Source organism: Trichosurus vulpecula, chromosome 1 (genome assembly GCF_011100635.1).
Source record: "Trichosurus vulpecula isolate mTriVul1 chromosome 1, mTriVul1.pri, whole genome shotgun sequence".
Lineage (NCBI taxonomy): Eukaryota > Metazoa > Chordata > Mammalia > Diprotodontia > Phalangeridae > Trichosurus > Trichosurus vulpecula.
In genome coordinates this window covers 309,012,407-309,156,585 of record NC_050573.1, presented here as the reverse complement: position 1 = coordinate 309,156,585, position 144,179 = coordinate 309,012,407, and the positions used below count along the sequence as shown (strand labels likewise).

The following is a 144,179-nucleotide window of genomic DNA, read 5'->3' as shown; positions in this document are numbered from 1 at the left end:
AACCATAGGAAGCTTGACAACTTCCTAAGAGAAATATTGCCTGGAAAACACAAAACCAAAAATTTTTTAGGAGTTTTAAGTCTTAAAGACATGAACTTTACAACAAAATAATTCAGAAGGTGCTCAATAAAATAACCACCAACATTGCAATGAGAAAATGCTCAAAGTTGCTAAGAAATCAGTGTAGTAACCAGTTGCATGACTCAAGTTACCAATATGAAGCATTTTCAGTTCCTTACTTACTGACAATAATCTAAGACCACATACCATCTCTGTTATGACTTTTCCCCATGTTGGAATTAGCCAATGGCAAGAATCTTCCTTATTCTTGAACTCTAAACGAGATTTTCTAAGTGGACCAGGGAACGTTTGGATCTGACAGAATCTAGAAACAAGCTATGGCCTGAGATAAATCCAGTTCAGGCCTGTAGGACCTAGAAGTCACTACTATATCTTAACCTGCTGTATACTGGAAACCAAAATCAGTGCCCTTCATTGTCAAAGAAGAACAACCTGGTTATTATGAGTTGCACAGTGGAAATAGTCAGTTCTATCTTTGTTCTGCTTCAGACTTTCATACATTTAGTCTTTGGATTAATGGCTGGCATTGTACTCAATGTCATCCTTATAAAAGGGCATCTGATCTTTGCCTCTCCCATTTTTTCTGTGCTATGTCACATTTGCTGGGAGTAAAGAGAGTGAACAAGGGCTGGCTCAGGCCTTCCTGGGGTGTCAGTATGCTTTTTTTCCCCTTCACATATTTTAGTAAACGATCTGATTTTTCTCACATGGAAGGAAAGAAACAATGTGCTGACGCCCCACTGAGTCATCACCATGCAGTGTTACAACCACTCCAGTGTCCCTACTCCCTAAACTAACAGAAAGTGTGACAGAAAAAGACTGGCTCAAAAATAAGAGGAATTGGAGAGCTCAGGGAAGGTTTGCTACATATTTGTCTGATCTCCGGCTTCTCTGTTGCAAAGCATTTTCTTTCAGCCTCCCATACTACATACAGTTCCATTCCTTTCCTGGTTCTCTCCCAACTCCAATAATTCCAACCCCACACAGTAATCTTGAGTCTGCTTCTCAGATCACCCATCTATATTACTTTTGGTGTTTTTTTTTTGACCTAACAAGGAAATACACAGAGAATTAATCATGGGACAGAACTAAATCAAGTTCTTTTAGCCTGTCATTTGAGTTCCTATAGGTATCAAAATTCGTATAAGGACCAAGGTTTAGTCTTCTATTGAATTAGCATCCTTATTAGATTGTAAACTCCTTGGGGGAAGGGATTGGTTCATTTTTTGCAGTGATAGCATAGTGACTTGAACGTGGCACATGTATAATAAATATTTGTTGAACTAAATTGAATTCTAACTGTCATACCCCATATTCATCTGTGTCAAGATTTGCAGAGTACCCAATCTGCTCTGGTTTTACAGAGGTCAAGGAAACAGAAAAATGCTCAAAACGAGTTATCTGAAGCCAATTTTTCTTATTCTTCTCATTAATCTTTTATAGGATTTTCTTACTGAAATATATTGCTTTCCTCAAAGTCATCATCATCACCATCAGTTCTTGTTGTTAAATTATAACATTGATCATTTTCCTGGAAGTACAGAAAAAGAGAATGGCCTAAAATTAACAGAGCTCTAAGTGGCTTTGAGTGGAAAAAAGAATTGAGAAAGTAAGATATTCACGACAGATCAGTTGAACTCTGACAAATGGCCCCTCCCAATTCCAGAGAATTGTTCTGATACTTCTAAGTATCCCAGCATGCACTGGATCAGCATGGGCCAAAATCTGTGGGTTACATCAACCTCCTAATGGCAGAGTGGGAGGACCAACAGGTGCCAAGGGGTAGGGACATCTCACACCCCTGTTCCAAAGCACTTCAGGCCACTTTTAGGGTAAACAAAGGAATTAGAGATTACTCAATGGACTTCCTGTAGTTCAGGGTCATTTTACATAGTTGATTCCAGGCTCTTACCATATGAAGAAGACTCTCAGACTAACCTTAATGACCTAGTAATTGGGATTCATGCCAAGGCATATGCCAGCCTAAATGATTGAATATATTTTCCTGTGGCTTGAATCATGTAGCAAAATGGCAGGCCGTTAATGTCTATAAAGTGCCAAACTATCAGCTTACCATCTATGTCAATATTTCAGTAGATCCGTGATCTTATTGACATGGGTGCTCTATCTATTCAGACAAATCACACTTTTCTCATCCTGTGCAAGGTCGACCCATTCTTGTTGTTGATCTTACTGTGGTTTATCTTTTGTTTTTGAAGGGGACCAATGACATCATGAGGTGATGTCTTGACTTGCACATGAATTGGATTTAAGTGAAGCCAAGTTGCACAAAGTCCTCAGCCTTAATCACCCTTCCAGAGTCATCGAAGTCCAGTGGCAAGACAAAAGTCAGAACGTCTGGAGATGGCCTGAGATGCAGTGGATGACACTGGGGTTTTGGATGTCTCACTCCACAGTGCCTGCTTCAACCTCCTTCATGCTTGTTGGAACAAATTGTTCTCATCAGCCCATTCCACCAGAGGAAGTCTTTACATGCTTGAGGTAGACACCCCCTTAACTCACTGATGGCTTTGAGGCCTGTCAGTTATTCTCAACTTGGTTTAGTCCATCTGCCAAGATGGTTTTACCAGCTGCTCTATGTGCTACAGTCATCATTGCCTACATACTCCATAGAAGATCCATATCCACTGTGAAGAATGCTTTCCTCCAGGTCAGGCCTGCACAACCTGCAGCCCACCAAAAAACTTCAGGCAGCCAGTGAAAAACATAGAAGAAAACATCCTCTACGTTTTTCATGGGCTGCCCGAAATCCTTTGGTGCGCCCGTGGGCTGCTCACAGCCCATGGGCCACAGGTTGTGCAGGCTTGCTCTAGATCTTTTGAAATCCTGTGGTGCTAGTGCAACCCTGGAACCATCCATCTATATCCCTAGCTATGAATACATGACTGGACCATCTCCTTTTCTGATCATTTATTTCTAGGATATTATCTTTTTTTGCAGGAGGAAAGGCAGGGCAATTGGAGTTAAGTGACTTGCCCAAGGTCACACAGCTAGTAAATGTGTCAAGTATCTGAGGTCAGACTTGAACTCAGGTCCTCCTGACTCCAGGGCTGGTGCTCTACTCACTGCACCACCTAGCTGCCCATTATCTTTTAATATATACTACTTCTTATAGACAAATCATCATTGGTAATATGCTACAGCTTATTTATGCTACCATAATTCTCTCCACTGCCCTCAATGGTTGCAATTTTGATTTTCCAGAATCCACAAACTTCCATGATTTGTAGCCACATAGCAGCACTGAGAAGATATTGGCATTAAAAAAGATCAAGTTTGTGTCAGGAAACAGTTTTTACTTCAAGACTCAGCATGTGATAATTGAAAGCACTATACCATGTCCCAGATGCCCACTCTTCTTCCTTTTCAAATCCGAGGCCCAGTTCATTGGCCATCTGACAAGCCTGCCCAAGATATATGTACTGGTAGACTAATTCAATGGAACTCATATAACTGCCTGTCAAATCTGGGCAATATGCATTCTTCATCCATGTGACTTTTTCTAAATAAATCTAGGTTCAAATGCCAGATTCAATCTTGTAGGTTTATCAATAATTAATACTATCTCTAGCTCATTTACCCCTACTACCTTCCCCCGAAGCAATTTCCCCTGGGAATATTGGAATTTGGCTCAATTCTAGCCCTTACCCAGAGCCAAGGACCTAATTCAAGCCAAGAGCTACAGAAACTAGAACTAAGAACTAATGAGATACAGAGCCAGGATGAGGCAGAGAAAACCCAAACAGAAGCCCAGATCCTCCTTGTCTCTGTAACTGTGATTCATGCAGACTGTCTGAGTTTGGGAGGATGGGCAAAGTTGACTTTAACAATCTGTAGCTCTTTTCTTGATTGAGGAAACTTAAATCCCAAGATGGTCCTATAAGTCTGTTGTGATTGTATCGGCCATGTGAGCTCACGCATTGTAAATGTCAATCTAAAATGACATAGAGTCAAGTCAGCAAGCATTTATTAAGTGTTTCCTATATGCCACACACTGTGCAAAGTTCTAGGGATACAAATACAAACAAAAGAAAGACAGTCCCTGACTTCAAAGAGCTTACATTCTTTTTTAAAAAATTTTTATTTATTTTATTCTGAAGTTAAGAAATAAAACAAGCATTTCCATAGCATAATAGAATAGAAAAAAACTGTTTGTACATGAAGTTGCAACTCTATTATGTACAACTTTCTATTGCTTTTAAATATATAACAAAATCATTGTGTAACTTTCTTTTTTTCCCTCTTTTTCTTCCCTTCTCCCTCCCCCAAGATGGCTACCATTAGACACAAACATATGTGTGTGTGTGTGTGTGTGTGTGTGTATATATATGTATATATATATGTAAACTCATTTTATACATACTTCTATTTATCAGTTCTTTTCTGGATGCAAATAACATCTTCCTTCATATGTCCTTTGTACTTATTTTGGGTATTTATAATGCCAGAATGACTTAGTCACTCAAAGTTGTTCTAAAAACAATATAGTTGTTATTGTAAACAACGTTCTCTTGGTTCTGCTCACTTTGCTCTCCATTATTTTGTTCAAGTCTATTCTTGTTTTTCTAAGATCATCAAGCTCATTTCTTATAGCACAGTAGTATTCCATCATGATCATACACCACAACTTGTTCAGCCATTCCTCAATTGATGGGCATCCCCTCCATTTCCAGTTCTTTGCCACCACAAAGAGATCTGCTACAAGTATTTTAGAACATATCAGTTCTTTTCCTTTTTCCCTAATCATCTTGGAAAACAGACTTAGTAGTAGTAGTCCTTCTGAGTCAAAGAGTTTGCATTCTAATGGAGGAAGACAACACATACAAGTGGGGGTTAAGGGAAGGTACCCTGACAGGATGATGATGGTAAAATCCAGAGGGTCAGAATGTAATGGTAATTAAGGTGGGAGTTTGTTTTTTTTAACTGTTTTCTCTTTTAGAATGCTGAAGTAATCAAGTGCCTCTGATTAAGTCTTGCTAGGTGTGAAGCCCCAGACCCATACCCTTTTGCTGATTAGGTGTGAAGCCTTCCGTCCCTAAGAAGGGTATATAAACTTAGAGGTTAGTATTTTGTTTGGGGCTCTCACTCACTGGAAAAGTGTTGTGTGATTTGACCAGACAAGACTCTGGGTAGCCGTTGTTAAGGAGATTCCCCAGCTTGAAAACCTAGATGTTGGTGCTTCCCTGATAACTATGTGCTGAGATGTTGGACAGAAATCTAGAAGCCTGTCTACTGGTTTGTGTTATTTGATCTGTTGATATTTTCTGTTTGTAATTTGTTTGTATTTGCTCTGAAGTTCAGGGTGCTGGCTTTTCCCCCTGAACTAAGTGAATGATATATGTATGTTTGATTAAAGTAAGATTGTTAATCTCTTAAAGTTTCTTTCCTTGGAAAAGCATATCAAAGAACCTGTGCTAGCAGCCTTCTGTGTGCTCTTGTTGCTGGTTTTGTTGGGCCTATTACCCCCACAGCAGCTGCTAGCAACATTGTTGTTACACAGAAGCAAAGCCAGGAGAGGAATGAAGGATGCTGGGTCTGTGCCCTTGCTCAAAATGGAAATTCCATGAGGAACTCACCAATGGGAGAAAGATGCTGTGGGGGAGGTGGAATGTTCTAGGGTGAGAAGGCTGGAAGACCTGAGGAAACTTTCAGAGTAGGAAGGCATCTGAGTCATGGTCGGTGAAATCTGAAGAGTCAGAAACAGAGAGGGGAGCGGAAACATAGAACAAATTTATTACACATAAAAATAAATACGAAAAGGACTTGTATCCCAGCCCAGAGAAAGTCAATAAAATTTTCCCCTTTGGTTGGCCCACCTTTCCCAAAGTGTCATTGCAGACCTATAACACCATCCTGGCATTGACCATCCACCTCAGCCCTGCAAGTGGAGAAAGCCTTGGAGTTTCTATGAAATCAAGCAGTCCATCCCTATGGTGAACTCCTTGGCCTACACCAGACATATAGTATCGCCTTTGGATTGATCAATTGGATCAATCCTTGTTTCTCCAAACAGGAAAGAATCTGGAATTGCTAGAGAGTCAGTTCACCCTATCCCCCAATTCTACAGTCAGCATGAGTCACAATAACAGAGAAGAGCAAGGAGGACTAGCTTTGCTCTGCCTCATCCTGGCTCTGTGCCACACTGGTTCTCAGTTATAGCTTCTGTGGACTGGCTTGAATCACACCTTGGCTTAGTCTGGAACTTATCTGCCATAGGAAACTGGGTGCTGTGTTGTATGAAGTACTGAGCCTGGAGTCAGGAAGGCCTGAGTTCAAATCCAAACTCAGACACTTACTCGCTGTGTGACCCTGGGCAAGTCATTTTATCTCTGCCTAACTCAGTTTTCTCAACTACCAAATGAACATAATAATAGCATCTACCTCCCAGGATTGTTGTGATAATCAAATGAGATAGTATTTGTGAAGAACTTAACAGAGTGTCTGGCATATAGTAGGCACTATATAAATTTGAGCTCTAGCTATTTTATTTTGCTTAGTCTAGGAATTCTTCTGTCACTTCCACTCAGTCCAGCATCCATGGCCTCCATCTGCTCCCCACATTGCTACAGCCATCTGCTTCCCATTGCTGCTGGTTCAGCTTCCTCTCTCAATAACACAATTCTTTTGGCAAAAGCCGACCCCTCTAAGTGAAAGACGAGAAAATGCAGCTCCCTCCTTTCTTTCCAAAGGTAGGGAACTGTGGGTATGGAACATTTTGTAAACTATTAGATTCAGTTGACGTATTAGTTTTACAGGCTGATTATTTTCTCTTTTTATTTATTATTAGGATATATTAATGGATAGGGAATGTGGGAGGGATGTATTTTGAAAGAGAAATGTAACAATATAAACAAAAAATATCAGTTTTTAAATGAACCAATGAAGGACCATATATGCCTTGAGGCTTGTCAACAGATTTCTAGTTCTTTGATGAGTCAATTCTTCATCCTTACCGTAGCACAAAAGGACCTTATTAGGTGCTATGAAGACTTCCTGAAGGCCTCCTGATACACTACCCAACTAATGTCTCCAGCCCTCACTCTTAGACAAGTTAGAAGAACTGGGTTCTGTTTAATCTTCCCTACATCACTCAGGGTGCCAAATGCATAGCCTCTACATGCTCATTATTTCCCATTCAGTCTTTGTGAGGTTGGAGCCTGTGTAAACACCTGAATGCTTCTCCATTCACTATATCACTAGCACCAGATTAAGAAGCCTCCAGAAGGCATGTGGAAAGCAGTAGATAAGTGGGAGAGCACAGGTAGCCAGTCAGGAGTCCTGAAACCACACTGAATTCACATATTGCCTTCACATTGTTATGCATAAATATTAACATTGTGGGTCCTGTCCAATAATTCAATGTCGAGTTGAAATTTAATTGGTTAGATATCGAGAAGAGACAAAAGGCAAAAAAAAAAGTCTTCATGAGTTAGAGGGCAGCACACAGCATCTTTTCTATCCTTTAGCTTTCTGGTGCTTTGAGAACAAAGGAGTGACAACAAACAACAACAATATATGCTCATTATGACTCATTTTCCTCTTCCACTGATTCAGTTCAATTCAGTTAATTTAATTCAAGGCCATAACTTTAAAAAATGTATAGAATTTGGCTTATAAAAGGAGGGGAGGACCCCTGGTGAAAGTGAAGTTGTCTTCAAATTTCTCAGTTGTTTGTCTGCACCTCTCCTTAGCACTGGCTTATTCTCACCTGTAGCATACTTACATGTGTACTTCTTCTTCCTCATATTTGATTGTATGCTCTTTTAGAGAAGAGCTATCTCAAGTGCTTAGCACAAAGTAAGAGCTTTAAAAATAAGGACTGAATTTGAAAAAAATGTAGTGCACATTTTTTTTCAAATATCCAGGCTGGGAATGTCATTGAATTACAGAGATGAAAAAAGCAAGAACCGTGTTGATTTATGTTACTAGGTCTTCAAATGAAAATTCTCATGAACTTTCTAAATTTTAAATTAAATTTTCATTAATTTTTCTATATTAAGCCAAAACTTTTGGCAAAAGTATTATATCACCTATAATTACCACATAAAGAAGAAGTCTAATGAGGAAATTTGTTTTGCATGACTTCATATTTGTAATGTTTTTTTTTATTTCTTCCCTTCTCAATGGGTGGCAGAGGGAGGTGTTGGAAAGAGTGAGAATCTGGAACTGAAAATAAAATAGAATTAAAAAATAAAAACCAAGAAGATTCATTTTCCTGAATTAGTTTTTAGAAAAAATTATTAAAATAGTGTCTAAAATTCTCAAATAAATATGGTCAGTCACACACCTCAAAATTCTAATAGAAATATTCAGCATACAATTTTCACTTATGGTCAGCCAATAAGCTCAGAATAAGCATCTTTGCTTCTTCCATTTTAGCTTCAATTCCTTTTTGGAAGGAAGAAAAATTTTTTAAAAAGCAGGAAGCCAGATCTTTGACACTTTGTGATTTTTGCTACCAGTGTGCCTGGCTATGATGCTATCTTGCTTCTTGAAGGCAGGGAACTAGACTAGGTAGCATCTTCAGCTTCATTTCTTGTTATCTGTTACAGCTATGCTTCATTCTCTTTTATTACCTATATCTGGTATCATGCTTAACACATTGTCTTTTTTTCTTTCCTTTTCTTTCCTATACTTCTCTATAAATTTCACCCTATTTTTCAGCCATCATTCTCCGATTTAAGTAAATATTTTTCCTATTATTCACCTTCCTAATTATGAACATCACAACTTATGTGCAGATTGTACACTGGACTAGGTGTTATATAGATAGACCAATCTAAATTAAATAATGATACTTGCTGCCCTGGAGTTTACAATATTAATATTAAATTATATTGCCTTGAGTTCAGAACTTCCTTTATGCAAAACCACATTCCTGCCCATCTTTTCAGATATACTCTTGTAGAGTAAATAGTTGATTTTGACAGTTACCAGTACGAGAAAGAAGATAGTTCTGTGAAATGCTTCTTTGCTGAAGGCCAGAAAATGAGAGGGAATATCTCCTATGCAAACCAACCAGGCAATGGAAAAAGCAAGGGAAAGGAAACTGTTATTGTCCTGGACAGTGTTTCCTTTTTTTTCAGATTTTGGAATATGATGTGTTCTCCTCAGTTGATTGATGTAATTGGAAGTATGTTCCGTGAGTGCAACTGTCTAAAGTACATGGCTCCCATAGATCATATATGCCAAGAGGAAAAGAGATGAGTGTTTGTCACCCCAACTTCCTGTTTAAAAGAGTTTCTATTCTAATCATGATCAAGTCACTGTTTTCATAAGGTCATGGTCATGGCCGAAATTTTGAGGCAGTGTTCATCCTTGCAATATTGATCCAATGGTAGCTTAGTCATCTTTTGTTTACAAATCTCAAAGTCTACAACTATTTTTGAGCAAACAGGACCACACTTTCCACTGTTACTTTACTTTGCCACACTTCTGAGATATAATTTTCAGTATGGTTTACCTGTAATAAATCTTGAATGGGCTTTTTAAATTAAAAAATTGCAAATCTCTATCTTTTCTTAAGAACATTATTTTTTGAATATTTATCTGCTTCATCTGGTGTCTCCTACATGACAAGATGATATGTATTCAAGGTAGACAAATATAATGTATATGCCCTGATTGTCACATTGCATTTGCAAGAAGATAATTCTTAGGTGTCATAAGGAAACAACTTGAACTTGCTTAAATACTGATGTTTAACTTCTAAGCCAGATTTAACATAAACAAGAAATTATCTTTTTAACTTTTCAGCACCAAGATGGTATCTACTTAAAATCAGTGTTGGTTAAGGTAATCACTGTTAATGCTTATAGAGGAGCCAGAATCAAGGCAGCACAGAAACTGAATTCATAAAAAGCTGGAATCTAAAGAGGGAAGTAGAAGAAATGAAGGAAGCAAAGTTATCAAGTTTGTTCTTTGAGAATTAACTATCACCAGTAAACTGATAGTTTGGCTAGTCTGTGTGAAGGCAAATTAGTAGGGAGCCAAAGGTTGGGAGAGATAGCTAGCAAAAGGGATAACAGAATTCACAAAAGTGTCTATAGGCTAAGAATGCTGGCTGAATCTAGGAAGATACTAGTTAGCAGGATTCACTATAAAGTCCTTAAACTTGGGCTAAAAAAATAGTATCACAAAGATAAGGTGGAAGAGACATGACTAGGCAGTTGTTCATTTGAAAAAGATCTGGGTGTTAAAAAAAAGCTCATGAAATCTTTGGCCAAATTAAGAGAATCCTAGGGTGCAGGACTACAGAGGTGGTAACTCTGCTGCCTTCTGCCCTAGTCAGATTATATCTAGAATGTGTATGTGTTAGAAAGGACACTTGGTAAGCTGGAATGAGTCCATAATGGAGCAAGCAGAATGATTGATGAAGGGTCTCAAAGCCATATGAAGACCGGCTAAAGGAACTAGTTATGTTTAGCCTGGCTAAAACAAGATTAAGAGTAGACGTAATAGCTGTTCTCACATATTTGAAGGACTTAAAAGAGGGAATGGATTTATTCCACTAGACCCTAGAAGACAGAAGCAGGAGTAACAAAGGGAAGATGCAAAGAGGCAAACAGACTTGAGACAAAGAAAAACCTCCTAACAATTAGAGTTATAAAAAACAGGAGGGGATGCTGTAGGTCAGAGTTTCCCAAACTTATTTGGCCTACTGCCCCATTTAAAAAAAATACTCAAAAGAATATAAAATATTTACTCAAAGAAATATAAGATTTTTTAAAATGATGCATCTTAAATTTAATATTTTATTGTAATTTTGTGGGTCTTTTCCTGCATTGAAATTTTGATGATGCTATATTGCATTATCTAACCATATAGTATCATATTGTAAACAAGTCATTACAAGCATATACTCCTGTATATGCATGCTGGACTTCCCAACAATATGCAACATGTTCACCTGCCAGCACTTGATTGTTAAGACCTGTTGGCAGACTTGACCACTGATGCGTTATAACTTGTACTTTGTGTGTTTATTTGGAAAATAATGTAATCACTACGACTTTAACTCTGTTACACAACAGATCAAACATGTTTTTCAAAATTTTCTTCTCTTCTTTCCTTATTTTTATTCAACACCTTCCAATTGTACCCATGGCTATTACAGCACCCCCCCCATCATTCCAGCGCCCCCCAGGGGGTAGTATTGCCCACTTTGGGAACCTGTAGGTGATAGGAGATTATGCCTCACTATAGGTAACTGAGCAAGAATTGTACGACCACTTGTTGCGTGTGTTTCAGAGTTTCCTTGTTCAACTACAGGTTGGACTAAATGGTTTCTGAATAATGAGATTCTGTGATTCTGAAAAATGAAAGAAGGCAAATTGTTTTGGGCCAAAGTTGAGTTGGTGAAAAGGGATAATGGGAAAACTGACTCTGTCCCCTGTCTCATGGACATGACCTTCTTTGCTGAACTTCTTTCTGATAGAAATTCCTAGCTTAGTCAAGTTTCAATTGATGATTCAGTTTGAGGCTTAGCTTTGCTCCTCCTCCACCCTTTTGCTGACTATCTTTTAGGTGTTTCACTGTACCATATAAGTACAAACTGAACAGAGAAAAAGGAGGAAGAGACAAAACTCAAATTAGGCAATTTTGTCACCAGCTTATTAGTAAGTCCAATTTAAAAAATGAAAAGCTGAAACTCTTTTAAGTACAATTTTTGAACTTTGGATAAATTTTATTTATTCCCTCAATCACAAGGATTGTCTGTTGGCTTCAGCTCCAGCATGACCGAGCCCTTTTTCTGACAAACACTGCAAATTTCTTCAAAAATATCCTTTTTTGCCATTTAAATCTCAGACTTCCAAACATTTTATAGTATTTATCTGTAATCTATAATATATTAGGTTAAGAGTAAATTCTTGGCATTTTAGAAAAGTATTGATATGAGACAACTACAATGAGATAGCCACAGTTAATTCCAATTACCATTTATATATTTCTACTTGGTCCGACCTCATAAGAAAAAATTATTTTCAGTGAATACAAGGTTATTGGTATAGCTATTCTAACAATATGACTGAAGAATACTTAACCTTAGGGGCAGCTAGGTATCATGGTGAATAGTGCACTGGCCTTGGAGTCAAGAGGACTTGAGTTTAAAAAATCAACAAAAGTTCAAACTTGACACCTTCTAGTTGTGTGACCCTAGGCAAGTCATTTATCCCTGGTTGCCACCCCCACCCCCTACCAAATGTTTAACTTTGAGTTCAATTTCTTTGGAACAGAAGTTCTTAGCCTAGGGCTTATGAACTTATTTTAAATATTTTGATTTAATTGTATTTAAACATAATTTATTTCCTTTTGTAATCTTGTTTTTTTATTTTATGCATTTCAAAAACATTATTCTGGGAAGGGGTCCCCAGGCTTCACCAGATTGCCAAAGGGGTCTGTGACACAAAAAGAGGTTGAGAATCTTCTTTGGAGGAAAGAAACCAAATCAATGAAAAGCATTAGCATTTAAAAATTTTATATTTCTAAGATTGCCTTATCTTGACACATTCCAATAATAAATATGTGCATTTCATTTATTTTCTTTCATTGCATATCACATGAAGTTGTTGTGAAAAAAAATGCTTTGTAAACCCTTGAGGGCTATGTAAATAGGAGCTATTCTTGTTATTATTGTTAATCTTTATTGGTTTCTGCAACAGGTATTCTGAGGTACCATCTTTCAAAGTGCTGCCAGTATGTGATGAATCTACAGATCTTTAAAGTGTTTGACCACAGCCAGGGGGAGAAAATAATGCTCTCTGTATTGTTGTGTATCCATTGGAACCTTCAAATTTTCATTATAACACAAGAGATCTGATTTATTACAGAATCGATATCTATATGTTATCGAGAGCAGGATTTTCTGGTATTAAGAATGTATGCATTTACAAAAAGTAATTTCCTAAGATGTTTTTCATTGCTCTTCCCTATATGTCACTTCTACCCCAAGTACTCCCTAGTCCCAGGCCTAAGTGTATTTTATGCATGTGGAATCAACTCATTTGCTCAGATAAGAACTGATTTTAGTTGGTTATATGTCTATACATACATGTATGTGTAATATCTACATATATGTTTAAGATCCTTTATCCAATATTCTGTTTAGTAGAGGAAGTTCTGTCTATATGAGCTTTTTTCCATGCAGAAATATTTGTATATTAACAAATTATCTGTGACAGATTTTAGCTTTTAAAAAAAAATCCTCTTTTCAACCTACCAACTTCTTGTACTATCCATACTTATTATCAACAAACTCTACAATTCTATTAAACTTAGCTAACAGCAGACTATATGATATGTTGACCAGGATTTTTAGAGCTGCTATCATGACTTTCTCCCATATATCATGTAGTCATAGCATTTTTTCCTAAAAAATTATTTACCGTCATAATGTGGTATGATCCTTTGAAATTGGGTAATAGTATTATTATTAATAATAATGATGATGATGGCCAGCATTTATAGAGTGTTTTAAAGTTTATAAAGTAATATATGTGTGTGTGTGTATTTGATCTTTACAGCAACTCTGAAATAGGTGCTATTATTATCCTCCTTATACAAATGAAGAAACTGAGGCTAAGATAGTTTAAGTGACTTGGCCAGTAAAGGACACACAGCTAGTAAGGGTCTGAGGTAGGATTTAAACTCAGATCTTCCTGAGTCCAAGTCCAGCCCTCTATCTATCACACCAAGCTGCTGCTATATAGTAGAAGCTGAGTAGAGTGTAGGGGGAAATGACCAACCTCATACCTTTTTCCTATTGTCCACTGCTGTGGCTGTGGTTTTAAGTCAAAAAGCATTTATGAAGTGCTTACTATATGCCAACCACAGTGCTGGGCATACAGATGCAAAAGTGGGACAATCCCTGACCTCAAGAAGCTTAAAATTTAAAGATGTACATGGTTAATTCCACACACATGAGCAAAAAGCTTTTGGGCATTTTTCATCTACTGAACCTGACAAACAGACAACTTTTTGTTCAAGCTCATGTTTTTCCTTCAACCAGCCCTTTCTCCAGTATTGCAGATCCAACCACTGATCCTGCTGCCTTCTCCCTTGGGTATTGCAGACTCATTGTCAATGTTATCACGAAGTACAGATATGCCCTCTGCCTTTGGTCCTTTCCGGATTCTGTTTGACAGGACTTTGATCACATCTGTTAAGTGTTTGTACAACTTACCTTTCTGCCTCTTCTTGCTCAGGAAGTTAGACTATTTCACTTCTGACCTACTTTCCCTGCCAGTCTCAGACTGGTATCCCATAGCACCTCACCTCAAAAGATGTTTTCCAGCTTCATAGGTTACCTAGCTGCCCCATGCCTCAGGTCCATCCCCTAATCTACCTAGACTAACAGGGAGTGGAGGATACTGGGGCAGGATCCACTGCTCTATTTTCCAGCTTGACCTAGGATTCTAACACTTCAATGATGTAGGTCACAGGGTAAACTTCATTGCTCTTCAAGTAAAAGCTACTTCAAGTCAGTAATCAACTTTTAGATAAGGTATATTCCCCGAAGTTTGCAAGTCAGTTGTTTGGAATGCAGAACACATTTTCCCAGAAGAACAATGTTATAAATGGTGGTTAGATTCCCAGGACAGCCCACAGAATTCTGCTTAAATATAATGTAGCTAAAGTGTGGACACTTTTATAGAACCTAACTTGCATTGCAAGTCGCAATTTGGAACGCCAGTAATACACCTTCCTCTATCCTCCCAGAAGGGTGGGAGACTTTTTTCATTCCTGCCCCACCACTGGCAACAAAAATAGAACCACTCTCATTCTTCCAGTCCTTGATCCAGTTGGTGGCAGAGTGACACTGGAGGGGGCAGGGTTGTGAGGATAGGAGAATTCCTAAGAGCTCTGGTGGGGAGAGGGGATGTTTGTGCACCAGTTAAAGGAATTATACAGTAGTGACAGGAAGAATACAGCTACCACTGGGCTAAAGGGAAGGTCTGAGAATGCAGCTCCCAGTGGGAGACAAGTTTTAGAAGCCGACATGAGAGCTGGGTTTCTGTCAACAAGAGGGTGGGAGATCCAAGGGAAGGCAGCAAGGTTATATACTTGTGAGTCAGTTGTATATAAAAATATTCTCAAAAGGGGGGGTTATCTCTTTGGGTCTGATAGTATAATCCACAGAAGCAATGTTGGATATCCTATTAACAATGCTTTTTTTGTCCTCTGTTTATTGAATAGGAAAGAGCCAAAGTAATAACTTTCACCTTAAAGTTTGTCGTTTTACATTAAGGACAAACGAAAAGGAGGAAACTTTGCATGAGGCCATCAGTATATTTTCCATAGCACTCAATAGGTACTGAGCTGCTTATGCTCCTCTACCAGTAAGAATATATTGTGATAGCTGTTAGCTCTCAGTTTTACTTTCATTTCGCATTCTGCCACTTAGGTTTCAGTTCTGTTTCCTCAGGCAGTCCCATTCAGTTTCTAGTGCTCGAGCCTGTTTCTGTTTCTTTTCATTGTCCTTTGTGCTTTTCTCTGTTCCTCTGTCTTCCCTTTAACTGGGTTTTTCCCGCCACCATTACCCTCCCCCTCCCACCTCTTGTCTTTAACTTGTCTTTTTATTTATTTTATTTTTTTATTTTATGGACTATTGTGACACATAAACAAAAACTATCAATGAGAGGAATAGATATTTGTAAGATAGGATAGTTAATTCTTAAGTGGACTTCTAACTAAACAACTGTAAGGCTTGGTGTAATTAGATTTAGCTGTTCATTCTGAAATAAAATAAAATTCTCCTAGATAGTATGATAAATGTCACTAGCAGTTGCAGCAATACAGCTGAATACTACTTGTCCTTACTTTGTTTGCACTTGTGAAGCAACGACCTGGGTACCAAAAATCATTGACAACGTCCAAAGCTGAATCTGGGCTTCCTAAATCCTCTATTTCACACGTTGCATGGGAAGAAGGACTTAATATCTAGCATTTCCTCTACTAATTGGTGCTCTGGCTCTACTGAGAGAAACTGGGTTATGTGCTTCCTTTTTTTCTCTTCCATCTTATTCCTGTTCTTGTTCCTGACAAAGAGGTCACAGGTTGTCAGGAGTTCCCACATTTATGTAACAAAATGCTTGAGATAAAGTCACCCATGATTAAAGTAAGTGACCAGTCAATTAGATCACTGTGTGGGTTAAACAACAGCAATTAGCAGGGACATTTGGCCACTTAAAGTAGTCACACAGATTGTGGAGCACAGTTTAAGAAACAGCAATTTAAACTTTAAAGAACTTAAGCTTGAAGGTAAAGAATGTAAATGTCTCCACCCTTGAGTTAATAAGCATCTTGAAATGGTAGGGGAGATTGTAGTCAGCCATGTAGGATTGTATTGAGTAAACTATTGGGAGTGAGGAGGGAGGGAAATAGGAGAAAAAAACTAGAATTGGAATCAGAAGATCTCGGTTCAAATTCTCACCCCATAACTTACTTACTGTCTGACCTTAGAGAAGCCCCTTAACCCCTAGGACTTCAGTTTTTTCCTGTGTAAAATTGAACAGGTTAGATGAGATACTTTATAATGTGTCAGTGTTAAAATCCTATCACCATAGAAGGAAACTGATAGGTTTCTCATACATGTTCTATCATTCTATATTTGAGCCCTATACTTAAGAGGACTTTTTGGACACCCAAGATCCCAGGTTTGAACGCAAAATCAGGTACCAGTTAATAAGTAACTTTTTATTGTGTCCATAATTTGAGTTTGGAAATATTTATCCTATCTGAGTATGAACTTTAGCTGCAAATCCCTCCCACTGCCTGGGTTACACAAATTTTTATGTGTCCCATAACTATTTCTGAGGTCCCATTTGTCCATTATGTGTCCAGCCTTGAACACAGAGGTTCCTGAAGTGGGAAATACTGCCCCTGGGGGCATTTGATGTTGGGGGAAGCAGTAGTAGTTTCAGTGGCAATTGGGGGATGTTGAAAAAATAAGGAGGCAGTGGAAGCATATGGAAAGAAGAGAAAACAATTTTGAAAAACTGTTTGTACATGTTTCACCTATTGTGTAACAGAGTTAAAGTCGTAGTGATTACATTATTTTCCAAATAAACACACAAAATGCAAGTTATATGTAAGATCAATGGTCAAGCTTGCCAACAGGTCTTAACAAGTAAGTGTTGGTAGGCAAGTGTATTGCACATTGTCAGGAAGTCCCACATGCATCAGCAGGAATATGTGCCTGTAATGACTTGTTTATAACAAGATACTATATGGTTACATGACACAATATTGCATTGTCAAAATTTCAATGCAGGAAATAAACCACAAATTTATATTAAATTATTAAACTTAAGATGTCATTTTAAAAAACGCAATATTTTGATTTTTTTTAAATGATGCAAATTGAAAAAAAAAAGCTAAAGGGTTAAAGGAAGTAGATTTCCAGGCAGGCATGAGTAATTTTTATTTTAAAGGAGGTGGTAGGCCAAATAAGTTTGGGAACTCTGCTCAAACATATTCCATGCCTGTGGAGTATTTAAGAAAAGCAGATAAAACTTGAGCCATGTCCTCCAGGAAAATCAGTGGAAGAAGACAAGGATTATACACGAAGACTTAGAGTGAAACAAGACAGTTCATAACCAAGTGCCAGGTGGGTGTTCTACACCACCACTGTAATAATGTCATTACAGAAGGTCTATTCACAACTACTGAATCAAATAAAAGTGTAAACTAGGTGTAAAAAAAAAAAGTCTTTAATCAATTTGAGATAAGTGAAGTATTTTGACCACTGGTAAACATGAGAAACAGTAGGAAAAACCTTAGCCCCTCAGGATTATTTCTAGAATCCTGAAGGGAGAAGAAGGCAACCACTCTCTGCAGCTGCAGCCTGCCAATATGAATGCAGTTTGGGGAATTAGCCCCAGAGGAGGTGTTATACAAGTACTAACTTATGTGGTATGAGTAATGAGTATTAAAAGAATTCTGAGGAAGGAGAGATGATTGCTAATTTATGGAGAAGCAAGAGAAAACACTTATTCGTTTTGGAAAGAGATAGAACTTTGACCTTGAAGAAAAAGCAAGATAAGTACTAACTTATGTGGTATGAGTAATGAGTATTAAAAGAATTCTGAGGAAGGAGAGATGATTGCTAATTTATGGAGAAGCAAGAGAAAACACTTATTCCTTTTGGAACGAGATAGAACTTTGACCTTGAAGAAAAAGCAAGATAAGTACTAACTTATGTGGTATGAGTAATGAGTATTAAAAGAATTCTGAGGAAGGGGAGATGATTGCTAATTTATGGAGAAGCAAGAGAAAACACTTATTTCTTTTGGAACGAGATAGAACTTTGACCTTGAAGAAAAAGCAAGATAGGTTAAAAAGAGCTGGCCGGTCAGGCAAAGGGCATAGCACAGGGAAAGACATGGAAGCAATAAAGATCATGCCAGGGGAGGATCATGTGCACATGTAAAGTATGTGAAGTATATCCCTTCCACATGTCTATCTCACACAGTTACTGTGAACAGAGTTACTACTGCTACTCCCACCATCACCATCACCACCACTACTGTCATTTCTGTTGTTGTTGTTGTTTTACTATTACAACCAAAATTCCATTTCTCAGTCCAAGTAATACCACATTCAAGTTAGCAACAGATAAATTAACCCCTACTGTTTCAGCAACATAACATTTCTACCATCATGTCTACCTTGCTCCCATCTTAATTCCTCCAAAGACTCTGCTATATGAGAAATTGACAACCCTTGCAAAGATTTGAATGATCAGAGGACAATCGGCAGCAGGTAGTAACTTATGACTAATATAAAAATACTATCTGTACCTAATGATTAAATGGAATTTGCTGCTTTTGACAATGTTTTCCTTATATACCTGAATAAGTTTCACTTGAGATCCTTTATATGTACTTTACAAACATAATTATTGGATCAATTTATAAATATTTGTTGGGCTCACTGGATGTTGGATGAGTACTATGGGGAATATAGAGAAATATAAGAGGCACTCTCTGTTCTCAACAACCTTACAAACTAATTGAGGATAACATATTTGCCTACAAACACTCCCATGAAACATCTAGTGGCACAGTGGATAAAGCACTGAGCCTGGAGTCAGTATAGATTTGAATTCAAATCCAGCCTCAGACACTTGCTAGCTGTGTGACCCTTGACCTCTGTCTCCCTCAGTTTCTTTAACTGTAATATGGGGATAATAACAACACTTACCTCACAGGGTTGTTTTGAGGATCAAATGAAATATTTGTGAAGTGCTTAACAAAGCACACAGTACATAGTACATATTCAATGCTTGTTCCTTTCCTTTGTTCCCCTTCCAAATGTCTCCCCCATCTTCGAAAAAAACCTCATTTGATCCATCTGTCCCTGTTAGTTTTATTCTATATCTCTTCTCCCTTTTGTAGCTCCCTTTTGTGGAGTTTTCCTTGAGAAAGTCTGTCTACAATTGATGCCTTTATTTCCTTTCATTTCACTCTCTTCTTAATTCTCTGCAGTCTGACTTCCAATCTTGTCATTGAAATTAAAATTCTCTCCAAAGATACCAGCGATCTCTTCACCACCAATGGCCTTTTCTTAATCCTCATCCTTCTTGATCTTTCTGATGGTTTTGAAAGGGCTGATGACTTTCTTCTTCATACTCGCTTCTCGATAGGCTTTCATGACACCTCTCTCAGTTTTCCTCCTACCTGTCTCACCAGTCCTTTTCAGTGCTACCATCTTCCCAGTCCCCTAAAGTCCCACCTTAATTAACAATACACCACCTAGGCTCACAACCTAAGTATCATCCTTAACTTCATACTCTCCCTGTTGTTGTTGTTTAGTCGTTTCAGTCAAGTCCAATCCTTCCTGACCCCTTTTGGGGTTTTTTTTTGGCAAAGACACTGGTTTGCCATTTCCTTCTCCAGCACATTTTAAGGTAAGGAACTGAGGTAAACAGGGTTAAGTGACTTACCCAGGGTCACACAGCTAGTAAGTGTCTGAGGCCAGATTTGAACTTAGGAAGATGAGTCTTCCTGACTCCAGGCCTGGCACTCTATCCATTATGCTACCTAGCTGACCATTTTACTCTCCATAAGCCCCACATATTCCATTAGTTGCCATTTAGTTGATTCTATCTTCCCAATATCTCTTGTTTATACTCCCTTCTCTCCTGTGACACTGTCACCATCCTGGTGAAGGCCCTTATCACCTGAATCCTTGACTATTGCAATACTTTGCTGATGGGTCTGATTGCTTCAAGTTTCTCCCCACTCCAGTCCATCTGCCACTCAACTGTTAAAATGATCCTTCTAAAGTGTAATGTCACCACCATTCCCCTCATTCAATAATCTCCATTGGTTCCCTATTGCTTCCAGGATCAAATATAAAATCCTCTCTTTGTCTTATAAAGCCCTCTGTAACTTGAGGTGGTATAGAATAGAGCACAGGGCCTGGAGTCATGAAGACTTGAGTTCAGATCTGGCCTCAGACACATAACTAGCTGTGTGACCCTGGGCAGATCACTTAACTTCCATCTGCCTCAGTTTTATCAAATGGAAAATGGGAATTGCAATAAGATAATATTTGTAAAGGGCTTAGCACAGTTGTTGTTTTTTGTTCTTTGTTCTTAAAAAGGATCATGACATCAGGAAGACGATGCCATGACTTTCAAGTGAATTGGATTTAAGTGAGGGAGGGCTGTGCAAGGTCTCCAGTCTCACTTTCTCCTCTAGAGTCACCAGGGTCCAGTGGCAAGATATAGATCAGGACAACTAGAGATGACCTCAGCTTAGCACAGTGCCTGGCACATAGAAGGCACTTATTTCCTTCTTATTCCTTCTCTTCCTAATACAAGATACTACATCTCCCTATTTTGAGTGTTGTCCCTGACTACCACTCGTACTTGGAACTCTCTCCCTCTTCATTTCTACTTCCTAGCATCCCTGGCTTCCTTCAAATTTCAGCTAAGGTCTCACCTTCTGCAGAAAGCTTTTCCTTATCCCCCTCTATGTTGGTGCCTTCCTCTGTTGATTATCCTGTATACAACTTGTTTGTACATAGTTATTTGAATGTTGTCTCCCTTATTAGACTGTGAGTTCCATGAGAACAGGGACTGCCTTTTGCCTTTATTTGTATCCCCAGCACTTAGCACAGTGCCTAACACATAGTAGGCCCTTGATAAATGCTAGCTGATTGACTGAATGATTGGTATTAAAGATTGAATCACAATGAGTTTCTAAAACACAGGTCTGCCCATGGCATTTCCTCTGCTGGAAAAATTTTAGTGGCTCCCTGTTATCTCTAGGATAAAAAAATAAACTCTTCTGTTTGGTACTTATAAAATCTTTCAGAATCTAAATTCAATCTACCTTTCTATATTGACTTAATGTGCTTCCTATTATATATTCTACATTCCTGTAAAATTTCCCTACTTGTTGTTTTTTATACATTACAATCAATCTTCCACTTGAGTGCTGTTGCAAAGATTGTCCGTGATGTCTGGAACATGTACTCCCCTAACTTCTGTCTCATAATCCATGGATTCCTTCAAGGTTTAAATCAAGGACCACCTCGTACTCTATCCCTTTTTCTAATCCACATATTTATTAGCATTCTGCCACTCCCTTCAGAAATCACTTTATTTTACTGAATTATCTGCGTACATATTCCTCCCTCCCCAAGTTCAAGCATAGTGCCTGATAAATAATAGGTGTTTATTAAAAGTTTGTTGAATGCATGAATAAATTAAAGAAGGTGGGATGTGATTTTATGATTATTTTCATTGAATTTTACTGGTAACTTTTGTTCTTAAATCACCTTTTTCTAATATATCATGCCTCTTCCCCTCCCCATTAAGTCATCACTTGTAACAAATATTTTAAAAGAAAGCAGAAAAAAAATATTCAGCAAAACCATGCAACACATTGTTTGAATCTGACATCATATGCAATACTCCATAATACATAATTCTCCACTATGCAAAGAAAAGGAAGAGATGTTTTTTCTCAGCTTTTCTCTGACCCAAGCTTGGTCATTATAAAAAAAAACAAACACCATGTTTAGTTTTGTTTTGTTCTTTCTATTTATCTTGTAGTCATTTATATATTGTTTTCCTGATTCTGCTTAATTCAGTTCTCATCAGTTCATATAAATCTTGCAATGCTTCTCTGAATTTTTCAAATTTGTTGCTTCTTACTGTATAGTAAGATTCCATTACATTCATAATTTATTTAGCCATTCCCTAATATGTGGACACTTATTTTGTTTCTAGTTCTTTGCTACCACAAGAGGGGTCCTTTAAATATTTTATTGTATATGGCATCTTTCTTTCTGTCTTTGACCTCCTTGGACAAGTTCCTGTATAAGTTCTTAATTATTGGTACAAACAATAAAATTGTTTTAGGAGTTCATAGGAAAGATAAATCATTCCCACTTGTTGTGATTAGGGAATATTTTGTGAATAAAGTGGTATTTGACCTCCACCTAGAAAATAGATAAGATTTGGATAGGTGAAAGAGGTGATAAAGTATTCCAAAGAGGACAATCATATGAATATGTTTTGCCCACGTGCTCAGGGTGCTGTTTTGATCATCATATTTAGAAAAGATTTGTCATTATTACCCTCTCATAGATGGAAGAGATCACAATCTTTGTGGAGAAATCAAGGTCCAGGAGGAATGTTGGAGATAGTTGTGTTACAATACCATCATCATCTTGGGACCCAAATGGCCATGCTATATCATCTAATAAATTCTACTTGGCTATATTGGTTATGGATTAGTTCTACTTTCACTTTTTAGTGGAGCAGTGGTGACACCGCATAATCATCTACTTGGAAAGCATTTGCTGATAAATTTGGGAGAATGGGCAGGAGAGATGGATCACCTCTCCAGATTTTGTAATTAGCCCTTTGAACCCTGGATAATAATTATCAGTAGAGGAAAACAGTAATTCAGAGGAGAAAATATCCAAGAAGAGAAGATGTCAATAAAATCTATGGCCTCAGATGTCTGTATATAAAACAAGAAATCTCAATTCAAGAAAGTAAATGTGACCTCATTGCCACTGAGACTTAGTGGGAATGCCATTCATAACTAGTATTGTTATAGAACAGCATAACATATCAATAGTATAGATAAAAGGAGCATTGGAGTATCAGTATGTATGAATGATGCATTCATTCAATGAAATTTGTTAGCAGAAAAAGAGAAGCATAGTGGTGGAAAAAGAACAGATAGATGAGGATCAAAGAAGGAAGAAACAGAAGGGATATTATGGTGAGAGTACACTCAACCAGAAGAAATGGATAATGAGTTCAGGGCATAAATAAAAAAGACAGGACTGAGATATGACATACTAGTGGTGGGAGACTTCAACTGTCTAAATATCTGCTGAATCTCTCTCTCTCTCTCTCTCTCTCTCTCTCTCTCTCTCTCTCTCTCTCTCTCTCTCTCTCTCTCTCTCTCTCTGTCTCTCTCTCTCTCCCTCGCTCCCTCCCTCCCTCGCTCCCTCCCTCCCTCCATTTCCTCCTCTGCTCCTTCACCTTTAATTGCAGATCAGATGAGTGATGAATTAATAACTTCATCACTTAAAAGGCAAAGAGCAAATGACAAAGAGACTTATTTTGGAACTGATTTTGTTCAACAAGGAAGGTGTGCTTGCTGAAATATAAATGATGGGAGCCTTGAGGAAAAGTGACCATTCCACTTTGAAATTTATGATATGTAAGGAGGGGAAAGTTGGGCATAGTTCATATTAAATCAAGATTTTGGAGAACCAAATTTTGAAGAATTTAGGGAAATTATGATAGGACCCTATGACCTAAAGATCTATAAGGGAAATCAGCCTAAGAGGTACAGGAAGCTTTTAATTATAAAATTCTAATGCCAAATCACAAATGATTCCAATGAGAGAAGGATACTTCTAAGAAACTAAAGTTAATGTACAGGGAACTTAACAACCAACTTGGAACAACCAACAAATAGAAGACTGAATCAAGGACAAGTGACTAAGGATGACTATGAAAGATTGGCATAGAACTGCAAGGAGAATGTCAAGATGTGAAAACTCAGAATGAATTAAGTTTACTGGATATTAAGGAAAATCAAAAAGATATTTTGTAATTCTAGTATGATGGGAAGTGAAGGCAAAATCAAAGAACAATTAGGTCTGTTGCTTTAAATGGATGGATTATTGACAATGGATGACAGAATACATAAGTAATCCTAGCTACTATAGTTCCTGACATGTCATACAGAGCTCTCATTTTATCTAAGAAGGAGAATGACCTTCAGACTATATTGGCAACCAAAAATGGGCTCCTTAGCACTTAGTCAACAAGTGCCCTTGACTGGTTTGGCTTTTTCCCCTGAACTGAGTGCTGTTTGTGTCTTGGACTGGAGTGGGCTTGTCGGCCCCTTCACCTTGCTTCCCTTGCTTGGGCTGATGGAAGGAGCCTGTGCTTTTCTGGTCAGCCCCTTCGCCTTGCTTGGGCAGATTGGGGGAGCCTGTGCTTTCCCCGGCGTGCCTTACACCCCCGCAGAAGCTGGATGGTTAAAAGCAGCTCCCGTTGGAGCCAGAGGCAGTTACAGCTACAGTTACAGCTACAGTTACAGCTACAGTTACAGTTACAGTTACAGTTACAGTTACAGCCACAGCCACAGCTGAAGCAGGAGCTGCCAGTAGCAGAGCTGACCTACGGGAGGAAGCTGAACACAGACTTCAGGCCAGTGGGTAATCTTATTACCATAGAGGGGGAAGCATGATTTTGCTTTACGCAATCATGCTTCTCTGTAGCCTCCTGGTTACTCTTTTAAGGCGTACTTATTGGGCCTGGAAGCCTTTGATCAATATATCAAAATGGGGTTGCTGGTTCATGGGTTGGTTACTGTGGAGCCTAAATATATGTTTTGATTCTTTTGCCTTCTACTTTGAGAGTTTCTTATATCCGGCGGTTCCGAACGTTTCAGACATGTTTATGATCCTCTTTGAGATTATAAACTCTGCCCTCCTAATACATTTGGCGACGAGGATGGGATCACTAGGTATAAGATCTCTATTTAGAAGCAGAACAATTCCAGAGGAAGAGATGAATATCCCAGGATGGGAGGATCCATTTTATTCCTCCCTAGCAAAAGAATTGGCTAAAAAAGCTGGACCCTGTGAAAACTGGGAACCAAGGCTACGGAGAGGAGATCCTAGGGATTTGGAAAAGTGTTTACGAGAAGTTGGGATTCAGTCAGGGGCATCACTATCTAGGCAAAGCTGGATAGTGTTATCAGCCTACCGGCTAGTATACGAAAGATTGAGATTAAGTGAAAGACATGGGGGCACTCCTACCCCACAGGAAGAAGGGGAATCTCAGATAGCAGGAGACCAAACTGACTCAAATGAGAACTTTTCTATTAATGTGGCTAAGAGCAACAGGAGACCAAAAAAGCCCAGAGTGCATTTCAACCCAGCCCAGAAAGAGCCTGACTGCCTGCTTCGTCCTAGCCATGGTGGCAGAGGAAGTGAGTGGGGGGAGAATGAGACAATGTTAGGGGCTGAGGCACAAAACACTACTGGGGTTCAGGATGTGCCTCACACAGAGAATAGGAGATGGTTAAATGATCAGACAAGGGCTCGACCCATACAAAGGAGGAAGACAGAAACCCGAGGTGAAGATTCAGTTACAAGGGAAATTCAGGAAGATTTCTCACCGCAAGAGGTCACAGATATTTTGAGTAGATTCAGCCAAAGAATAGGAGAACCATTGATATCTTGGATGGTAAGACTCAGTGATCAAGGGGCCAGTGGAATATCAGTAGATGGGACAGACTGCATGAGATTCATAGGTATCAGCCATGATCCTCTAGTTCAACAAGCTTTTAGGGAACATCATCAGCAAGGAGATGGTGATAGCAGGACTACTCTGTTGGCATTAGCCGCTGTGGGATGCAATAAGAGATATGCTACTGATTCTATGTGGCCCACTGAGCACAGACCCTGGTATTCACTTAGAGATTGTATCATGAGACTAAAGGAGGAGGTAATGAAGACTGCCATTATGATAGGAACTGCAGACAAATATTACAATGATCCAATGGGACTGCCTCATAGGAATTTAATAATTAGGACAGCTCCCCCTGCTTATAAACAACTAATTTTGAATTTATTACTTGGAGAAGTAGGGAGCCGTCTTACAACAGTGATAAATAAGATTTTACAGTTACATGACTTAGGTGACTGGGGAGGGGATAGATCTCCTCGAGAGAGAAGGGTGAATAACCAGCAAACTTGGCGTCAAAGGAGAGTAACAAGGAAAGAAATGTTTACTGCTTTATTGAGAGCAGGGGTAGGTTTTGAAATGATAGATGGAATTCCAACCAATGAATTATATAGAATGTACAGAGATAAAGGCCTTGATAACAGAAGAGATAGGGAAATAAGAACTGCTCCTGCAAATACTACAGATGTTGAACCTTCAAACCCAAGTGAATCACATGAAAGGGAATACTAGGGAACAGGCCGAGCCCCAGTCCAAATTAAGGAAATACACAGGCTGGATTGCAGACCTCACATTAACTTGACCATATATTGGAAAAATGGGTCAAGTACGGTAACTGAGGCATTAATAGATACTGGGGCCGAGGCCACCCTTATTTATGGAAATCCAGACAAGTTCAGCCATGGAACTCCTATTACCATTACAGGACTAGGAGGGACTGAAATATCAGCCAGGCAAGTTAAATTAATGATGAAAATTGGACAGTTGCCCAAGAAAGAATATAGTGTGGTTATTGTGCCTATTCCCGAATACATCATTGGAATAGACATATTGAAGGGTATGACCTTAAATTTACCCGAAGGGAAATACCAATTTGCTGTGAGGAAAATGGGCATTAATGCAGTCTTAGTGGGGAAAATCAAGATGGATCCAATCACTTTGCCCGAACCTTCTAAAATAATTACTTTGAGGCAATATCGTGTGCCAGGTGGGCAAGATGAAATTGCCAACACTATAAGAGAATGTGTTGAGGCAGGAGTGTTAGTCCCTACAACTACTCAATGGAACAACCCTGTCTGGCCAGTCCGAAAGTCAGATGGAACATGGAGGATGACAGTAGATTATAGACAGCTGAACAAAGTGACTCCTCCCTTGTATGCTGCTGTCCCAGACACGGTTACTTTAATAGAGAGGATACAAAAACGTGAAGGGACTTGGTATGCAGTTATTGATTTGGCCAATGCCTTCTTTACAATCCCAATAGACCCCAAGCAATGGAATCAGTTTGCTTTTACTTGGCAAGGCCGACAGTATACATTTACACGCCTGCCGCAAGGATATATTCATAGCCCAACTATTTGCCACAGGATTGTAGCTGAACATTTGGATGAATTAAAGTTACCTGGTGTACAGCTTACACATTACATAGATGACATCATGATACAGGGAAAGAATATAAAGGAGGTGGAGGAGAGTTTAGCATTATTAATTGACCATATGAAAAGCAAAGGATGGGAAATCAACCCCGCAAAGGTTCAAGGGCCAGCTCAAACTGTAAAATTCTTGGGGATACAGTGGAATAGAGGACTGCGAGAAATTCTCCCACAAGCTCGACAAAAAATCCAGGATTTTCCCACCCCTACCAATAAGAAAGAGGCCCAAAAGTTCATAGGGCTGTTTGGTTATTGGAGACACCACATCCCACATTTGGGACAGATTTTAAAACCCTTGTATAAAGTCACCAGAAAGAAATATGAATTTGACTGGGGACTTGAACAAAGTAGAGCTTTTGAGGAAGCAAAGGCTGCTATTCAATTAGCTCTAGACTTATGGCCTATGCAAAATGGGCCAGTGGAGTTACAAGTGACTGTACAAGATGACTATGCAAATTGGAGTCTGTGGCAAAAACAACAAAGCCGAAGTGTACCTTTAGGCTTTTGGTCAAGGAAACTGCCCTCATCTGGAGTGCAATATACACCTTTTGAGAAGCAGCTGTTAGCTGCATATTGGGCTTTAGTAGAAACTGAGCAACTAACTCTGGGTCATGAAGTGGTATTAAGGCCTGGAATTCCAATTATGACTTGGGTAATGAGTACCCCAGCTTCTCACAGAATTGGACATGCACAAGAGGCAAGCATAATCAAATGGAAGTGGTATATTCAGAATAGGTCCAGAGCAGGCAAAAATGGAGTTTCTGCTCTACATGAATCTGTGGCGAACATTGATACTGAGAGCAATGAAAAGCCCCTTGAATCTAAGCAACAGATGGTACCATCCTTAGTGAAATGGAATAATGGATATGACGGACTAAATGAAGAACAGAAGAAACATGCTTGGTTTACTGATGGGACAGCAAAATATTTAGGACAGAAGAGACATTGGAAAGCAGTAGCCTATAACCCCTGTACAAGGAGAACTCTGGAAAGTTCTGGGATAGGTGGAAGTAGCCAATATGCTGAACTGATGGCAGTGCATCAGGCCATCAGAGCAGAGAAAGGAGGACAGTGTCATATATTTACTGACTTGTGGGCGGTAGCTAATGGATTAGCTACGTGGATGCCTATATGGAGGAATCAGAATTGGGAGATTCATGGCAAACAAGTTTGGGGTAAAGAGTTATGGGAAAATATATGGGACATGTCTTTGGTTACAGATCTGTCAGTTTTTCATGTTGATGCTCATGCAACCCTGACCACACCAGAACGTGAGTACAATGCACATGCGGATCGACTAGCAAAGATTGCTACTGAATGTATTGTCCCTACTCCGACTCCAACTGATGACCCAGCCTTAGCAAGATGGGTCCACCAGACTGCTGGCCATTTAGGGGTCCAGGCCACCCATCGATGGGCACAGGATCGAGGTATCAGTATTTCTCATGCGTTGTTAAAACAAATAACAGAGGAGTGTTGTATATGCCAATTAGAAAAAGAACGAACTCTTCCTAGGATAGTTACTGGAGAAATAGCAAGGGGAAAAGTTCCAGCCCAAATTTGGCAGATAGATTATATTGGCCCACTACCCCAGGATAAAGGATGTAAATATGTATGTACGTATGTTGACACCTATTCAGGTGTACTAGTGGCTTGTCCTTATAAAGACGCAACTCAGAAAAACACCTGTAAAACTCTAGATATTGTAAGTTTATATTATGGAACCCCAATGCAGATTCAAAGTGACAATGGGTCACATTTCAAGGGCAAAGAAGTGAAAAGATATTGTGTGTTGAATAATATAGAATGGATATATCATATTCCATATTACCCACAAGCATCTGGGCTAATTGAAAGAATGAATGGATTGTTGAAAGAACAGCTGAGAAAATTAAGCTCAAATAATTCATATCGACATTGGAAGGATAATTTGTCTATTGCCTTACGTAATTTGAATAATAGGCCCTTAGGGGGGAGTACACCTCTAGCCAGAATGATGACCCCAAATCTGCAGATCAGAGAACAGCAAACATGTGAGATCCAAAACATTGAATTTTGGACTGTGAGGGAAGATGTCCCACTACCAAGTCCAGGAACACCTGGTTCAGCAGGATATGATTTACATTGTATAGAGAATTTTAGGTTAAATAGGAAAGAGATAAGAAAAACCCCTACTGGAGTATGTATGAGAATCCCCAAGAATCATCTTGGACGGATATTACCTAAACCAGGATTAGCGGCTCAAGGAATACATGTATTGGCTGGAGTGATAGATTCTAATTATCAAAAAGAAATTGTTGTGACACTCCAGAATATGGGTAAAAAACCTGTACAATTTTGTAGAAATGATAGGATGGTTCAAGTCATTATTATCCCCTGTGAAAAAATACCCTTTGTGAAAACTGACCCTCCTCCCAAAATAACTACTAGAGGGGCAAAAGGGTCTTGCTCCATTGATAGAATAAAGTCAGGAGCTAAGGTATGGGTAAAACGGAAGCCAGATGATATTCCAAAGGCTGCAGAAGTTATAGCCCATGGGAAGGACAACACTGTAACAGTTGTCTATTCAGGGGAAAATAATTACCAAATCGTACCCCTGAACCATATATTTTACCGTGAATAGGTTATAATAATAGATTCACCGATTCCACAGGTATGGCTGATGCTGGTAAATGCCATAAGCCACTCAGAGGAAAGGTAACTTTGTGTGATTAACGGATGAAAACTTGTACATTTGGGGAAAGGCTGGGAGGACAATCTTAGTCTCTATCTAGGGTGGGATCCTCTTGGCTTCCTCATTATGTTCCTTTTGAAAAGAAACATTTCCCACCTGAGTTTGGCTCTGATGTTGGATCTTTGCATAACTGAAATCTCAACCAAACTTGAGATGATTTTATTTGAAGAATTATAGTCCATACTTGTCTATTCTTTTTGTCCTTTGTTTTGGCTAACCTTGTTGCTAGTTTTGTTTCCTTCAGGCTTAAGCACCCTGCACTTTCCGGTGACTGCCTAAGCATGTAGTATTCTTGGAATTCCTGCCAGCTCGTTAAAGAAATGACCTCTGGAATGGGACTTTTTGGGGGCAGGGCCATCTCTACATCCAATTTCAGCATGAAGAAGCTATGGAAAATGAGACCTTCACCCCTCACCCCAAGATTTTGAGCCCCAATCGTTCAAGGGGGGTGGAAATGATGATAGTGTTCTGTTTACTTATTTTGTGTTATCCTTGCTGTGTTGTTTTATTGTTATGATATTATTGATCCTATGTAATGGATACAAGGATTTAGGGGTGGACATTTGAATTATTAATAATTATTTTGGGGATGATTGATTGAAAAGATTATCTTGCTGGGACCTAGGGGTGGATCACATTTGAATCGTAAACCAATATTTAGGAATGTCACCAAATGATATGTTTTGCTTTATAATGAATGATATGTTTTAGTTTCCTTTGTAATTGGATCACAATGTATGTTCTAGGATACATGGCTGATTAGATTATGTATCCTATAACAAGGGGTGGAGTATATTGGCAACCAAAAATGGGCTCCTTAGCACTTAGTCAACAAGTGCCCTTGACTGGTTTGGCTTTTTCCCCTGAACTGAGTGCTGTTTGTGTCTTGGACTGGAGTGGGCTTGTCGGCCCCTTCACCTTGCTTCCCTTGCTTGGGCTGATGGAAGGAGCCTGTGCTTTTCTGGTCAGCCCCTTCGCCTTGCTTGGGCAGATTGGGGGAGCCTGTGTTTTCCCCGGCGTGCCTTACACCCCCGCAGAAGCTGGATGGTTAAAAGCAGCTCCCGTTGGAGCCAGAGGCAGTTACAGCTACAGTTACAGCTACAGTTACAGTTACAGCCACAGCCACAGCTGAAGCAGGAGCTGCCAGTAGCAGAGCTGACCTACGGGAGGAAGCTGAACACAGACTTCAGGCCAGTGGGTAATCTTATTACCATAGAGGGGGAAGCATGATTTTGCTTTACGCAATCATGCTTCTCTGTAGCCTCCTGGTTACTCTTTTAAGGCGTACTTATTGGGCCTGGAAGCCTTTGATCAATATATCAAAATGGGGTTGCTGGTTCATGGGTTGGTTACTGTGGAGCCTAAATATATGTTTTGATTCTTTTGCCTTCTACTTTGAGAGTTTCTTATATCCGGCGGTTCCGAACGTTTCAGACATGTTTATGATCCTCTTTGAGATTATAAACTCTGCCCTCCTAATACACAGACTAGGAACAAATATAGTTTAATTGAATTTGAGAAGCATTAAATAAAAATGATCAATAACCTTAACAGAGTTGCAATGAAAAATAAGTGAAGAGATAAGGCAGTGTATTAGCAAGCACCCTAGCACACCCAGGATGGCCTGCTAGAACAGGTTCTTTAATATGCTTCTCTAAAGGAAAGATAGCTTCAAAGAGGTCAACAATCTTATTTTAATTAAAGATATGTAAGTAAAGAAAGTAAAGGTAATTCACTAGTTCATGGGAGAAAATAGAAGCAGAGAGAAATGAGCACAGAGATCTGATAGACAGGGCTCCAAATGTCTAAACAAAGCAATAGATACGTAATCATCAGACAGGGAGCACCAACATCTGTGTTCACAAAACTGGAGAGCTCCTTAACAACAGCTACCCAGAGTCTTGCCTGGCCAAATCATAAAGACCTCAGGCAAACATTCCTCCCATGAGTGAGCCCCCAAAGTAAAATCTCACCTCAGAATATATATACACTTTCAGCTAATAGACTCAGAGCCAGAAGGCATCACAACCTTCATGACTCTGTGCCTAATTAGCTTAGTATAAAAAGGTATGAAAGCCTTCCTGCAAGTAAGCCTCATAAGCAAGCTTTCCCTTAGCAAGCTTCCTCTTAGGCAAGTTCCTCCCCCAACAGAAACTATGTGTCTCAGGATGTATCACATCTGTGAACTGTCAGAGCTCAAAGCAGCAAGACATCCGTGGTTAAAATCCCTGTGTACCTTTAGACCTAGGAACATAGCCCCTGTTCCAAGAAAAAAGGGAACACATGTGGTCACATAGGCCTATGAATGGACAGGGAAGATCTTATATTCCATTAACCTTACAGGTAGTAAGAGAGGACCAAGTTGCTCTCAATGAGTCCAGGTCACATAGACAAGATGCACTACATCCCAGGGTGCTGAAAGAACTAGAAGACGTGACTACTTAGATGTTGTCACTGGTCTTTTATTTCTAAAAAAAAGTCATGGGGAATGGAGATTTTTTATACCTTGAAAGGATTTCAGCAATCACTAAATTCAATCCATACCAAAAATTAATCCTCACTATACCAAACCCAACAAATGGTCATTCAGCCTCTGCTCAGAGACTTCCAAAGATGAGGAACCCACCACTTCCAAAAGCAACTCATTCCACTTTGGGACAACTCTAATTGTTAGGAAGTACTTCCTGATATCAAGCTTAAATTTGGCCTCTGAAACCTTCACCCAGTATTCCTGATTCTGCCTTCTGAAGCCCAATAGAACAAACCCAATGCCTCTTTAACATGACATCTTCCAATACTTGAAGACATCTATCATGTCATCCCTTCCCTTCCCTTCACCCCTAAATCTTCTCCTGGCTAAATATCCCTAATTCTTTCAGTGGAATCTAATAAAACATAGACATGAAATCTTTCATTATACTGGTTACCCTTCCCTGGACAATCTAAAGCTTATCAACATCTTTAATCTATGGGGTACTCCAAGATGTGGTCAGACCAGGTCAAGTGCAGAGGGAATATTACCTCCTTATTCCTGGAAACTATGACTCTTTTAAGGCAACCCAAGATTGCATTAGCTTTTTTGGTCACATCATGACACTAATTCATTTGGCTTGTAGTCCACTAAAATTACCAGACCTCTTTCAGACAAACTGCTGCCTACTCATGACTTGATTTTTTTTTTAAACTCAAGTATAAGACTTTACACATACCCCTTCCAATAAACATTTCACCAACTTTGAAAAAAATTGAAGAGGAGCCAATGTGGTACCAGTGCAGAGTTCTGCTTATGGGTTGACTTTGGGCAAGTCACTTAACCACTCTATGTTTCAGTTTCATCATCTGTATAATGTGAAGACTGGACTAGATGAAATGTAAATTTCTTTCTAGTTCTAAATTTATGATTATCTTGCAATATCCAATCCATAGGATCCCTTATGGGAAGACATGGACAAGAGTCTCATAGTATAGCCAGGACTAGATGGTTTGCAACCTGCATCATTGTAAAGAACCGTATTGACTAAATCACAGATCCACTTGAGTATTAAACCAGGGGGAATACCACAGATTGTTTTTTTTATGTCATGAACCCTTTGCCCAGGGACCCTTTTTCAGAATAATATTTTAATTAGATTTTTTATTTTTAGTTTACAACACTTAGTTTTATATATTCTTGAGTTTCAAATTTTCTTCCCTTCCCTCCCCTTACCCCTCCCCTGCAAGGCAGCATGTAGTCCAATATAGATTCTACATAAACCTTCACATTAAACTTATTTACACAATAGTCAAGTTGCAAAGAAGAATTATGACCAATGGAATGAATCATGAGAGAGAAGAAACAAAACCAAAAAATAAAAGAGGAAAAAAAGAGAGAGCAAATAGTTTGCCTCAATCTGCATTCAGACTCCGCAGTTCTTTCTCTGGATGTAGCTAGCTTTTTCCATCATGAGTCCTTTGGAGCTCTCTTCGAACCTTGCATTGCTGAGGAGAGCCAAGTCTATCAAAGTTAGTCATCACAAAATCAATATGTCTGTGGCTGTGTACAATGTTCTCCTGGTTCTGCTCCGCTCACTCAGCATCAGATTGTGTAGGTCTTTCCAGGTTTTATTATGAAGTCCATATCTTCTCCATTCCTTATAGCACAATAGTATTCCATTACATTCATATACCACAACTTGTTCAGCCATTCCCCAATTGATGGGCATCCCCTTGATTTCCAATTCATTGTCACCACATAAAGAGCAGCTATAAATATTTTTGTACATACGGGTCCCTTTCCCACTTGTGTTATCTCTTTGGGATATAGCTCTAGGAGTGATATTGCTGGGTCAAAGGGTATGCACAGAATAATATTTTAAATGCACAAATTAACAAAATACATAAGATTACAAAGTAAATAAATTATATTGAAATAGTGATCAAAGTTTTTTTTAAAGCCAAGCTCACAGATTCCATAAGAACTCCTGCCACAGATACATTATGCCAGATTTAAGCGAAGTGTAGAATTTCTCATGATATCTTTGTGAACCAACTATATGGATAACCGTAGGCTAGCTAATCACAGTTAGGAGAATTTAGAACTATTCAATAACTGGACCCCAAGAGCTATGATTCATGTGAGCAGGGGAGGGGGAAGGGTCTCTAATAGACTGTTCCAGAGTTCTGTCCTTGGCCCTAAGATGTACAACGTTTTTGTCAGTGACTTGAATAAAGACTTATATGGTATTCCCATCAAATTTGTTCAAGGGCAGATTGGACTAGATTATCTCTGAAAGTCCTTCTAAATGTAAAATTCTCAAAGTTTTTGGGGTACCAAGAAAATAACTGTCCTGACAAAATAATCCTCCCACCTGTTTTCTTTTGCTTGAAATTCCACTCAGTAATATACTCCTTTGATTTAAGGCTTTTGTCACCTATTAAAATGTTACCTAAGAAATAAATATTAAACCTTTTCAGTCATTAATACATAGTCAACAAAATTGATTCAATAAAGTGTATTGCATGCCTACTTATCATATGCAAAAATTCTTTTCTGAGGATAGGTCTTGATGGAGTTGGCATTTAGGGTAGGACAAAGAAGGTAAAACTGCCAAAAGGTGAGATGAAGAAATAGGAGGCTGTAGTACTTCCAGATTTTGCTTAGTGCTTGTCTTAGGTTCACAGAGCATGGTCAGCTACTTTTTAAATTACTCTATGTTCTCTCTCTCTTCAGCAAATAAGGCCCTCTTTCCTATCCATGCTGCAAGTTCAAGAATCCTTTGTTTCACAAATATAAAGTGGTAAAACTCACGTGAAAGATAGATTAGACTTGTTCTGTTTGGCCCTTAGAGGTGAATTTCAGCTGAAAAAAAAAAAGGAAAAGTTTGCCAACAATTAGGGCTATTGAAAAATAGTATTGACTGCCTCAGAGAGTAAGGCATTCCCCATTTCTGGAGTTCTAAAGCAGAGGGGTAGCTGACTCTACCAGTTGGAATTCCTGTTGGAATGCAGGAATTCATGATTTGTGTAGGAGTTGAGCTGGAGTAGGTGACCTGAGATCTCTTCAATTCAAATTCTAACACTTGGGTTCCAAATATCAAATTCTAGGCATATTAGGGGAAATTTCCTGGCATGACCAATATTTGCAGAGTAAAAACCAAAAGTTGAAATATAAATAACCACATTTTAGCCCAACTTTTGTAGCACAGGTGAAAACTTCTTGATACTTCACTTGAGTGTCTAAACATTATATTTTAGGAGAAGAACCTTCTTAATATATTTTACACAGAAACTTAACTTACTTTACTTTGTGAATAATAAACTTTTTTAAAAACATCTATTTGGAAAAAATAGACTTATAGAATAACAACTCCAAACATCTGAGTAAAGTATCCATTTGGAATAGTCAACTGTATCTTCTGGTTCCCAAAACTGTCTCTGGAAGTCTCCACTTGTTACCATCATTACTTCTTGTTTAGTGGTTTAAGATGTGTCTATGCGACATATAACCCACAAGTTGACTTAGGTTTGGGTTTTTTTTTTAATCAGTCAAATGTTAGGGAGTATAAAGACAAAGTAGCTGATGAATAAGCTGATTTCTTCCCTTTTCAACCAGTTTTTGTGTTTAAATTCAAAAATATCTACGGTACTGAAAATTGAGTACTAGCAAAGCAAACAGCCATTTTTGGCTTCAGAGGAAAACACCACTTGGGCCATTAAAATAACTTAAGCAATCCAGCAGTGATGATAGATCTCCACACATTCCAATGATGTCTTCACTTAAGATAAAACTTGAGGTTTTCCTTATGCACTAAAAGTCATTTTATCTTTCATTGAAATAATAACAGCAGCAAAATAACAGAGCATAATGAACTTTCTGGAATTGAATATCAGTGTAGGAAATGCATTATTCCAACTTTTATCATTTTGCCAATTTAGCACTATTGGGGGAAATGTAGATTTGGTCCAAAACCATTTACTACTCACCATTCTATACAATGTCCTGTATAGACTAAATTGTTTAAATTAAATTTTATCTTTAAATGAACAAAAATCTATTTTTCTCCCTCCTAAGGCCCTCTCCCTATCATAGAAAGAAAAAAGAAAACAAAAACCTTTGTAACAAATATAAAGTCAAGCAAATCCCCACACCTTGGCCATGTCCAAAAATATGTTTCAACCTGATTCTATCACTTCTCTATCAGAAAGTTAGTAACATGTTTTATCATCATCCTATGGATTAGATTTACCTAACTCCATGCTGACAAAGATTTATTAGTTTGTAATTCTGTATCCAGAGTCGGGATTAATAACCCAAAGATGGCATGTAGGTCAATCTTCTGTTGCATGTGGCAGGTTATTGCTACCATGTTCCATTTCCCATCACTTGTTAGCAATAATAACTTCCAGTGTTACGGTGCTTTAAAATTTACAAAGCATCTTCCTTATAACAGTCTAATCATATAGGTAGTGCATACATTATATTCTCTGATAATTTACAGATTTATAGAGCAGAAAACACACCTGCTAAGTGGTATAGTAAGGACCTAAACACAGGTCTCCTAACTCCAGCTCTAGTACTCCTCCCATTCCAACTGCAATCTGCTACTATCCCCATTATGGTTTGGTGTCAATTCAAAGTCATTACCATAGAGAATGATATCATATAATCACTAAATTACCAATAAGATTCTTGAGTGTTTCTCTTTTCTTAAAACTAGTGTCCCTCTATCTCTACCACACTTAGTAGAGCTATGAACTAATCTAATTATTTTGGAAAACAATTTGGAATTATGCTAAAACGCAAAGTGACTAAAATGTCCATGTCCTTTGATCTCAAGGAAATTGAAGATAGGAAGGTATCACATACACCAAAACATTCATAGCAGCACTCTTAATAGCATCAAATTAAAAACAAAATAGACGTCCTTCAATTGGGGTATGGCCAAACAAATTATGGTGCATATATGTAATGAAATATTATTACACTGTAAAAAAAACCAAAAGATAAAACTGATAACTATAAAGAGTACAGAAAACATAGGAAGACTTATAGGAACCCACACAAAATGAGGTAAGGAGAACCAGGCAGCCAATATACACTATAACCAAAATGATGTAATTAGAAAGGAAAAAAATGAAAATGAATGCTGCTGGGCCTAGAAAAAATGAGAAAATATATCTTTCCTCCATTCTTTGCAGAAGTGGGGGACTCTAGATGTGGAACACTGCACATGCTGTCAGTCTTGTTGATGTGTTGATTAATTTTAGTCAGTCAGATTGATGTGTTGGTTAGTTTTGTTGAACTGATCCCCCACCTCTTATTCTTTGCTACAAAGAAAGGAAGAGGAAGAATATATTTGGAAATAAAGGTGGTATATAAAAAAGCATGAATAAAAAGTAAAAGAAAATAAAACTTATGCCCTCCAATTTAAAGTTAAACCTAAAATCTTTCTGTCATTCATCCAAATGTTTTATAATTAAGAATGGCATGTTCAAGACAAATAGGATTAGCAGGGGCTTAAATAGTTATAGAATTGAACATAGTAACTGCTACACTCTCAGATACAGTAAATACAGGTTTGGAGGCTCTGAATTCCCTAATCAGCAATGCTATGGCCTGGCCAATTTTAAATGTTAGGTCATTGGGTTAATTATAGAGGCCAGTACATACCTAAAAAGAGAAAACAGATCTGAGACACTCAGTCCAAACTAGAAGCTTAATTTCTTTTTTGTCCAATCAAATCTTTCCTGTCAAAATCTTGATTTTGATTCAAATAATTAAGAGGTCTAAAGGGAAAGAAATATTTTTGCACTAATATTGATCTCTCCAACAAGATTTAGACTCTGAGTCACAGATATTGACTCAGTAGGGTGTAGGGTGTGTTCAGGGAAGACTAGTACATCTGGTGTGAGGGCTGCCAAGCCCTTTTTAGGGCTGCTTTCCATCTTTGGTGTCCACCTGCTTCACCCAACTCTCACCTGTGGCTCCAAGAAGCTGTAGCATGTGCAGTGGCCACATCCTGGTAAACTGTTTCAGCAGACAGGCTAAACCAGGTTGAGGGTAACAGAGGTGTCTGAAACCCATTGGTGAGCTGGGGAGAGGTGTTTACCCCAAGCATATGAAGACTTCTCCTGATGGAATGGGTGGATGAGAACAATTTGTTCCAAAAGCCATGAAGGCAGCTGAAGCAGGTGCTTTGGAGTGCTTAGAGCTTGGTTAGACATCAAAGATGCCAAGGTCATCCACTGCATCTTGAGCCATCACCAGTCATCTTGACTGACCAGTCACCAGATTGTGATGACTCTAGAGGAGAGAGTGAGGCTGACAACTTTAAGTAACTCTGCCTTACTTATATCCAATTCACACACAAATCAAAAGACATCAATACCATTTTACCTAACTCAAAGTCCTGAGGTGACAGGCAAGTGCCGAAGCAGCAAGTGAGGATACACTGGGAGCTGTAGTTACAACCCTGTGCATAGGTGGCCCAGGTCACAGAGTCGTCTTCTCACTGGAAGTAGTAGTGGGATCTGACAGCCCCCTGGGTGTCTGTACAGCCTTTTCAGGATTGAATTGCTCACCTCCTGGTGTGAGGAAGGGGCTAGAAAAGGTGCCCTAAAAATTGTCTACTTACCCAACTCTGATATGATTACCTTGGCAGGCAGACATGCTACCTTGTGGTCAAAACACACAAAAAATATGTAGAAAAACGTTTGCAAAGATGATTCTGCTCATCATCGGTATGTGGAATGTGCGCACACTTATAGAAAACACAAAATCCAGTAGACCTGAAAGAGGAACAGCTCTTGTTGCAAAAGAACTCAGCAGGTATCACATCCAAATAGTAGCCCTGAGTGAAACAAGGCTGGCAATTGAAGGCCAGCTTACTGACATTGGAGTTGGATACACATTTTTCTGGAGTGGCCACAGTGAAAGGGAATGCTATGAAGCTGCTGCAGGTTTTGCAATCAAAACTAATCTAGTCAACAAGCTTGTATGCTCACCAAAAGGAGAGAATGACAGGCTCATGACAATGTGATTACCACTTGCAGGAAAATGTCACAGTACCACCATCATTAGTGCTTATGCTCCCACCATGACGAACCCTGATGAGGTCAAAGAAAAATGTTGTGAAGACCGGGAGACCCTTATCATCAATGTGTCAAAAGAAGACAAACTTATAATTCCGGGTCACTTTAAAGCTAGAGTAGGCTCAGACTAAAGATTTGGTAGGGAGTCCTAGAGAGAAATGGAGTTGGAAACAGCAATAGCTACTGGAGACTTGTATATCTTACGACCTTCTCATAACCAACAATGTCTTCCATTTATCTAAACTCAATAAAACTTCATGGATGCACCCTAGCAGCAAATATTGGCATTTAATAGACTAAGGGATTTTAAGGAGAAGAGAAAGACAGGATGTGAGAGTGACAAATGTGTGTGCAGAGTGCTGGACTGATCATAGACTTACCCTTTCCAAGCTAAACATTCACATTCAACAAAAGCAGTGGCCCCAAGGCAAAATGACTACCAGAAGAATTAATGTCAACAGATTAGAGTTCTCTGAGAGGGGAACAGTTTGCTGCTAACTTGGTGGGAAAGTTGAGCCAACACACAGTTGGCAACAGAAGAGAAGAAAAGGAGTGGGCAACTTTCAGAGATTTGGTATATCTGGGTCAGAATACTTGCAAACATCAAGACTGGTTTGATGAAAATGATGGGGAAATTCAGAAGCTGCTAAATGAAAAATGAGAACTCCACAGGGTTTACCAGCAGGATAGTTCATCCATCTCTAAGAAGGCAGCATTACTTCCATCAAAAGTAATGTACAAGGGAAACTTAGAGAAATGCAGGATTCATGGCTCAGTAAGAAGGCAGATGAAATTCAGTTTCATGCTAATAGTAACAATCCAAAGCAATTTTATGATGCTCTGAAGGCTATTTATGGGCCAAAGACAGGGTGCATCTCAATTTCTCAATGCTGATTGAGTCACATTGATTAGTGATAACTTCAAGATCCTAGAGAGATGGGCTGAACACTTTCATAGTGTTCTCAACAGACCATCACCAATCAATGCTGAAACCATAGACTGTTTACCTCAGGTTGAAGTCAATCCCTCCCTAGGTGAAATTCCAAATGAAGAAGAGATTTTGAATGTCATTGGGCTGCTTTCATGTGGCAAAGAACCTAGTGCTGATTCTATTCCAGCTGAGACTTCCAAGGTAGGGGATCCATGCAGAGAAAAGTTGACTGAAATTTTCTGAGTTATGTGGCAAGAGAAGGTTATCTGCCAGGGGTTCAAGCATGCCTCCATTGTCCATCTCTATAAAAGTAAAGGAAATAGATTGTCCTGTGACAATCACAAGGGGGTCTCTCTCTTAGTCATTATTGGCAAGATTCTTGCCAGAGCCTTCCTTAATAGACTGATCCTTCATCTGGAAGACGGCCATTTACCTGAGAGCCAGTGTGGCTTCAGAAAAAGCCCAGGAATGGTCCATATGGTGTTTGCTGCCTGACAACTCCAAAAGAAATGCCAGGAGCAAAACAGAGGTCTGTACACAACATTTGTAGATCTGACCAAGGCTTTTGATACTGTCAGTCATGAGGGCTTATGGAAGATTATGTCAAAATTTAATTGCCTGGAGAAGTTCATCAGCATAATATATCAATTTCACAATGGCATGCTTGCCCAGATTTTGGATAATGGACAATGCTCTCATGCTTTCCCAGTCATCAATGGAGTGAAACAAGGCTGTGTACTTGCTCCCATGCTTCTTAGCATGATGTTTTCCATTTCGTCAAATGCCTTCAATGAGGATGAACACAGTATCAAGCTACCACACTGATGGTAAACTCCTCAACTTGAAAAGGCTACAAGCCATGACTAAGGTGAAGGGAGTGTTAATGCATGATTTTCTGTTTGCAGATGATTGTGTACTCATTGTAGCCTCTGAAGCTGAGATGCAAAAAAGTATGGATTGACTCTCTGCTGCTTATGCTAATTTTGGCCTAACAATTAACACCAAGAAAAAACAGGTGCTCCATCAGCCAGCACCACACTATCCAAACTTGGAACCATCAATTACAGCAAATGGAGAAGTTTTGAATGCTGTAGATAAGTTCACTTACTTTGGTAGTGTACTTTCAAAGGAAGTGCACATTGATAAAGAGGTTTACACACTCATTGCCAGAGGGCTGACCTCATTGTTGTTCGCCTGTGAAACCTGGACTATATACCAGTGTCATGCCAGGAAACTGAATCGCTTCTATTTGAATTGTCTTAGGAAGATTTTGAAGATCACCTGGCAGGGTAAGATACCAGACATTGGAGTCCTTTCTCGAGCTAAACTGCCTAGCATTCAAACTCTACTGCAGAGAGCACAACTCCAATGGGCTGGCCACGTTGTTCAAATGCAAAACCTATGCTTGCCAAAAACACTATTTTGTGGAGAACTCACACAGGGCAAGCACTCACATGGTGGTGAGAAAAAATGATACAAGGACACTCTCAAGGTCTCTCTTAAGAACTTTGGAAATGATTGTATGGGAGACACTGGCACAGGACCACCCGGCATGGCACACCCTCATCAGAGAAGGTGTTGTGTTCTATGAGCAAAGAAGAATTGAAGTAGCTCAAAAGAAAAGCGAGATGTGTAGATTTAGAGAATCTACCCCAAATATTCACATGGACTATTTGTGCCCAACCTGTAGTAGAACATTCTGAGCTCATATTGGTCTGATCAGCACAGTTGGACACACTATAACTCGACTAGCCATCGTGATGTCATTTTGGTCTTCTTTGAGAATGAAGGACAACTATTGGCTCAGCAATAAGCTGATATCATGTGTTTGACAAAGCAAAGCAATTGCCCAGTGAACACATGGATTCAAGCACTTAGAATTAGAAGGGACTTGGGATCATATCATCCAGTCCACTCATCTGAGAGAAAACAAAGGACCAATGGTGTTGTTACATGGCCAGGGTCACACGGTAAGTAATAAAGCTGGGATATCAGTCCAGATCTTTTGACTCCAGAATCCAGGGGTCTTTCCATTACCCTTATAGCAATACTAGGAAATGCTAGGTGGAAATTGCTGGCCTAAGTTTCTTGTTTCTATCTCTTCTGGATCATATCAAATCTTCAGAAGTCCTAACCACAAGCATACATATCTACCATAGAGTTAGAAGGGACCTCAGAGACCTTTAGTTCAATACATTTCTTATCCAGAATCCCTTCTGCAACATAACAGACATGTGACTATCCAGCCTTTGATTAGAATCCTACATTGAAGGAGTAACCTATTACTTCTAGAACTAGCCCACCCCACTTTGAGATAGCTTTGTTAGGAAGTTTTTGTTTTTTCTACACTTACCCTAAATCTACTTCTCTGCAATTTTACCTGTTACTTGTAGTGTAACCCTTTGGGTTAAAGAAAACATATTTAATTACCCTTCCGTATATTAGCTCTCAAAGGCTATAATGTGATCCCCATAAGTATTCTCTTCTCCAATCTAAACATCTCCAGATTCTTCAATCAGTTCTCATATGACATGATCTCAAGGCTTTATCATCCAAACCTCCTTCGGACACCCTCTAGTTTATCAGTCTCCTTCCTAAAATCTTGAACTCAGAACTGAACACAATTCTAAAATGTGGATAGAATCTTCTGTTGCTTTTGAGTGAATTATAGGCATGTCTTGGAGATATTGTGGGTTTGGTTCCAGACTACCTCAATAAAGTGAATGTTGCAATAAAGCAAGTCACACCAATTTTCTTGGCTTCCCAGTACATGTAAAAGTTATGTTTACACTATATTGTGGTCTATTAAGTGTACCATAGTATTATGTATAAAAAAGTGGATATACCATAATTAAAAATACTTTATTGCTAAAAAAAATGCTAACCATCATCTAAACCTCCAGTGGGTCATAATCTTTTTTGCTGATGGAGGGTCTTGCCATGATGTTGATGGCTGCTGACTGATCACGGTGTTGGTTGCTGAAGGTTGGGGTAGCTGTGACAATTTCTTAAAATAAGACAACAGTGAAATATGCACCATCAATTGACTCTTTCTTTTACTTGAACACTTAGAGGCCATTGCAGGGTTATTAATTGGCCTAACTTCAATATCGTTGTGTCTCAGGGAATAGGGAGGCCTGAGGAGAAGGAGAGAGATGGGGAATGGCAGCTCCATGGAGCAATTGGAACACACATACTTATTAAGTTCCTCATTTTATATGGGCACCATTTGTGGGTCCCAAAACAACATCAAAGATCACAGATCACAGATCACCATAACAGATAAAATAATGATGAAAAAGTTTGAAGTACTGCGAAAACTACCACAGAGACATGAGGTGAGCACATGCTGTTGGAAAAAATGGTGCCTATTGACACAAAGTTGCCACAAACTTTCAATTTGTAAAACAACCAAAGAAAAAAATGAAGAAAAAAACCAAACAAACAAAGATGTGATATCTGTGAAGTACAATAAAGCAAAGCACAATAAAACAAGGCAAACCTGTATTCAATTCCAGAATGATATTTTAGAAATGAGTCCCATTCTATCAAATTTCGGTGATAGTCAAATTTGCCTTGTTACATTGGGATCTTTCTTTTGCCTTGCTTGTTACTTTGTGCATTTGTGTATAAACTTCTAAAGATGTGAGTTTCATTCTTGACTCCTTTCTTGGGTTCTGTCATTCATGAATTTCAGGACATCTCTATTACTGTTCTTCCTATACTGTAGTCACTCTTTATGGTATGTAATTTGGTGGATAGACCCTCTCCTTTTCCTTGTTGGTTTAAAGCCCTTCTGGTTATATTTGTAGGAATACAGGAAAACATTTTATCAGCCCTTGTTAGGTGTAGTCCACACTCTATTATAACTATAGTTTTAGGCTAGGCACAGAAATCCAAATCCCACTATATGACACTGTCTTCTAAACCAGCTGTTCATTTTGTCTTTGATTGGTAGCAATGATGAAAGTAAACACCTGCTCTATTAACATCTTCAATTTCATGCCCAAGACTTTGTAATCTTTAGCAATGCTTTCTAGATTCTTTTCTGGCAGAATTATTTGTGTTTATGTATGTTACCAGAAATGAGCAGCAGTTATTAGGTTTGATAAGTCTTGGGAGACTCTCTATCACATCCTGGGTACTTATTTGCCCCTGGAGGACAACATGTCTTTTATTAATATCAGGTCAATGAATAGCTGACTTAGTTCCCCTCCAATGCACAGTCATTGATTGGCACTTTTACTCTCTTCTGCCTCTAGCTCTGATGCCTGATGTCTTACCTGATGACATCTGTAGCTCCCCATTATCATTCCATTGATGAAAGGTGTACTCAGAAAATCCAGTTCCCCCCTCTTCAGGAAGTGCTGTATGTTTATTACTTAGTTCCCACTATTTGATGGTCCTTTTTCCTTTTCTGCAACATTCTTCTACCTTTCAACCCTCTGGTGTAATTGGGTTTCTTTTCTGCCTCTTCACACCTTTTTTCTTCTTTCATTTTACATTGAAACCCTTTCTTCCTTGTTTAAATAGAATAATTTATGTTCATTGAAAACCTGCAGAGTAGAAAGTTGTTCCCTAAACCTAAACCCTTTTATCATCTCTTCTAGTTGGTAGAACAGCATGAGCTTTGAATGTAGACAGCAATTATGTGGTTACCGCAGGAAAAAACAAATATGCATATGCTGCATTCCTCTTTGCATATTCATCCTACTCTCCTTACCTAGTGGATGTGAGCTCTTCAGCCCGTGTCATATTTGCAATTTTTTTTTCCAGTTAGCAACTGTTGCTTCTGGGGATAGGTTTAAGTCAGGCACTAACTCTTAATAACTGAGCAGAAGCTGTACCTGTCCAGGGCCTACTAGGGACCACTCTGCAGTCTCCATTACGGCAAGCAGGAAGGGCTACTGGTTTGTACTTTGCAAAGGGCTTTCCAGTTCCTTAATGTGGCCCTGAAACCAAAGTAAATGGGAGGAGAGTATTCTACAGATATCTTGAGATTCAGTTTGATTCTGAAAATCAGTACAGAGACACTGGAAATTGGTGTGGTTTCAGGATTTCTTGGGAAGTATAGATCTACTCATGAAAGACACTTTTCACATGTGAAGATTAAGTTGATTTGACTCAGTCTAGTCCTCCTGACAAATGGGACTAAATTCCATGAAACTAACTCAACTTTCTGGAACCTTCCAAAATAACTATTATATAACTAGACCAGACTTCTTAGGCAAATTCCTTTGCCTTCCTGCTCAACCACATATCCCAATATCCCTGGAATTTCTGGTGTCATAGAATCAGCTCATGAAGTGAGACTATGTTAATACTAATGACTCTAACTTCTTTCTTATTTCAGGTCTGTCTTATAATAAAAGGTATTTTTCAAAACTTTTTTTTTCTAATTTTGTCCTTTTCTTCCATGAAAAGTTCTTGCACTTATTTGATTAAACCATTTTTACTGCAACTGAACATTCAATAAAACAATATTTTTGTTCAAAGTAGAAGTATATTTTGTTTAAAGTCAGGATAGCATTATGCTCTATTTCAAATTTCAACAGAATTCCTAGATTTGTTTTGAAAATTTAATTTTTAAAGTCAAAATTATATTACATGTATGTATTAAAATAAATTAATTATGGGAGAATATATGATATAACATTGGACTGGTAAACAAGAGACCTGACTAGTTGCCGCTGTATGCCTTGGAGCAAATTACAGCTTCTACAAGCCTCAGTTCCTCATTTGTAGAAGAACAGGAATAGATGATTTCTAAGGTTCTTTCCAGCTCCAAAACCTATGAAATTATTTATTATTACTCTTACACACATACAAGCACAATCTGGTATACAGAAATCAAGTGAAATTAGGAATATAAAAATAATCTAGCAATATTTCTCAAGTACCTTTTCACTGCAGGGAGAGGATATTAAGATATCACATCAAAGAAGTATAGCTAGAATAGCAAAATGGCCCAGATGAACCAGGATAGATACTTCAAATAAGCAATGAGATAGGTGGGCCCAGGACTGAAGAGGAGATTGGGTGAATCCTATTTGATAGATTGTGAAGCAGTTTCACTTATACCAAGATGTTTTCCATCCCCAAAACTAAAAAAGAATATATTTCTAATTAGCATTGTAAATCACCTGGGGAAAAAGTTTGTCATCATATATTCACTTTTTTTAACAACAAAATTCTCTTCATGATGTGAATCATAGGACAGTAAGATGTCAGAAAAAAAATTGCTGGTGATCCAAAGGGCAATGGAAAGCCCTTTTCTGTATGATGGTCATAAGTGGGACATATCATATCACCATTAATGATCATTAATGATATTAATGAAGCACCATAGAAGATACCATTTAGGACATGCAGAAAGGAAAAAGGAGATCGGCCATTTGTATCTGAAGATTAACTGAAGGGCAGCCTGCACTTTTACCCACAAAATATCAAAAGAACAGAAGGAATACCTCCAGAATGTTGGGCAGATCCTCTGGAAATGATTCATGGAAAGACAGATAAGAATCCCATGAGACCATAGAAAGCATGGATGAGTTAAGGGACTATCTATATTGAGATCATGACTCCACGAAGAACTCAATTTAAATGAGGTTTTCTTAATAATCTTTAAAAAGAAATTAGGTGAACAAGAATCATCATCTGATGACTAAGATGCTATTATAGATCATGTCATGATTATAGATGAAAAGTTGAGGAAAGTCCATTATCAAATGCTTTGTGGTTTACACAATACAGACTGTAGATGTCCCTTTCCCTCAGACGTATGAAAGTCTCCAGAGCAGCTAGGTGGCACAGTGGATAGAGTGGATAAGAGCCTGGAGTCAGGAGCACCTGAGTTACAATTCTGCTTCAGATACTTACTAGCTTATGACCCTGGGTATGTCACTAAACCCTCCTTGCCTCAGTTCCTCACCTGTAAAATGACCTGGAGAAGGAAATGGCAAACCACACCCAAATGAGGCCATGAAAAGTTGGGCATGACTACCCCACAGAACAACAGCAATATGAAAGTTCTGAAAGAGTTTCACATTTAAGCAGGCTGTGTCAATGACAGAAATATGACCCAGTGGTTATTTACATGACTTGCAAAATCTCTAGTCATCTTATTCTCGCTAAATCAAAGTGCTCATAGAGAGTGATGGAGGTTTCACATAAGAGGCTAAACACTTCTTTTTTTAAAAAACACAGGAGAAGGAGATGGAATTCTAAAGGCAAAAGGTTCCATAGCTGTTGAGGTTGTCAGTTAGCTGAAGAGGCAATGGGAACCTAGTAAACCCTTAGTAAGAAACAAACAATAAACAATGTTTTAATAAAAAGTTATCTTCTTTCTTGATCTCTAAAGTTTCTCACCTAGTTTGCTCACAAAGAATAGGGGAAAAGCCATCATTTTCTGGACATCTCTAATGTATTATACAGGGTTTCTTGAGTGCTAAGTCCTTAGGAATTCCTTTGCCTTTAGTTAAATTGGTTTCTTAGGGTTTGAGGTTAGTGAGATAAATAAGCTGGAGGCTTCACACTACCATAAAGAATCATATTTCACAGAATGGTTACAATGTGATTTTTATTTTTCCTATATACAATACTCCTAAAACCTCTGCAGTGTTTGCTTACACCGACAAAGTTGATACCTTCTCCTCTTCTGCAAAGTAGTGAGCAGTATCCTATTGACTAAAATTTCCAAAGTAGATAAAATCATCTATTACAAGGAAAGAACCTAAAAAACATTTTAACCTTCAACCAGCCCTACCTGATATAGAATGCTAACCATCCATATAACATTTTAAAAAGATCATCATAATAATAAAGTTTTGGTTGTCTTTTTCAAACTCAAAAATATTAAAGCTGTTAAAAATATTACAATTTTTAAAAATACCTAGATCTGAGTGATGTATGGTAACCTGTAAAATTCTTAGAGGCATAGTACCTATTTAGAAGTAAGAATGCTGCAATGTTGTAAATAACACAGAAATATATTCAACAGATGAGAGGACTGACAAAAAATAGGAGCCCTGAGGCTCTGTTCCTAACTGGAGTTGAATATATTTCCCATTTATGTTACAGACCAAAGGAAACTATTAGTTTGACAATCTCCGTACCAACTACATTGTCTCGTAGTTCAGGAACAGATAGAAATATTTGGTAGACTACAAGCATTATTAGACCATTTCGACACTCCTGCATAATAGTCCCTTTTATCAAGGATTTAAAAAGAAGTCTGCCCCGGCAAATGAGTCATTAAGGCAACCAGAAAGAAAAGGAATTGGGTATTCGAATCTTCCTCTCAGCATAAACTACTCAAGCCCTTTGAAACTTTTGTTACAAGTATGTGGATATTCCGAGTTTAGGAAGCCAAGAGCCAGGGGAGATGTGGGAGCACGCCCTGAGCTTGCATTCCTGCAGAAAAGAGGAAACCCTTTCTCCTGCCAGACGTGGGGAGTGGGGGGATGCGCTCCAAATGCATCCAGAGTCGCGCCGGTCCCAGAGGTGGGGGGTGGCTGGGGAAGCCTGCCAGGAGGTGGAAGGTGCAGAAGCAGCAAGGAATTCAGGGGAACAAGTAGAATTTCCCGGCTTTTCTGAGACCAACCACAGCTTGGAGAAATGCGACGCAACTGCGTGGAAAGCACTAGACAACAGGCCAGACGGCCGGAGAAGGGAAACTCTCTACTTCTTACATAAGGTGTCACACAGTCACACACACACACTCTCGCACACGCACGCGCGCGCGCGCGCACACACACACACACACACACTCCGTCACACAAACACGTACACACCTTTCTCCTACTCCCTACCCCCCACACTTCCGTCTCCCCTCCCTAGCTCGCCTTCCTTAGCCGTGGAACTCATTTAGGACCGCGCGGAAGCCGCGAGGTGGGGGTCGAGGGAGACGACAGAGGAGTAAGGAGGGGGCGGGGCCTTCGGAAGCGGGAGGCTCCAGAGGCCGATGGGTGTGACGCACAGCGGCCTCGTCCTCCAGCCCCGGCCGCTGATTGGTCAGAGAGCCAGTGCGTGGATGCCGGCGGCGTCCATCGCTCCCTCCCGCCCCCCTACCCCGCCCCGCCCCTCCCTTCCCCTCCTTTCCCTCCAGCCCAGTTCTCGCTCGCCTGTGGGGGAAGCCGCTTTTCGGCCGCCGCCGCCGCCACCGCCACCGCCACCGACTGGGCTCCGTGTGTGTGCGGGAGGGAGCGCGCGAGACACAGACACACACACATACACACACACACACACACACACACACACGTACGGACACACGGAGCCCGAGAGCGGAGGGCGCCGCCGCAGCCGGGAACACCCCGCCCTCTCGTCCCGGGGGGAGACGACGACGACACCGCCACCCGGGACCGCCACCCCTCCCGGGTGCCGGAGTCGCCTCCTCCGAGCCGCGCGGAGACCCGCCCCCGGCCGCCCCCCGACCCCTCCCCCACCCCAGACCCAGTGGCGGCGGCATGGAGGGGCTCGGCTCCTGACTCTCCGGCGACCCTCGCCCTCGGCTCCCGCGCGCCAGCCGCTGCCCCGCCTGCCCGTTCCTTGGCCACCGCCTCCCCCCCGCACACGCTGCCCTCCGCCTCCGCCTGCATGTCCGCGCCGCCTTAGCCGAGGATGCTGAAGATGAAACTGCCCCTGAAGCAGACGCACCCCAAGGAGCAGCAGCAGCAGCTGGAGGCTGAGGAGCAGGAGGCGGCGGAGGCGGACGGGCGGATGGGCGTGAAGGAGCCGCTTCACCGGCGCGACTGTCACCTCCCGCTGCACCCGGCGGTGCGCCCGCCGCTGCCGCCGGCGCCGCTGGGCCCCGGGGGGCGCTGCCTCCGGGAGCGGCCGGGCCCTCTGCGGGGCTTGCTGCTGCCGGGGCCGCCTGTTGCTGGCGGGGCGGCGGCCGTGGCGGCGGCGGCCGGGGAGGGTATGTCTCTGCAGGGCGGCTGCGGCCCCACCTCGCTGCTCCGGGACCAGGAGCGGGTGTACGAGTGGTTCGGGCTGGTGCTGGGCTCGGCGCAGCGCCTCGAGTTCATGTGCGGGCTGCTGGACCTGTGCAACCCACTGGAGCTGCGCTTCCTGGGCTCGTGCCTGGAGGACCTGGCCCGCAAGGACTACCACTACCTGAGGGACTCGGAGGCCAAGGCCAACGGCCTCACGGACCCGGGGCAGCTCGGAGACTTCCGAGACCCTGCCGTCCGCTCCCGCCTCATCGTCTACCTGGCGCTGCTGGGGTCGGAAAACCGCGAGGCGGCCGGGCGTCTGCACCGCCTCCTGCCGCAGGTGGACTCGGTGCTCAAGAGCTTCAGCTCCGTGGTCGCCTGCGGCGCCGGCAGTCGCCCGGCCCCGGCCCGCGGCGACCCCGAGGCGGGCGAGGAGAAGGGGGACAGATCGGAGGAGCGGGGTCCGGAAGGGAATGGAGCGGCGCCCCGAACCGACGGTCTGGGGTTCGGGGCCCAGGAGGAGCTGCTGCTGCTTTTCACTATGGCCTCCCTGCACCCGGCTTTCTCCTTCCACCAGCGGGTCACCCTGAGGGAGCATCTGGAGCGGCTTCGGACGGCTCTCCGAGGGGACCAGGAGGATGGAGACGGCGAGGAGTGCAACTTCCCTGCCCTCAGGGCCCAGGTAGATCTCTTCCTTGGGAGGGACGTGGAAAGTGTAGAGGGTCCAGTTAATAGTGCTGCTGTTTCTGTACTTAGAAACATCCTTACCAACCTGCGCCTCTTAGACTCAGTATTCTTCCCATTCTCCTTCTCATAGCGATTCCTTAGTGTTAATCTTGCTTTTCACTATTTTTTCAGTATCCGACCACTCTCACCCCCACGCGCCATGACAGAAAACTCTAGAAATCATCCCAGTGGTAGAATAGCCACAGAGAAAATGGGGATCCGACTTAGGCCCCCACCATCTCCTTTGGAGGTTCCATTGCATTATTCTTTTTTTGTTGTTGTTTTTTGAACCTCCCCAAGGATGCAGTGAGAAAGCTACTTTAGGAGACTTAACTTCCCTACTGAATTTCTTTCAAGTAGATCCAACCTTTTATAGTACACGTTTAAACGCCCTCACCAAAGTGACTTTTTAATGGGATGTGGTGTATCCTACCAACAGGATGGAGATGTTGCTTGCCTCGGACCCTGGGCTCAGTTTTCGTCACAGCCTAATTCAAATTAAGTCCGATGGCCATATAAAGAGTTTAGTGGTCTTAAAAAAAATGTGAATTTATTCATTGCAAATAGACATAGCTCGATGTGTTCTTATAAGTAAGTAAAACTTAATACAAGAAATACTAGTTGTTGCCCCTCACTTTTGCATAACCAGGAACACTGGCAGTTTTTAGTTGGGTTAGTATTTACACATTAGGTCCATCACCATATGTTGGTTCTTTACCAGAGAGGCACAAATGTCTTTTCCCTAAGGATCTTACTGAGCAATCCAGGTGTGATTGGGGAGAATGCATTTGGGCCACTTTTAAATATTTTGATTTTAAAATTGAATTCATATACAGCTTTATAAAACCATCTGTGAATGCAGTGTTCCAGTTACAGTTTAGGTGACTTGTTTCAGTACTTAACAAACTCACTTCTTGGACTACATACACTTCCTCCGCCTCTTTGGAACTCTGCCTTTTCTTGCAAAAAGCCAAATGGACTGAGAAAGGACTTTGTAAGTTTTGTGCCCTTTCTGTGGCTTCTTAAAGGGGCACTTTTTCCCCTTGCCTAGAAGTTTAGAGATGTACAGGAACTTTTTAAAATAATTCAACTCTTTTTCTGAAACTAGCTTGCTATGTGGATTTTGATTCTCAGAAGTTCCTTAGTATTTTTAAATGAGGGTATGAGATCATACTTACCATGGATTGCTAAGTAATTTTGTCCTGAGAAATAAAGGTAGCTGAAGTTTTTCTCCTTAAAAATGTCTTGTCTTCCTGGACATTTGATACATATTATATATAGACAGCTTCTTAGAATTTAGTCTGTATGGAAAATTAAAGTATCATGGATACCTCTAAGGGTGTGGACAAGCCTAGTTGTAATCTTGAGGAAAGGGATACAGATGATGACAAAATCATTTTAATATCCCCTAGCACTTAAAAAAATAGTTTGAGTGTTTGAGGCTTTACTTGGCAGAGAAATGTTCAAATTCACATCAGCAATCTTAAGTAGCAAGAGTCTGTGGTCAGAAATATTTGCAATAAACATGGTCCTTCCCTTCAAGGAGCTTACATTCTGATAAGGAATTGCCTTGATTTGCCCCCAGAATTGCCCAACAACTCGTGTGTATCAAATCTTGACTTTGATTTCTTACTGGATAGTTTATTTGAAAGAGAAGATTGTTGGGAGAACAGTGCATGGAAGAAATGCAGTGTAAAAGTAAACTGTATTTTAAATCTTGACTGCAGCCCAGGACGTTTCCTGGCAACCAGTGACTAGCTGGGAGAGGGGTGGACAGATCTGTATTGGGTATCCTGCCATTAATTTTAGCAAGTCATTAATTTTCTGGAAGTACCCTGTATGCTATATGGGTGGGAAGAGGCAACTGAGTTTTTAGTAGTAAAGGAGATCATTTTTAGAGGATGGTTTTCAAACTTGTTTTATGAGAAATAAGTATGCCTCCCCCTAAGTGTTGCTTATACCGCGTTTAGGTCCTAGCATTTACTCCGTTCATCTAATCAGAATAGTTCAGGCACATGCACATCTCAGTGTTCTCCTTGCCCCTACACTGGCATATTCAGCTTGAGGAAGGGCCCGGAGAATACTCGTTCTCTGTCCTGTGACAGCAAGTCCATCCTCCTGTCACTTAATTCTTCATGGGAAGGGGTTGACTGGCCACCGAGCCCACACAGCTGTTGCCCTGCGCTCTCCTGCCAGCTCGATGAGGGCAGGAGAAGGGAGCAGCCGGGGTCGGTGAGGGGAGGAAGGGGTTTGAGAAGCTATTTGGCAGTCTGGGAGGAAAAGCCTTAAGCGTTATGGACTTCTGCCCTGAGGGGCTTGAAATCTGTCCCAGACTATGAAGTGCCCTTGGCAGAGGGGATGGGGCGGGTGTGCCCGGGTCATGTGTTGCCGTGGCACAGTCGGGGGTGAGGGTGGATGGTGATTAGCCACGGGTCTCCATGCGGGGCTTCACCCCTTCCCCCCTCAAGATGGCGGCGGGGGCCTCTCCCGTCACGTGATAAGAGTAGTTGGGTCCCCGCCCCCTTTCGGGTTGGCTGGGAGCGAAATGGGGGCTGAGAGCGTCAGTCTTTATGTAAGCTCTGTTCTTCCCTCCTGCTCTAGGGGGGCTGGGGAGAGGGCGGGCCTAGTGGAGGGGCGGGGCCGATCCGGAAGGGGCGGGGCACACGCCTAGGCGGCGGGGCCAATGGGAGGCTGGGGCGGTGCCAAGGGGGCTGAGCGTCCCTCGCTGCCCAGTGTGGGCGAGTCCCTGGGCCGAGTCCGAGGTGAGGGCCTGGAGGAGTGTGGAGCGTGACCCCGGACCCTGGAGATTTGGGTACCGGGGTTTCCTTTCCCAGCTCAGTCCCTGGGGCTTCAGCAAGTGGGCAGCTCAAGCGCAGCCTCAATTTCTAAAACTTTTAATTGTGGCTCAACAAGTGTTCAGTGCCAGTGCCTTAAATTGTCATTTTATTTCTGTTTTCTCGGAGACCTTTTCAGTATCTGGATCAGTGCTCCGACAGAGTAACCAGGAAAGGACATAGCACGGCTGTAGTTGTGTTGTCAATCTGGTCATAGAAAGTTGCCGAAACACAACCTTTCCAATGAACAGAATGTCTTGCCAAACCTATGACAGTTGTAAATGATGAGATCTTATTTATCAGAGCCAGTTAATTCTTCCACATTTTTGAGAAGCATTTATCCAACATTTCTCTTAAAAGTGAAAGAATTTTACATTCCATTTTGGTGTTTCTGTAATACAAAACTTACAAGATTGTATAGTACATCCTTTTTATTCCATACATGAGAATGGAGGTTTGCAGGTATTAAGTAATTTAGTTAGAATTGCTTGGAGGCATAGTGGATGATAAGTGGTTTGCCAGCTGTCACAAGGTAAGTATGTATCAAAGGTAATATTTGAACCCAGGTCATCCAGATTCAGAAGCTGACTCTAGCCCCTACCTACCCTGTCTCTATTTAATAGTACATGTTGTACTTTACCATCATTTAGGTGTTTGGAGATATTTTTTGAAATAGAAGTAACTTATTTCTTAAATTCTAATGCGTTTCAATAGACTTACTATTATTTCCCCAAATAGTAAAACGTTACTGTCTTTTATTGTTATAAAATATGTCCATTTTGATGAAATTCTTCCATTACATAAGTGTCTATAGATTATAGCAATGTAGTGAATTTTCTTAGATATCCTAGGAAATAAGTGTAACTTGATAATACTAATGAATGCTAGTGCCTGAAAAAAGGAGTGCTTTGACAGGTAGGCTTGTTAATAAGAAAATTCTTAATCCATTCTAACTTTTCAAGCACAGAATCCTTTGAAAACAGAAATCTGATTTGTTCAACTTAATCTTAACATAGTATGTGACACATTTTGAAAATTCTGACAAAGAAAGATCATCAGCCCATAATTTTTCTTTTGTACTTTTTGAAAGAGATTAGAGAGTTATACTATGAGGAATACTCTTCCAGTGGCACTGACCCTCCTGGTTGTCCCCCTTTCTTGGAATGCTCTCCCTCTTCAGCTCCAGCTGCTGACCTCCCTGGCTTCCTTTAAGTTCTAACCAACTAAAATGCCATCTTTTACTGGAACCTTTTCCCCACCCCTCTTAATTCTAGTGCTTTCCTTCTTTCAATTATTTACTAGTCATCTTCTTTATTGCTTGCTTTGCATATATTTGTTTGCATCTTGTCTCCCCGTTAGATTGTAAGCTCCTTGAGAACGGGGGACTGTCTTTTTGCTGCTTTTTGTATTCCCAGCACTTAGCACAGTGTCTGGCACATGAAAGGCACTTACTAAATATTTATTGATTGAGGAGATAAAGCCTGCCAGTTTATCATAACTGCATAAAATTGTATTAGACACTATGAGGCAGTTTAAGAGCTAAGGCACATTTTATTTGTGTTACTCGGTTGTCTCCCTCTTCATAACCCATCAGCTGTCCATGAGGTTTTCTTGTCAAAGATACTGTAGTGATTCACCATTTCCTTCTCCAGTGGATTAAAGCAAACAGAGGGTAAGTGTCTTGCCCAGGCTCAAACATCTAGTAAGTGTCTGAAGCCAGATTTGAACTGAGATCTTCCTGACTCCAGGCCCAGTGCTCTATCCACTAAGCCACCTGACTGCCTCCTTAAATTATTATCAATAATCACATTATTAATTATAAATTATAATTATTAGAAATTGTACATTATTAATATAATTATGCAACATAATTTATATAAATATGTTTATAAATTATATAACATAATTTAATATATAATTAACATTTTTATATATTAAATGAAAATACCAAATCACAAGAAGAAGAATAATTTCACTTTTATGAGCACTGAGCTATACTAGAGTAAACCAAATTACTCCTTCCTCTTTCCTTCCCTGTTACTATAAAGGGCAATGCCATCTTCCCAGTCCCTCAGGCTCAAAACCTAGGAGTCATCTGGGATTCCTCATTGGCTCTCACTCTCTTCCCAACATGTGCAGTCTGTTGCCTTAGCCTGTCAGTTTTACCTTCCCAGCTTCTCTTAAATGTGCCCCCTTCTCTTCTCTGACACTGCCACCACTTTAGGACAAGCTCTCATCACCTCATACTTGGACTGTTGCAACATCCTGCAAATGGATCTGTCTGCCTCTAGTCTCTCCCCACTTCAATCCTTCATTCAGCCCCTTAAGAGATTTTTCGACTCTGTCACCCCCACCCCCTCCCACTTGATAATGTCCAGTGACTCCCTATCATCTCCAGGATCAAACGCAAAGTCCTCTGGCATTCAAAGCTTTTTTCATAACCTAGCTTCCTCCTACTTTTCCATTGTTCTTACGCCTTATTCCCTGCCATGTTCTCTTCTATCCAGTGACACTGGCCTCGTGGCTGTTCCATGAACAAAACACTCCAGGCAGTACAAATGCATGAGATAAGAGATGGATTGTTCTTTGTGAGGACCAACAAATGGGACAGGTTGGCTTGATCTTAAAGTGTATAGAATGGAATAAAGGGTTAGAAGATGGAAAAGGTAGAAAGGACCCCAGTTGTAAAGAGCTTTAAATGTCAAACAAATGATTTTGATCTTGGAAGTAGTAATAAAGAGCCATTTGAGTTTGAGTAGGGGACTGACTTGGTTAGACATAAGCTTTTAGGAAAATTGTTGGGGCAGCAGTACAGTGGGGAGAGACACTTGAGGCAGAGACATTGATTAGGAAGTTTTTGCAATAGTCTAGATGATGACAGCTTTAACTATAGGGTATTGGCTGTGTGAGGGGGAAAAATGGGATGCTGCCAGCCTAGAAAAGACAGCATTAGACAACTGATTGGATATATGGAGTGAGTGAAAGTGAGAAGTTGAAGATGACAATGAACTTTTGTGTTTGTGTGAAGCATGGCGATTTCCTTGACGGTAAGAAGAGATTGAAAGACAGGAGTGTTTGTGGGAAAGATAATGAATTCTTTTCTGCACTTGAAGAGTTTAAGATGACTATGGGACAATTCAATTGGAGATGCCCAAAAGGCAGTGCAGTTGATAATAGTGGATGGGAGCCCAGGAGAGAGACTACTGCTGGTTATATCAATCTGAGAATCATCTGCATAGAGATAACAATTGAACACATAATAATTGGTGACATCACCAAAGCAGGTAGTAATTAGTCAAACAAGTATTTATTAAATACCTTCTATGTGGCAGGCACTGTGCTAAGTATATAGGCAGATTGGATAAATGGGAGATAAATAAATTGAGAGAAGCCAATACATTAAAAGGAATTGGAAAAGATTTTTTGTAGATGATGGCATTTTAGCTGAGACTTGAATAGGCTAGGGGTGGGGAGAGAAAGGAGGAAAAGAGAAGATTTTGGTCCAGGATAGACCCCTAGGGGTTTGGGGGAGGGAGCATGACTAGTGGGTATGAAATGGCTGGATGAATGAAAGTCCGAAAAAAGATCCTGATAAGGGGCTGTCAGACAGGTAGGTAGAAAATCAAGAGAGAGCAGTATCAGGAAAACTAGAACAGGAGAGAATATTCAGGGTAGAGAAAGTGATGAGTTATGCCCTGTGTTGCAGAGAGGTCAAGAAGAAGAGTGAAGATTGAGAAAAGGCAGTTAGATATGACAATTAAGAGATCATCATTCACTGTATATTTTCACTGTTAAAAAAAAGTAAAAAACTTGAAACAGCTTCTCAATTTTTAATTTTTCTCTCTTCTTAAGATATCCCAGGCTTAATGCACTATTCCAAATAAATACACCAGTAGACCTGAGAGCTAAGTAGAAGAAAGGATCTAAAGAAAGAGAAATACATACATTACACTTGCCCCTGTCCCCATTAACTTTCAGGATATTGCTCCTTACATTTTATTAGAGAACCTAGACTTTAGCTCCTAGAGGCTGAAAAATGCATCATTCCAGTAATAATAACAATTACAAATACAAAGAAATCTTCAGATACTTTATATAGTTTATTACGATAGAATTTTACTCAGATGAATATCTTGAGTATTGGGCTCAGCTTTACTTTAAAAGTTGGCATGTTTTTTTTTTAAACACAAGATTTACAACTAAAGCATACTATATAAACAGATCACTTTGATCTACATTGATGTAAGTAAGAGATGTGATGTTCCAGGGCAATCGGAATATTAAGGGGATTAGAAACCATGCCATACTGGGAGAGGTTGAAGGAACTAGAACTCTAGAGCCTGCAGAAAAGAGAACTAAGGGGAACATTTTAATTATCTTCAAATTGCCAAAGGAATTTTAAGGATTGATACATACAAGAGGGGTTAGTTAGTGAGTGAAGATTGTAGGGAGGTACGTTTTCATTTAAATATAAGAGAAGATATTCTGACTAGTAATGATGTGGTAATGTTTTGTTTTTCAGTTGTATCTGACTCTTGGTGCCCCCATTTGGGGTTTTCTTGGCAGAGGTAATTTAAGTGGTTTGCCATTTCCTTTTCCAGATCATTTTGCTGATGAAGAAACTGAGGCAGACATTTACCTGACTTGCCCAGGGTCACACAGCTAGTAAATGTCTGAAGTCAGATTTGAACTCAGGGGAAATGAGTCTTCCTGACTTCAGGCCCAGCGCTCTGGATGCCTCCAAATGGAGCTTTTTGTTGCTTTTTGATGTAGTAAATTCCCCATCATTGAAGATTCAAGAGGCGCAGTAACTTACTGGCTGAGCAACCCTGGGCAAGTCACTTAACTCTGCCTCAGTTTTCTCCTCTGTAAAAATGAGCTAGAGAAGGAAATGGCAAACCACTCCAGTATCTTTGCCAAGAAAACCCCAAGTGGGGGGCACAAAGAGGTCAGGCGTGATGGAAAATGACTGAACAACAAGAAGATTCAAGCACAGGCTGAATGACCACTTGTCAAGAATATTTTAAATGAAATTCATGCCTTGACTAGGAGTTGGATTAGTTGATGCTGCAGTTAACTTCAATCCCACTGTTTTTGAATGCAAAACCAAGTCAGTATTACTGTTGCTAAATGTAGTAAGTGCTGTGATTTGAGAACATTTCTCAACATTCGATATTCCTTTTGAAATCACCATTTGTTGTGACTAAGTCTCCCTGCATAGCCCAGGTTCAAAGTGAAGCAGTTGGCTATTCCCAAGGTGTGATTCCACTCTTGATGGGCATGGAAACTTTGATCTGCTCCATTTGCAACTTGGTTTATCCCTCCTTAAGGGTGCTTTGGGTGGCCTTGCTATATTGGTGTTAGACTTAGTGCAGACAACCACTCAGCTTTAGCCCTACTGTATCTCAGAGTTCTTAAGCTCAGTTAGTCTGCCAGCTTTGACTTCCTCAGGATCAGCAATTAAGAGGCATTCATCACCATGCCCAGCAAGTTTTAATTGCCAAGTGTGTGCTCCTGTGTATCATACAGCTAAAAATCTCAGGACCACATGGTTGATATTACACATATTCCTGCCATGTATCCTTTTGCTGTGCTTAATAAATCATTCTGTTGAAACTCCTGTCACATATGCAGTGGGGTTTCCTTTACTTGAACCTTGATGTCTGAGGGCAGTTAGGTAATATGGTGGGGGTTATGACATGATTGGACCATCACTTTAGTAGCTGACTGGAGAATAGAGTGGAATGGGGAGAGACTTGAGGCAGGCAGACCCATGAGCAGGCTATTCCAATAGTCTTGATGTGAGGTGATGAGGGCCTTCACTAAAGTGGTGGCAGTGTCCGGAGAAAAGGGGGTGTATTTGAGAAATGTTACAAAGATGAAATTGACAAACTTTGGCAACAGCTTGGATATGGGGGTGAGAGGGGAAGATTGAGGTGTCCTGGGTGACTCCTAGGTTTCAAGCCTGAGGGACTGGGAGGATGGTGTTGAATTCCATTGGCTGGACTCCATTCTGATGCAGTCAGCAATGGTTGCTTGAATTTCTTCAACTTTGTTGAGCAGCACATGAGAAAGTGAAGGCCATGATGGTGGGAATGATCTAAGGCTGAGGTTTGGCTAAGCATAATCAGCAAAAATAAAGGAGGGTAGGGACTTCAGAGGACACTGTAGAGTTGAATTGGTTGACCAAGGGATCAAGATGGGAAAAAGAGGAGAGAGTGGCCAGTGTAGAGGATATGGCCTGTGAAAGATTTGAGGGGTCAAAGAATTGGAGATCACAGTGCAGAGAGTAGGATTTTGTCAGGGATGGCAGAAAGAGATGAAAAGCCAAAAACCAATAGGTCAGATACAGGGATTTCAGAATTCTTGAACATAGAGGTGGTACATTTTTGGTTGACCACAAGATCAAGAGTATAACCTTCTTTGTTTGTGACTGAGGCAAGGTGGAGGAGTAGGTCATGGGAAGTGAATAGGTTGAGTGGTTACCATGTTTGGAGTAGAGTCAGTTTGTATGTTGAAAGCCCCTAGTGAGGACAGGAGTTGGGAAGGAGAGAAAAAATGTGAACAAGATACTAAGCTCATTGAGAAAGAAAGGAGAGTGAGCTTGGGGTCTATAGACAACAGCTACCAGGATTTTGATTGGGTGATAGATATGAATAGCATGAATCTCAAAGGAAAAGAGATTACTGAGTGATGGTGGTAGGTGAACCAGGAAGTGACAATGGGGAGCTAGGAGAATTCCAACTCCCCTGTCTTGATCAGTGAGCTGGGGAGAATGAGTCAAAGTGTAGCCAATGCTGGGAAGGGTGTCCAGGGTGGCTGTGTTATTAGTGGGAAGCCAGGATTCAGTAATAGCTAGTGGATGGAAGGAGTAGGAAGGAAAAAGATTTAAGATCAAGTTTGTTGCCTATGGAATAGGCATTCCAGAGGACATAGTGGAAAAGCTGGATGGTATTTGGTTGAAGCTTTGAAGAGGAAGAGAGTTCAGGGAAATGGAATGAAGCTTTGGGTGGGGGAATAGGTTTTGAATTATAATCTACACTGTAACTAAATTCCTGTTGGGACTTTAGAGTCACTAGATGTGAATGGTATGACCAGGTATGAGAATTCATCATTGAGTAGACAGTGACAGTTGTTTGAATTGAGACTGAATGCAAGTGCAGAATGAGATGGGAGGCAGTATAAGAGAATAGTGAATAGATAATGCCCAGTAAATAGGGCATTGGCACGGCTTGTTAATTAAGCTTTTCTTGCCTGGAAAAGCACAGTGCCTGGTACATAGTACTTAATAAATGTCTGTTAATTAACTGGAAATGATATATTAGGGGTAAATTAGTATTATGGTTTGAATTCTTATTTCCCCCAAGCAGCTTGATTTATCTTTATGTATGATTGTTGTTGTTTTTCAGTCATTTTCATTGTGGCCAAATTTGGGGTTTTCTTGGCAAGGCTGCTGGAGTGGTTTGCCATTTCCTTCTCTAGTTCATTTTATAGAAAAGGAAAAAGAGGTAAATAGGGTTAAGTGATTTGCCCAGGCTCACATAGCTAGTAAGTGTCTGAAGCCAAATTTGAACTCAGGAGAATGTCTGCCTGACTCCATGCTCAGGGCTCTATTTATTGTGCCACCTATGTTTGATTACTTGGTGCTGTTGTGAGGACTAACTAGCATACTAGTTTTTGTTCATAGAAAGGCTAAAAATTTATCTTTGATTAGTGAAGTGGTCATGCATAATATTGTATAATAGAAGCATTTCCATTTCTTCTCAAGTTATAAATTTATTGTGGTAAAATAAACTATTGCATAACATAATTCCTTTAGATTTGTCATGCTACGTACATGATCTATTGAATTTCATCAAATCACATGGAAAGTGACAGGAATGGTATATGAAGTTTTGGCATTTTGGCTACCTGGAAAAGGAATTTCTCAGGTAAAAGTTAGTCTTTCAGAAAAGTTGTCTTTTGAAAATGCCTTCATTTTGGAGTGTCACCTGGGTAGTAATGATTTTGAAGAGATGGTTTTAAGAAGAGTATGGATGAGGATATTAAGATCTTGGGGCCAGAAGGCCAATAATTCTCAAGAAGAATCCTAAAAATTTGAAGGATGAAAAAATCACATTCCCATTTTAGGATCTTTTATCTTAAAACCCACTCTGTTCTCTTTTCTTGCACCTTCATGCAGAAAAATGCATGTTTGACCCACTTTGTTCACCATTATCATGAGGATCCCTTTAACGATGTCCAAGTGAAAAAGGGGATTATTCTCTGTACTTGGTGAGGTCCTCCAGATGTGTCTTCCTGCAGATGATATTGTGTTGATGGCCTCAACCCCCAAACATAATAGGTTCTTCTTAATAACATCATGATAATTGATGAGATAGTCTTAAAGGTCAGTACAGAAAAAAACTAGATGGATGAAAAATGTGTTTGGGTAGCGGGTAGTACCTTGTGAGTCATATTGATACATATATTTGGTACAGGTTTTGCAGTTAGACAGTGAGTCCCATATCTGAATAGAAGGAAGAAAGCAGACTGGATTACATTTAAAAAATTGAACAGTGTTTTTTATTATTTTCAAGCTCCCTCATACAAAATTGTTTATCGACTAACTTGGAGGACCATATCAAGTTCTTTATAGAATTGTGTGTATGTATTTTGGGGCAAAAAAGCAGTCATCATAATGGTGATCTATTTGTTTTTATATATATATATACATAATCATTCATGAACTCTTGAAGGTGAGGTAACCAGAGAAAATTTGCATGGTATAGTGATAAATTCCCTTGACTTGTAGTCTGCAAGATCTGAATTCAGATCCTGCCCAGATACTTGTTAGCTACATGACCCTGGGCAAGTAATTTTAACTTTTCTTACCTTATCTGTAAAATGTGACTAATGCATACCTGGTAGGGTTATTGTTGGGATGAACAGATGTAAGTAAAACACTAAAAAACAAACCCTAAAATTTTCATGAAAATGTCTCATATTATGATTGTGCCCCATGAAGTGATGATTTTTACTGCTTTGGGGTACCTGACAAACTTCCTCCAATTCCTTTATTTTTCCTCTCCAAGGAGAAACTGCAGGCTGTCCTTTGTTATACATAGTTTTCTGATTTGGTAGTCCAAACGTTAGTATGGATATAGTTCAGTTACTGCAGTAGTGTTTTAGCTCATTGTTCATTGGACAAAGATCACAAGTTTAGAGTAGGAACAGTTAAAGAGATGAAGGATCTGAAAAAGCAGGTATTTAAAAGGATCATCAATGTGAAGTTAATAGGTTTAATGGCAGTAGTTGGGGAGGAAGTGATGAAGACTATTAGCCAAATGAAGAAGGTAGGATAGTATCCTGGAGATGGGTAGATAAATGAATGACAAGACTCTGAAGAGGGTGGTATAATCAAATCAAAGGAACTTGAAAGAAGATTGTTGGTGATAATGGGAAAGCTATGGTCTGTAATGAAAGCTTAGTTTTGAAGTCTGGTTTTTGACATTGAAAAAGTCACTTAACCTCTCTAAACCTCACTGGATATTTTTATTTGTAAAAATGAAAGACTAGATTTTTAAATGGTCCCTTGTATGGTCCTATAAATGGTACTGCAGAGCAACAAGTAGTAGGAGTAAACAGATTTCCTTCTAGCTCTGTAAAACTAAAAGGAGATGGTACATGAGAGGAGGAGGGACCAGAAAATGACTGTCAATTTGATGTTCTCAAGGGAGAGTTTCATTTAGAGTGGAATTAAAACAAGAAATACAGAGTATTCCAAAAGTCTTAGTGCAGTTTTAGCTATTAAAGCTTAACATTTTCTTTTCCTCTGCTTCTGGGTGTCCCAGAAGAGTTCTGGGAAGTCTTAGTGCAGTTTAGTAAGATTGAAGAGATGTTTAACAGTAGAACAGTAAATTTTAAGGGCATGATGGAAGTCCTGAACATTGGGATAAGGGCTAGAATAGTGGTGAGTTAAGTTGCATGGGTATCATAGGGAACAAGTGGCAGGGAAAGAAGGTTTGCCACCTAAGTGTGGTTTTCCATGACAAGTGTGAAGGATAGGGGGAAAAGTTTGGAAGGGCTGTCAGCATTAACACAGAGTATAAGGTAAATCAGCCCTGTGATCACTTCCACTTGCTTGAATGTTTCCAGGGTACAGCTGGTGACTTCCATTTAGATTAAGGATTCTTAACCAGTTATCTACCCTGGGGATGGATTTCAGAGGGTCCATGAACTTAGATGACAAAAGACTTAAATCTTTATTTTCACTAACTTTTAACTGAAATTTAACATTTCCTTCAGTTATGAAAGTAGGCAACAAATATTCTGAGAAGCGGTCCATACTTCCCCAGATTGCTAAAGGATTAAAAAAAAAGGTTGGGCCCAGAAGGGGGCGGAGCCAAGATGGCAGGTGGAAAGCAGGGACTAGCGTGAGCTCCCTGCCGAGCCCCTCCAAAAACCTATAAAAATGGATCTGAACCAATTCTAGAACTGCAGAACCCAGAAAATAGCAGACGGAAGCAGGGCTCCAGCCCAGGACAGCCTGGATGGTCTCTGGGTGAGGTCTATCCTGCACGGAGCTGGGAGCGGAGCAGAGCAGAGTGGAGCAGAGCCCAGTGTGGGCAGCGTGGACCAACCAGACCAGGAGCTGGGCAGAGTGGGCCCTAGCGCCCTGAATCAGTGAGCTGCAGCAGTTACCAGACTTCTCAACCCACAAACACCAAAGACAACAAAGAAGGTTAGTGGGAAAAGCTGCCGGAGTGGAAGGAGTTCCCCGTTCAGCTACCACCCCGGGGGCAGCGGAGGTGGGGCAGCTACAGAACTACAACTGCAGTTGCTTCCGGCCTCAGGCCCACCTGGTGGGAGGAACTAAGTGGAGGATCAGAGCAGGAGTGAAGAGCCTGCTGAAGATCTAAGCCCAGTCCGGGTTGGGGGTTCTTGGGGAAGGAGGAGTGCTGGTGTGGCAGGGCTGGTGTATCCCCCCAGGCTTGGAACATAGTTCTCTTAACTCTACAAGCAGTCATAACCCCCTGAAAAACTCAAGGGTCAAGTTAGTTGGCTGGGAATATGGCCAGGCAGCGAAAACGCACCGAGATTCAGTCTCAGACTCTGGAATCTTTCTTTGATGACAAAGAAGACCAAAACATACAACCAGAAGAAGTCAACAAAGTCAAAGAGCCTACAACAAAGCCTCCAAGAAGAACATGAACTGGTCTCAGGCCATGGAAGAGCTCAAAAAGGATTTGGAAAAGCAAGTTAGAGAAGTAGAGGAAAAATTGGAAAGAGAAATGAGAAGGATGTGAGAAAACCATGAAAAACAAGTTAATGACTTGCTAAAGGAAACCCCCAAAAATACTGAAAAATACACTGAAGAAAACAACACCTTAAAAAATAGACTAACTCAAATGTCAAAAGAGCTCCAAAAAGCCAATGAGGAGAAGAATGCCTTGAAAGGCAGAATTAACCAAATGGAAAAGGAGGTCCAAAAGACCACTGAAGAAAATACTACCTTAAAAATTAGACTGGAGCAAGTGGAAGCTAGTGACTTTATGAGAAATCAAGATATTATCAAACAGAACCAAAGGAATGAAAAAATGGAAGACAATGTGAACTATCTCATTGGAAAAACCACTAACCTGGAAAATAGATCCAGGAGAGATAATTTAAAAATTATTGGACTACCTGAAAGCCATGATCAAAAAAAGAGTCTAGATATCATCTTTCAAGAAATTATCAAGGAAAACTGCCCTGATATTCTAGAGCCACAGGGTAAAATAGAAATTGAAAGAATCCACAGATTGCCTCCTCAAATAGATGCCAAAAAGAAAACTCCTAGGAACATTGTTGCCAAATTCCAGAGCTCCCAGATCAAGGAGAAAATACTGTAAGCAGCCAGAAAGAAACAATTTGAGTATTGTGGAAACCCAATCAGAATAACCCAAGATCTGGCAGCTTCTACATTAAGAGATCGAAGGGCTTGGAATATGATATTCTGGAGGTCAATGGAGCTAGGATTAAAACCAAGAATCACCTACCCAGCAAAACTGAGTATCATGCTCCAAGGTAAAATATGGACTTTTAATAAAATAGAGGACTTTCAAGCTTTCTCAGTGAAAAGACCAGAACTGAATAGAAAATCTGACTTTCAAACACAAGAATCAAGAGAAACATGAAAAGGTAATCAAGAAAAAGAACAAGAAAAAGAAGTTGCAAGGGATTTACCAAAGTTGAACTGTTTTGTTTACATTCCTACATGGAAAGATGATGTGTATGATTCATGAGACCTCAGTATTAGGGTAGCTGAAGGGAATATGCATATATATATATATATATGTATATATATATGTATGTATATGTGAGTGTGTATGTGTATATATATATAGAGAGAGGGGGGGGGGTAGGCGGGCACAGGGTGAGTTGAAGATGAAGGGAAGATATCTAAAAGAAATAAAATCAAATTAAGAGAAAGAGAGGAATATATTGAGAGAGGGACATAGGGAGAGATAGAATGGGGTAAATTATCTCGCATAAAAGTGGCAAGAAAAAGCAGTTCTGTAGGAAGAGAAGAGAAGGCAGGTGAGGGAGAATGAGTGAATCTTGCTCTCATCAAATTTGACCTGAGGAGGGAATACCATACATACTTGATTGGGTATCTTACCCCACAGGAAAAAAGGAGGAAGAAGATCAAAAAAAGGGGGGATGATAGAAGGGAGGGCAGATGGGGGTGGAGGTAATCAAAAACAAACACTTTTGAAAGGGGAAAGGGTCAAGGGAGAAAATTCAATAAAGGGGGATAGGTTCAGAAGGAGCAAAATATAGTTAGTCTTTCACAACATGAGTATTGTGGAAGGGTTATACATAATGATATGCATGTGGCCTATGTTGAATTGCTTGACTTCTTAGGGAGGGTGGGTGGGAAGGGAAGAGGGGAGAGAATTTGGAACTCATAAAGTTTTAAAAACAAATGTTCAAAAACAAAAAAAAAGTTTTTGCACGCAACTAGGAAATAAGATACACAGGCAGTGGGGCGTAGAAATTTATCTTGCCCTACAAGAGAAGAAGGGAAAGGGGGATGGGAGGGGAGTGGGGTGACAGAAGGGAGGGCTGACTGGGGAACAGGGCAACCAGAATATACGCCATCTTGGAGTGGGCGGGAGGGTAGAAATGGGGAAAAAATTTGTAATTCAAACTCTTGTGAAAATCAATGCTGAAAACAAAATAAAAAAAAAAAAGGTTAAACTCCTAACTTGAAATGTATGAACTAGTCACAGGCTTTCATATTTCAGTGGTGTTGTATAGCTATTCTCTCTGTGGTAGGGGGTAGATCTGATCCCATTTCAAGGCAAGCCCACCAACGTTCAAGTGAGATGAGGAACACAGTAAAAACTCAGATTGGTCTAGGACTGCACTTTGATTCTCTAGACTGGTTGAGTCAGTCGGTCTGTCAAGTCACTTGTTAGCGTGTGTTGTAACAACTGCTTGTGCCCCACATTTGATACCATTTCCAAATTTGTAGTTGAACTAGATTTGGGTGAGGCAGTAGGAAGTGAACATGAAAGGGGGTAGTGACTGGAAATCTCTTGCTTATTAACTCTAAACTTCCAACTCTTGATTATCTTTCTCTCCACATGAGAATAGATTGGCCTTCTAACCCTGAAGGATAACTGACTCTCTGCATTGGACATTGTTACTCGATTATTGTTGCACAGCTGGGGTGTCACCATTGTTGGATGGTGGTTTACCTTGGTTAAGACCTGTGGCCTCCAGCAGTACCAAATGTAAAATTTGTTAGAGAATTCTTTTCTTTTAAATAACCTGTGGTGAGATAGGGCCTTCTAGCCTGTCTAGCTTAAGTTTTATAGCATGTCCTTTTAGATATAAATGGAATTAACCCAAAAGAAAAACTTTAAGCTTACAAGCATTTAGAAACAGAATGTTTATTTTTAGATATTTCCCCTAAAGTTCTGTAAAAGTCTGAAAAAGCTTGTATTGTTAAATAATTTTTAGTTTTAGTAAAAATCTTTACCTTTAGTTCAAGAAAGGAGAATTGCTTTATATGCTTGTTTCTTTAAAAACTAAAAAATTCCTCAAATTTAAATCCTTATTGAAAGAACCAAGGAAACATTGAATATTGTGTAGTGTTAAATTAAAATTGAACTTTTATTGCTAAAAATGAAGTTTAAACAACACTAATCTGTTTTCACTGAGTCTTTTATAGTAAGGAGATGCTCTCTAGGACTATGTCCACATGTGAGGTAAAGTAGTTTAAAATTTTACTGTATAGTATTTCATGACCCCACATATTAGTATAATCACTATCATCTTACTGCTCATGAGAGGAGTTAAAGTTATTTTATCTTTTGTAAAAGTAATTTGCAGTGGAATATTTAGGTTTTTTTTTTTTTTTGCATTTTGAAACCTAGGGAACGCAAGCAGACAACATATTGGAAAAGAGAACCCTTGAATACACTGACTTCACAGCAGAGTTAGAAAAATCGCTTTGTTGACAAAGTGTTTTAGTATATATTCATCACCTAAATCTAACCTCAAGGTACTCTTAAATTTTTGTTTCTCTCTGGCCTCCTTACACTCAGTCAAATAAGTCTTATTGATTCTTTCTTTGCATTGTCTCTCAAATTAATTCTTTCCATTTCATTCCCACTGTCACTATCTCATTTAAATTCCATATTTCCCCAATGATCATTGGGTCATAAATTTAGAGCTGGGAGTCCAGTTCCCTTAAAGATAAGGAAATTGAGGCCTATTGAGGTTAAGTGACTTTACTAAGATCACACAGCTGGTGAGTGACTAAAGCAAGATTGGAATTCCAGTCTTTCCGGCTGCAAGTCTGGCATTCTATCCACTATGGCACTTAGCTGCCTCAGTAGTCTGGGAACTGGTCTTCTTTCCTCTGTGTCAGGGCTGTCCAATTTTAGGTTTTTATTGAGACAATAGACAATATATTTTGATTTGCCATTTTAGTGAGAGCTCTGTGGTAGCTCGGCTTCGTTTACTAAAGCATTTATGTAAATTTCTGTGCTTGTAGGTAGGCTGCATAAAGGGGGTGGCGCATTTTGGACAGCCTTGCTCTATGTTCTTAATATCTGAATACACTCAACATACTGCTATCACATTAATCTTAAAACACTGGACTGACCCATTCATGAATCTGAAATTCCTTCATCTGATCATAATCTGTTGTCCTTCCATCTCTCCCTTATCCTTGTATTTCAGAACACTGTTCTTCTTCTGGATTCCATCTTCTAGTCCCTTTCCCCCTCAGTTCTTTTCCAGGTCGTCACCCCTATACCAGCTTCACTCTCCTCTTTTTGCCGTCTTGACCCTTTGATGAACTAGTTCAGCTCTTGTCCGTTGCCTTCTTATCCTATCGCCTATCTTTTTCCTGCCAAACCTTATTAGATTACTCCCACCTTCTGCTGCTTTGTTTCCTAGGTTTATGCTATTGAAGGAAGCTGGAAAAAAATCAGAAAACTGTGCTGTCTGATTCACTACAGATTATGTTACATAATCTAAACTGGGCCCTCCTTGTGGCAATCATTTCACTTCCCTTAATCTATTCACTCTTCTGCTCACCACAGAACCTTTTCCAAACCTTTTTAAACCTCTTCAAACCTCTCATATCTACCCCCCTTCCCCAACTCTCTCCGTTGAAAACCTTGTCTCTCATTTCACTTAAAAAATTGAGGCCATTCTCTTTTGAGCTCCCTCTTCTGCTCTCCAGCTCCTTGCCACATGGCATTCAGTTGCCTTCTGCAACAATATCCTCCTTCACTCATCTTATGTGAAGAATTGGTCCTAGTCATTGCAAAGGCAAACCCAGCCTCTCTATGTGCACAAGTGCTTCATTTTATCCTGTCTTCTCCAGCAGATTTCCACCTTTGTCATCCCTGCTCTCTCACTTATCTTCAATATTTCCCTGTCAACTGGCTGCTTCTTTCACTCCTAAAAACATGTCTATGCCTCCCCCTTCCTCAAAAAACCCTTACTTCATCCATTCATCTCACCTAGCTATCAACCTATGTTTCTCCTCCCTTTTTTGTCTAAACTCCATGAGAAGACCATCTGTAACAGGTGCCACCACTTCCTTTCCTCTCTTCTTAACTTTCTATAGTTTAGCTTCTGACCTCGTTATTCAACTTTTTCCTGTGGGCAGTGAAAGATGAAATGACTGAGGAAGCAAAGGTTTGAGCTTCTCAGCATATGGATTTTATTAAGTACTGCATTCCAGTTGCCCAACAAATAGGGACCAATCACCTTCCTCAGCTTTGGCACTGGACCCCAAACACAGAGGGAGACAGATTTTTATACACTAAAAACAATTACTCAAATAAGACCAACTAATTAAAAGGAAACAATTAACCAGGATACATCTGGTAATCTGATTTGTAATTGGAGGAAAGATTAGAGACTTTCCAAGTTGAGAGGGGTAAGTGAACATGTAAATTCCCTGAAATCGGAAAAAGTGTCCCACTCCCAAGTGTCTGTATACAGTCAAAGGAACATGGAAACAATAACTGATAGATCATTATGGGGCCACTTTTCATATAAGATAGATGGGTTGCTTGAGATGTATAATTGTGAGAAAACTCCTTGCATCAATCTTCAGGTCTGACCAAGTTTCTGGTCAGCATAACTTAGGACCTTAGTTCAGGGTCTCTAAGCAATAGGAAGAGGTGGTCCAGCTCCCCAGACATTCAGGGACAGGTTCAAACAATGCAACAAATTCCTCTCACAATTCCCACAATTAAATAAAGTTTTCTCACGAGATAGAAATTAGACTTGACCCATAATTGAATAGAAAGGGAACTGAGCTAGCTCCAGAATTGAGTCAGTGTGGTTCTTTCAATTCCTGCTACCACTTGGTGTCCTAATCCCCTTAATTCCCTTACTTCAAAGTTACCAGCAATCTCTTCATTGCTGAACTTTTCTCAATCCTCATCTTTCTTCATCTCTCTGCAGCCTTTGAAACTAACACCCACCCTCTTCTCTGGGTTTTCATTATACTGTTCTGCAGCTTACAGTCATAGTTGCTTGGGTACTGAGAAGTTAAGTGCCTTGCTAAGGATCTTTTGTGTAGTATAGACCAGATGTAAAAGTGAACGCAAGTCTTCCTGACTCAGAGGATAACTCCCAGCCCCTACTCACCTTACCTTACTTCAATAAATACTGAATAATGAGGTGGCCTTTTGCCTTTGCCTTGCTAGGGCAAACATCTGCAGTGATCCTGTTCCATCCCATCTTCTTCAGCAGATTGCCTCCTTAGTTATCTCTACTCTCTCGCTTATCTTCAATTACTCCGTGTTTTATGGCTTTTTCCCTCCTGTTTACAAACATACCCATGTCTTCATCCTCAAAAAGCCCTTATTTAATCCATAATCCTATGTTCTCCTCCCTTTTTCGACTCAATTTGAGAAGGCTGTCCACAATAAGATTCTTCTCTTTTCATTCTCTTCTGAACTTTCTACAGTACGGCTTCCAACTTTATCATTCACAGGAAATTACTGTCTCCAAAGTTACTAACAATCTCTTAATTGCCAGATCTTTTCTCCATCTGCATCCTTGACCTCTCTTTCTTTGAAACTGTCAATTACCTTCTTTTCCTTGGTACTCTCTCCTCTCTAGGTTTTTGAACCCTCTTTTGGTTCTCCTTCAACCTTTATGAACTGCTCCTTCTGAATATCCTTTACTGGATTTTGATCTGTATCATGCCCACTAACAATGAGTATTCTCCAAAATTCTGTCCTGGGTCCTCTTTTTCCTCTGTGTTTTTTCAGTTGATGTTCTCATCAGCTCTCAAGGATTTAAATTACCATCTTTGCTGATGATTCTCAGATCTGCTTATCCAGCCCTTACCTTTCTGCTGACCTCCAGTCTCATATCTCCAACTACCTGACATCTTGAATTAGAAGTCCCATGGTCATCTTCAACTCACTATGTTCAAAATGGAACTCCTTGTCTCCCCTCTCCCCACCTTGTTCCTTCATTTTAACTTCTCTGTTACTGTTTAGATAGCAGCAACGTTCTAGTCACCCAGGCTTACAACCCAGCTGTGATCCTCAACTCCTCATTCTCTCTCATCCTTTGTATGCACTGTGTTGCCCAAGACCTATCAGTTTGTAACATTTAGTGCACATGCCTTCTTTCATGCTCCTACCACACTGATTCACCCCATGCCTGGACTATTGCAATAGCCTGCTAGTTGGTCTCCCTGCCACAAGTCTCCCCCCAGTCCATCTTCTTCTCAGCTGTCAGAGTGATCTTTCTAAAGTCTTCTGCCTCCCCCCCTCCCAATTCAATAAACTCTAGTAGCCCTTCTCACCTCCAGAATTAAATATAAAAACTTCTGGTGTTCAAAACCTTTCATTACTTGCCCTTCCCTTCCTCCTTCCCAGGCTTTTTATACCTCCCACCACCCCCACAATCCAGTGACAGTAGCCTCTTTGCTGTTTCTGGCAAAAGACACTTCATCTCCTCACTAGGTATCTTCACTGGTTGCTATCCATGCTTGGAATACTTTCCCTCCTCATCTCTACCTCCTGGTTTTGTTCAAGCCCCAGCTACAATCCCACTTTCTACAGGAAGTCTTGTCCAATACCCCTTAATTCTCATGCCTTCCCTCTGTCGATTATTTCCAATTACCTGTACATAGTTTATTTTACATAGTTATTTTAAGCATAGTGGCACAGTGGATAGACAATTGGGTCTGCAGTCAGGAGGACCTGAGTTCAAATGTGGCTGTAGACACTAGCTGGGTGACCTTGGCCAACTCACTTAAGCCTGTTTGCCTTAGTTTCCTCATCTGTAAAATGAGCAGTAGAAACAAAAGGCAAACCACTCCAGTTTCTCTGCTGAGAAAACCCTAAATGGGGTCATGAAGAGTCAGACATGACTGAAACAACTGAACAACAACATTTTAAGCATGTTGACTCCTCTACTAAATTGTTAGGTCCTTAAAAACCGGGACTACTTAGCACAGTGTCTGGCACACAGTAAGAGCTTAATAAACACTTATTGACTTGACATTTAATATTTGGTAGTAATTTTTTTGAATCAGCACATAGCCAGTGTATGTCAGGGGTCGGACTCGAACCCAGGTCACTCAGATTCTGAAACTGGCTCTCTAGTCATCATGCCCTACTGCCTCTGTATGGACCATTCTAATAAAAGATTAATTCACAAATATGAGAAAGTAGGATTTAAATGCTCATAATAAGATGTTTTGATTCAGTTTTGTTTTTGTTTTTTGCTATTCTGCGAGCAGTTTTTTTTTCTCTTTTGTTTTGCAATTTTCTCCTCTTTGAGATCTTGAAAATTGATCCCTGAGTACCTAAAATTTTTTTCCTCCAAATATTTTAGCCTGCAACATGTCTCCTATACCATCTTGGCCCACTAGAAAGAGCTCAGACTTAACACAATTTCTACATGACATTCACCCCAAGCTCACTTCCAAATGAGGCCTGGCTGATGAGTGGGTGAGTCTGTATCTCTGCCAAGTACTGGTCTGGGCAGGACAGATCCTTTGCTCTACATAATTGGGCTGCTAGCCAGTCTTTAGAATTTGCTCCCAAATTTACTAGTGTCTCACTCTTCTGTTCTTTCAAACCTTCCAGAGTTGTCAGGATCTCCAGTGTCCTTCACCTGAAAGCCGAAAAGAATATATGCCGCAGAGACAGACATCATTAGGAAGCCCTTCCTCCGTCAGGTGGCCCAGACCAGCTTATCCTCCTTTTCCAGCTAGCCTAGCCAGAAAACCAGAGTTCTAAATTGTCATCTTTAAAACATATTTCCACTGAATGTTTCTGGTAGAATGCAGCTGCCTTCCATTTTCTTGAGGGCCATATTTACTTCATGGAGTATCATACTAAATTGAGATTGTATTGTCATTGCTGATAATAGCTATATAAATGCTGATGAACCTTTTCTTTTTCATTGCTTTTTATTTTAATTTCATATTTAAAATGCTTTTGGTATAACTTGGCTTAGTTGGTTTCATGCCAAGCTTTTCGTAAGCTTGTTTTGGCTTTTGCTCTCCGCTCATGTTGTCTCCCTTTCTTCTCTCAGCCCTTTGCAGTCTGTCTTCATCTCAACTGAAAAGAATTTCCCCAAAGTTACAAATAATTTTTCAATTTCCAAACCTGAGGGCCTCTTCTCAGTTATCATCCATTTTGACCTCTCTATGATATTCAATACTGTTAGGTGTTCTTTCTTCATGGAAACTCTCCTTTCTGGATTTTTGTGGCACTAAAATGGTTTTCATACTTGCCTGACCCTTCCTTTGCTAGATCATCACTCACTCACTCCCCCTTCCCCAAATGAGTGTATCCCTGGGGCCCTTTCTCTATATATTTTCTTGGTGACTTCATCAACTGCAGTGGGTTCAATTTGTCATCTCTTCACAGGTGACTTCAAGATGTGCATTTTTAGCCCTAATCTCTCTCCTGAGCTCTTCCTACATCAGCAACTGCCTATTAGACAACTGGATATCTCAGGCATTTCAAACCCAGCCGGTCTAAAACAACTTATCTTTCCCCGTAAACCTTCTTCTGAACTTGAGGTAACCACCATCCTTCTAGTCACTCAGTATACCTTTGACTTCTCACACTTATTTTGTGAGTTCAAGTCTTCTAGATTGTACTGCCACAGTATCTCTGGCATCCGTCCCTTTCTTTCTGCTGACACAGTCATCAGTATAATTCAGATCCTCCTCACCTCTTATTTGGACTATTGCAGAGGTCTCCTAATTGTTCTCCTTGACTTATCTCTTCCCTCTGTATTTCATTTTCCAGTGGTCAGAGGGATATTTATCTAAAGCACAGGTCTGACTGTATCTGACTATCCCCTATTTAGTAAACTCATGATACCCTACCGCCTTTAAGATGAAATACAGACTCCTTTATTGGGCATGTAAAACATTTAACAACCTGGCTCCAATCTACCTTTCTAGCCTTTTACAAATTACTGCCTTTCAGGTGTTCAACAGTTTAACTAAAGGAGACTTTGCGCTGGATGCCCCCCCTGCCAGGAAAGGGCTCTCTGCTTAGTCTCACCTTTTACAATCCTTGATTTCCTTAAAAATCACCTGAAGGGTTGCATTCTACGTGAAGCCTCCCCTATCCCCACAAACTGGTGCTGCATTCCTTGCAAGAATTACTGTGGATTTATTATGTTTATATTTTGAATGAACATACTCTCTTCTCCATAAAATGTTGAAGGCAAGGAATGTTTCCTTTTCTGTCTTTTTATCTTCTGTGCCTGGTACAGTGTCTGGCACGTAGTAGGCCCTTAATAAAGGCTTGTCTGATTTTTGTGAAATGGCATTGCTGATAATCTTTACCTTTTTAGTAATATTTGTAAAATTAGTGTGGTCTTTGGATTCCATATCTTGTTTAAGAAGGAAATCAAGTGTTTCAATTTTCTGGGTGCTTTGGATGACTCCCTTGGTGTTCTGATTGTTGTATATCAGCTAAACTTTTGTGAGAACTAATAAAAATTAGAATCAATAACTTCAGTTTTATTCATTACCTTTTTTCAGAATCAATAGCATAGTTAGGTTTAATTAATTTTTATCCTTTTGTTCTAATGATTTAATTTTTACTGGCTCTAACCAACTACTCCTAATGATTCTGAAATGATCCCAAAATCGGTACACCATCTTTAACCATTAAAATATAATCTAACTCTTCTTGAAGAGATCATTTGTACTATATGGTTATAAGGCTTCCAGTAGACTTTGGCTTCTTTTACTTCTTTATTCTGAGCCTTATTTTCTATCACATTTCACTTTGCTCACCTTTATTTGAATTCATCAACTGTTAAGTCATGTTTTGTTCACTTTAATGGATGTGGTCATATTCTTCATATTTTTTTTTTCCGTTTTTATCTTTTGCTACAGATGTTAGTACATAAGCTTCATGATTTTCCCCTTGCCTTTGTTTAACATAAACATTGCAAGTCAAAAAGTGATCCTCTTTGTTGCCTGAATTATAAGATCAAGAATCGTAGATGATTGGCTTAGGTTAAGGAGTTTCCTCACTAGGAAATTCCTACACCAAAGAAATAAATCAGAGGTCAAGGCCAAGAAAAAAGAAGGGAGGGATTTAGGAAATTTGGGAGGAGAGAAGAAATGAAGGAAGCAAGAATGAAGAGGCAGGTGCTTTCTTGGTGTTAACTCCCTTATTCACCTTAGTGTGGCCTAGTTAGTAGGTTGCTGCTAAAAAAAAAACTTTATACATATGTTACAAAACTATAGACAAAAATACAATTTTGCCTCTTGGTGCTTGATATGCTAGCTGTCTTTTAAAATTATTTCACTGTATTACCTCATTTCTGCTTCAGTTAGAATTGATGATACTCTGTCAACTGATGTATTTTTTTTTCTGTTGGTCTAATGCATTGATCACTAGGAGGTACCTTGTTTTCAAACTATTTCATAATAGCATTGTACTTGGTATTACGATTAAAGTGACCAATCTGCAATTTTCTCATGTGTTGATGCTTGTATTTCTAATAGATTTATGCCTCTTTTACACAACCAGATCTCTTATTTAACTATGGTCACCTCCCACTTGGACTATAACTTCTCATCACTTTAGATCATTTAAAACACCCAAATCAGGTCAGAGGCCTGAAAGAAATTTAATTACATTTTTCTTTTAAAATTCCCTCCTGTATTTTCACAGGAACATTAGATGTCTATATACTGTAAACTGGTAGGTTTCAAACTTTATTTCCTAATATTATAAGATTTAATTCTCTAAGGAGATCATAAGTCTGAGTATATATGTGAATACTTGCCCTGTATTATATGAGGCTTGTCCTATCAACATCGTTTTAAAATAGCATCATAAATTATAACCAGTCCTCTTCATTTTAACTAATCTTTATAACATTGTTCCTATGATACTTTTTTTCTAGTATTTGATAAAGCATCCTGTTTTGATGGAGCCAAATTTCAGTATTAGGCAGGGTATGCTTTGTAACCTGGTAGTTTTGAAGTTTTATCTTACAGAATTATGATTTTAAAGTTTGGAAGGTAACATTTAGAAAACTAATTCAACTCACTTCTTTTATACATTAGGAAACTGAGACTGAGAGAGATAAAATGAGGACTTGTCCAAGGCCACATATGTTACGTAGCAGAAATCATATTCAATCTCAGGTCCTCTCACTTCAGATCTCATTTTTTCCTACTATATCAAGATGTAGAGCCTATTGCTACTTAAGTGATTAGGATAATTTATTGAGGGTGAATTTTGTATGGCAGGAATTTTCTTGGAAGAAATAAACTTCAAGGGTGAAGAATCGTTCAAAAAAGCTGTATACATATAAGTATTCACTGCTATTAACATGACCTGTGTCATTTCTCTGGTGATGCACAGTTTTTAAATTAAAAGGTGAAAAGTTTTATTAAAAAATAACTAGATAATACTTGTACAACTTTATATTGATCACAGAGATGGATTTAGGTATGTTTTTAGGGCTTTGCAGTGAAATTAAGTATAGCCTGGGTTAAATAAAATTAGTCTAAGAACATCTTTAAAAACAAACAAAAAAAGTTTTCAGATCTTCAGGACCTCCCAGGTAGTGAAGAAGTTTTAAAAAAAGAGAGGAATGACATCTTTTGTTTTAACTAGCATGTAGTTTTATTCACGTATGTACAAAAAATTTAAATGACGCTAAACTTAAAATGAATACTTAATGACATTTTAATTATTTGCATTTTATGAACTATCACGTTTGTTGAGGAATATGAATTACACAATTGGAGTGTACATATATAATCTGCTTAATAATTGGTTGGGTGACCATGGAGGGATCCCAAAGTTTGATCATTTGAATCTAGTTTAGTAACCAATTCAATAATAATTTATTAAATGCTTATAAAATTTAAGGTATTGTGCTACTGGGCATAGAAAGACAAAAAGAATAGTTTCTGCCCTTAAGGCATTTACTTTCTATCTCCTGGGAAGGAATTGGATGGATGGATGGATGGATGGATAGATATAAAATTTCTCATATACTAGAATAGGTACCAAATTTGGAACCCAGACTTTGTGTTTGAATCCTAGACAGGCTACTGCTGTTCATGTGACTATAGGCAAGTCATGTTACATTTTTTTTTTTTTATCTCAAGATAAAACGAAAGGTTTGGACTAAGTGATCTATTAAGGTTTCTTCCAAAATTGAAGTCTTTTACTTTACCAAGATACTTCATTCCCAGGTTGCACTAAAACATCTTGTTAGAACCATATTACGTTTGAGATGTGACAGATTATAAAAAGAGGGATTTAGAAAATTACAAAGGAATAAATATAAATTGGTCCACTTGAGAATTAGATTATTATCAGGAGTTCTTAACCTGGGGTCCATGAACTTTTAAAAAATTTATGATAATTTTAATATAATTTGTTTCCTTTGTAGTCTAATATATTTCATTTTATGACTTTAAAAATGTTATACTGGAAAGGGGCTTATAGGTCACCATGCTGCCAAAGGTCTGTGACATAAAAAGAGCTGAAGAACTGATTTAAAGGATTCAGCCTTTTTGTCCTCAGAGATTCCTTCCTGTTCAGTATGCTACATGGCACCACGCGTCAGATGTTGGAGATACAAAGACAAAAATGAAACAGTCCTTGATCTCAAAGAGCTTACATTTTATTGGGGAGATAAATTACATATTAGAAGGGAAAGACACTTGTCACTGGAAGAGGGAGTGGGATGTCAGGAAAAGATGTCATGTAGAAGGTGGCATTTGAGCTAAGTTTTGAAGGAAACAGGGGATTTAAGAGGTAGAGGTGAGGAGGGGGTTGTGCTCCAGGTGTGGTGAACTACCAGCTATATATTTTTTTAGTCTCATTGAATTTCAGTTTATTTAATTTGGATCTTTCATCATGTCTCAAATTTATTTAATGTGACAAGAAAGATTTTTCCATTTTTGCGTAGAAGTTAAAAATGTCAAACTTATGTGAAATACAATTTTAAAATTCTCAATATGGACATAATTGGCAGAAATGTTGCTACATAATCTCCTTTGATATTTTTTTTTTTATTTTTTTAATTTTTGCTTTTGAGAATACATTTCTCACAAGCATCTTCAGCACTGACTGTATTTCAAATGTGTTAATCTCCTAAAAAATAATGAAACCTACTGACCAGTCCTCTTGGGATTGCAATACTTCTACTATAATTTAGTGGATCCTGTGATCTAAAACATCTGCATACTAAACCCTCCACCTCTGGTCTTGGTAACTTTGTACTGGTAGTGCTCCATGATGTGAGTGCATGGCCTCTTCACCTCTAAGGATCCTTTGTCTCTTTCAAAACTCAGCTATAGACTTACTGATAACTGAAAAAAAATGTTGACTTCTTTTGGCTTTCTTACTCTTCATGCCTTCTCTTGACCAATCTCAATTATCCTTAAAGTTGCTGGTAAAGTCATTACAAATATTAATAAAAGTATTAAACTTTGAAATTGTTACAGAGAAATTCATTATCCTTATTAAAGTTTGTATAATGTGAATTAATATGACCCTTCCTTTCATCTAGAATGATACTCCCCATGGTGATTATATTCGAAATAATGAAACCTGTTTGATGGAGCAAGCGCCTATACTTCACGATGGACTTACCATGGTCTCTCATAGATCTCAGCGAGAAGGTATGAAGATATTTTTGAGAAGCTTACTGTTGGCTTCAGTATTTCTTAAAGTGTGCTAGAAAAAAAATTACATATTAATTATGGAAATTCACTCAAGACATGAAAGTATTTATTTCACATACTTTATTTTCGGATAGGTGAATTGGGAAAAAGAATGAAAAGAACCCATTCTACTTCAAAGAAATAGTTGGGTGATGTTGTGGAAGAGAGACAAGAAATTATTTTCATCTTATTGCTTTTGGGGAATCCTTTACCCCATGTGGAGAGAAGAATCAAATGAAAAACAAAAAGTCATTCACAAGTGCTATCTTTTACCTGGATTTCTGAAGCACCATAAAGAATTTTCATTTTAAACATAATATATCCTCAGAAGAGTTGACTTTACCTTGCTTTCCTGTTAATATTTGATGTTTTTCAAAGCATTGAAGGGGCAGTTAGGTAGTTCAGTGGATAGAGCACTGGGCCTGGAATCAGGAAGATCTGAGTTCAAATTCAGCCTTAGATACTTCCTGTTTGTGTGGCCCCCTACAAGTTAGTTACCCTCCATTTGCTTCAGTTTCCTCATCTGGAATATGGGAATAATTATAATAAAGCGTACCTCCCAGGATTGTGAGAATCAAATGAGATAGTAATTGTAACCCTGACACATAGTAAGTAATATGTAAATCTTGGCTATTGTAATTGCAAAAAAAGTATGCTTTTTAAATTATAGCATAATACTCGTTTAAACTACATACTGTTATATTTTACCTTTGTTCCATCCAGCCCTCTTTATTTGCCAAATCATTATTTCCTACTTTAATTTACACTTTGAATACCCTACTGTTTTCATTTTTAATGACTCTCTTAGCAGATAAAGTTTTTCTGTTGGTTTCAAGATTTAATTCCTTAGTAAGTATTCGTAATAAATGTTTAGAATCAGTAGTTGTAGAATTGTCTCGTCTATAGCTGGTTTTGTCTGCAGTTGGTCATTTTAATTATTTCAAATAAGAATAACCATTTGCAAGTCAGTGATGCTGCTATCCACAGCTGTATTTTTTTTATCATGTTTAATTTCAGTTTTTTAAAGTTGGGTATTTCATCATGTCCCAAATTTTATGTGACAAGGAAGATTTTTCCATTGATGCATAGAGGTTAAAAATGTCAAATTTATGTGAAATATCATTTTTAAATTCTCAATTATGGATATAATTGGCAGAAATGTTGCTATATAATCTCCTTTGAGATTGTTGGGTTTTTGTTTTACTTTTTAATTTTTTTGTTTTTGCTTTTGAGATTACATTTTTGTAATTTTTTTATTTTACACTTAAATACAGAATGAGAAAACGAAAAAAAATTGCCATATACACAGCAGAACACAACAGAGAATTCAATATAAAACAATAAATTTCCATTTCAAGAAAACTTCAATGATAAATACTACACATTGTTTTCAAAGCTGCCCAGCTTTTCTTTGCTTCCTTGTTGGTTTTCTTTTGTTCTCTATTGTGCACTTTTTGTCCCGCCCCCGCACCCCCCCTACAGTTAAGTATGTGTACACACACACACACACACACACAGATATCTATAAACATAGACATATGTACACTCATACACATATATAAGACCATACTATGCTTATTTCCTCTTACCATCAGTTTCTCTAAAGGTGGATAGCATCTTCCTTCATAAGACCTTTGAGGTTAATTTGGGGATTTATAATAGAATGACGTGGTTGCTCAAAATTGTTCTTAAAACAATCTGCTGATACTGTAGACAATTTCTCTTGGTTCTGCTCATTTCACTCTTCATCATTTTGTGGAGCTCTCTCCATTCTTTTCTAAAATCATCGAGCTCATCGTTTCTTATAGCAGAGTAATATTCCATCATGAACACATACCACAATTTGTTTAGCCATTCCCCAATTGACAGGCATCTCCGCAATCTCCAGTCCTTTACCACCACAAAGAGAGCTGCTCTAAATATTTTAGAACATGTAGGTTCTTTTCCATTTTCCCTAATCCTCTTGGGAAACAGACCAAGTAGTGGTATGTCTGGGTCAAAGAGTATAGGCAGTTTAATAACTCTTTAGGCATACTTTTCTTATAGCATCTTTAGCACCTGACTGTTTGTATTCAGGATGTGTTAGTCTCCTAAAAATAGTGAAACCTACCGACCAGTTATAGTGATTAACGTGGTGACAGATAATGCTTCCAGAGAACCTAGAAGGCTGTGAGGTTTAGGGAATACATGCCCAAAAAATATTGTGAAGACCTTAGAGGTACAGGTAGTGTTTCTTCATCGTTACTTCTGATTAAGGTTAAGGATTTAGAAGTGAACAACCATTGAAGGTAGTGTTTGAAATGGAATTTGGATTTCTGAGATAGGAATAACAGACCTTTGGCCAGGGATGAAGTGTTTCCAAGAAAGACCAATTAAAATGTATTTCTTGAGTACAAATCTATTCAAGAGGAATTTAAACTGAAAAGAAAGATAGGAAACTACCCATAGAGATCTGTGACAGACCTGGCTTCCCGTAAAGGATACCAAGGAATAGAAGATGGATAGCAGATGACTTGTCATTCACTTGCTTCTTGGCTGTTTCCTCCCCAGCCTTTCCAGCTTTCGTGCCTGGTCCAGCCCTTTTAAGCCTGAGACCCCATGGCCCTGCCTTACTGGTTGATGGTTACCTCATTTGCTCGCTACATCTAGGCCTGCATTGGAGACATTCATTTCACTCCCTTGCCATTTCTTCAGTGGCCACCATGTTGCCACATGTACTCCTAGACCCTCTGCCCCAAACTCCCCTTCAACCCCCCTCCCATGACTCCACTCACCAGTCTGCAACTTTATGAACTAAAGTCCCTTCCCTTGCCACTAGTCTCCAGATGCATTGTCTCTCCCTGTAAGCTCCAGGTATGGCAAATTAGACTGTTTTTTTGCTTTTGCATTTTATTTCTAATACTTAATACAGTGTTTAGCATTTAGTTAGTGCTTAATAGCTGCTTTTTCATTGATTTATTCATGGGAAATAATATCCAAGAGGTGAGCCCCAAATGTCTTTCTTAAAATGCCCAGGGCATAGTAGAGATCTAATGTAGGGAGACAGATTTTATTTCATAGGCATCACTTAAGACTTTGTAGGATAAGAATCATTACTGGAATATGGCTCTTTAAGAGTATGCCTTATTTAGGGACAGCTAGGTGGTGCAGTGAGTAGAGCACCGGCTCTGGAATCAGGAGGACCTGAGTTCAAATGTGACCTCAGACATTTGACACATGTACTAGCTGTGTGACCTTGGGCAAGTCACTTAACCCCAATTGCCCTGCCCCCTCCCCCCAAAAAGCAAGAGTATGCCTTATTCAGAAATAACTGAATAGATGTGCAGTGAAGTGGAGAAGAATAGTGTATGAAGAGTTATATGAGAAAATCCAGATATCTGAGAAAAAAAATGGATTTGAGATTATTTGTATAAAGGTAAATGTAAATGGGAAATGACAGCAGTAGTATTGTGGCATATACTACTGACCACCTGACTAGGAGGAGGAAATTAGATGGGTTTGGGAAATAGGTCACAGGTCTGGCATGGAATCTTGATACTGTAGTGATGGGGAACTTCAAATGAACATCAACCAGATTTTTCTCCATTGCGGTTTGTAAGTCCTTCCCCTTCCAAAAACAGAGCAGACATTCAACTTAAGGATTTCAACTTAGAAAAGATATAAAAAGAGGTATTACTATACTTAACTAATTCTGAGCAACTAGTAAGAACTGGTTCAAGTAGAAACTTAAGAAATAAGTGACCACTGCATTCTAGTTTTATAATAAAGGAGTAGTCGGGAGGAAGCACGGTACATTGGAAAGAATGCTGAACATGTGGAGCCTTAGGTCTGAGTTTCAATCATGGTTCTGCTACTTAGTACCTCTATGTCCTTGAGCAGATTACATAGCTTCTTGGCCTCAGTTTCCTTAACTGTAAATTAAGGGAGTTGGACTAGATAACCTTTAAGGACTCCTCTAGCTTCTCTAGATTTGATTCTACTGAATGGTAGTCATAATCTAACATGTACCCTTGGTTTTTAGAGAAGCGGGTTTCAGAGTTTGGAAAAAGGTTAGCTAAGATTCAACGGCCTAATATTTTTAATCTAAAAAAATGAAATTCTTAAGACACAAGCAGAAATTATTTTGGTGAGGAGGAAAAGGGGGACTACTTAAAAGAGATGAATATGTACTTGTTGATCAACTTAGATATATTTTTAAGACTCGTATAAAAGATGGAAGTAAAGACTGAGAATTGATATAAAAATATATCTTGGTTCTATAAGAATTGTTTAACATCACTATGAACCAAATCTAGGGTGGATAGATGGATGATTATAAATAAGGTGCTAAATTTTTATCTGTTTGGGGCAACAGAAGTTCTTGAAGAGGATGAGATGATAGATGACAGAAGGCTGAACTACTCAACATTTACTTAGATTCTGTTTCCTTTGCCAAGGAAAATGATCTTTGGATTGAGCAAGAATAAAACCAAAATAAAAAAGATAAATGAGAAAAGATAGTAGATACTATCTAGCTGTGCTCTCAGTGAGTTCATGTCACTAGGCTTAGATAAACTGCAACCCCAGAGTATTGGAAAGATCCAGTGTGATTGCTGGGCTTTTTGTTTTGTTTTGTTCTATTTTAAATCATTATCTATAAATTATTGTGGAAAGTGAGAGAGATGTTTCAGGACTGGAGAAAAACTAATGTCCCAACTTTGAAGTTGTTGAAGTATATAGTCTGGAAACTTAGGCCAACTTAATAAGGAAACTTAATTCAACTTTTCTTCCTGGCAAAATTCTAAAATCCATGATTGGTGAGCATTTAGGGAAGTTCTGACTGCTAAAAATCATCATGACTTTATTAAGAATACCTCATTTCAGAACCTTATGTCCTTTTTATGTCAGATTAACTGAAAACTAGATTGGAGGGTGCTGTAAACATAGTATGTATTTAAATTTCATCAAGCATTTGCCATCCTTGTGAGCAAGATAGAAGAGATAGTATGATAATATAAATAGTATAAATGATAGTATAGTTATATCATTTGGTTTTGAAACTGGTTGAATGCCTAGAATGAGAATTAGTGGCTTAATGTCATTTAGGAAGAGCATTTTTAGTGGAGCACCCTGAGAAATTTGTCTTTGGCCATGTGCTGTTCAACACTTAGTGGTGACTTGGCTAGAAGCTTGGGTGACATGCATCTTGGTTGGTGACAGCAAACTTGGTTATGGTATGAAGCTAGCATGTTGAATACTAAGATTCAGATAGAGCCCACCACATTGGAATGATGTACTGAAGGAAAATAATGCAATTTAGTGGACACATATGAATTTGGGTTAAAAAAATCTTTCAAGAGTAGGAAGCAGGAGATTTGGGAGTGCTTTCACAATCCTGTGAGTAATAGCTCTGGACTTTTAAGTGGATTGTAGGCTCCATATGAGTCAATGATGAGACATGGCAGCCAAGAAAGTTCTCTCATTTAATATTTGTGTGACCTTGAGCAAACCACTTAAATGCCTCTGGTCCTCAGTTTCCTTATTTGTAAAATGAGGGCACTGGCCTAGAATTCTAAGATTCTGAGCCCTTTCTTGACATCCACATTAAGAGTATATGTGAAAGCGCTAAGGTAGTTTCTAAATTAGATAATAGTAAAAATAAACTAAAGTATGCAATACTATACATTTATAAGTTTTGTTCTTATTAAGTAGCCTTAGTGCTTTTTAATGTATTGGTGGCAGATTTTATTTTACTCAGAGTAGACAAATCACTGTCTGGGGGAGTTTTCTTTTACTAATACTCTTTAAGTCTTGTAATCTGAGAAATTTTTTTCGTAGGAATTTGGAGAAAGGCTCTTATCTTTCAATTGATGGATAGCAAATTAATACTTTCCCATCTGTCTCAACTACAAAAGAAGAGTTTTAGCCATGGTTTTGCATTCGTTATTGAAATAAAACTAAGTTATTCTCTTTCTTTTCAGCCGTACACATTGAGAAAATAATACTGAAAGGAGCACAAAGAAAAAGGGCTGACAAGCATTGGGAATACACCTTCAAAGTAAGTTAATATGTTGAAATACATAAAGCACTTCTTATGTCAGATTTTTTTTAGGATAGAAACTGACATTTGGAAAAAACCTTGTAATTTTAGTTGTGTGGGTGTACGATCAAATATTTGCATTCGTAGACTATTATGAAGTATCTCTTTTCAAAAATTGGACTACAATAAAGCATAATATTAAAATGACACTGAACATATTTTAATCTTGGATTAAATGAATTGCATTTATAGTATTATAGGTTGAAGGGACCAGAGAGGTATCAAGTTAAAACCTCCTCTTTTTATAGAAGAAGAAACTCAGGCTCAGTGAGGTTAAGTAAATCAGTATTGCCAGAATCTGTTACATAAAGAAAATGCTGTACTTTCTTAATTTTCAACTGAGATACTCATGTCATATTTTTATGCCTAGAAATTTGTTTTTAAAAAAATAAATGAGAAAAATTTTACATTTTTTAAACTTTGAAGGGATTGCCTATAATAAACACTTTTGCAATGTGTCTTGAGAACATTTGGTGATGTGTACTTCAGTAGAAGTGAAGAGTTTTTAAAAATTATATTTGGTAGAATGCTAAGAAAAAAGTTTACAATGTTAAAAAGAACAAAAATATCTCCTAGGATTGTTTCTTATATGTAGTAGATGTAGCTTCCCTGGCTTCCTTCAAGTCTCAGTCCTTAATCATAGTGCCTTCCTTCTGAGCTTATCTTCAGTTTAACTGCTATATATCTTGTTGGTACATAGTTTTTATTAGCATGTTGTCTTCCCAGTAGACTGAGCTACTTGAAACCAGGGACTGGCTTTTGTTTTGTTTTGCCTTTCTTTATGTCTTCAGTGATTAGTACAGTGCTTGGTGCATAGGTGCTTAATAAATGCTTGCTGGCTTGTTGGTTTGTTGACATGTGTCTTAATGACTTCCGTAATATATTGTGAAGACTGTTGTCAGTTTACTTATCTGTGAAAAGGAGTTGTCTTAGAACTCTTAAAATTCTGTCATTATATGGAGATTTGAATGAGAAAATATATGAAAATATTTAGGTTTTCAAAGTTAGATGCCTATGTATGCATACCATATATGCTGTTATACCAAGTTAGATAATAGAAGCAAAGACATAGGCATTTTAACATGCCATACAATATAATACAGATAGATTTTTTTATTTGAATAAATTTTTATTGATAATCTTTTATTTTTATATCACTACATTTCCATATCACTACATTTCTAAATACAATATATCCTTTCCTCTAATCCAAGAGAGCATTCTCTTATGACAAAGGAAATGAGGCAGAGCAGCTGAGCAAAACTACCCCACTTATTGAAAAAGCATCACAAGATATGCAGGGTTCCACACCCATAGCCACCTACTTCTGTGAATAATCTGGAGAGGAGCCTTTTCATATCTCTTCTTTAGTGCCAAGCTTGGTCATTATAATTTCACAGCATTCAGTTTCCACTGTTGTTGCCGTTTCTATTTGCATTGCTCTAGTCTACATTGTGTATGTTGTCTTCTTGGTCTGTGCTTAATTTTACACCAATTAATGGCTTCTCATGTTTCTCTATAAATAATATGTTCATCATTTCTTATGGCATCCCCAATAGAAATGAATCATTTTTATCATTGTCCTCCTAAGGACATATGCCTACCAATGGAATTTCTGGATTAGAGTATGGACAGTTTAGTTACTTTATTCATATAATTACACATTAACAGTATTATTTTTATAAAGAGGTATATATAGTTAGTGATTTTAACGTACTGGTGTAGTTTTTTTTGCTCAGCTATCTTGATTATAACAGATGACCATTGTTGGTTGGGGAAGTTTTGCCATTTGCCTTTTCAGACTTGTTTGTGTCATTCCTCTTTATGTTATTTGGTGTTCTAGCCAAACTGGCCTGTTAGCCTTTTCCTGAGTTGAGGGTCCATTTCCCATCTCATTGCCTTTGTGAATGCCATCCTCTAGGCTTTTACTGCTTTCCCTTTCGCCTTAGAATCTTTATCTTCATTTGAGGCTTAACTCAGGTGACACCTTCTTATACAGAGTTGCCCAATTAGAGTTTTCTTTCCTCAGATGATCTTGTATTTACTTATCATAGATCTAGAGTTGGAAGGGACCTCAGTGGCCATCTAGTGCAGACACCCTCATTTTGTAGGTGAGGATACTAATTTTTATGTGGTCATATCATCTGCCCCCTACCTTTACTGTTAGATTGTAAGCTCTTTGATTGATATGATTATCACATAGTAGACATTTATAAATGTTTGAATTTAAATTGTTGCGTAGAAATCTTTGAGACTGAGCCTCTAAATTATACACCCTGTGAAGATGTTTAAAAATATTTTTATTTGTGTCTTTTCGTCTTTACATTTAACTCTCCCTGCCCTGAAAAACCCCCTTGTGAAAAAGCAAGAGTTTAGCAAAAGCATTCAGCAGAGTGGCTATCTCTTGATAGCATATGAAGTGGTCAGTTCCCCACTTCCTTGCCATGAGGTAGGCAGTTTATTTCATTATCTCCTTTCCAAGAAATTCATTGTTTTGTTTCTTTCCTGTTATTTAGAATTCAACTTCCTTTTAGAGGCTACTAGGTGGTGCAGTAGGTAGAGTGTTAGACTTGGAATCAGTGACCTGAGTTCAAATTCTTCCACAGTTATTTATTCGTTGTGTCATCCTGGGCCAGTCATTTTAACTTTTTTAAGCTTCTTTGTCTGTAAAATGAGAGTAACGATAGCATTTGCCTCATGGGGAGAACCTATTGAGATACATGTGTAAAGTGCTTTATAAGTGTGAAAATAATATATAAGGGCTAGCAATTACTTTAATAACTTTTAATTTATTCTTTTGGTTTGGCTTATTTTATTCTGCATCTATTTCTACAGTTCTTTCCATATTTGTCTGAATTGTTCATACTTGTCATCCCTTACTGCACAATAATAATTTCTTATATTCTTAGCCCTTAGCTTTTTCATTCATCCCCCAATTTGTGGTCACCTACTTTGTTTCCAAGGGTGCTACTTTACGTATTTTGGTACATGTTGTACATTTGTTTCTGTCCCTGACCTCCTTGGTTTATATGCTTAGCTGTGGGATCTCTGAGTCAAAAGATAGGGGCATTTCCGTTATGTTTTTTGCATTATCATAACTGGATATACCTAGCATAGTTGAACTTCTTAAAAGCTCTGTTCAGCAGAGCTTTAATACTTTGGATATATCCTGGATAACAATTTAGAATTATGCCAAGAAAGTGGCATAATTCAAAAAGACTTTGATCCACTGCTAGGCAGTCTATATTGTACTATATTGTATATATAAGCAAGCTAAGATTTCCAAATGCTTTAATGGTCTCAGATAGTAAAGAACACATTGGATTTTTTATCTTTACTTTGGCAAACATTCACCTTGAAACCTGTCACCCTCAAAACACACTATTTGTTGGAAGTTGTGTGATTTAACTGAGTTTAAAGTTCCAATAAAATGTAATGAGGTATTTTTCACAAGTCATTTCCTTACATCACATGACAGACTTGAGAGATTTTTCTGTTAAGTTATTTTGAGAAGATACCAGTGCAAAGCTGGTTATTTTAAAAGATTTGTTTTATTGATATGCTCACTTCTTTTTATATAGCTCCCACTTACACAAAACCTTCAAAAAAAAATCTCTGTTGCAGGAAGTAAACATGAATATGTTTTTTCTCCATCAGGTAAACTGGTCTGATCTTTCTGTAACAACTGTAACAAAAACACACCAAGAATTACAAGAATTCCTACTAAAGGTATGTATTTTGAATAAGGCTACATAGTAATGGCCTGAGCAATTTTAATAAAACATATAGGAAACAAAATTTTAGTTTTAATATAAGGATACCGGAGTGGCACTTTCTTTCATTTCTTGATATTGACTGAAACATTTTCTAAATGTTACTTTAATGTTAATTAAAAGAAATTTTTTACTTTTAGATTTGTTTTCTATGTATTAACTTTCTCCCAATGATGGAAATTTTTGCTGTTAGGGTAAACCAAATCTAACCACATCTCTTACTGAAGGTTTTATACTGTTAACTTGGGGAATTGTGGAAAGAATGATTTCCAGGAAATTAAGTCAATCTCATTTCTGCAAAACTTTTCACAAACTTAAAAAAAATTCATTAAACTTTCTACTACAATCTTTCTATATCTCCAGCTAAAAATTTTGATGCAATTCTAAGCCGTTAAGCAGAAGATGGTGATAAAATAGTTTGTTTTGTTTTTTAGATACTCATCGGTGATCTGGTTCTTGACAGCAGTTGTTTACCTTTCTGAAGTTGGAGTTTGTTAGTGGTGGGGTGGACAGTATGAAAATAAAGCATAGGTTGAACCATACTGGGGAATAGATGGTGGCCAGGTATAGTCCCGATATGCTCATTAGACATATTTGCCTTTTTTCAAATATGTACTTTTGAGTACCTATCATGTGCAAGACATTCAAGTAGTGTTAGGTATTAAAGGAAATAGCAAAGATAAATGAGACTCTCCTTCCTCAAAAAGCTTATTACCTGCTATGTGTTTTAATGAGGCTGATAGAGAACTTGGGTAAAAATATCTTTACTATTTCACTTGTAGACACACACGCACACGCACACACACACATGCATGCATGCACACATTCACGCATGCACAGAGACCTCCCTCAGCATTCAGGAGCGTTAGGGGTGCAGAACCACTGCAAATAACTTACAGGCCTAATCTTAACCTTGTTTTTAATAATTCTGATTATATTTATTTAATACACAAAACAAGTAAAACAATGCACTGCACCCATAAAAAAGTTGCATTTTCTATGTACACCATGCAGTCTTTGTAGCCACAGTTGCCGCAAGTGCTTCACATATTCTTTAGTGCACTGAAACAGTAACAAAATTTAACTATTTATAGTAAATTTATGTGTGTATACTCGTGGTAGTAAATTATAAACTAGATTAATGATATACAGTATTCATTTATGACTTAGTAAATGTTTTTTAAAGTTTTCCTTATATGCACATGGTCTGCAATTTTCCACAGTATACTGCAGATCTCCAAAAATTCCTATTTAATTATTGATGGCCAACCTGGAATAACTGAAACCATGAACATTGAGGGATAACTGTATTTTATTCCTTTGACCTGAAATAGCATCTTTGTTTCATATGCTTTTATATTCTATTCTGCACTACAGTTATTACATGGTATTGCATATGTCTCAATCTTCTCCCTCCCCCAACTAGATTGTAAGCTTTATGAGGAAAGGGACCACATTGTCTTTTTTTCTCACCGTACTTGACATAGCATCTATCAGTCCTTTGCCAGATAGTAGTCACTTAATAAATAGTGATTTGATGAATGAATTTGTAAATGAAATAGTATTTAAAAACAACCTTAGTTGAATATATTGGGAATTTTTAGTGGAGTGGTTTTGAAATTGTCTCCTTGCAAATTTGAGGAAAGTTTAATTATCAATAAAATCGTATTTGGGAGATTAAAGGAAGGAAGCAAGAAATATTCCAAGTATTATTAATAATTTTTGCCTGTTATGGGTGTGCCTTATGTTTCTTCCTTGTTAGTTAATTGACAACAGCTTGCCAAATTTTTATGAGTAAAATTAATCCTTTTGAATAAGCAAAATTTTGTGAATATAAACTAAGTAACTTCGGGGGATCAATTCTTAAACAAATGGATTTTCACCTTGGCATTGTCTAATACCTTTTAAATTTTAATTTTTTTCTCATTTCTACTTCTCTACCTTCTACACCTCTCCTACCAAGTTGTATAGCAAGGAAAAAAAGGAAAGGAAAAAAATCTTTATGATAAATATATGTAGTCAAGCAAAGCATATTCTTCTCATTGGCCGTAGCTAGAAACACATATCTCATTCTGCATTTTGAATCCATTTCCTATCTGTGAGGAGATGTGTTTATTGTGTTTCATTTTTGATTTTGAGTACTTCTTTAGATAGATGTCTAAAGAATAGTTTGCATTTCTTCTTCCAAGAACTGTTAGTTTATAATCTTCAATCCTTCTCTGTTTACTTGCAGTGTCAGCCATTTCCTATGTGTTCTTGTTCCTTATGTTTTATTCTTTTTGCTACTTATTCTAACAGCTTCTTTTTATGCAAAAGTTTTTTATTTTCATATACTCAGATTAATCTGTTTTGCCTGTTATGATCTGCCCTACAAATGTATCATTTATCCATAGTTAAGAAAGAGAACCTATCATTCTATAACATTTTAATCATGGTTTTAAAAAAAAAATTTTAACTTGTTATTTGTGGTACATGGTATAAGATGTAGATCCAAATTTTTTTGCTATTAAACTTCTGTACAGTTCTCCAAAAATTGTTAAATAAATAACCCCAGCCCCACCCCCACCCCCCATTCTGTGTATATTCTTGGGTTTATTTAAAACAAGACTGATTTACATATTGCTTTGAAGTCCTGCTGTTCCAGTGAGCTTCTTTTTGAAAAATCATTCACCAAATAGTTTAGATATAGTTTGAGATTTGGCAATGCCAAGCCCCCTTAATTGCTGCTTATTTTCATTATTTTCCCAAATTTTCCTTGGCTGTTTATTATTACGACATGTGAATTTTTGTTATTTTCTTTGCAAATGATCATTTGGAGGAAGTGTAAAAAATTAGATCTCTATGGAAAGCCATAGAGAATCTCAAAAGTTGGCCAGGAATAAACAAATTTTGCAAAGGAAAGAGACTTCCCTTTTCCTCTGATAGCCACTGACCTCAGTAACATAGAGGTGCTGAATGGGAATGTATTCGTTATTAATTTTAAACCAGTTTCTGTCAACAAGTAGAAGCTCCAGTGACTGGTTTTCCTAGAACTTGGTTTGGGAAAATGGGAGACTTTAAGAAGAGTTATAGATCCTTAAGTACTTAAGTCTTTGTTAGTACAGATTGCTAAGGCAAACCAAATTGTCAGATATATTCACGGGAATAAAAATGATACCAGAAAAATTTTCCATTTTCAGTAGCAGTTAACTTGACATTAATTAACCTCATTTTTTCCTTTGCTATTGGGAAGCAGTAGGGATCACTGCAAGTGTGAGAATAGAGCAGAGGCTGCAAACTTCAGAATAATAAACTGCCCCAGATGGTAGCAGGGAGGTAGTTCTTGGCTTCTCTTGTTTTTCTATACGTGATTCAGGGACTACTTTTTTTCCTTTCAATCTGGTTGTTTTCCCTCTTTCCTTCTAATCAAAATTTGTCATCTATTTTTATATAGAAGTTGAAGTACAATTAAGTTTTAAATGTAACAGCATGACTTTACTACGCTCTCGCCTTTGTTCTTAAATCTCTGAATAATTGTAATTGTGCTAAGGTGAAGCTGCTTTATCAGGTTTCCTTTAATCCTGGATATTTTGTCATATTTCACTTATTCAATCAATTTCTAAGCTCTGAGGTGCTTATAAAAAATAATACATGTTTCCACAGTAAGTATATAATGGACTAAGTGACACCTAAGACATAAGTCTCTTCTGAAAGTTCCCTAGTGAAAGACCTTTTTGGTTAACATTGGAGCTTTGCAACAAATTTCATGTTACAAATATATTTTTTAAACTACAGAGTAGATAATTGTAGTGAGTTCTCTTTTTATATTTTCTGAAATGCTCAGCAAAAATTTAGACCTCAAATAAGTAAATAAAATTTTAAAAAATTTAGACCTCCCAGTGGTCTGTGATTGATGAAGGGGAGGGGTAAATAAATGTATAAAAGTACAAGTATATATATGGGTAGGGAAAATATATACACACACACCCTTCCTTTGTAGACTACAACTCAGCAAAAATGGGAATTAATATAAGGAACAAAAGCAATTAGACCTAGGTGGAGATTTAATGATACCCTGCATAGTGATTGGGCCAAAGAACAATGCAGAAATAATAATGCGAAAAAGATTGACAGTGATGTAACAACTTAATAATTCTAGGATGCAGCTAAAGCAGTTGTCAGGAAAATTTTAAATAGAGAAGATTAAACAATTTAATATGTAAAACTGAAAAACTGAAATTAATCAGCAAGTAAAACCAAAATAAGCAAAAAATATTTTGGAAATTAGAGATATAAAAAATGGAAAATAGAGTTTCTATAGAAATGATTAACAAAAACAAAAGCCTAGGTCTCCCAAAAGAATAATAAAGTTGATAAACCTTTAGCCACTTGAGGAAAGAGAGGAAAATCAAATTGTTTAAAAAAAAGTGAAATAATAATAATAATATCTAACAGTACTTGCTATGTGCCAGGCACTCTGCCAAGTACTTTAACAATTACTATTTTTTTTTGATCCTCACAACAATTCTGGGAGATAGGTGCTAATATTATCCTCATCGTATAGATGAGGAAACTGAGACAAATACAGGGTAAATGATTTGTCTCATACCACTCAATGTCTAAGGCTGGATTTGAACTTGGGGTTTTCCTGCTTCCAGGTCCAGCATTCTATCCTCTGTACTACCTATCTAGTTATCCTCAATAGAAAGAATTCTCAGAACCAACCATACATAATTTTATGCCAGTCAGACAGAATTTTAAATCAATTTATGATTACTTGTAATAACATGAAATACCCAAATTACCAAAACATGGAAAGAGAGATAAGATCCTCATTCTCAAAAAATGAAAATTGAACAGACATAAAGGAACTACCCAAGGGAATGAAGAGGGTAAATAGAAATCAAGAAATGGCAATACTAAAGGCAGCAATAAGTTCATTGTCCAGAATACTGTCTGAGTACTAGAGATTAAAGTTATGTAATTTGGTTATTTTAAGCATTTTATGGAAATGTAAATAATGGAAAATCATATATTTTCCCAGACAGTGTACTGGATCCCACTATATTAAAACACCCACTTCCACTTATATGAACTGATACACAGTGAAGTGAGCAGAACCAGGAGAACATTATACAGAGTAACAGCAATAGTGGAATGATTATCAACTGTGAAAAGACGTATCTACTCTGATCAATACAGTAATCTAAGACAGTTCTGAAGGACTTAGGATGAAAAACACTATCTCCAGAGAGAGAACTGATGAAGTCTGAGTGCCGATTGAAGCATAGTTTTTTTCATTTTCTTTATTTTTCTTGCCTTTGTGGGGGAAATGGGGATGACACGGCTAATATGCAAGTGTGTTTTGTGTTATTTCACGTGTATTATTGATCTCGCATTGCTTATCTTCTCAATGGGTAGAGGAAAGGAGGGAGAGAGAATTGTGAACTCAAAATTTAAGAAAAAAAGAATGTTAAAAAAAATTTTTGAAAAAAGGCATTTCTGAGTCACTCTTGTACTTGGAGTCCTGAGATATTCTTTTTATATATATGTTGAGCTTTTATATCGTCAACTGAATGTTGAAATATATACTTTTTTTCGCCATCAGGTTTGCCTATAAAACACAAAAATCTGGTTTTATATATATATCCCTTCAAAGTAGTAAAAATGCTGACTACATTTATTATTGTTTACTATGTCAGTTATGGATAATTAGAAAAGAAATTGCTTTTGGATGAATCATGGGCAAGAATGGTTTTTCTTGATATTTAGTGTTATTATAAAAAGCCTTACATCTGTTTTTACATGTGAGAAATTCATTATTTATTCATCCAGCTTCCAAAGGAACTGTCTTCAGAAACTTTTGACAAGACAATTTTGCGAGCACTAAATCAGGGGTCTCAGAAGAGAGAGGAACGGAGACATCCTGACCTAGAGCCAATCCTAAGGTAATAAGCTGACTGAAATAGCCCTGTTACTCAAGGTAACAGATTATCATGATAAACACTGGCATTGGTTACTAAAATAGGCTGTTTCTCTGTAGCTCCTTAAAATAGGCTATTTTTGTTTAGGATTTTTTATATATATTCCTCCTTGGATTAAAAAAAATCAACTTTTATTTTTTCATTGTGTTTAACATGCTGATTCTGAGCTAGCTACTAATCAAAATATGTAAGGATTTTTTTTACTAAACTCTTTAATATTGTGCTATATGAAGTACTTATTGAGGGGAAGGTTCCATATTTAAGATCCTTGACGGTCAAAACTGTTTAAAAGATTATGCTCAGGATAGTTGAACACAGTAAAATTTTAGTACACATTACCATGTTTAAAATAAATATGTTTATACATAGGTTTGTAAATGGAGTATTACTTTTCTGTAATTCATTCTAAATTATTAGTTTGTTCAGTTGTCTTTCCATGTCATTATGAAATTTTATTACCTTTATTCCACAAGTTTTGGGATTTTTTATAAAAATGTATTTTTTTGGTCAAGAAATTTTACTTTCTGTGACGCTTCTGTATTCATATTGTGACAAGACAAATTTCATGCAGTTCTGAAAACTTAAAGCCTCTGTTGTCCTGCAACAGGGGAAATCATTTTCAAAGGCAGAGAGCAAGATTAGTAAAATAATGTACTTGTCTTATCTCTGCTCAGATAAACAGTTTCAATTTCTTCCCCGTGTAGACCTTATTTTTCACTTATTCTCTCTTGTTTGCTCATTATGCATATCACTTTAGTTTTAGCAGCTGCAACTACAGGGACACACAGTGACAAAATTACTAATTAATGTATATTCCTTATTTTAACATAATCCAGTGTAAGAATGAACTGCTGATTCATGCATATGGTCCACTATGACATTAAGATTTTTCAGTTATCTTTGTGAATGATCATTTTTTTTCTTTAGCTTCATTTCTGATCTGTAAATATTTTTATCATTAAATTTTACAAAAAAATTTTAAAGCCTTTAAGTATATCATGGAAACACTTCCAACCTACTTCCTTCTTTGAGCTTGACCTCAGTAAGATCAGGTATGTAGTCCTGGGTCTGTTTTAGTGCTTGTGTAATAAACTTGTAGAGTATTTTATTTTAAAGTGATGATAATGTAATTTATTGTACACAAAGTAAGGCATCCTGTTCTCTTTTTATACGCAGGCAGCTATTTGCAGCTTCATCGCAAGCTTTTCTACAGAGTCAAAAAGTACACAACTTCTTTCAATCCATATCATCAGAATCTTTGCACAGTCTCAGTAAGAACTTTTACTTTTATTATGTTTCCTTTTAAAGTTTTTATCTTCTCATTTTATTTTATTCCACATTCTCATCAAATTTACAGAATTACATTAGAGTGTAATCAAATGTCAGTGATGTGCTGTTTTTATATTTACAAAATATTAAAGTGCTCTTATCACAAAATAAATCCTAATTAGTAGTGAGGTTTTGTTTCTTTTTGTGCTAATACAGCATACTAGCATTCAGTTTTTGAAACAAAGCTTTAGCAACTAATGTAAATCCTAATGTAGATATTCCCCAAATCTTTGTATGTAGTCCTGCCTCTTAAAGTGCTAACTTACAATGAAAAAAAAGTACATTTTAAAAAACATTTGAGGTACATGTTTTTCATTAGTAAAACTTTTCCATAGTAGTGGTAGTTAAAATCTGTTATCCTGCCAAATTTTCTCCTCTTCTGTTAATATTACAGAGTATGGTGTTGCATTACTGGTTAATTTTATGACTTCGATGAAGAGTGAAAGCTGTCCTGCTCCACTTGATTTTGTAATCTTTTCTCATACATGGATTGTCTTTGATGATATTGCATCTGTTGATGTAATTTGCTTCTTTTTCTGTACTCTTCCTTGTAACAGATTAACAGCCATTTTATCAGTAAACTAGGGACAAGATGATTGCTGTTGTCTTCAAACTTTGCTACTGTAAAAGGGAGCCTTTCTTGGTTAAGCACATTACTTTAAAGAAATATATTCATTCACCTTTAAATATTCTTACTCAACCCTTAGTCCTTGCTTTTATTGACCAAATTCTCCTACAAAGAAATTATGAAAATATACCCATTGTCTTAAAATTTGGCATCAAGTACAAGGTATAGAAATTAAAATTTGGAAATTGCACGAGTTTTTGTGTGTGTGTTGAAAATTGATACTGTACCTGAAATGAAGAATTTTCCAAATATCTGAACTCATCTTCAGTTTTAGACAACTTGTATATTTACAGACATTTCAATATTAGATTTATTCATTTAGTTGAATTGACATTTATTGAATATCCACTAGCTATAAGCGATAAGGCACTTTGTCAAAGTGAACTACTTCTAATAACTTGTATATACATACCTTCAGCTTTTAGGATTTAGAGCTTAAGGGGACTTTAGAGTTTTACTCTAATTCTCTCATTTTATAGACCATGATAGTGGCCCAGAAGTTAAATAATTTGTTCTGTGTTACATTACCTTTAAGTTGCAGACTTCCTACCTTTGCCTTGCTTTACCACCTGTTCCCTGTACTTGAAATTCCCTCTACTATGCCTCTCCAACCAATACAATACAGCAGCCATTTACTAAACTTTATCTATTTGCAGAATCTTCTGCTAGGTAGTAGGGGCACAGTCTGAGAATGGTGTTTGAGACCTTAGAGAACTGTGATGCACAATAGTAAATGAATTACAAAAAGTTACAACAGCCCCCCACAGTGGTCAGAGAAGGAGGTGAAATTTGGACATTAAAAAATAAGTAGGGATTCAGAAGGCAAAAACACCAGAACTGAGGGGCATTTCAGGCTTGAGAAACAACTTGGTCAAAGGTACAATGGCGTGTGAATAAGGGAGAAAGAACTGTCAAGTTTGACTAAGGCAAGGTATTATAGGACTTAGTTGTAGGGGGTCCTAGAATACTAGGTAGGGAAAAGCATTCAGGAGCTACTGAGAGTTTTTGAGCCAAGGAGTGACATGGCCATACCTATGCATAAGAAAGATTATTCTGGCATCAGTGTGATTGAAATATCTTTAGGAACCCCTGTTATTAGGGTATTGCAACGGGGAGGGGAGTTAATTTAGGCCTATACTGCATAGTGGCATTTAGAATACGGAGAGGAGATCCAGTCAAAAAATGTTGTAGAGATGGAATACATAGTATTTGATAACTGTATGTGAAAAGTGAGAAACCTCTTTTGAACATGGGAGACTAGATGGATGTTGACGCCACAGAGCATAAATTATTATAAAGAAGTTTATGTTTGAGAGAAAATATAAACTTGCTTTTTGATCTGTTTAGTTTGAGGTGCATGTTTAGCTTGTGTCCTTCTTTTAAAATCCAATTCAAATGTTACTTCCAGAAAGCCTCTGGTTCCTTCTTCCCTTTTTCCTCCATCCATTGTTATGCTTGCATGAATTATTATTTCACTCATCCATCCTTCCCTTGACTAATGTAGACTCCCATCTTCTCTTTAATAGAAAGCCTTTGTGATTTATTGTGACGGGAAAAAAAAATTTTCTAGTGGCCATCCCTTTAGTGATGAGTCTTTCTGAACTTAGGTGGTCTTCAAATGAGTCCATTTGAGACCCTTACAGTCCCTCCCTGGACTCCTTGAAGCTTTTCTAGCTTGTTGTAGCTTCTGCTAGAACTTGCGCAATGCTCATCTAACCTTCAGGATTCAATCATGAAAGATTAGAGAAGGACTTTAGTAGAAGAATAACAGTATGCATTTACATAGCCCTTCAGTTTACAAAGGACTCACTCAGAGCTGCTTTACTGAGGTACAATTGCAAGTTGTATTATCCTCATTTTGCAATAGAAATTAGAAAATAAAGTGTCTGTGAAAAGAAATTCCATATTTTGTCATAAATGGCACAGCCTTTCTATTGAGCTTGGATAATCAACACCTTGCCTGCTTTAGCATGAAATTTGGGATTCTTGATGTCACTGTTTCCCGAATGAATTCCAGTTATCAGAGCCTTACCTATGTCTTGTGACCATTAATGTTATTTGAGGAGACATCATAGAGCTTCAGCCCTTTGTAATTATTGAGTAACAGCCAAGTGTGTAGAGGTCACAACTAACGCCAGAACCCCTACCCTGACACCAGCTCCTCTTGTCTTTTCTTTTTCTCTGAATCTAAGAAAAGAGGATTCAAATCCTAGCCCCTCTCACGTACTGCTACACTTGTCTCTGACTTTAATCAAGGGCATTTGTGGTGAGTTCTGTCTCCTTCCCCACAGAACAATTCACCCTCCTCTGTTTCTTCCTTTGTTTCAGTCTCTGAGGAAGATGGCACCCTTCTGGCTAAGATCATTCCTTCTCCTTGTGCTCTTTATCACCTTCAGAGAACCTGTCCTCACCATTGACTAGCCATTTCCAACCCTCTCCCTCTCTAATCTTTAGTTTTTTATTATGAATCGGTTCTCTGCTGCCTACCCTTTCCGAGGCTTTCTCTGTCCTTAAAAAAGTTTCCCTCAGGCTTTTCTCTTATTCTCTTGTCCCTTCTATAGGCCAACTCCTAGAAAAGATTGTCCATGTTCTTCTACTTCTGCTTCAGATTTCTTCTTTTCACAGCGCTCAGCACACACTCCTTTCCACATGCTGCATAATCCAGACGTACTGGCCTACTTGTTATTCCTCACAGAATGCTCCATCTCCTAACGCTCTGCCTTTGTACCGGCTGGCCCCTTTGGCTGGAATGCTCTCCTTCCTCACCTGCCTCTCAGTTTTTCTAGCTTTCTTCCAGATTCAATTTAAATCTAACCTTCTACAGGAGACTTTTCCTTCTAAGATTACCTCCCATTTACCCTATTTAAGCCCTCACTTAATGCTTTTTGCTTGACTGACTGCTGTTTTGGCCCCATTTTTTCCCCTTTGTTGGGAACGGTGTTCTCCCTCCTCCTCCCTTGCCAGCCCCTCCCTCCTTCTCTCTCTCTCTCTCTCTCTCTCACACACACACACACACACACACACACACACACACACTCTCTCTCTCTCTCTCTCTCTCTCTCTCTCTCTCTGTCTCTCTCTCTCTCACACACACACACTATTTGTACCACTTATACACTTACTTATTTTGTTATGGTTGCTGATATCTGTCACATCTCCCTATAAGAAAAAAATATTTGGAAGCAGCTTAGTTTTTTTTTCCCCTTTAATGGTTAGCAGAGTGCTTGCTTCACAGGCATTTGAATAAATGCTTCCCAAATAAATGCTTCCCAAATACCTGAAATCACTAATAATGAAAGAAATGTACATTTTAAAAAAAAAAAAAAGCTTTCCATCTAGAAAATTGGCAAAGAGGACAAAAAAAAATTTGTTAAGGTTGAAAGGGTGGTAGGAAGACAGGCATGTTACACTATCAGTTCAGCTACAAATTGATCCAGTAGTTCTAGAAAATAATTAAGAATTATGTGAGAAAAATGACTAAACTGTGTGTCCAGCACATAGTAAGTGCTTAATAAATACTTATTTACTTTCTTCCTGTATCTACCTTCCTATATGTGACCCTGGGTAAGTCACTTTAATCTCTATTTGCCTCATTTCTTCAATTTCCCCCCCTTAAATGGGGATAATAACAGTACCTGCCTCTCAGGGTTGTTGTGAAGATCGAATGAGATAATATTTGTAAAGCACTTATTGCAATACCTGTTGTTGTAGTAGGTGGTATATAAATGCTTATTCCCTTCCCTTTCCCAATTCCCTTCCCCTTCCCACTCCTCTTCCCTGAATGTACCTTCCTTGATCCATTTTTCCCCTACTGCATGTACACCCCAAGAAAGTTTAAAAAACCAGAATATTCAGTATATACCAAAATATTCTTGCTGCTACATTTTATGTAAAATGTAAAAAGGCAAAAATCTAGAAACAAAGTGGATGCCCATCAATTGAGCTCGAAAAAAGCATATGTGAATATAATTAAATATTGTGCAGTAAGAAATAACAAATATGAAGAATTCAGAGAAACATTAGGTTTCCATGAACTGATACAAAGATACAAATAATAAGCAGAACTAGAAGAACAGTGTATTTGATGACCAAAAAAAGGAAATGGAAGTAATATTGACAACTTATCTTGGTTTCAGAGAAAGAGTGTGTGTGTGTGTGTGTGTGTGTGTATCACCATAGTTTTCCCCAGTATCCCTTCACATATTCCCTCCAGAAAAACATCCCATATAACAAATAATATTTTTAAGACAAATAAAAAGGAGTGGAAAAAATCTGCAAAACTTATTAGTTCATCCAAAAAAAAAGTCTAGAAATATGTGTATCGTGCCGCACTTGTAGACCTCCCACCCCTGCGAAGGAGTGGTCATGTCTTCTCTTATATCTTCTTTCAGGCTGTGTTTGGTCCTTATAATTTTGCAACATACACTTTTGATATTGTGTGGGGGGGTGCCTCTATGCATGATTCTTAATGTTTACATTGTCATAGTCATTGTGTATCATTGTTTTCTCATCCGTACTTATTTCTGCCTTAGTCCAGGTAGATCTTTTCATGCTTCTCTTTATTTATCACATCATTTCTTAGAACAGTAATATTCCTTTACATTCATGTACTATAATTTATTTAGTCATTCCCTAATTGATGGGCGTATACTTTGTTTCCAGTGTTTTGCTATCCCTAGAGCTGCTGCTATAAATATTTAATGAATATGGGGACTTTCTTATCAGTGGCCTCCTTGGAGGTAATGAGCCTAGAAATAGAATATCTGAGTTAAAGAGTATGTACATTTTAGTCATTTTATTTGCTTTCTAAATTCCAAATATTCAAATTTCTCTCCAAAATGGTTGTACTAATTCATAACTCTACCAACAATGTACCAGTGTGCTTGTTGATTCTTCCTATCTTTTGTCATCTTTGCCGATTTTTAGGATATGAAGTAAAACTTCAAGGTCGTTTTGATTTTCATTTCTCATTTTTAGTGAGTTGGACCATTCTTTCGTGTGATTGTTAATACTTTGCAGTTCTTTTCAGAACCATTCCTAAATATTGGAGAATGACTTTCGTTCTTAGTGTCCAAGGATTTAGTAGATAAAGCATAGCTAAATTGGAAAAGATTGGTGGAGATAGTAGATTGTAGGCAGTTGGTGAAACAATTTTTCACATATTTGAATTTCTATAGACAGGAAGCAGAGCCCCTGTTGTGCAGTGTTAAATCTAAGAATTATATTAGGACAGTAAACTAAGTCACTTTATTTTTTTCTATGAACTTAATTATCAACAAACACAAACATTTCATTATACAATGAACAAGAAAGAGGATTGTGGAATCTGAACTTTGCTTTCACAGTTTTGTGGGGTTTTTTTTAAAGAATCTATATTAAATTTGCCAAAGTAGTAATAAAATTACCCTTTTATATCTCTTTCTGAACTTCTATATATGTTTGTTTCTGTGTATTTATTGTATTTTTACAATATTTTGTTAATGCTATTTATTTTCTTTCTTTTTTTTTTTTGAAAGGGGGAAGTCAGGGCAATTGGGATTAAGTGACTTGCCTAAGGTCACACAGCTAGTAAGTGTGTTGAGTGTCTAGGGCCAGATTTGAACTCAGGTCCTCCTGGGCCGATGATCTACTCACTGAGCCACCTGGCTGCCTTATTTTCTTTATTTTTTACCACTACCTTCTAAACCCCCTCCCCCTCAACCCTCTCTTGTAACAAATTTGCATAGTGTAGCAAAACAAATCAGCACATTAGTAACTGAAACTTGGCTTCAGAAAATGTGTCTCATTCTGTGCTTCTGTTGTAATCAGTTTTCTATAAAGGGGTAGAAAGTATGCTACTGTCTTGTATTTATTGTTCTCCTGGTTCTATTCTTTTCACTATGTATCAGTTACTTTGAATCTTCCCAGATTTCTCTCAATCCTTATTATTTCGCAAGGGAGTTATTTCAGTGGTGTAGAGAACCCTCTATACCCTCTTCCAGTGCAAGTCAGCACCTTCTCTGCAACTTAGAGTCTTTCCTAGAGTTTCCTGTTGTATTGAGAGGTTAGGTGATTTGCCCCTGGATACATTCCCAAGGTATGTCAGAGTCAATACCTGACCACATCTTCCTGAAGTGAATGCCAGTCTCTCTGTCCACCACACCCTACAACTTCCTTGTTATTATTTCTTTTAGCATAGTAATGTTCTACTACATTCATCTACTATCTTTTGTCTAGCCTTTCTCCAATGGTAGGCATTAATTTTGTTTCTGGTTATTTGCTAAAACAAAAAGTGTTGCATTAAATATTTTTGTATGTATGGGTCCTTTCTCTGTCTTTGACCTTTTTTTTGCTCACTCCTAGTGGTATCACTAGTTGACATAGTGCAGGGCTGTCCAAAATGCGGCCCCGCCTACAAGCATAGAAATTTACATAAATTCTTTAGTAAATGAAGCCGAGCTATCGCAGAGCTCTCACTAAAATGGCAAATCAAAATATATTGTCTATTGTTTCAGTAAAAACCTAAAGTTGGACAGCCCTGACGTAGTGTATGCAAACACTGAGGTGCAGAGAGCTTAAGTGCCTTTATTGATGCTTGCACAGTGAGTGTGTCAGGCAGGGTTTAGAGCTATCTCCTCCTGATTCTGTGTCCAGAATTTTAACTACCATGCTGCACTCCTTAAATGACCACCAAATTAATTTTGCTTCTGAAATTATTGTGTTTTGTTTTACCTGGGGGCAGAGAAGCATTCTTAAACCAGCTATGTACACAGCATTAAGCTCCAAGATAACATAGTCCATTTTCAAATGATTGTTATTGCCAATAGAAATTTATTTTGTCTTTTATTCTTCATTTCTACTTTTATGTATCTGTCCCTCATGAATAATATCTAGCTTTCTATTTCTATAGAAACCTAGTTTCTTTTTTAAAATTTCTAATTTTCTTAAAACATTCATGGAATTGGTTATTTCTTGCAGGTAATTTACAGTCTTCTTTAAAAGCATCTAAAATACCGGAACACTTAAAGGAGGATAGTTCTGAAGCTTCAAGTCAGGAGGAAGGTGGGTAAAGAAAAAGAAGCTTGTCTTACTTATTGGCAGAAATTGAGTCTGGCCCACAAGTTATAACTTTTTCGAAGTGACAAACATAAGTTTAATGCCTCTGGTTCAAAAGGTTGATTGCTAACTGTTGAAAATTTGAAAACTTATGAAAGAAATTAGTTTGAGCATTGAATTTAGGTTAGAGCAGCTATGAAGAAAAGCAGAAAAAAAAGCCATAATAGCTAACATTTATATAGGGCTTTAGGGTTTGCAATGTGCTTTTCATGTTCTCTTGTTTGAGCCTTAAAACAACCATAGTTAGGAGCTGTGTGTAGTATCTTTATTTTACATAGGAAGAAACTGAGCATGAGTTTCTGATTTGTCAGTTGTCAGAGGCAAGATTTGAACACAAATCTTTTCTGCCTGGCCCTTTTTCCACTATACTATTTTGCCTCTAGAGATCCTCATTGACCTTCTCATGACATCTTTTGCTGTTTTTTAGTTGGGTTCAGAGTATATGAATGCTAGCTTTTCCCAGAAATTTTAAACTAAGAAATGTCCGGTGGTTAGGTTATTAAAGATAATAGAGCATTATACTTAGAAAATGGAGTTGCCCTTGTCCTTGCCACCATTTAACTGGTATAATCTTTGTATCTTCTTCCTACATCATTCCCAATCATTGAAGGAGCATTTAGTATGTTAGGTTACTGATGATCTTGTTGTGCTTTTTTCCTTAGATGTTTTACAACACACAACAATCCACAAGAAACATACTGGAAAGGGTCCTGTAATGAAGTAAGTACTTAAATTTTTTTAAATATGGCTTTTCCATATACTTTTAATCAAAATTCCAATGATTTTAAATGTGTCAGTTTAATTATTATTAATGTTATTTTGTTTGGAGCAAAAATATTTCTGTTCCATTAATAAATAATATTTTCAGAATTCCAAAAAGCATAATTTATGTATATCCTTCTTTCCTAGGACTGTGACACTGTTTTCATCTCATTTTCTGAATAGTGACATGATGCCTTGATTTTTTTTTCTCCTAATAGTTAAACTTGGGGCAAAATGACTTCTAAATTTAAATGCATTCCTCCTCTGCATAGCTATTTTCTTAATTTTGTGGTAATTGAGAAACAGGGTTTTCAGTTATTTTCTAACCTTGTTTGATGATTCAAAAGTCTGAAAATTAGGCAGTTATTTATATTGAATCATGCAATCTTTGGAGCTGGCTAAGATCCTGAACATTTCTTTTTTCAAATGAAGAAACAATCACAGCAAGTAATTGACTATCTAAGACAAGGGAGGGGAACCTGCGGCCTTTAAGGCCTCATGTGGCTGTCTAGGTCCTTGAATGTGGCCTTTTGACTGAGTCCAAGTTTTACGGAACAAATTCTTTTATAAAGGGACTTGTTCTATGAAGTTTAGGTTCAGTCAAGGGGCTGCACATGAGGACCTAGAGGGCCACATGAGGCCTCAAGGCCTCAAGACCCCTTATCTAAGTTCATACAGCTAGTTATTGGCCAAAGACCTTAGGTGTCTCCTGGCTCCAAGTTCAGTATTCTTTTCATTAAGAATTGGTTATGGTATTAAAATCCAGCCATAGAGTGGGCAGTTTATATTGTCTAGGAGTCTATGTTCTTTAAAATTTGAATTGCCAAATTTTCTGATGTTTGCTTTTGCCAGTCTCAGAGTCTAAGACCTAGGAAAGGGTTTGACAAATATGCTTTGGATATAGAGAAAATTGAAATAAAACAGCTTTATTTGTAGATAAGAATGATGAAAAACTATAGCAGATAAATAGCTGGTTGTGGACTCAGGAGTCCTGGGTTTGAGTTGTACCTGTTGTAGATACTGGCTAGAGAAGTTACTTAACCTCTTCATGTCCCAGTTAACTTTACAAGAAATTAAGTTGCAGAAGAATTGCAGATCTACACTAGTAGCAAGGAGCTTATTTAGGGGGTGCTCCCAGTGAAGTCATTGGTTCTGATCAACATTACAATTAGATGTTCTGAAGAACTCAGCATTTGTTCATTTATGTAGTCCTTTAGATTACTTTAGCCCCGGTATACTTTGAAAGGGGAAAAATTCAGAGAAGTTATAAGTTATCAAATGAGGCCATGTCCTAGTTTCATTGAATTCCCTTTTTACTTTGTGGTTTTCAGATATATCAAAGTGAGGAGAATAAGTTGAAATCCGCTGATTTCTCCTTGCCATTCATGGGAAAAGTCTTTATTATCTTTATATCTATTATTTTTTCTTCCCTGCCTATCCCTCCCAGCCCCCATTTCACTATTTACATGTATTGTCATCAGTATTGGACTTGACTTTTGCAACAGAACTTTTTATGGAACTATGCCTGTTTGGGAGATATTTGGAAATATAATATATCCTTATGGTCCATTCATGAATAATCAGTAATTGACTTCATGACCCTACTTTATCTTTTCCTTACTCCTCTTTTTCAGCCCATACTTCTTTTTGGAAACAGATGATAATACAGGGTACTTAATATCTACTTCACATTTATTCAGACTTCCGCCTTTTTCTCATGTGTACAAAAAGAAAATCTTTATATGATAATTTAAGTATAATTTCCATTAAAATAAACCTTTAAAATATCTATTTACTCCTTAGGCAATTGTATTTTATGAAAAGCAAGTACAGTAATATCTTATTTATCTAATTTTCTTAGAAAATGAATTTTTCACATGAACGAAGATTTTGAAGTAACTTTTTTCAGTCAACCATTTTTGATAAAGCTTTTTCTCAAATGTATTACATGCTTCTCTACATTATTCAAGCATGAATACTATGTAAGTGAAATGTTAGTAAAATCCTGAAAAAGATAATCTTACATTGACCTTTGTAGCTATTAAGGTGGAATAGACAAGCTTTTTAAAATAATTGCAAACTTTCACTGTTTTTTGTATACTGATAAAGGAGGGCATTGATACAGATAAACTAAAGTAAGAAATAAAGATGTTCCTTTTTCTTGTTTTTGCTAATTTTTTTTTTTACTTAACACTTGTATTTTAACCAAAGACCTACAAATTATATCACATGATGGAGAGTTGAAAGATACCCCAGAAGTCATCTTGTCGCTGAGCCTGTCATCTCTACAGCGCTTTTAAAAAGTTCAGCCTTATCTCTGGAGGCAAACCATCTCATAATAGCTGGAATTGTCAAGAAATTTTTCCTTTTCAAGCAAGAATCTAATACACTGTTCCTAGTTCCATCTTTTGGAGCAAAGAAAAATCAGCATTCACTTTCATATGCTCTCTCTAAAATAATTCAAGTCAACTATTCTGTCCCTGTTGTATATTCATTCCAGATTTAAACTGTTGTAACTGATCCTCATGGAATGGTTTTGAGTCCCCTCAGTCTCCTGACTGCCTTCTAGAAACCTTCTAGTTTGTCTTTGTTTCTAAAAATGTGGTGCCTAGAACTGAACACATATTTAGAAAAGGTTCTAAGTACAGTATTACTGAGACTTCCCTTATTCTAAACATAATTCCTTTTTTAAAAAATTTTAACTTACTTTTTGGTGCCTTTTTAAGAAAAATCACGTTCATATCTGATATCTTCTTGCCCCCACCATTGCCCAGTGAGCCATTGCATGTAAAAAAAAAAATCTCAGAATTTGAAAGGGGACGACTTCAGTGGCACTCTGTCTAGTTCTGACTTTTCAAAGGAATCACCATTGCAACTTTTCAAGTAAATGGTCATATAGCCTTGGCTGAAAACCTAAGGGAGGGGAACTGGCCACATTCTCAGTCAGGCCAGTTCACTGTGGCAGCTTTGTCACAAAGTTGTTTTTTTCCCCCTTGCCACCAAGCCTAAATTGGCCCCTTTGGCACTTCTACCCATTGTTCCTGTTTCTGCCTTCTGGGGCCAAACATAGTTTAATAGCTCTTCCATGTGACAGTAGCCCACAGGTAATTGAAGGCTGCTGTAATGGTCCCCAAGCTGAACCATCTCAGTTCATTCGACTGATCGTCACGTGACATGGACTCAAAGTTCTTCGTTGTCCTGGTTGTCCTTCTGGGTGCTCTTTAGCTTAGCAGTATCCTTTGTAAATTGTGGTATCCAGAACTGAACACAGAGCCGAAGGCCGGGCTTGATAAGAGCAGAGTACGACGTAATTGTCACCTCCCTCTTCCTAGACTCTGCCTCTTGTCATACTTCCCAAGATCACATTAGCTTTTTTGACTTCACCTTGTAGTCCACCAAAAGCCCCAGCTGTTTGTTGTTGTTGTTGTTATTTTTTAATGTAGATATGCTCTTTAACATTTCTCCCTTATAACTGGGAAGATGATTGAGGGGGGTTGGGGAAGCTTTGTCTGAGACTACATTTAGTTTGTTGAATTACATTTTGCTAGGTTAAGCCGAAAATGCTGTGGCCTGATGATATCAAATTCAAATAGAAATGGGGCCCATTAATCCTTACCTAAGGATCTTTGTGAGTTACATATTGACTAAGTTTTAAAATGTAATATTATCTGTGTTTTATTGTATTATCACTTTATTAAAATTTTCTTAAATATATTTTAATCCAGTTCAGGCAGTACTCAGAAGTGTTGTGGCCCCATGAACCATTTGTTTGACACCTCTACTCTAGCCTATCAGGATCCTTATGGATCTTGACTATATCTACACGTTGGCTATTTCTTCCAGCTTCATGTCATTTACACATTTAATGAGCTTTCCCTCCAGGGCTTTATCCAAATCATCGCTAAAACTGTTTTAACAGAACAGGGCCAATCACATGTTCCTTTGTGACCCCATGGACCGTAGCACACCAAGTCCACTATCTCCTGAAATCTGTCCAAGCTGGGATATTGAACAGATTTTCCTTGATCTTTACAGCTTTGGGCTTTCCTTTCATCACCAGAAACATCCATAGCTGAGCTTCCTTTCGGCTCTGGCCATTTCATTCTTTCTGGAGCTACTTGTAGTTGTCCTCTGTTCTTCCCCAGGGACGTGCTTGACACCTTCTGACCTGAAGGGCTCATCTTCGTTGTCATTTCTTTTATCATTTTTATACTGTCCATGGGGTTTTCTTGGCAAAGACATTACTGTGATTTGCCATTGCCTTCTCCAGTGGGTCACCTTTTTTTAGAACTCTTCACTGTGACCTCTTTGTCTTTGGTGAACCCTGCACAGCGTAAGTCATAGTTTTCATTGAGCTACATAAGCCCCTTTGCCATGACATGGCAGTGTCCCAGGAGAGGGATCTTTTATTAATGCATCCAATATTTGTATTCGTTTTTGAGGGGTATTTTGTCACATTGTTGACATAAAGCTTGCAGCTGACTAAAATCTATACTTTTTTCCCTAACAAATTGTCTAAATTCCTTCTCTGTGTTTATTTTTAAAAGGGAAAAGCAGGACTTTATCCTTCTAAAATTCTTATTAAATTTGACCCATCTTTTAAATTGTGATTTTGTCATCTAAAACATTAACTTTCTCTATCTTTTTATCATCCACAGATTTACTAAATGTACTTTTATCCAAGTTGTTGATATTTTAACATATAATGAGACCAGAGATGGTCATGTGACATTCTTTTAGGTTGCCACTGGTCTACTAATCTTGAGATCTGGTTGTTACCAGCTTTTTAGTCCAGTTGACTATAATATATTATACAATCAACATCTCCCAATTTTTTTATAAGGATATAATGAGAGAATTTGCCAAGGGCATTGCTGAAATCCAGATTTACTGTACCTACAGTATTTCTCTGTATCAGTTAGTTTGGCATGATTTATTCTTAGTGAACCCATGCTGGTTCACAGTGATTGCCATTTGACATTTTAAATTATCATTAGCCATTCCCTTGATGGACTTAGAAAAACTAGAAGGACCTAGCAAATGGCTTGGCTTCCTAATCTATTTCATTATGCTTATTTTTCCTGTCCCTTTCCCATTCCTACTCTCTCCCTAGGATGACTAAGGACATCTCAGATAGAAGTAAAGGATTATTTATAAGCAACTGTGTATTTTTCACTCGGTTTACTTGCTGCCATACAGCTCCTTCCACATATAGCAGAGCACAATGGTAAACGTGTAGTAAATGCTAAATGTTTGATAAATACTTTAGATTTTAAAGGGTTGAGAGGCAATTAAATATTTGGGTATTACAAAAGAAAACTCCAGAAAAACATATTAAATTATGTGAGAAAAGTTGCTTAAATTATTTTCATCCTTGGATCCAGCCATTTTACAGAGTATATACCCCGAGGAGGTCAAAGACAAACAGATCTCATACATACCAGATATTCAGAGTGACACTTGTTGTAGCCATAAAAAATTAGAAACAAAGTAGTTGTCCATTGATTAAGGACTGGCTGAACAAATTATGGTGTGTGAATTTAATGGAATGTTATTGTATGATTATTAACTGATCAAGCATTTATTAAGGACTTTTTATATACCAGGCATTATGCCAAGCTCCGAGAATGCAATAAAAAAGCAAAACCCATCCCTGTTTTCAATAGCCTACATTCTAATGGGAGAAAACCACATATATAAATTAGCACATAGAAAATCAATATAGAGTAGATGGGAGATAGCTTTTGAAGGGAATGCATTAGCAGCTGAGTGGACTAGGAAGGGCTTCCTACCATAGAAGGGATTTAAATTTACTTTTAAAATGTTAAAGCCAGGAATTCTAAGAGTTAGAGGTGAGGAGGGGAGAGCATTACAGGCATGGTGGATAGGCAGTGCCAAGACATGGAGAAAAGAGGCGTGCGAGGAACAAGTAGATTTAGATTGTAAGTTGCATGGAGAAATGTATTAAAACATGGGAAAGATTAGAAGGGGCCACATTGTGATGAGCTTTAGATGCCAAGCAGAGAAGTCCATATTTGCCCTTCAAGGTAATAAGGAATCATTGGAGTTTATTGAAGAGGGGGTGACATAGTCAGACATTCACTTTAGGAAAATCACTTTGGCAAAGTGTGGAGGATGGATTGAAGTGGAGAGAGACTTTTGAGGTAGAGAGTCTAATTAGAAGGCTGTTCTTGGAGTCACATTGAGAGATGATGAGAGCCTGATCTACAGTGGCAACTTCGTGAGTAGAAGGGGAAGATGATGGGGATAAAATGTAAGAGATGTTGTAGAAAAAGAAATTACAAGATTTAATGACTGACTGTGAGGTGAACAAAAAGTAGTCAAGGATGATGTCAAGTCTATGAACCTGGATGGAATAGGGAAATTCAGAACCAGGATGGGTTTTCAGGGAAAGATATTAAAAGTTCCATTTTGGACATACTGAGTTTGATATGCCTATGGGACATCCAGTTTAAAATGTTCAATAGACTTATCTCTATATGTCAGAACTTGTATGAACTGATGAAAAAATAAACAGCAGAACCAAGAGAAAACCATCCACAGTCACTAAAATAACACATAGGTAAACAAAAGGTAGCTGAACTCAGGTTCCAGATAATGACAAAGATTGATTCCAAAGGACAGATTACAAAATAAATAGACTTCTCTTCAGAATATCCAAGAACTAGAGACCAGAAATTAGAGAGTGTGTGCAACTATTTGTTGTATGTGCTGTTAGTTTTTGCTGTATTCATTGGTTGACTGGCTTACCTTTAGTGACAGGAGGATATTCTATAGGGTCATAGAGAATGGGGGAGATACCTGTGGTGTAAAAACCAAAATATTAATGAAACTTATTTTTTAAAAGGGGAAAAAAAACCATCAAGCCTTGCCTTCCACTTTCTGCCAGTCTATAGGCTATAAAAATAAATAGATGTCAATAATCATTAACAAATTAATTACTTAGGCAAAGAAAATGTTATGAAAGAAACAGATTTCTTGAAGGACAGATAAATTATCCCTTCAATCATCCTCTTGTGGCAGTAGCATATATTGTCTGAGTTTGTTTAAGCCAGTAAAGCTGGGGAAAATAACTATCCTTTTAAGTTTTTGTTAAAGTGCTAACTAGAGTAATGCAGTGACTTTGTACTTCCAGAATTCCAGGTTGAAATTAATTAAATCATTCGATGTATTTTCCTTTATAGACCATGCAATTATCTGAAGAGCGATGCATATCAAAATTGTATTTGTTCCTTCACCCAGGAAAGATTCTGTTAATGTAATAAATATTGAAAATTATAGTCCTTGAGTCACCTTTGCTTTTAAACGTAGAATTTTAACATTTTAAACATAGAATCAAAGAATTAGGGAACAACCCATTATGAAGCTCTTACTTTTTTTTTTCCTGTGGGGAGAAAAAAAGGAAACAAGAAGCTAATGTAAAGAATGAAATACTAAAGAAATAGTGAAACAAAAACATTATTCCTACATAAGTGAAATGGCTGCAGTGAAGAACTTAACTCATACTTGGTGGGGTTGGGGGGAGGGTTGGTAATGCTCCTATGTTTAGAAGACTCCAGAAATATATGATGAACGCAATAGGCATCAGGTGTCTGTGACACTAAAGTTGAGACAACTTTGCTACATCAGACAGAAAAAACACTGGTCTGGAATTGAGACTGCCCTACTCTGCCCTTTACCACTAGTTATCGGAGTCATCTTGGATAATTTATTCAACCCTATTTGGGTCTCGATTTCCTGATTGTTAAAATTAGAATATGAGAGTGCTGTTGTTGTTTCAGTATGGGAACGGATGGTTCCTAAGGCTATTGCTGCTCTAAAAATCCGATCCTATAATTCGTTTTAAGGAAACTCAAAAGTAAGTCATTGATTAGAGAGAAGGCCACCTTGGAGCCAGGAAGATCCATGTTCAAGTTCACTCTCTGACATAGAATAGTTATGAGAACACAGGCAAGTCACTTAATCTCCTAGTCAGTATCCCAGGCAACATTTAAGAGTAAGTTGTGGATCTACTTTGATTGGAAGATATTGTTACCCCGTGTGAATCCCATAGCAGTAAAATCCCAAACTTACTCAAAAAGTTCTTAAGGATAACATTTTCCCACCTAAGTACCCAGTAAACATCAGTCAGGAAGAGAATTTGTTACAAAGAAAGGCAAAATCAGTCCGTACCTTCAAAGTCTTCACATTTTAACGAGAGAAGATAACATTTCAAACAACTAGGTACATGATAGGTACAGAGTAGAAAGGTAATCTCAGAGGAAAAGGTAATGGCAGCTTAGAGGGACCAGGAAAGGCCATAGGCAGAAAATGAGATTTGAAGGAGTCCAGAGAAACAAAAACATGGAGGTAAGGCAGAGAAAGCATTCCACACATTTGTGACAACCAGTAAAAAAGCATGGAGAAGAAGGGGACCCTTTAGCCTCGTCATTCCATTGTCCTCCCTCCATCCTCTGCCTGATACCTTGAGATGACTCTACCCCCAAGACCAAACCTCTAGAGATGGTAATAACCTATCTGAACTCATTCCTCAGTGATTAACATCCCTTTATATCCTTCCCACCTCAGGGATTCTGAACTCCCAATTTTAATTGAAACTGCTCTCCTAGTTAACAGGGATCTGTGGCCTTTTCTCAGTCGGTATCCTTTTTTTTTTAACTTTGAAAGCTTTTGACACTGTCAGTCACCTTCTCCTTAATACTTTCTTCTCTAGATTTTCCTGGCATTCTTCTCTCCCAGTTCTCCCTCTACCTGTTTGACCATGATTTTTCAGTATCCTTTGTTGGATCTTCATTCAAACCACACTAACTAAGGCTTTAGCCTGAAACCTTTTCTCCCTATTTCGTTAATATTTTGCTTAGTGATATCATCAGTTCCCATGAATTAAGTTATCTTTATGTACATGATTCTCAGATCTATTTGTCCAAACCTGATTTCTCTCCTGGCCTCCAGTCTCACAACTCCAACTGCCTATTGGATGTCTTGAATTTTGAATGTCCTTGTAGACACTTAAACTCAATGTGTACAAAACTAAACTTATTGTTCCCCCAAAGCCCTACCCTCTTCTTATTACCGTTGAGAGTACCATCATCCTTCCAGTTATTGCTTAGGCTTGCAACCTCAATGACAGCCTTGACTCCTTACTCTCCCTCATATCCAATCTTTTGCCTAAATCTATTGATTCTATCTTCATAACATCTCTAGTATATACCCCCTTCTCTTCTGACCACTAATACTCTAGTGCCTCACACTTGAACTGTTACAATAGCCTTCCCATTGGTCTCTGCCTCAGATCTCTTCCTCACTGCATTCTGTCCTCCACTCAGCCACCAAATTGATCTTCCTAAAGGTCAGGTCTGTCCATGTCACACACCCACCAACTTCCCCACAAATAAACTCCAGCGGTTCCCTACTGACCTCTAGTTTAGAATATAACTTCAAGACTCCCCTCTAAAAAGCCTCACCAGCCTGACTTCCACAGTGATTACCCTCATTGTATTTCCCCTGTACCAGGCAATCTCAAGCTCGTTCCTTATTCCAATAGAGAGTATATGGGAAAAAGCCTATTTTGTTGTGTCTTAGTAACCTAAAACGGGGCAGCTAGGTGGTGCAGTGGATAAAGTACTGGCCCTGGAGTGAGGAAGACTTGAGTTCAAATCTAAACTCAGGTACTCACTAGCTCTCTGACCCTAAGCCTGTTTGCCTTAGTTTCCTCATTGTAAAATGAGCTGGAAAAAGAAATAGCAAACCACTGCACTGTCTTTGCCAAGAAAACCCTAATTGGGGTCACAAAGAGTCAGACACAACTGAAAGGACTGAACAACAACAAATCCTAAAACATTTAAATTTTGACAAGATAAAATTGTCTTTCTAAAATATCTCTTGTAATATAGGTATTCAAGCTTAATAGTGCTACTTGTTGTCTTTTCCAAACGTAGTGATGAATTATAAGTCAAGAAAATGCATTCTTTTCTTTATCACTATGAATTTAGGGAGTGATGAACATGTTTATACCAAAAGGCTAGAGTATATATGTATACATGCTTCTGAAAAATGCGTTTTTACACACTTAAAAGTTATTTGCAGAACTTTAATTCAATAAATGTCTTATTTTACAGAGGAAAACATTTTATTCCTCTTTCCTTTGGATATCTGTGTTTGACCAAAAAAAAAAACTTGCAGCCCCAGTGACATTTTTAGGAACCTTTTTCAAAAAAATGTATAGCTATAACCTCTAATTCATCCTAAAACTTTTGAGGAATACTTAGAATGAACTTTGGACTTAAGAAAATAAATGTATAATGGACTAATTTCCTATGAAACTTTATAGTGCTATGTAAATGTAGGTTTTTTAACATATGTATATATGTACACATATATGGACCTAGACCTGTGTATGTGTATACTTGGATGTGTATTGTGTGTGTGTGTCGTGTGGGCGTGTGTGTGTGTGTGTGTGTGTGTGTGTGTGTGTGTATACATATATGTCAGAAAGTAGCATTTTTAACACAGAACTTTCTGGATTTGAAGCTAGCTCTATCCACTATGCTTTGCTGTCTCTGTCAAAATATTAGTTGAATATTATTCCTACAACTTTTATGTATGAGTAATGAGAAGGTAACCAAGGTTCAAGTCAGTAAGCTCTTACTGCACCTTAGCAGTTCTGTTAGGACCTTTATACATTTGGTAGAGAGACTTTCTGATATTGTCACTAACTAAATCATAGAACTGGGTCCACTAGCCCTTTCTCCCCCCAAAAAGCAAACTACTAAACAATGTTTTGTTGTTGCAGACGTGTGCATTCCAGACATTTCTACAACTTTTAGAGTTGTAGTTAATTTTTGGAGGATCTTTAGTGAATGAATGAACTTAAGATATATTTCATTGTGGAGTAAACATTATAATAAAATATAAATTGTTAAAAACAAGTGCAAACATTTTTAGGAGTCCTTTTTGCATTTAGTTTGGTTATGAAAATTTTGAGACTTTAATAAATAATTGCACTTGTTTCCTAGTTTGTTTGAGTGTTCTTTTTGTATGTTAGGATTTTTAGGGTCTCAAGTAATTTTTGTTTAAAAAAAAAAAGATGGAAATTCCTTCCAGAAAGGGATTATGTAGTTTCTTCACTTCATGAAAAATACTTGATAAACAAATGTTAAGAATTTTAAAAATGACCACTGCTCTCTTCCTATGACAGCACTGTTGGTACAAGTTGTTCTTCATTGGATGTTCTTACCCTACAACACTCGGAACAAAATGGGATGGTCATGGACTGGAGGAAAAAAGGCTGTGTTCTGCCACGGCCAGAGCACTGTACAGCATTAGTAGACCAGGTATGTGACCTTTTCCCCCCTACATTGTTTGCTCAAGATAAACATTACTACTCTTCTAGGACATTTATATCTGGAGAGAAAGTAAAATTAAAGTGACAATTTTTATCTGACATTTTATCTTGAAAAAGAACATTAAAGCCCTGATTTTATACAGGAAGATGCAGGTCAGGCCTTATAATAGTTAGCATATAGAGCTGTGTAGTGAGGGTGAGGGACAGCCAAGGGAGAATTCACAAAAATTGCACATGACCATGACCATCTATACTATAATAGGACTGTGATCTCATTGGCATGAATACACTCCCTCTGCTGGTATGAATGGCAGTTTCTCTGTGCCTTTTTCCTGTTGTGCAGAATGTCTTTCATGGAGGAATTCACCCAATGCCTTGGAAGCCTTTATTAAATTATTTTAATGTCTCACTGTATTGCTGCCCATTGGTGACAGGAATTTTGAAGCTAATTTGAAAGAGGACATTCTTTTATTAATATTTAATCTTAGTTTATTAACACCATTTAATTTTAATAAAATAAAGAACATAAATATAGAGGTAACCATGATGTATTGGAACTGATCGCAGAGCCAAAAAACCTGTTTCGAGTCCTGCCTCTGACACATACTGGCAAGTCAGCATTCCGAGTAACTCTCTCGGGCTGTACGTTTACAGATGAGGCACCAGCCTACATTGGTGGAGGGAATTTACTCTTTCTGAAGTTCCTTAATTTTTTTTTCCCAAAAAAAGTCATAGCCCTAATCCCTATCTTCTAAAATGTAGAACAAAACAGAACAGAGAGTCAGATTTGTTATAAAGAAAATAATGGATAGAGAAAGAACAAAATCAAGTACAATTAGTCCAGTTTTCAGGAATGAAAATACGAAGGCCTATAATAATTGAAAAGATGATAGGAAACTGTATTTCTTTTCTTCACCTGTAAAACTAGCTTTGGGAACAGGTTTTTTTCAGTACTACATACTTAAAAACCTAATAGAAGAATATCAAATGTATCAGCTAATTTTAAATTCTGTAATATGGATTAAACTCCATTTATTCCAGAGGACAGTAATTTGTACTTAGAGTATAGGACAATTTTTTCCTTCGCCCTAGGTACTAAGGCTTTAAATTCAATAATTTGCAACTTCCAAGCATAGTCAACAAGTCTGTGTACTTCCATAAGCTGTTAATTATTTATTCTTTTTTATTTTTAGAAATAAGATTTTTGGGAAAAGAAAATGGAACTGGTTCAAGAAGGGAGAAAGTGGGAGGTTGGGTGGTGAGGCACAACTAAGAATTACATATGTTTTGCCATTGCAAGCTGGATTGTCTGTAGTTAGCTGATTGTGATTTGTTTTTTCTTTTCTGATATGTTGTCTTGATATTCTTCTTTTAGCATGCAGCAGATAAATGGAGTTTATCTTCATTAAGCAAAAAGAAAGGAAAACCTCAAATAGAAAAGTAAGTTGAGTTTGTTACTGCCTATAATGAAGAATGTACATATAACAAATTATACCTCCTAACTGGTAGAAAATGTAGCTCATGCATTACTGTAAAACTAGTGTTCTTTAGCTGAAGTTCTAAATACTTCAGTTTGTCGTTTGAAGGTATCATTAAGATAATTGTATATAATTGTATAGGAAATGTTTGTATAAAACAGTTGTCCCTAAAATAAATTCAATGTAATGTACAGGGATAATTTTCCACTTGGTAGTTAGAGGTTGGGCGTTTATTTGTTTGATTTCTTGTGCATAGCATAAACAGTCATTAAGAAATATTGGTGATGTGTATGAACTTTAATTTAGGGAGAAAATTAAGAAGACAGACAGTAGATTGAACAGTAGAACTAATGGTGTTAGTGTCTCCACACCCCAGCACGTCCACGGAGGCACAGTGAAAGGTAAGAGTCTTTTTTTTTTAAACATAAAGTATTAATAAAGATATATGTACTGATAACAGAAATAAAGCCAAGGTTGTAAGTGACTTTCACAAGTAATTCTGCCTGCTTAGTCCTTTTTAAGAGACTAAACATGTCCATGATAATACCTAATAATTTAAAGGCCCATATATTTGTGTGTTTTTGGTTTTGTTTCGTACATTAAGCCTTTTTTACTGACTGCCAGTTTTCCATTGACCAATTATTATAGTTTCCTTTAGTTCTCTAGTCTGTACATTGATATAATTGGTGTGCTCCCTCTACTGGTATCTACTGTCTTAAAATTTTTGTGTTTAAATAAATCACTAAAAACAGTCTTCTGCACATAAAGACCTTTAACAAAGATTGATCCTGCAGATGGAGGTTTTTGTTCTGCAAATTGATTAAGTTTAATTGTTTGGCAATATAGATTTTTTGAAATAGAATGAATGTTTAGGGGAGTTGAATACTAAAGAATGTCACGTTTTTTTCCATTTTAAAAATAACTGAGTGACTGATAATGTAGACTAGCTTTAGAGAATGCCATGTCCAATCTGAGAAGTTTGTCTTAACAGCTTTTTTAGCCCGTATAATGACCCTAGGATTCCCTACCCTACCTTTCATTTTCCAGAAGACAGGTAAGTTGTATTTTTTTCATCTTAATGTCTTTTGTTTTTATGTCACCTCATTTCCAATTAAGAATAAGAGAGAGGAAAAAAGCAGTTAAGCACCATTAACCAACACATCAAAAGCATATGTGGTATTCTGAACCCCGTAGTCCCCTACTTCTACAAAGAAAGAGGGTGCATTTTCTCATATTTTTTTCAGATTGTTGTCATATTTACACAGTATCCCATTGTTTTTTTTTTTGTTGTTGTTGTTCTTTCCATTTGTGTGATCACTGTGTATATTGTTTTCTTGGTTCTGCCCAACTCTGTATTCATATTCCTCATTTCTTATGACACAATAACATTCCATTAAGTTAAATGTTTCTGATAGAACAAATACTTGGTGGAAAACTTGAGGATTTCCTGAGACTTCCTTGTATATCTTTCCATAGTATAGGTAAATGGTCCTCTGCAAAAGTCATAAGTACTCGTCTATCCCTTCTTGATGTGAAAGTGACCTGGGATTCTCAGAGGCTGAGCCAGGGGAACACAAGCTGGAAAGGATTAGAGTACAGGACCAGTGACAGACTTGTCCAAGAGCCAACCTGTTTAAGTAAAGAGAAGCTCAAAACAGAAGATTGGTCAAAAAAACCTCTCAGTAGTGTGTCCTCAAACACTGACAGTGGTGAAAAATGGGCCAGAGGATGCTAAGAATCAACTATCTTGCTCCACGACTTGCCTGAACAAGTTGCCCTATTGCTAGAGATACTAAGCAATATCCTATTGACATTTTCATTATTAATGAAATCAGAAGCCATGAAGAATTTGAGACTGAGACAGTTCAAAGAGAATCATCAGAGGTGGGAAAAAGGGCAGAGCTGGGTGATCATCCTGTACCAAAGGCAAGAAGAAGTGTGATCTCATGGAACATTTAGTCATCCTGCCCCCCTGCATTGCTCATGATCATCTTCTGCAAATAAATAATGTAGATCTTTGTCTAAATATCTGTTTCAAAGGATGAAAAAATAGGAAAGTTCTATGAAATACTTAACAGTATCTTTCTGAATATCTTGATATTTATTCAGTGACTTCCATACAAATGTGGGCATAAGAGAGGATGAAGAAAACTGTTGGGATTAACACACACATGCACACACACACACACATTTTTAGGCTGTTTAGAAACCTCTTCTTAAAATCACTGTTATTTTGTTCACATAGAGAAAACTAGTCTCCAGAGAACTTGATGTGAGATTCTACTAAGCCAGATAATCTAAGGCATTTATGGATGAAACTGGAAAGATAAGAAATTGATTTGAAATGAAAGAGAAATCTGTTTATATAGCTATCATATTCTCTTGGGCAGCAATAGTGAAGCCATTTTTAAGGAGCAGTATCTCTTCTGAAGTCAACAGAGCAGTTGGGCCTGACCAAATACATAAAAAAATAAACCTATGTTAGAGACGATACAATTTTAAAGGCCCTCAAGAATTGATTTTCAAGCTGTCTAAGGGATAGTCATTGGCTGCTGCTGGACTACTTTATCATCCTTTGAAGTCTTCATGGAAAACAATCATACATGGAGAATATCCTTAATCAAAATATGAGGGATGAAACAGAGGTAGCCTTTTGCTGACAATTATAGTTCACAGCTTTAGTTACCTAACAGAAGGGTGTAAATAATTATTTCACTTTATATTATTTGGTCATTTCAGGAGGATTTGACTTGTTAGAACTAAATTATAGCTTTAAAGACCCTCTTGAAAAGATATCTTTCACTTGTTAATGTCAAACAAGATTCTGTTCTAGACAAGAATACAGAGATAGCTTTACTCAGCTGAGATCACTGATTATCATTATCAAGTGAAACATAAAACATGTCAAATGAAGCATAAAACAAGGAAGGAGACCCATACTTACCAAGGGCATTTTCCATTTTCAGAGAGTAGAATCTGAAAAGGATTTTACATTCTTTCTTAAATTTTTTTTAAATTGAATTTATTGTTGATAGTGAGATTCTCCAAATTTTCCCATTCACAGTTGAGGTAATATTGTTATTTATCATCAATACGTTTATTAAGCACACCTTTATGTGTGTCAGGCAGCATTTTAGGTTCTGGGGATACAAATATAAAAATGAATCAGTCCCTTCCCTCAAAAAGCTTACATTTCTGCTGAGGGAGGCATGTTCATATATGAGTAAATGGAGGTTATAGACAGACGACAAGGTGATTTGCAATCCATAGTGGGGGGAATCAGGAAAGCTTTCTTGAAGGAGGTGGCACTTAATTTGAGCCTTGAAGACAAGTAGGGGTTTCATGTGGGGACAGAGCATTGCAAATGTGGGAGGCAGCTTTAAGTGATCCTAAGTTGCTTGTTGCATCAGTCAGCAAGCTTTTAGCATCGTCTGTCTTCTGGATCTTGGCAGCTATGTTAGGTAAGATTTCTGTTCTTGGAACTAGGGAGACCTGAGTACAAATCCAGTTTCAGACATTTAGTAGCTGTGTGACCCTGGGCAAGCCACTTAACCCCTGCCTTAGTTCCCTCTACTGTAAAATGGGGGTAATGATACCACCTCTATCTTAGGATTGTTATGAGGATCAAATGAGGTATTTGTTAAGCGCTTAGTACAGTACCTGATAGAATAGGTGCATAATAAATGCATGTTTCTTTTCAAGGTCAAAAAACAAGAAAGGGAACAAATAATGCTTTCATGGAGCTTGCATTCAATCAAAAGCCTAATTTTTTTTAATACCAGTCTTCTATTGGTGCAATATGGCTATATATAAATCGTGTGATACAATTACTTCATATCAATGTTGTAAGTGATTTAAAGGACATGGAAAGCTATAAAGGACATAGAAGCAGGTTGTAGCATATGAACAATTTTTTTTAACATGGAATATAGCTCAAGACATGAATGTGCACATTTGGCCAAGATAACTGCCTGAATGGAGGCAAGCCACTCAGCTCCCATAATCTATTACAGTGAAAACCTAAAAATAGTGCCAGAATTAAGTAACGATCAAGAAAATGAATTAGAAACTGCAGAAGTTATTCTGTCCATGCCAGAATCATACAAAAAGTCAGCCAAAAACCCACAAGCAAGGGGGGGAATGACATGAAAGCCTCTCAACTGTGTGACTAGACTGGGCCCAGGCATTCTTGCAGCTTTCAAGGCTGGAGGTCTCAAAAGTAGAGGACTCCCACTAGAAAGCCCCAGGATATAGTTCGAAACTCAAGGCTTGGATCTTGGAAGGGGCTGGGAGCAGGAGTACTTAGATTAGGATACCCTACACTTGAGGGCTCCAAGATGTCCCTAGCACTTAGTCCTCAGATGCCATAGAGGGCCCTGGATATCTAGTACTTTGATAGTTAAAGGTCAAGGGGAGCCTAAAACCTAACTCTCTGAGCATAGACACTCTTTATGAGGGTGGAAGTTAACATAGGAATTCAGGTAACCCAGGTACAGACAAGCAAAGAAGGAAGGTTAGAAGAGTCAAGGAAAACTCTTATGATGCTAGGGGTGCCCAAGGCACAAACCCAGAAAAAACCAAGAACTCCACGACACCTAAAAGCAAAACCTTAAAGAAAAAACATAGCTTGACCACAAGATCAATTAGAATTCTTAAAAACAATGAAGCAATAAAAGATCTTTAAAATAGTTTAAGTGAAATGAAAGCTTTGGAGAAAAGACTTCAGGAAAAAAAATAACAGCTTAGAACATTCCCATGTTAAGGCTCCTTGAAAATTAGGATAGACTAAGTAAAAATTTTATCACTAGGAAAAAAGAAATATTAAAACAAAATCAAAAAATTAAAACAATAGGAGAAAATGTTAAGGTTTCACATGTCAAAAATAATTGACCTAGAAACAGATTAGTAATAATTTAAGACTCATTGGACTACCAGGAAGTCATGACTCCCCTCAAAAAGAGGAGTTTGGCTATCAAAGGAAAAATACTGCAAAAGAGTTTATACAATGTTTAGCAGCTACCATTTTAAAGGAGCAGAGCTCATGGAATACATTAATTCAAAAGGCAGAAGAAAAAGGCTTACAATCAAAAATTCAGCACACATGTATTAAACACCTACTATGTGCCCAGGCACTGTGCTAAGTAAGTACAAGCCTACGTAGGGTAAAGGGGACAAGGAATGGACCTTTGTAAAATAGAAGACTTTCAAGAATTCCTGATGAAAAGACAAGAACTGAATAGAAACTTTGAAACAGAAATATGAGAATAAAGTGGAGTATAAAAAGGTAATACAAATGAGGAATTGAAGTTTCTAATTGGGAGAGGCATCGTTGGGGTCAGAGGGATTCAAGTAAGCAGGCTAAGGAGTACTTTAGATATGTTTTGGTAATAGAAGAAAGGAAAGGGGGAAGATAAACTAGAGAATAGAGGAGAAGGATGAGGAAAATTATTACCACACATTTGGGGAACACATACAAAGGAAGAGAAAGTGAGCATTGATGAAACTTCTTAACTGCTCTATCCTGCTCTGACCATAGACAAATACATACCAAGCAAAGAGTTTGAACAGAAGGGGGGGAGTAAGAGGGAGGGTAGATTTCAGGAGGCCTTAGTCATAATCATAACAAAACCTAAAATCAGATTGGGAATTGAGAAGAGGAGTTTTAAAAGGAAATAAGAGGGTAAGAACTTGTGATTTGAGATCTGGGTGAGGCGGGGATAGAAACAGGGACAAGGGAGCAGAAAGCTCATTTGATAAAGCATTTCATAGAGCACATTTCTGTTTCACTGCACTATTCTTTGCTTTGTAAAGAGTGGGCAGGAAGCAAAAAGAAGATAAAGTATCAGACTAAGATGGAGGGAAATACACAATTAATGACCAGGAATGGGAATGAGATAGTCTCATAAGACGGAAGGCAGTAAGCTGAGTGGATAAGAAAGCAGAATTCCACAGTTTTCTGTGTATAAGAAACACATTTGAAACATAAAAAATTATTAATCAAGGCCTAGATGCTTTAATTGAGCTAAAGGTGGAGGGGTGGGGGGGGTCGGAGGGTGGGAGGTAGTAGAAGGAGGGGAATTGTGATCATGATCTCAGAAAAGACAACAGGAAAAATAGACTTAATTAAGAGACAGAGAAACTACATTTTGCTGAAAGATATGTGGAATTGTAAATTGATACCTGACTTTATTTTTGTATTATTTATCAAGTCTTACTCAATTTACTATGTATTAATAATGATCAGGTTGCTGTGTATTAGTTATTCTCTCTTAAATGTGAACTTGAACTCTCTCTAAACTCTATAAGTTTTGTAGCTGTTAATCTCCTATTTTGCAACATAAGCCACCCTCCACCCACTAAGTTCCCTTTCTCAGGAGTTTCCAGCCACAGGGTACTCATTTATATCCTAATCTCTTAGAATTTACTAGCATGTAAACTGCACATGTCCTGTTCTCCCTCAGCAATTGTCAACCATGGGACTTCCCAAAGGATGTTAGTCTACCTGGTGATAAACTGAAGTAAATTGTGGTTTAAGTGACCTTAGCACTGACCAATCAGAAGTGAGATATGCCTTTGTTGTGCCAGATTGATGTCACTGTCTGTTCTCTTCTATGCGACTGTAAAAGAACTGCCTTGATTGTCAGATGGATCCTTGGCTATTGAAAAGTTTTGGGTCCCATTTATTGGCAATTGATAGCTTTGCTAATAAATTGATTGTGCTTAGAACTCTGTGCCTCAGTTTCTCTTTATCACAGATTTTTATTGCAACAGATACCATAGACATATACTTTATTTAATATACTTAAAGAAAATGCTGAATGAGTTATAAAGAGAAATTCTCTATTATATTATCTAAAACTATAATAGAGAAGGAATCTCAGTGTACCATGTTCAGAACTAGACAAAAAGTTAATGAGAAAGAAGTTGTCTGCAAATAGAATTTTAGAAAAATTAGGTATTATTTTCAGTTACATAAATTAACCCTGGATTAGGCCATTAAAAACCTCACAAACATGCAGAAATATTAAAAACAATCTTTAGTCAATGCAGAGCCATTGAAAAAAGAATTGCATGTTAATTGGAGACTAAACAATGCTATCCTAAACAGAAATGACAGATAATTTCATTAAAGATAACAACAGTAATAAGATACCAAAATTGGGGGGATGTCTAGACAGTCCTTAAGGGAAAATTTATATCTGTAAATATTTTCAACAAAAGAGAAAAGACAGCTAAACAAATTGGGGGTGTATTTAAAAACAAACAAACTAGAAAACATTTTAAAATCTTAATTAAATGCCAAAACAAAAATTCTAAAAATAAGAGATTAACAACATTGAAAGTTTAAAAAACTGAATTAATAAAAATTAGGGGCCGTTGTGGTTTTTTTTTTTTGAGAGGGAAAACAAAATCGACTAATTATTAGGCTAATTTTATTTTTAAATGAAAGAAAAAAACACATTACAAGTATTGGAATGAAAAAGAGAAATCAAAACAAATGAAAAAGAAATGAAGGATGTTATTAGAAACTTTTAGAACTTCTTGTGTAGAAAATTATATGCAAATATAAAACTTACAAATGAAATAGGTGAGCATTTACAAAAACATAAAATATCCAGATTAAACAACTCAATCATAGAAAAAGAAACTGAAGAAGCCAAAAATAAATTCCCAAAGAGAAAAACCCTGGGACCAAGTGGATTAACAAGGGGAAAAATATATATATATTTTTTAAGAATCAAAGATTCCAGTAATTCAGTTGGAATATTTCTAATATTTGCAAGCAAATTGCAAAAATACGTAATCTTGTCAAATTTCCTTTATGATACAAATATAGTCTTGATTGTTAAAGTCAGGGAAAGTCAAAACAGAAATAAAACTATAAATCAGTATCACTAATAGTGCTGCAAAAATATCAAATAAAATATTATCGAAGACTACAGCTCCATATCAAGAAGATTATATACTATGATCAAATTGAATTTATACCAAGAATACAAGGCTGGTTTAGTATTAAGAGAAAACTGTAAACATAATCGACTATTAATACCAGCAACAAAAATCATATGATTGTATCAATATCTGAAAAAATCTTTTGACAAACTACATCTATTTCTGTTTTTTTGTTAAGCACTAGAAAATTTTGGGAAATATACAGACGTTTCCTTAACATAGTAAGTTGTATATTTCTAGTACCAAAAGCTTGCAGTATGTGTAATGAGGATAAATTGGTGGCCTTTTAAATAAGATCAGGAGTAAAGCAAGGATGTCCACTGTTACTACTATTAGATATAATGCTAGAAAGGATAGCTATAGCATAAGACAAGAAAGATAAATTGAGGGAATAAGCACAGGCAAGGAAGAAGCAGAGGATATTATGATGTGCTTAGGGAACCCTAAGGAGTTGAATAAAATTTAATGGAAACAGTAACTTAAGTAATGTTGCAGAATTTAAAAAAAACATAAATCTTTAGCAATTTTGTATGATACCAACAAAACTCAGCAGCATGAAAAAAAGAGCAGCTGCATTTAAAATAAATACAGAAGTTTAAAAATACTCAGGCGTCTGCTTACTAAAACACTCTTTACAAAAAGAGACCTAAATATTTGGAGAAATATCCATTGTTTGTGGTTATCCCAAGCCAATGCATTAAAAATTATAATACTACCTAAGTTAATTTACTTATTTTATCCTATACCTATTAGACTCCCAAGTGATTCATGTCATGAACTTTACTACAAAGCAGTAATCAAAAACCATTTTGTAGTAGTTAAGAAATAGAGAAATTGATCAATAGAACAGATTAAGCACATAAAGACAGAAATAAACATAGTCACATAGCACAGAAACCCCAACTCCACCAGTAAGAACTTTCATTCAGCAAAAACTGTTGGGAAAACAGAAAAGCAGTCTGGCAGAAACTAGTTATAGATCAGTATCTCATCATATACCAAGTCAATGTCCAAATGGTTACATAACTCAAGACCTAAAAGTTGACATTATAAAGAACTAGACAAGCAAGGAGAATCCGAATTTCAAGTCTGTGACTATGAGAAGAGTTAATGAACAAAAGAAAGGACAGAGAGGATCATAGAAGATAAAAGAGGAAATTTGGATTACATAAAATTTGTCTTTTACTAAAACAAAGTCAGTATAGCTATCATTAGAAGGGAAGAAGTAACTTGGGGGATGGAGGGAACCTTTGCAACAAGTTTTACCATTGAGGATTCCATTGTCAAGATATATGAGCAACTGTTTTCAAATTTGTTAAGAATCAAAGCCATTCCCCAATTGGCAAAGGATGAAATATATGAGCAGGCAGTTTTCAAAGGAGGAAATGCAATATATTAAAAAGCTGTAATGCTCTAAATCACTAATAATTAGAGAAATGCACATTAAAGCAATTCTGAGGTTCTACGTTACACCCATCAGTTTGGAAAAATTGATGAAAAATGGAAAATAGTAAGTGTTGAAGGGGTTGTGGAAAAAGACACTTGAATAAATTGTTGGAACTGGATCAGTCCAGCTGTTTGGGAAGGCAGTTTAGAATTGTGCCTCAATAGCCTCTGACCCAGTGATGCCACTACTAGGCTTAACCGCAGATATGTTAACCACAGCAAGGCCTCTTGTGAATTGGGTGGATTTTTTTAATCAGATATTAACAGTAGCAAATGAACAAATTTCTCCAGGATAAGACATGAGGAATTGCAGTCTGCCCTAGTATAGAAGGTACCTGTAGTAGTGAGACTAATGGTTCATTTGAGTGTCCCTGTTTTACTACCTCTGTCATCGTGGACAAGGCTGCTAGTCTGCGGGCCTCATTTTCCTCATTTGTAAAATGAGGGATTTGGATTAGATGACCTCTGGTCTTTCCTCCCACAGGGTAGACATGGCATGCTGCTCCTTTGCTCAGTGCTGGCCAGGACCTAGTATGAGTAGCAGAAGAAGCAGGGATGCTCATTCAGCCCCGAGAGGGCAGGAGCAACCACTATCTCATTTACCCACAGACTTAGCTGCTTTTCCATTTTTTCAGTACACTTGAGAGGTTACTTGAACACTTTCTGGAGTGAATTTACAAACACTTTCAGAAATACTTTCCTCCTTTTTGCAGATATAAACTTGTTACATCATACCTCATTTTTTTCTCTACTCTGCATAGCTACAAATGCACTTAGTTGCCAACACGAAAGTGAAAATGAGACTACTAATAAAAATCACAAGAATGATTGAAGTCAAAAAAGTTAAATATGTGAATGTTGAGGATTGACTGTATTTTATACTTTAAAACTTGGTCATTGGTATATGTGGTAGCTCTGGATTAACAAGAATAATTCCTAGCATATTGTCTTGTATCTAATAGTCATTCGATGATTGAATTGATTTGATTGAATTTGGATCATCAAAATATCCTTGATCTCTGTCTTAGATAAAAACAAGTTTATTGTTGCTTCTTGGGTAACAGATATAATAATGCTAACTTTTATGTGTACCAAAATACCTTTTTTCCGTGTTAAAAGAGCCAAGTGTCACCTGTACATTTGGATAGTTCACTATATTCTGTCAATATATAGTTATAGATATCTATGTTAACTTAAACTTGTCTAAGCTAGTCAGTTCACATTGTGTGACAAAATATCCCCTTGATCTAATCAAGTAGGCCCCTTTTGTTGAATCTTAAGAATTGATATATTAAACTTTATTTGTTTTAAGCTTAGTTTGCCCTTTAGTCTCAACAGTAGAATTGAATTCTTTTCTGGGTAAAAAGCACGTTTTTTTTTCATTTGTTGAATATGTTATCTTTTGTTTCCAGTAAGACTCCAGATGGGAAATTAATTTCAGATCCTTATAGTATGATAAGACAAAGATCTTGTCTCTATTTTTAGATCCCAACTTGGATATTGGATCTGGGCATGATACATGTGGAGAAACATCTTCAGAAAGTTACAGTTCTCCTTCTAGCCCACGGCATGATGGGAGGGAAAGCTTTGAAAGTGAAGAAGAAAAAGACAGAGGTTGGATTTGTAGCATGTGTGTCTTGTCTCTTAAAACAGAAACCTGATTGAACATGTAAATAAAGTTATGGGTTTGTTTTTCTTACTTTTTTTTTTAAATAGTCCACAGCTCTTGGAAGAAATAAAGGCAGTCTGGAAGTGACTGCCTCTGGCAAAACTGGACTTAGTTTTTATTGTTTAGTCAATATCTAAGACATTCAACATCTAAAACATTCTGAAGCACTTGTATATTCCTAAGCATGTCTTTAGCTATCTTTAGTTTAATTGATTCATTGAACCTAATATCTTCCTTTCCCAATTGTGGACTCTTTGAACATACTGCTTTAACAGTTAGTAGTAAAGTTGCCAATTTTTTTATCTTGTATATAATGTTCAAAATCTTGCTGATTTTAGAGTCTTATATACATTTGTATAATGTGATGAAGAGCAACAGGAAGAAAGGTAGTGTCACAAAAGGTAGTGTCAGAAGATACTTCAGGAAATGTGAGAGAATGTGTAATTATTCTCACAGCTTGATTAATATTGGATTGGTTGCATCATTCAGGTGTACCCATTGTCTCTGGGTTCAGAATCTCAAACAAACATTTACCTTCAGATAGATACAGTGAAATCTAGATTTCAGCTCTCAAGTCAGATATGGATTTTTCACATGCAATCTAAAATTTTTCAATACCTTAATTTTCTACATTAGAGTAATGTAATATGACAAAGCTATTAGACTGATTTTGTATATTTGCTCCTACACAACTAAAATCACTTTAGTTTATCATAATAGATACTAAATATTATAATAGTTTTTATAGGACATGTAATAGTTTTGGCTAATGGTGACTGCCTATCAACGTCCTTAGGTTTTAAGGTCCTACTACATAGATATTAACGTTTGTAGTAACTTTAGCCACTTATTAAGGCATCACCCTGTATTATAGACTATATTGAGAAGCCTGCCCATTCAAATATTGTTCTCTTTTTGCCCTTGGGGTTGGGGGGGATCTTCTACTCTGGAGCCAACATGGGTTGGCAGACAGGACTTTTGCTAAAGGAAAGACAGATCAAAGGAAGCCAGTCCTAAGTCAGAGTCCATGAGTCATGTGATGGGTGAGTTTGAATAAAGATAGGCCAACAGTGTGGGCAGTTAAACCAAGAGAGTAAATTCAAGGGCAGTTCTGTGATTCTAAGCCATTTTAGGTTCCAAAATGGACATTCAGCTGCCTATCTGCAAATCTCCCCCTCACCCCCGTCTTTAGGATTAAAACATGCATTTCTGCACTTCAATAGTTAATATAAAAACAACTGACACTTATTTCACTTTGACAATTAGAAAGCACTTTTATACATTCTCATTTGAGCCTCATGAAAACCCTATGAAGTAGATTCTACAGGTAGTATCCCCATTTTACAGTGAGGCAACTAAGATTGTAACTTGTGCATGGTTAACCAGCTATGAAGTATAGGAAGTAGGATTTGAACCCATATCTTCTGAGTCTGTAGCCATTTTGCCACACTGCCTCCCGCTTCAAGAATCAGTGATTTCATGAATCTGGATACTTCCTTTGCTGATATAGATTGAAATTTTAATAGAGTATAAATATAGCCTCAAAAATTATAATGTACTATGTGTATTCTGTAGGTACCAAGCAATTGGATCTTTTTTTTCCTCTAAAATTAAGCAAGAAAAGACTTGTAACTAAATCAACCAGGAAAGATTTTTTTCCTTTGCAGTAATTTCACCTGTGTTATTTATTCTTTTGTAATTTATAATTATCTAATTGCTGCATTATTGAAATTTTACATTGGTTGGTGAATACTGTTTTATCTTCCACAAAAGATGATCATTTTTAGTTGATACTGCTTTACTAACTTGAAAGGTATAAAAGCTTCACTAGACCAGGTAACCACTTATTTTACAATAATTGTAAACATTAATAATTTACAATACCTAATATATCCCAACTTATATTAATGTACAGAAAGCCTGGAAAGTAGTCCTTTTACAAGTGATATGCATGCACAAAGTCTATGCAGTATAGAAGTTGATAGAAATAGGTTGAGGAAATGGGTTTTTAAAGTCTGAACTGGGTTTCAACCTTTCTTTCCATTTTACAACGAAGGCTAAGAACCAAATTACGAAGTGTCAGTATCAGCATTTTAAATGTGCTGATGTGTTCTAAATAGAGAAAAATTAGATTTGATGAATCTACCATTTATTGTATTTTTGGTTCTCTTGTCTTGGACTATAGAAATACACTGTAATTCGCTGTGGTTCTTACATACTAATCAACTGTCATTTTTTACTTTAAAAGTAAAAAAAACAACTTCCCCTATTCCATTTGAAATTTCAGTTATGAGAAACATTCCATTCCAAAATTCAATCTCCTGTCTCTACTTTCAAAGAATGTCAAATTTTGAGCTAAATACATTGATTGATTTTGTTCTATTTTAGTAGTAATTTTTGTTTATGTATAATCTGAGATAGATACAACTAGCATTTAACAATACAAAATGGAAATCAAGTGGAGTTTTTTCAATGTTGGTGCAAATTTAAGTACCTACATAATTTTGGACCTTTATGGACAGTATTTTGCTAACAGATTTTTATTTTGTGAGATTTATTCTTGGTACAGTTGCTGGTTGGCCTAAGTTTTTGCCTATTCTCTTGACAGAAAGGGGAAAAGCCCTCAGGTTGGGGGAAGGGGTCAGTTCTTTCACAATTCAGAACTCAGTCTTTAGTTTATGACATACTAAACTAATATTTAAAATGAAACATGAAAGTAATGCTTATATTTTAATCTTCACTTCTTTATTTCCATTAGACACAGACAGCAATTCTGAGGATTCAGGGAATCCAACCACAACCAGGTTTACAGGTTATGGTGATGTCAGCCCATCTACTGTCAATGTCAAACCACCCGCTCAGATTTCTTCATTAGAAAATGAGAATGGAAGTATTTCAGAGGATCCTTTAAACCCTTCTAAGTATCAAAACATTTCATTAATGTCTGCCTTACACTGTGCTCTGCACAATGGTGCACAGAAGTCTGAAGTTGTTGTCCCTGCACCAAAAACTGCTGATGGCAAAGCCATGGGGATGCTTGTTACTAGTCCAGTTGCTATTTCTGCAATACGAGAATCTACGAATTCAACACCAGTTGGAATATTAGGACCAACAGCTGCTTCTGGAGAATCAGAAAAACGTCTTGAGCTCTTGACTTCCCCTTTACCTGTACCATCCCCTTTCCTTCCACATACTGTCCAGCCTGGTAGTCCTGCTTTGCACTTGGCAATACACAGGCTAAAAATACCATCTCCACAGGGACCTTCAGAGAGTTGCACAGTAAATGTTCCACAGCAGCCCACTGGAAACTTGAGCATCGGATCACCAAACACTGCCTTTATTCCAGTCCACAACCCAGGTAGTTTTCCAGGATCTCCAGTTGCTACCACAGATCCCATCACAAAGTCTGCATCCCAAGTGGTAGGACTGAATCAAATGGTGCCTCAAGTTGAGGGAAACACAGGGACAATCCCTCAGCCTACCAATGTAAAGGTAGTTCTTCCACCTGCTGGCCTCTCTGCAGCAGCACAGCCACCAGCTTCTTATACTTTACCAGGCTCTCCCCTTTCTGCTAGTGTGTTACCTAACCAGAACACAAATGTGCTAAACACGGCAGCAACATCAACTCAATCAGCTAGTACAGGGGTCAGCCAGGTCCAATCTTCTATTCCTCCTGCAGTTCCTACCCATACACCAGGCCCTGCTCCTAGCCCGAGCCCTGCTTTAACACACAGTACTGCACAGAGCGATAGCACATCTTACATAAATGCTGTGGGAAACACCAACACTAATGGAACACTATTACCCCCGCAGCAAGTAGGGTCAGGGCCTTGTGGTTCCTGTGGACGAAGGTGCAGCTGTGGGACCAATGGAAACCTTCAAATAAATAGTTACTTTTATCCTAATCCAATGCCTGGACCAATGTATAGAGTTCCATCGTTCTTTACTCTGCCATCTCTTTGCAATGGCAGCTACCTCAACCAAGCACATCAGAACAATGGAACCCAACTTCCCTTTTTTCTGCCTCAGTCTCCATATGCAAATGGACTGATGCATGACCCAGTAATGGGGAACCAAGCCAACTATGGCATGCAGCAGATGGCAGGATTTGGGAGATTCTACCCTGTCTATCCAGCGCCTAGTGTAGTTGCCAACTCAAATGGATCGGGGCCCAAGAAGAATGGGAATGTTTCATGTTACAATTGTGGTGTAAGCGGACACTATGCGCAGGACTGTAAGCAGTCTTCAATGGAGGCCAACCAACAAGGTAATCATGATAACTCCCAAAGGACTTGTTTTTGAGCTTACCAGTTTACCTTGATCATGGTGATTCTGTTATGGCAAAAAAATGTGTCTGTGTGTCTTTGTGTATGTTGTGTGTTAGTGATGAAGTATAAAATGAACATTTCAGAATAGCTCATTTAATTACCCGGGCAGGTTACGTAGAACACAGTGAGGTTCATAGAGACTTAGTTTGCAGATGATGAATTGAACATCAGGGCTTTTAAGCAAAAGCTTTGTATGTTTTCGTTAGATATTAATATTCACAAATAAGAGTGAGGACTTTCATTCTGGAATGTAAGGTCTCATCACAATACTTTTTTTGTTTTTTGAACAAGGTCTTGTAAATTATGTTTTTCTTAAATAGTAAGCAAAAATTTTAAATAATGAAGAATTAGAAAATAGTCTAGCCATCCACTTATGTTTATAAAATAACTATTTAGGATATCTATGCACAACCAGCCAGCCTCATTCATCAACTCCCAGCAAATATAAGGTGGATTCATCTCCAAGATTCTATTACATTTGTAGAAACAAGATATTAAAGCAGTGACTTGGGGATGAGTGAATGTGAATTAAATTTAATACAACCAAAGGGAGCAAAAAAAAAAAAAGAACCCAATCCTTAGAGTATTTGTATGAGCGGGACATTGGATGCAATGTTCTCAAATTCTACTCAACACTACACTCACATTGGCCTTTGTCATTTTGCCAAATCTTAACAGGAAAGACCAGTCTTGATATTTGGTGTATTTATTTTAGCCTTTCTTTTTTTTCAGAAGATGAAATTCTACATCATTTTAGATTGGACTTACTTAAAGCACAAACTTCATATTAATGGATTTAATTTTACCATTTACCATAAGTTTTATTTACCATTTTGGAACTTAATTAGTGCTGAAGAAAGTGCCTTCTGAAGAGCATGTCCATTTGATATCTTGTAGTGATTTGTAATCCATTTAATTGTAAGCAGTGACTTAGCAGTTCTGTCTTTCCTGTTTTAGGCACTTACAGACTGAGATACGCACCTCCCCCTCCCCCTTCTAATGATACGTTGGATTCTGCAGACTGAAACAAGTAAACATTGCCTCTTAATACACTGAAGCTTGGGGAAAGTGGGAGTGGGAGGGTGAGGAGGGGAAGGAAAGTTTTTTTTTTTTGTCTTGCCTTTATATTTCCCCGGATTTCTATGCAGTTGGGATTTTTCATTTCTCTTGCAACAATGTTCCAAAACAAAAGAAGAATACTTTTGAGCCTCTGGTCTCCTGGTTCAACAACAGGCTTGTATGATACATGTAATTAAACACACAGCCAAACTATCAAAGGAAAGCATTGAAGCGTGCTTTTTACACTGAAGACTTGACAAAACGTGCAATGTTTACTGCATCTTTTAAAATGTCATATTTAACCTTTGACAACACTGGTAAAGTAGTCACATGGTTAAAAACAGAACTTGGTCCCACTCCACACTCCTTTTCCCATACATCCTCTTCCAATTTTCTCCCTGTATTGCTGCTTTTCCCTCTCCCACCCTCACTTTGTCCACATGCTACATTGGCCTGCATGAGTAATCTGCAGTTAATACTTGTCCACCCTTTTGTAAATCGCTATGCTCATAAATCGAGGGTAAAGTGTTTCATCTTACTCTTAGGAGAGAAATCAGATTCACAGAATAGTGTATGTGTATGTATATATGTAACAAATAGTATAATACACATATATGCAGCACTTGTGTGTCCAAAGCAAATTAAAATACACAGAAGGGGAGGTGAAAAAACTTACGAACTTGTTAAAAATATGAAAATGGACAAGAGCTTTCTTTTTAAGTGGGGGAAAAAACCTTTTTACTTCCAATAAAAACTTTTAGCCTGTTGATTCAGAGAGACGCAAAGTGAACAATATGGTGTGAATGTTGTATTCCTGTGTGTTTGCATTTGTAATGAGAGATAACAGCCTGTTTTCTTTTTTGAAGTTAGTCTACTACCGTGTCATACGAAAATGGACACGTTACTTGAGTAAAATTTTTTTCCTCTACATACTGTTACAGTGTTACCTTGTATTTAGAATGTAAGTGGTTTATTTCAATCTGAACAGAAGCTATGGTTTTCTACAAAAAGTCAGGTATTACTACTATAACCTGTCTCTCGTAGCAAAGTCACTATTTTATAACAGTTTACCACTATGCGTGATTATAATGTGAAAGACTGAATTTTGAGTGTAAGATGGTATTAATCATGTCAGTGTCATGTCACTAAGTTTAATGCTGCTGTTTTTTTTAAAAGCCAATCTATGTACTAAATTGCTTCCAGGTATTTTTTGATTTCCTAAAGTGCACTGAGGTTATCTGGAAGATTTGAGTGTATTTTGATGACTGCTGCATTCAACAGCAATGAACAGCTACCACTGTATATTCCATAGGTTTTTTGTTTGGTTTTTTTTTTTCAATTCCTCAGTTGTTAGAAAGGAATAAGAGGTTTTCTTTTTAAAGAGTGTGATATCGGAATGCAGCAGAGGAACTTAAATGTTTGGTCTTGAGTCAGACACCTAACAAATTGCTAAACACAAGGAAAAACTTGAAGAAGAAAAAAAAAGAAGCTTAATTTAATGCTTCACAGGTAGCATCTATATTTATAGCACCAGTGTACATTTTGAAACTTTCTTTCAGGGGTGGGAGGGCAGGGGAAGGGAGGGGGTGGGCATGAAGGGGTAGATGAGAGCTTTAATTTAAAAATTAAAAAAAAAGTTTTAGTAAAGGAAATTATTTTGATTAAAAATATTTTGTTTGATCTGGGTATTTTTGGACCACATTAAATGAATTGCTAAGCTGCGGTTGAGTTGTTCAAGGGAGAGTTTTGATAAGCACCACATGGACCTGCATTGTGAATTACCTGCCAGTTGTACTTTATGGAGCTTATTTTATGATTTAAAAATACTGTACTGTAAATAGGAGGTACGTTACCTTCTCTTTATTTGTATGTTTACCATATACTTTGATATTTGAAATGTTATGTACTGGAAAGGTCACTTATATTTCTAGAACAGATTGGATTTTATGCAATCTTTTTTCCTTGAATTAACAGCAATAAAAAATGAAAAACAATTTTTCTTAAGTAGTTTTGCTTTATTATTAATTATTCTGAAAATCCTAAGTAAGATAGAACATCATTTTCCTTATTCTGGGTTGTTCTAAGTCAAGATTGCTTGGCTGATGTTGGAAATAGTATTCAATGATGCCTGCTACTACAGTGATGAATCTAATCTAGTTGGCTTTTTTGGTTCATGTTTCCAACTGATTTTATTTTCTTGGGCTTCATTGGGTGAGTGATAGCCAAAGAAAATCAATTTGTATTGGTTAAATCATGACCGTTAAGTGCCCCTCCAGATATCAAAACTTATATTTTGCCACATGAAGACAGAGCCCTTTACACAGAAGGCAAAGAATTTAGCTGAATTTTCCAATTTTGTCACTCAGTGAATCGTTTTGTTAGCCTAGTGAAAAATTAGAGTGATTTTTTTTTTTACAAAGTCTTTTCTATCCCCAGGTTTGAAATTAATGTTTGTAAGTGACCTGTATGAGTTGTAGGAGATGGACTTTTAGGTTTCCCCTGGAATAAATCACTGGAGCCATCATGAGAAGTAGTAGAAATTACTCCTTAGTAGCAACAGACCATTAAACAGACCATTAAAATTGCTTTTATAGTCCAGCAGAAATGACAGATATGTTATTGGCATAATAGGGGATATTTTGCATACACACTTGGATTTCTAGCATAGTCATGAGACAGAAAGAAGTCATACAACCTGAGTGTCCAGGATTATGGGCCAGGAATACCTACTTACTAGCTGGGTCCCACTATTGTGATGTTTTGGCTTTTTAGTTACCCCTTTCAGTATTCCAATGAATAGGCACCAATTGATCTCTACTGTAGAGCAAAGGAGTCAAACTCAGGTAGCCACCAAACAAAACGAACCAGATTAAACTGTAATTGGGCAAATGTTTAACAAAATAAATTTAAAATGTAGTAGAACACAGATAATGTTAATCTGTGATTTTCTAAGTCAACAGGGGATCTGTTTCTATTTAACACCATTCAGTGATGTCAGTTGCATTTTAATCTAGCTCAGAACAGTGGCCCATGGCCTGGGAGTTTGACACCTCTGCTCTAGAATACTAGGGACTCATACCAAGTGCCCAGTTTTTACATTAATCTATATTGTACCCAGGGAAACATTTTGAGCACTATAGAAGAATTGAACTCCATCATAAATAAAGTTACAACCTGCAGTTAGAAATTCAGAGAGAAGAAAGATGAGTATTTTGTTCCTTAGGATGTTTAACTATCTGACATTTCACATTTCATTTTCACAACTTTAGAGGGCCTTTTTCTGTAAATTTGGTACACCAAAGTTTAAGTGAAATGGCCTATGTTGACACAAGAGCAATACATTCTTCAGTATGCACATTTCATTTCATTGCCCTGAAGTCTGTGGTTCAGAGCCAATAATTCACCTTTTTACTAAAATTTAAATCTGTTGAACAAATATTTGACTAGCTCTAATGTGCCTAGAATGCTGGCATCACAAAGAAATATATGACATAGTTATGCCTTCAACAGACCTTACACGGAGTCAGACAGTACTTAAGGAAATAGGCATAAAGACAGTGAACAAATGACGAAATGCAAAGTCGCTTATAATCATGCCAGTATTCATATCACAAACTTCTGCTGATCATCAGGAGAGAGGTCAGTAGTTGGCAAGATAGGCAGGTTGTTGGGCAAGGTTTAATGAAGGAAATGGGGCTTGATATTGGCCCTGAATAACTAATATGTGGATAGACAAATGCAGGAAGGATAGCCCATGGAAAGACAATAGTGAGCGGAGTCCCAGGAGCACAAAGATGAGAATCAGTGGCCTAGGGGTAAGTGAGCAGTGAAAACAAATCTGGCCAGAGGAGAGGGCACATTTTTAAGAGTAGGATATCAGATTGAATAGATAGGTTATGAAGGGCCTTGCATGTCAGGATAGTGTTTTGGAGTCCATTGAAAGCACTTTCTAAGCTCTCAGATAGGGGAGTGACATTTTGAAAACACTAGCACCTATATGCAGGACATAGTTGAGAAATAGAAAGGGCAGAAACTTAAAGCAGAGACACGAGTTAGACTAGCTGTTAGACAGCCATGCAAACGTGAGGTCCTAGACCAGAGGGATAACATGGAAATACAGGCAACAGCATGAGCAATATACAGAACTTGGATAGAGATACTTTAAGTTGGATTGACTAGAAGAATCAATAGTGAGGGTGTTAACGGGGAAGTTGGGAAAAGCGATTTGTTCATTTGGGTCTGATCTTGTGACCCCATTTGGAGTTTTCTTGGCAAAGATACTGGCGTAGTTTGCCATTTCCTTCTCCAACTCATTTCACAGATGAGGAAACTGAAGCATACAGGGTTAAGTGAGTTGCCCAGGGTCACACAGCTAGTAAGTGTATGATGCTGAATTTGAACTGACAATGAGTCTTCTGACTCCAAGCCCAGTGGTCTATCCACTGTACCACCTACCTTCCCACATTGGCTTAGAAGAACAGATGATTAAGTTGGATAGTGAAGATCCTCATTTTTAAAATCAAGTTATAAATTTCTTCCTGTTTCTTCTACTTGTGAATCAGATTCATTTCTGTCCTATAATAGGTATAGAATATTCTTAAATGTAATTCACTATGTAATCAGCTCTTTACAAGTCTTTATCCCCCAAGTTGTGTTTTGGTTTTGGCGTTAGTATGAACTTACATGTTTCAGTATACCAAAAAAACCCAATACACACACAAAAGGATTGTACATGTACATGTGAACTTTTGTTACATAGTTTTATAACTCTGCCAGATATTTTGGGGTAATAAAATTCAGCATGTCATGATTTCTTCTCCTTAGCTTTCCCCGTTCCTCTTATGGCCACTATTTTCCCAGTTGCACATGCTCTAAACCTTGCCGTCATTCCTGACTTAATTATCCCCAAGTCATGTTGATTCTCCGTCTGCAACGTTTACATTTACATATTGTTATAGTTTATAGAGTGCTTTCCTGCAAGCAGACCTGTGAAGTAGTTAGTACAAATTGTGCCCAAGGTGTTATATGTGAATTGAGTAAACTGAAGCTGAGAGGTGATGATTTGTTAAAAAGTCTCATGAATAAAGGTTGTAGAGTTTGGGGGGTTTTTTTGTTTGTTTGTTTTGTTTTGTCTTTTGCTGCTGTTCCATGATTTCTATTCCTTTTACATAATAGTAGCACTTTGTGCTCTTTCCATTACTCCTGCCATCACCCTCTCCTTGGCCATTCTCAACATCAGGTCCTCATTAATATTTTCCTGGACTACTACAATAACTTCTCAGCTCCCCATTCTCCAGTCTTCAGTTTTTCTTTCCATCCTATAACCAATGTAACTTGCTTAAGGATAATTTTTAAGTTTATATTATTTTCCAGAAATCCCTTCCAAAAATCACCTTTAGTCTTAGAAGCTAAACTCAAACTCTGAAAGCCAACAATTAAGTCATATGCAGGAAAGGTCGAGGAAATTTAATAAAAATACTAACCATCTTAACACTATGCCTTATCCTCTCCAAACACAGAAACCCTTATAGTCATATTCTAATTTAGATATATTCACATTACCCAAGTATTTAGGTTAGCATGAATTAGAAGCAGTTTTTGGGGGGAGGCACTGTTTGGCTGGTGATTTAAGTGTTTGATAAATATCTCATTTGATCTTCACAACAACCATGGGAGATAGATGCTGTTATACCCATTTTACACTTGTGGAAACTGAAGCGGAGGTGAAATGACTTGTCCAGGGTCGTACGGCTAGTAAGTGTCTGAGGCTGAAGTTAAGCTTAGGTCTTCCCAACTCCAAGCTGAATGTTCAATCCCCTGTGCCCCCAGCTGCCTCTGTGTTATAAATAGTGGCAGCTTTGCATTTGTGTATGATAGCTGTGCTTAAATTTGGCTTGAAATTCACAGTTATCCAAAGATAAATACAACTTCCCTGAGGACAAATTATATGAAGATAATTAAGATAAAATGAACAACTTTGATTATCTAAAACTTTTTAAATTTTGCACAAACATAAAAATTAGAAGAGAAACAAGTAGGGGAAAAAATCTTTGTATTCTCTATTACAGAGAAAAATTATAAAGAGATATAAGGAACAGATACAAATTTATAGGACTAAGAACTGTCTCCCAATAGATAAATAACAGGCTATATACAGGCAGTTTTCAAAGGAAGATATCCAAGACATCAAGAAAAGCTCCAAGTCACTGATGATTAGAGAAATGCAAATTACTGCAACTTCAAAGTTCTATCAGACTGGAGAGAATGACAGAAAAGGAAAATGGCAGATGGGAGTCTGGGAACTGTGGGAAGACACTTGCACCAGTGCCCTTTTATTGGAGCAGCGCTTGGTCCAGCAGTTCTCAAAAGCAGTTTAGAACTATGCCCAGAAAGCTGCCAAACTCTGTGTACCTTTTGATCCATAATTACCACTACTTTGTACCTCAGAAGAAAAAGGAATAGGATCTGTCTGTACAAAAATATAGCAGCTCTTTTCATGGTAGCCAAAAAATTGGATACTAAGGGTGTGTCCTGTTGAAGAATGACTAGATATAATGAAATAGGCGATTTTTTAAAAAATGATGAAATGGACAATTTCAAAGGAAACTAGGAAGACCTTTAGTAAGTAAGCCAAGCAAAGTAAGTAGAAGTGAGAGAAAAATGTATACAGTGATAACATACAGAGAAAACAGCTTTGAAAGACTCTAGAACTCTAAACAATGCAAATGAGAACTCACAAATCCAGAAGGATGAAGATACAGCTCCCCACTCCTGACAGATATGATTAACCTAAATGTACATGTTTTTGGACATGGCTAATATGAAAATTTGTTTAAACAGATTATGCATCTGGATATTAAGACTTTATTTTTCAATTTGCTTTGTTTGAATTTGTTCATTTAGGGGTTGGAGAGGGAGTATAGGGGACTGATTTAAAAAGGCTTGTTATTTGAAAAAAAAAGTAGCCAAGTCGAAAGAAGTTATGTGAAGGAAACAAAATCAGAGAAAAATAAATTCACTATACCTACGTAGTTAATAACAGAATCCAGAAAAATAGAATAAAATTTCAGAGGAGGCCATGGGAAACAAAAGATTTCATTACCTTGTTAATTCATACTTTTATAAACAGTAAATAATTGGGGGGTTTTGACAGTTATTGGTCCTGCTACTGAAAGCCACATGTACTAACTTGGAAATAAGCAATGTTCAACTCAGCAAACATTTTACTCCTTACTATTAGCAGCTGTTAGACAATGTCCAGCACAGAGTTCAAATGGAAAAGACTTCCCTCTAGAGAGTATTGTCCATTTGCAAATGACATCATGCTGATTGCCTTAAGGCCTCCAAAATGAGATCATTACTGTTCTAGAATTTGGCCTCAATGTCCACACAGGAAAAAATCAAGTGGATGAAGAATGCCTGTTTCCAAACTCTGTGAACCCTTTTTTCTCAGACACATTCTGCAGATAACGGTGAATTAAGCTCAGAGTTGAATATGAAGAAAAGAAAGGGCTGGATTGCCTTTAGGAACCTGTGTAGGGTTTTTAAATTTCTTAATTGCTTTTAAATTTATAAAAACAATTTTTTTTTTGCTTTTCATAGCCTCTTCATTTTTTTAATATCTCCTCCCATTCTCTTATTCAGTGAGCCATCTTTTGTAACAAAGCCACCACAACTGTCAAAGGCCCATCTTTCTAACATTTTTCTGGTGATACTCTGGCTGCAAATCATAATATGTCAGAGCCCCTAAATAATTCAAGTTGCAGGCTACCCAAAGGATAAAAGAGCTTAATAAATGCTTACTTAGTTATATGATGAACATGGGTATAAATAGGTTACAGCTTCTGACCAAGGGTGCATCAAGGGTTACCCTCATGGCAGCTAATGGGAGGATCCAAAGAAATCTAAAATAGACTCTGCTCTCAAGGAGTTTACAATCTAACAGGAGAAATAAAATGTGCATACTCCTGTGGATCTGTGATCTTACTGTATAAAACATTACTTCTATCAGTATAGATGAAAGTCATCAAATGCCTTCTCATCCTATGTGGTTCTTACCTACATCCTTCTATTAACCCTTCATGAAAGGTCTCCCCAACACATTGGAGGATACCTCAGGTCTTTTAATATTTTTGTGGATATTGGTTTAACACCTGGGCTCTCCATTTGTTATTCCTCATAGTCTCTATTTGACGGGTCCATCTTGTTGGTCATTCCTTTTACATAATCCATGTCATTATTACTAAAATGCTGTACGATTGGTATATAATTGGTAAAGCCCTTCCTAAGTCTGGGAAGAGCTATTTGGTGTTCAGAAGAGATTCATTTATATGTTGTTTTGTTCCTTTAATCCATGCTAAAGAGAAAATGCCAAATGGATGATTGGATAGCGAGATGGATAGATACAACATATATAACATGAAAGACAACATGTTGTAGCATCCAAAGCCACTATACATATTTCTTTTATGTTTTGGTTGACTTGTAATCATGAAAGTGGAAAGAATGCTGAACTTGGAGTAACGTGAGCTGATCTCAAATTTTGGCCCAGATTTTATTACTGTGTAATCTTTGCCAAGGAGCTGGGTGGCACAGATAATAGAGCGCTATGCTAGCTAGGCCTGGAATCAGAAAGTTCAAATCTGGCCTCAGACACTTAACTAGCTATGTGGCTGACCCTGGGCAAGTCACTTGACTTTGTTTGCCTCAGTTTCCTCATCTGTAAAATGAGCTAGAGAAGGAAACAGGAAACTACTCCAGTATCTTTGCTGAGAAAACCCCTCTTGGAGTCATGAAGAGTCAAACATGGATGAAATGAAACAATAATAACAACACCACAGTTTTATTTAGACCCTTATTTAGCAAAAGGAAAAAGAACTGTTGTATTATGTTATTGCTACAAATGTCACAAACCAAAGCTTAATATTGATTTTCACACTTAAATTGTAGATAGTGAAAAACATGAAATTACTCACTGGTTATTGACAGCTGGGTATAAAAGTTAAAGGAATTGATTTCTTTTTAGACTAACAACACTTCAAAGAGAAACACACCAATTAGTAATACTCTTAAAATCTCTGCCTCACGATGACCAGCTCTTTCACTAGCTGTGTGACCTTGGACAAGTTGAGAATCTGTGCTTCAGTGCTCTGTCCCTCAGCTGTAAAACAGAAGTAATATCTGCACTCTCAACCTGAGCATAGTATAATGAATGAGCGGCAGCCTCAGAGCCAGGAAGACCTGCATTCAACTCTTGCTTCTGAGACTTTACTGGTTGTGATCCTGACCAAGTCCCTTAACCTCTTAGTGCTTCAGACAACTTTCA

General features: G+C 37.8%; 1 protein-coding gene across 1 annotated transcript; it reads left to right on the top strand.

Moving 5' to 3' along the window:
- The first annotated feature begins 50,348 nt into the window (after positions 1–50,348).
- Positions 50,349–136,436, top strand: ZCCHC2 (zinc finger CCHC-type containing 2). Its single transcript, XM_036756309.1, has 14 exons — positions 50,349–51,344; positions 79,774–79,885; positions 85,888–85,964; positions 89,664–89,735; positions 95,594–95,706; positions 96,919–97,013; positions 104,657–104,740; positions 105,457–105,514; positions 116,775–116,910; positions 118,297–118,361; positions 118,706–118,800; positions 129,284–129,412; positions 132,226–133,734; positions 134,753–136,436. Exons 1-14 carry the CDS (start codon positions 50,349–50,351, stop codon positions 134,818–134,820), a joined length of 3,609 nt encoding a protein of 1,202 aa, XP_036612204.1. The 3' UTR covers positions 134,821–136,436.
- Positions 136,437–144,179: the final 7,743 nt, after the last annotated feature.

What these genes read in the sequence shown, in the direction of transcription:
- ZCCHC2 (XM_036756309.1), top strand. Translation starts at nt 50,349, where the DNA reads ATGCTGAAGATGAAACTGCCCCTGAAGCAGACGCACCCCAAGGAGCAG. An exon ending in GACCTAGAGCCAATCCTAAG is followed by an intron (nt 95,707 to 96,918) that starts GTAATAAGCTGA and finishes TTTTATACGCAG; the next exon opens with GCAGCTATTTGCAGCTTCAT. An exon ending in GGAAAACCTCAAATAGAAAA is followed by an intron (nt 118,362 to 118,705) that starts GTAAGTTGAGTT and finishes ACTTTAATTTAG; the next exon opens with GGAGAAAATTAAGAAGACAG.